Source organism: Condylostylus longicornis, unplaced genomic scaffold, assembly GCF_029603195.1.
Source record: "Condylostylus longicornis isolate FDR11 unplaced genomic scaffold, ASM2960319v2 ptg000139l, whole genome shotgun sequence".
NCBI classification, from domain to species: Eukaryota; Metazoa; Arthropoda; class Insecta; order Diptera; family Dolichopodidae; genus Condylostylus; species Condylostylus longicornis.
Window position 1 is genome coordinate 87,716 of NW_026578107.1, and position 144,179 is coordinate 231,894.

The 144,179-nt window shown below is 28.8% G+C and overlaps 1 protein-coding gene across 3 annotated transcripts; it reads right to left on the reverse strand.

Moving 5' to 3' along the window:
- Window positions 1-25,221: 25,221 nt before the first annotated feature.
- LOC129615634 (GATA zinc finger domain-containing protein 14-like) lies at window positions 25,222-117,854 on the reverse strand. Of its 3 annotated transcripts, XM_055530946.1 has the most exons (6): window positions 114,757-117,854; window positions 102,056-102,634; window positions 93,354-93,900; window positions 92,570-92,929; window positions 92,241-92,422; window positions 25,222-25,563 (listed from the first exon to the last, which is right to left on the reverse strand). In XM_055530946.1, exons 1-6 carry the CDS (start codon window positions 117,281-117,283, stop codon window positions 25,370-25,372), a joined length of 4,389 nt encoding a protein of 1,462 aa, XP_055386921.1. In that variant the 5' UTR covers window positions 117,284-117,854; the 3' UTR covers window positions 25,222-25,369. The 3 variants fall into 3 exon arrangements, with proteins under 3 accessions (XP_055386921.1, XP_055386922.1, XP_055386923.1); XM_055530947.1 differs by lacking the exon at window positions 102,056-102,634; XM_055530948.1 differs by lacking the exons at window positions 25,222-25,563; window positions 92,241-92,422 and having other exon boundaries at window positions 92,732-92,910.
- Between the last annotated feature and the right edge of the window lie 26,325 nt (window positions 117,855-144,179).

Genomic DNA, 144,179 nt, shown 5'->3' on the forward strand with positions numbered 1-144,179 from the left:
TTTTTTCAAAATTTTTTTGGAAAAGTGCTAAAAAATAGTATAACAAAACTGAAATAGCTACAATCGTTCTATTATCTACAGGACAAATGACGAACGTTTAACAAATTATTATGTAATAATATTTTTAACAAAATATTATTTAATTATTTATAATTTTAAATTCATAAAGAAAAATCGAAATATTGTGGGGAAAACAAAGTTGTTAATAAGAAAACTTTAAGCTACTTTAAATGCATTGAAAAGAAGAAAACAAATGTCCAAAATAGATCAGAAGTGAGATACGTACACAGCAAATTGGTACAATTCATTATCATTTAGGTGGCAATCTTTAGCATATCTTCAGTTTGAGTAAGATCTAGATTTTACAACCAGTCCCTAACCTTTTTAACAAAAAGCGATAACGACTGAATAATTCTTATATGTTCATATAATTATTATATATTAAAAACTCTTCGCGCAACTATATTACAAAATGTGAAAAAATGACGTTTATTATAGCTTGGAACAACAACCTGCAACCTAAGGTTAATTCTTATATTATATATATCAGAACGCCTAACACTAACTTTTTCAGATCTAATTAAAAAGAGCCTGAGTGTTTTAAAAAAGTAAAGATTAAGTAATGGAAATTTTTTTTGTTTTGAATAGGCAAAAACCCAAAATTCGGGTCCTCTTCTTGCAAATTACTCTAACAGCATGCTTTTAACTAACTAGTAACCACTGAATGTTAAAGTATGCCCCACCCCAAAATATTTTACCATACTGAAGCATAGAATGAAAAAGTGCATAGTACACCATTGATGTAATATCGCTTGAGCTATGTTAACTAAACTGATAAAAATGCCATAAAACTGCTTGAAGGTAGTGCTTGAGGTAAAGGATATGAGCTGACCAATTAAATTTGGAATCTAACAGCAGACATCTTGAAGAAAGGTTCAAGCATTTAGAAGAATGACAAAAAAAAATTTATAATTAATGGTACGAGGAAAATAAATACTACAATTCATATATTTTGTTTTTTCGCTAATAATCAGCTTATGTCCAGCAAACTAAACTCTAATAATGTCCGAATCATAGTTAATTCTTTCAATAATTATATTACAACTCTTCCCACTATAGATAAAAGCAGCACCATCTGCAAATGCCAGCTCTGAACAACCTTTCTAATAAAATATTATGATTAGCAAAATCAAACGCTTTCGTCACATCAATGAATAGAGCAGAACAAAATAAACTATTTAACGAACCGTAGATTTCCGAACAAAGTTTATGTAAAGCATCTTCAGTTGACTTACCTTTCAGGAATCTGAATTAACAAACATTAAAAAAATTATTTCCATTCAAAAATGACCAACTGGATTTCATAAGTTTTTCAAATATTTTAGAAAAGCACGATAGAATAGTGGTTGGTCTATGAATAATTACAGACAATCAGTTGCATCACCTTCTTTGAATAACGGAATTATCACAGTCTCTTTTAAACAATTTGGAAACCATTAAATGACCTACAGTTAAAATTTTTCAAGGACCTTATTTGATAACAAAACTTCAGATGATCAAATAGGCAAAAAAAAAAGAAACTTCCACACTGAAATGGATCCTCCAAAATCTCTAACCCATTAACGGGTATTAATGCCGTCACATCAAGACAATCATAATATTTGCTAAATATATTAGAACAAAAATCGTTAAGAAAATCGGCGTTAATAGTAGGGTCAGATTCTAAAGAGTTATTCGTTATACCCGTACGAACGTGTGTTCGAAGGACATACTAAATTTGCCTTACCGTTTGTAATGTTAAGAAATAATGGTCTGAGATATAGACCCAAGTGTATGTTTTTGAACAGCGTCGATTTAGCTTTGTCTGTCCGTCCGTCCATTCGTCCCAACGATAACTCGAAAACGAATTTATCGAAGTTTACCAAATTTCCACAAATGATTTATTATAGTAATAGTCAAAATCCTGTTTAAATTGGATATGATCGGGGTATCGGTTCGGGTAGCTGCCGTACAACTCCAAAATTTATTTGTCTCTAACTTGAAACCATAAAAGTTTTAGTGTTAAAATTTCGCACAAATAAATATATTAGTAGGGCCAATGTGTTTGATAAAAGTTGTTGAAATTGTTTCGCTCCTTCTGGTAACTGACATACAACTTCAAAAGTTATTGGGTTACAACTTCAAAAGTTACATACAGCTTCGATAGTAGTTCGGCCATATCTTATTAAATATAGAAAATATTGAAAACATCGTACTGAAATTTTTCATAAATTAATATGGTAATATTATGGTACTTAAAGTCATAGTCTGTCCCTTAGTCAGCTATGACATATTTATTCGCACATAGGGTAACAAATTCGTATGAGTATCGCAGAGTTGGCACGGTCCGCCCCATTTTTTTCTCGGTTTTAATCTGATTCCATTATGGGCATTTTCATAGACACAGTATATGGCGATATATAGCGAGAACTGCGCTGTATTTGTGTTCGTAAACAAATGTTGCTAATCAAGTTTGTTAATCTGTCACAAAAATATTTAAATTATCATGGGGTTAATTATCGCAGTTAAATCAGCTGTACTTTTTTTTTATTAGTTTTGGTATTTTTTTTTACATTTTTAATTGTTAATTGTTGTACTTAAATATAACAAAATTTCTTTTTGTTTCAGTTTTTTTGTTTTGTTTTTCTTAATTTTTACTTTTCCTGAAAAAGAATTTTTCACTATTTGGCCCAAAATAAATGATTGTTTTTTTTAGCGACATTTTTTGTTGATGAACACAATACTGTAAATTCGGAATAAAAATCAGCTTTGATAAAGTGGGTATGTAGCAGACGAAATATATTAGCAAAAATTAAAAAGTATTTTATTAAGAATAAAAGGAAGTTTTCTTTTCATACCAACAAAAAAAAAAGATATTTTGCAATTGTACGACAAAAATCTAACTTTTTTACACAAACCTTTATATCTCCTCAACAAATGCAAGTTACTTGGGTGTTTCATCACTGATTTTTTAACTCATCTCATTATTTAATTAGCTCAAGAAAATTGTTAGAGATCCAGTTTATTAGACATCTTTGCATTTAATGAAGAGGAATTATTTATATGTCTCTGTAAAATATTAACAAAATAGGAAAAAAAAAGAATCATCACAGATAAACATCGAGCTAAAATTCATAATTTGAAGTTGTAGTTACTTTTTCAAAATCAATATATCGAAACGGTAGCTCAATATTAAAATCAACTCTATTGATATCAACATTTTGAAAAATTATTCCTACTATCATGCAATGATCTGTAATACCGATATCCTCCAAACCAATACATTTAAATACAATAAGTATTTATTGTGCTTATGCAGAAATCTGGATGATATCAAAAACATCAGTCGAAACAAATTCAACAGAGGAAAATGTGTAGGTAATATTATTCTTAGTAAAGCACGCAACACCACCAGAAGCATAATCATTATGGCATTATTTTCCTTATTATAATTAGGAAAATGCTCAAAAACATAATATCAGGATACTTCGGTAAAGTAAGCCAATATGCTAGAAAGAAAATAAAATTGTTTCTCATACTTCTCATATTTTGTTTTTGATGAGCTACAAAAGAAGAATTACAATTTAAATTAAAGCTATTTTGATCCATATAACAAAATAAACTCTAATTTTATTTGTTGAAAAATATTAAAAAAAAAAAATTTAGAAATTAAAAGTAAAAGTATAAAGAATTTAATCAATTATTATTAAAAAAATTTATTCTATTTAAATGATCAAGACAATTAATTTTAATAGGTTATCTTTATCTTTTTACCATCGTTAATCTTTATGTGATTAATTGAATTCTTCACCCAGATAAACTTACATTTTCCATTCTTCTTTAATTGAAAAGCTTTCTCTAACACCTTGCGATTATTGTATGCGAACGAACTGTTATAACTTTTATTCTGCAAACCACTTCTCGTCAAGACCATTTGTGTTCAAATTAAATATTCTGTTTTTCATTTTAATCATTATTTTTTGCTTTGTAAGCAAAGAATCAAATTTTACAATTGTAATATTAAGCGGAAAGCCACTTTTCTTTTTTATTTTTCTCAAGAGCTTTTTTATGTTCATGTATCAACGCAGGACAATAATTTGATCTAATTTATTAAATTTTACTTCTAACTTGTTAACTATGAAAATAGGTTTGGCATTATTCTCTTCTAAAAATTGAATTTTTTATGGGAACATCCAGATTTACTTGTTTAAATTTTAGAATTGCTTCGTGTAATATTTCATTTGCAATAGTAGTCTGCATAGAATTAGCTGGTAAGGTTTATGATGCTGTTTTTCACAGTGAACGTGATGAAGATGATGTTGATGCTGATTTCATTGGTGTGAGTGGTGTTGAAGAAGTAGTAGAAATAAATTTCTCATGCTGAGTACTACACTGAGCGAAAAAATGCATTTTAGAATTAATTACGAACGTATTTGAAATAAAAATGTTGCATTATAAAACATTTTTTAAAACTTTTCACGAAACATTTTTAAATCAAAAATGAACATTTTTATAATAAAGTTGAAATATTTTAATTTCTTGATAGCATTTTCAATTCAAAAATGAAAACTTTGATATAAAAATGTCATTTTTGATTTTAGATTGCTGCAATTTTAAATTAAAAATGAACCTATTTGAGTCTAAATTTATTATGTTTGGTATACATCCAAAAATTGTCAAAATAAAAAACATTTCGTTCATTTTCAATATAAAGTCGAACGTTTTTGATATTAAATTGAACGTTTTTGAAATTAAGTTAAACGTTTTTAGATTAAAATTGAAACATTTTGACATTACATTGTTTTGAAATGTACTGTTATTTTTTCATTTCTAATTGAGACTTTGTAAAGAGTTGAGGTGTTTACTTATTAGTGTATATAAAATTATAAAATTAATTACAAATTGAAAAATTAACTATTTAAAAAAAATAAAGTGTGGCAAAAGTTATTTATATTAAAATAAAGTTATTTATATTAATTATATTAAAAGTGCAAAAACTATATTTTGACTACTTTATTGAATGCAGTTATCTTACCCACAGCAAGATTTAAGGACAAAACTGGAAAGAATAAGAAAAAAGTGACGCTCAAGAGAGTTTCGTCCTTCGTTTAACGTCAATCAATGATTACGAAAGGAAAATCAGCGAGCTGATAAATAAATATTATTCAATTGGACAACGATTTATCATCGTTGAAGGGATATCCGATGAAGAAGTAAAAAGTTTTTATATTTTTTTTGATAAAACCTTATATAAGTTTGAGTCATTTCTAGAAGCTTTAAATGTATGTTTCAAAATTTTTCAAGTGCTATCTTTAGAATATCCTCAAGCATGTAAATTACCGTGGCTATTTATACAAAAGTTTTTTTTGATATTTCTACTATTTTTGATTTTAAATCACCAAGTATCACTTCTCTTTTAAATTATATGAACTGTTAAATCAAAAATGTATTTATGTTTTAAATGTTTAATAATAATGGAAAAACTTACATTAGAAATAAAAGCATATAATGTAAATAATAAGTAAATATATGTAATTGGAAGTTATATTATAAGAAATCTAATTAAGTATGTAACATTTTATAAAAAAATACAAGCTTTAAGATAAAAAAATTGTTTTGTATTTTATTATTTCCATATGCAAAAACTTTTAAAAAAGTAGGACCCTTTTTACATAATTGAATTTGTTTTACAGCATTATTACAAATTTAATTTCGAAAAGTAAGTATACCTATTTTCAAATGAATATTAAGCATTTTTAAATCAAATACAAACATTCTTAAATCAAATACAAACGTTTTTAAATCAAATGCGAACATATTTAAATGGGATAAGAACATCTTTAAATCGAATACGAAGCTTTTAAAATCAAATACCAGCATTTTTAAATCAAATACGAAATATTTTCAATTAAATACGAACATTTTTAAATCAAATACGAACATTTTTAAAACTATATCGGTTAATTTTTGAATTAAAATCCAACATTTTAGAAACAATGTTAAATCGTTTTCAAAATATTAATGTACCATCTTTAAATCTATATGAAACTACTTTAATTCAAAGTTGTTTTTCAATGCAAATTTAGCATTTTAGAATCAAAGTTGTTCGTTTTTGAATTAAAAAAAAACGCGTTTACTCGGAAATCATATTGATTTCACTTTGATTCAAAGTTGTTTTTTTTGAATTTAGGTTGTTTTTTTGCTCAGTGTAATAACTGGACTTATCATGCTGTATTTATGGCAAGAAGACCATTTTATGTTTTTATTTAAACACTACACACTTTAATTTATTTATATTCTTTGTATTTCTTATTATTATTTAAATTATTATTTTATATAATTACATTATTACTTAATATATAATTATTATATTTTCTTTATTTATTTTACATACTTAGTTTCAACACTTATAATTATTTTTATTTTTAAGGACATATGTATGCTTTTTGAACATCAAATTAGCTGCAACTACTTTCATAATAGAAAAATATGTATGGAATTTCAAATCATTTGTACATACATTACAATGAGAGAAAAATGAATTTTACAGTTAATTCATTTTTCGAAATTAAAGTAAATTATTATGGTGTAATTGAATCATTATGTACGTAATTTAAATATATATAATTAAGCTCAGTTTGAGAGCGTATGTTAATATTTAAAAAATCTGATGTGGTCAGAACATAACCGACCGCAATGTGTATTGTCTAGTTAAGTGAAAGTGTTACAGAATATTATAAAAATGTCTGTTAAATACTTCTTTCCAATTTTTAGGACATAAGTAAGCTTATAGTTAACATACCTAGAAAAATGTAAATTTGGCTCTTAGTAGAGTTTCGCTTTGTGCTACCCGAATTTCCTGAAATGCTCGCCAGTTCGTTTCGGTAACAACCAGAACTCAAATATCAAATTTCAAGAAATTCCATCAATTCGTTCCGTAGATATGGTGAAAAATGTTAAATCGGCCCGCAGATCAGTTTTCGAGCCCTGATCTTTCCAAAAAATTTTAATGTTCATTGTTTTAATACGAAGAATTTAAATATTAAATTTCAATGAAATCGATCAATTATTTCTGTTTATATATACAAAAATGTATATTTGGCCCGTAGTAAACGTCTAGTTGCCGATGCCTGATTTCTTCCAAAACATAGGAATTTTCGCGGACGGTGGAGCTGAGCTTATATATAAAATTTCAAGTACATCAGTTGAATATTTTCTTCAAAATGTTCAAAGATGTAAAACAGGCCCGCTAAAAAGTGCAGTTCCCTAGGCCTGATATATACCAAAAGTTGCTCAATCCGTGCCATGATGAACATAAACCTATATATAAAATTTCATTAAAATCGGTTCAGCAGAACTTGAGATACACGCGTGCACACACAGACCGACAGACTGACAGACCAACGGACCGACAGGTTGCTAAGAATAGTTTACTTACACTTTTCTACTATGGAGAAGTGCATCCCCACCGAAAACTCGATATGCAAAACTTGTTGCCATCACTCTTCCCTGAGATTTAACATGCTTAAAATAAAATAAAAAAATTTAATATGATTCGAAATAAAAAATTTAGTATGGAGTATATTTCAAGTAAAAAATGAAAAAGGTAAGAAAAATTTATCTACCCTTAAGAATTATTTAAATTTAATGTGACGTGAGCTTTTGTGACAATTTAATTCCGACGCCAAAATGCAATATTTAAGCAAACAATTGAAAAAGAAGAATTCCGCCCGTTAATATCTATTACAAAATGTGTTCTTAATCTTCTAATGACATTGAATCGTTAAATCCGCAAATAACTTTTTTATTTTTTAATTATTACAAAAATTTTTATTTTTTTTTTTTTTAAAATTACATCATTCTTAAAATACGAAAAGTATCGCTTCAACGCAAAAAGCCTTATAGAAGCTGTACAGAGTGTTGGTTTATGTACCTATTAACAATTATCTAAGAAAAAAATTTTTATTATCAAGAAAATATGTATTCAAAATCCATCTACACAAAAACAAAATTAAAATCAAAAAGATTATAATTACTTATAATAAGTTTACTATTCTACCTGTGAAAGTATAATTATAAATCCATAAATTTCCAATATGCAATTTACAGTCTGATAAATAATTCATGTCTACAGTCTGATAATTAATTCATGTTTACATTTGAATATTAATTCAGGTTTTGACTGCCGATTATGTTAATTAATATTTTCAATTGTTAGATATGTTGACATCCGCTATCCATTCTAATACTTTGGATTTAAAAAGCCACAAAGTGTCATACTCCTTGACAGAATTCGGTAAAGAATTAAAAAGTTAAAAGCCTGAATATGACACACATTGTTTCATTATTTCGAGCCTACACGGAGTAACAAGCTGTAAACAAATATATGCACCTAACAGGCAAAGTTGGCCTGGCGACAACTGCAAAAAATCCATTTGTGGGATTACACCTATCTAAACGATAAACTTGTTTTAAAGCTCTATTTTGAATCCTTTGCAAACCTGATACTGCACTCAGTCAAACCCCCCCCCCCCCCTCCCATATGAATGCAAGTTAAGCAAGATGTGAATGTAATAAACTGTAATATAACTTAAGCTTAAATAATGATAATATAACTTAAGTTTAAAGTTATTCGCAAAATAACACGTCATCAAAAACAAATTTTATCGTACACTGTCAGAACCACCGTAAGAGACGAATTGATACCTGTCAGATAAATAACTAAATAGAAGTCTCAAAAAAACACCACGTATACCAGAAACATGAAGTTTTTTAAGTAAAATTTCGTAGTCAACAGTGTTAAAAGCTTTTTTCGGGTCGAGAAATATACTATCAACTATTTTTCTATCATTAAAATGCTTACAAATGTAATCAACTAAATGAAATATCGCCGTATGAGTACCAGAACCGGGTCTAGAACCAAATTGAAATCTATAAAAAAAATTGTTATTTGTTAAAAAATTCTAAATTCATTTTGATAAGAGTTTCTCTATTATTTTATCAATTATTGGTATAATAACGGAATGGGTCTGTAGTTTTTAGGCAGACTTTTATTACCAGATTTAAATAATGGAATAGTATTCTGAATTTTTAGTTTATATCGATATATACCGGAACTTATCATAAGGTTAAATAGAACTCTGATTAATCTGGAAAAGGAATTAATCGATTTCTTTAAAAGAACAGTCAAAAACTTCGTTTATATTATTTTCAGAAATATTAAATTGATTGTTTAATTGAGTACCTATATTAGAAAAATGATCATTAAGAATATTCACAATCTGGTCACTCCGAGTGTAAACCTGTCCAAAATTATCACGAATCTCAACAATACCATTATCTCTATCTTTACCTAAAATATTATTTAAAAATTTCCAAGTCTTCCGTATATCACCACAACAATTGTCTAAACTGCGAGAGAAGTAATTATTTCCAGCGTTAGATTATAGTTATCAAATAAATTAAAATAAGAGTGCCCAAACGCCATAGAATTTTTAATTTCTTGCAAGCCTAATTTTTTTAATTTTATTAGTTCGGCAAGATCGTTGTCAATCCAAGGTGTCATTAAATGTTTCGTTCAACTCAGTTTTAGATAAAAAGGTATGTGTAGATAAAAAATGACGAATCTTTTCAAATGCAAAATCGTATAATTCATTAGGGTTATTAAACACTGACCAATAAAATTCCAAAAATTCACGATCAATGCAATTAGCAACAGAATCGCAGTTAATATTTTCCTTTGAAATCAATTTAAAGCGACTCATAGGCAACCTCAAAAACAATCTGCAAAATGCCATATTATGGTCACTCAAATTATTCACCACAGAGTCAGAAATTATATGAGAAGCATATTAATGATCAATTAAATTATTGTAGTTTTTTTTTTTTTTTTGTTTCCTTGTTATTCCCCTTGGGAACATAGGGCTTCAACATAGCCTCTCCAACTTTCTCGGTTTTGTGCCAGTCTTTTTATTTCGGCCCATGTTTTGCCTGATTGTTCTAGCTCCTTATTTACACTTCTTCTCCAGGTCTCCTTTGGCCTCCCCACATTTCTTTTTCCTTGGGGACTCCACTCAAGAGCCTGACGCGCAACCGATGTTGTTGGGCGCCTTAGAATGTGGCCAATCCACTTCCATTTTCTTCTTCTTATTTGTATATTTATTGGATCTTGTTTCGTCATCAGCCACAGCTCTTGGTTCATAATTCTTCTTGGCCAGAATATTTTACATATAATTTTGAGGCATTTATTTACAAAGACCTGGATCTTCTGTACATTAGCTTTGGACACCAACCATGTCTCACTTCCGTAAAGCAGCACCGATTTAACACACGCGTTGAATATTCTTATCTTGGTTCCGCGTGCTATGTGGGTTGACTTCCAGGTTGCCCACAACCTGCCGAATGCACATCTTGCCTTAGTGATTCTGTGCTCTATGTCCTTATTAGTTCCCCCATCCGTTGTTATTGTGCTGCCCAGGTATTCAAACTCGGATACTTCTTCAATGGGGCTACCCTGTATGCAGATGGGGGCTCGACTCGTGCCATTAATTCTCATGAGCTTTGTTTTTGTTGTGTTTATTTTGAGACCGATTTTTTCTGCTTTTTCAGCCAACTTATTTATGACCATCTGCATGTCTTCGGCTGAGTGAGCCAGTAGCACGACGTCATCGGCGTATTCTAAGCTTTGTAGCTTATGTGTAAGCTGCCAGTTGATTCCCTTACGTAGTGATGCTGTCTCCCTCATACATTGGTCTAGCACTGTGATGAACAACAACGGAGACAGCGGGCATCCTTGTCTGACTCCTACCGTTGTCTTGATGGGGGAACTAAACTTGCCATTGTGTAACACCACTGATTCGGCGTCATCGTAAAGCGCCTTAATGACTTGTATTAGTTTCGCAGGGATTCTGTTTCTCTTGAGTGCAGCCCAGATAGCATTACGCCTGATTGTGTCGAAGGCACGCTCGAAGTCGACGAAGGCAGCATACAGGGGGCTATTCCATTCTACTGACTGCTCGACTATCAATCTTACTGTGTTTGTATGTTCCGTGCAGCTCCTATTCTGTCGAAAGCCCGCCTGTTCTTCTCTTATATTCTTGTTTAGCTTCTCTACAATTCTATCATGAATTATTAGGGCTACTATTTTTGTAGTAATTCACAGAAATTAAGAGACGAGATGGTATTCACCAAAATATCAATGTAAGAGTCACCCAACATGATACTGGGTAATCCAGCATTATCTCTAAGAAAATCCTCTAAGAAAATATTATAAGTAAATAGTGAAATTGGTTTAGCCTTGTTAATTAGATCAGGGAAACTCAAATGGAAAAAATTATTATTACATAAAAGTTTGAAATTTGAATTATCATTAAGGTAAACTGAAAGATCTTATAAGCATCAGGCCGGCATGAATGTACTGACGAGTGGCCAGGAATATTATAAATGTTTACTATTTCTTCTTCTAACCAAGTTTCCTGAATAACTAAAACATGAATTGTGAATTGAACCTGAGAAATTAATTCTATAACTTAAAAAACTTAAAAATTGAAGAAATAATTCTTATATTGAATGCATGAACGTTTAATGTAGGACAAAATTATTAGGAATACCTGTATTATAATTATCCAACGATGTATAATAATTATCAGTGTCATACATTGAACGAAAAACGATATCCACAAATAAATTTGATGCCAAGCAAACAAATAATTTCCAACAGATATAAATTTATATTGCATAAAAATGAAAAACTTTTCGGTTCTTGGTTTATCCACGACAGCACCAATGAAACTATCAATAATAAATGATAAATGCATATTAAAATTTTATAATAAACAAAAAATACAAATTTAGATATGCAAATCAGATTGGAATTAAGTATATGCTATACGAGTATAATAACAAAAATCTATTAATTTTAATATTAGAAAAATTGTGTTTTATATAATTAAAAAGTTTTAAGAAAAATAAGTATATGGAATAAAATTTTATAAAGAACAAAAATTTGATTATGAAAATGTATTAAATGTATAATATTTGAGAAATTTGAAACTGTTACTTTGCATTTGCAGTCTTCGAAGCCATTCGCGGTCTTAGAAACGATGTTTTTGAGTTTTTTGACCGATCACCTTTGGACGAAGTAGTAGACTCAGAAGGAAATGTTGATTTTATAAGATCATCAACATCCTTTTTACTCTTAATTAAAGTTGATGTTCAACCATAAGTTGTCTTCGCAAAGATATTATTACCACGATGAAAAACGAATTTGTAGTTAAATTGATGAAGTAATTTTGCAAGTTGAAATAATTCCTTCGAAGGTAATGATAAAACATCAGATATTTTTATAATATTATATTCAGGAATATCTTTTAGGTGTTTATTTGCCGATATAAGCTGTGATTTTACTAAATAGTTTTGAAAAAGAACAAACGTACCTGCCTTTTTTTGAGGTTTAGGTTTCAGCACTCTTATATATGAGATGCCCGAATAAACTATATGAATGTTAAGCTTAGCACAAATGGCTTTTATTTCATTAGATGCCACAATTATATTCTGGCAAAGATAAATTTAATACTACTTCCAATTTTAAGAATTCATTCATTAGGCCAGCTACTTTTAATTTTGTACTTTTAATTTCACAACGAAATGGATCAATTTCCTTTTTTTGCAGTGGCAATTTCGGTTGAATTTTTACCTAACTCCTTCAGCGTCGTATCATAACTTTTCGATATAAATCCACAGAAGACTTTAACTCCGATATCTCTTTGAGAATAATTTCAAATTTGTCATCTATTGAAAAATTAGATGTCATCTATTGAAGAATTAGAAGAATTAGATGACAGGTTTAGAACACTTTCTGCAATTCCAGATAGATTCTTTGCTATTTATGGAATTGAATGTTATATTTATTTTATGAAATTAAATGTTATTAAGTCCAGCACAAAGGCTATCGACAGAAATTTTGCATGTAGAGCATTTAATAATATCTGCATTACAAACAAGTGTGTCATAAACTCCACAATTCATTATTTATATAAAATGTACTTCAATTATGATAATAGTTAAAATCAATGAATAATTTATTGTGTTCCTTTTTAATTATTATGTGTTATTATAGTTAACAAAACTTCTGAAGAATGATTATAATCTGTGTCATAAGAAAACTATGAATTAGGTCAATTGTGTCTTCTTATAAATCAATATGCTATAATACAACAATGCAATTTATACACATAGATTGTAAAAGCATATGTTGACAAATCAGGTAGTCGATTATAAACCGGTTCTTAGTTACGTAGAACAGTATATTAAAAACTATGCTACGTTTATTAATATTAAAATTTTATATTTTAAGAATAATATAATAAATAAGAACAGAATTGTTCTAAATGTGAAAGCAAATTAAATTAATAAATATTTATATCGAAAGAACAAAATTTCTTTGAATTATGTTTTTCATGTAAATTTAATTTGTACACGTCTAATCATGACCTATATCACCAACAATTCAAATTTTGAACAAGTCCGTGGTTATTCTAGATGGAGTTCCAAATCGCGGAATGTAATTCTCTGCGAAAGCGCACGCGATTGCCGACGCGGTCACGTTCCTAATAGCGGAAGCCACAGGCAATCGCGAAAAATAATCGGCAATTGTTAAAATGTACCAGCAGAAATTGGTAAAGGGCCTACCAGATTCATATGGATAGCTAGAATCGGCCGGAAGGTATGTCAAATTTCCCGAATTGTGATTTCGTATAATGTTATTTCATTTTGCGAAGTCGACATTCATCCTCGGCCAAAAATACTTATCCATTGTAAGATTACGCGAAGCGCGAATTCCCTGATGAGAAAAACTATGTAAGTGCAAATAAGGAAACGAAATTTTTGAAATCTGAAACTTGATGACGAGTCAGAAAGTAGGACTTTCAACTCATCACATTCATGGGTGCGCCAAAAGAGTGATCTTGACAAGAGCATCCTTAACCGCCGTAAACGCGTCATTGCGACTTACAGACCAACTGAAGTTTTTGGCAGTTTTTGATTTTTTAAGTAATTCAGAGAGATGAGGGTAAATAGGAGAAAGAAATTTAGCAAGATCGGGTACAAACCGATGGTAATATCTAACCATACCTATAAAGCGTTGAATTTGGTGGACTGCATTAGGTATCGGGCAGTTATCGCGTCTACGCGATCCTGCGAACGAAATATATCTGCACTAGAAATCTTAGGACTCAAGAAATTCAATTCAGAAACACCGAAAACGCACTAAGAACTGTTAATCTTAATATCATATTCGGACAGACGTTTGAAAAGGATTTGCAGGTGATGTTTATTCTAGGACGGAGTAGAACTGACGACCAAAATGTCGTCGATATATACAAATAGGAAATCGAGACCATAAATGACCTTGTCAATAAACCGTTGGAAGGTTTCTGCGGCATTTCGAAATCCGAAAGGCATACGACTATATTCGAACATGCCGAAAGGAGTAGTTATTACTGTCTTATGCATCTCATCTTGGGAAACAGGGATCAAGTGATGTGCCCTGACAAGATCCATTTTTTAAAAGATTTCAAATAGATTCATAGAAAAGTTTTGAATTAGAGGGATAGGATAACGACCTGGCACCGCGACTGCGTTCAGACGCCGGTAATCATCACACCATATGGAGTGGCGACGAAACGGATGATGAAAAAGATCTACATATCCCGATGTTGACCATATATTCGAATTCCGTTATAGGCGTTTTATGACGCACTGAATCAAGTCTACATGGAGAGGAAAAAGAAGTTGTCTTTTAGTCACAATTTGATGCACGACCGAATGTTTGACAAGGGTGGAATAATCTGAATCCTGAATAAGGGTTCGATAAAGTTTAAGAATTTCTCCGTATTCATTTTCTACGACGTAATGCAAAGCGATCTTAGCGTCAATCCGAGCTTGCGAAACTCTAACCCACATATTTGTGCTTGGATCTACCAATCTCCTGTTCCTAAGAATACCTAATAGCCCGTTCCAAAAAATCAGTCCCTATTACAAGTCTACCTACTGACGCGATGATAAAAGCGTGTGAAAATTGTCTGCGTACCGTAAATTTGTATAAGAGTGCCATTTGCAGCAGAAAGCTAGAAGTTCGAAGGTCAATTTTTGCATCCAACGCTTTAGTGTAACAGAGACGTCAGTGCCCGTGTCGACAAGAAATAAAATTTCGTTTTTAACGTCTCTTGCGAATAAGCGGCGTGAAGAGTTATTCGTACTATGAGCTGCGCCATAACGGGTTTTATAGTTTGGAGAATTCGTATTTGTACTGGCGGAAGCAGTGTTCACCCTATGAAAGCAGGCGGAGAACATAAACCGTCATACACATTTCTCTGCGTCATACCTAAATTTTTGGTGGTATTAAAAAATGGGTTTTCTAGACGCAAAACTACCACGACTGGAATTGCGACTTCTGGAACGACTTCGAAAAGTTGATCCCGTATTTAATTTCGTTAACATTTCTTCACTTTTCGACAAACGATTTTCAAAATTATATAAAGTATCGGCGGTCGACCCGAAATTGAAGAGCTAGCGCATATATTTCCGTTATTCGTTTTCGAAACTGTATTTACAGACGCGGATTGAGAAGCCTCGTAAATTTTATCTGCCAGAGGAGTGAATTCATCCATAGGTTTATCACACGGCTAGTAAGGTGATTTATATGTTGCGCGGTAAACGACAAAGACACAAATTTCGGCAAACGAACGCGCGTCTCTAAAGTCTACTTCGTGTTTTACGTCGCTCGCAGGGACGAAAGGTTTTGGGTCGCCATTTGTTTCTTCCTCCAAAGCACTAGGAATCGCCCGGAAAAGGTCGAAGGCATCAAAGGATTTGTAGAATGGGTTGGTTTGATGGGCATTTTCTCCTCGTTCGACATCTGAAAATATATTGTATGACGCAGAAGATTTAAAACAAAGGTAAACTTGTATCAAATGTCTAAATGAAAATAAAATTTCGGATCTTAATTAGAAAAATGTTGAAAAAAAAAAAATTGAAAAACTTTCAATTGAACCCCGGGATTGAATAAGTAAATGAAATAATTCCCAAATAATGGTGGTATATTGTATAAGGCTCAGTATACGTATGAATAGGTTGATATAACGTATTATATGGTAAAATTAATTAAATTTGAAATCAAAAAATTTGATAGTATAAATGCAAATATAGCTACAGCGAATTCAAGAATTTCCTCAATTTATAAAAATTTTATATAAATACATATATGAATTCTCGAAAAATTTTAAAATTAAAAGAAAAACTTTGTTTAATTTAATATTATTTTAATTTAAAATTTATTAATTAAATTAACGTTCGATAAAAAATGGTTCTATTGTTTTCACCAAAAAAATGTGAAGTGATTACATTAAATAATCACTTCAAAAATTTATAAAAACTTAATTATATCAATACTTATATGGGATTACGTAACAAACATGTAAAAATGTAATTTGTATTTAATAGTGTTTTTTATTTTCAATATTTAAAAAAAATTGAATATTAAAAAAGTTTAAATTTTCAATAATTCAAATTATGATGTATATATTATTTTAAAATTTAGTTAAATAAAACTTTATTTGTATCACTAATTAAAAAAATTTAATTAACACACCGAAAGTTATTAATTGCAAAATTGTGTTTGTACGTCTTTATTATGATGCTAGGTCGTCTTTTTTGACCTAGGTGTATTTTTGAGACAAAAATATGTTTACTTCTTAAACATACATACATACAAAAGATATAAATATATTTTTAATTTATTTTAAATATTATAAAAATTTAAAAGAAATGTTTAATATAAATAATTCGAAATTATAATTTAATATATTATTGCATTCATACATACGATATATTTTGTGTTATGTATTTATGTATGCGTATGCAGCACTAATATTAAATTTTTTTTAATTACTTATATTGTTTGAAAATTCTGCTGTGTGTATGTATGTTTTGATAAAAAAATTTTAGTTTAAAATCTAATGTATTTGATAGTAAAACAAGTAAAAACGTATCAGTCGAATAAACCGATTGAATTATACCCTGCACCTTTCGTTATTGTGTAGCAATTACCTGTGAAATCATTCTATAGAAACTTCACGGACATGTCTGACCTATAATTGGATATAATCGGACACACAACTGCGAAGTTTCATGAATTTGACTTGATTATTTTTTCAAATATTAAGAATAAGCTTTTAGACTTGTATGGGATCTACTCGAACCTGTTAAGCAATTCCACCAAAACTTCAGAAATATTTGTGACCTATAACTCGGCATACAACTGTCAAGTTTCATGATTCAGACTTTATTATTTTTCCAAATATGTAAAATAAGCTTCTGGAGTTGTATGGCAGGTACCCGAACCTGTCAAGCAATTCCTCTAAAACTTCAGAAATATGTCTGATATATAATATAATTAGATATAATCGGACACATAACTGCCAAGTTTCATGAATCTGACTTTATTATTTTGCCGAATATAAAAAATTTGCTGTTGGAGTTGTATGGCAGCCATCCGAACCGGTACAGCTACCCCATTATAAATTTTAGAGCACGTGTAGAATATAATTAGACACATGTATACAAAATTTTATATTTATAGCTTTATTAGTTTTTGAAATATTTAAAATAAACTCTTTGAGTTGTATGGCAGCTACCCGAACCCGTTGTCCGAATTAGTCCAATAACAATAGGGCTCGTCCTTGGCACAAAAGAAAAAACTTGTGAAAGTTTGGTTTCGATTGCATTATTCCTTTTTGAGTTATCGTGCGATCGGAAGGATGGACGGACGGACGGACATGTCTAAATCAACGCAGAATTTTACGCTGAGCCAGAATATATATATATGTCCATACCGCAGATGACTCCTTTAAGTAGTTACAAACTCCATACCAAAGTTAATATACCCTTCACGAAGTGCAGGGTATATTAATGTGTATTGTCTAGTTAAATGAAAGTATTCCAGAAGATTATGAAAACGCGTTTTAAATAGTTCTTTACAATTTTTAGAACATTAGTAAGTTTGTAGTTAACATACCTAGAAAAATGTAAATTTGGCTCTTTGTAGAATTTCACTTTGTGCTACCATAATTCCCTGAAATGCTCGCCAGTTAGTTTCGGTAACAACCAGAACTCAAATATCAAATTTCAAGCAATTCCATCAATTCGTTCCGTAAATATGGTGAAAAATGTAAAATCGGCCCACAAATCAGTTTTCGAATCCTGATCTTTCCAAAAAAGTTATATGTTCATTGTTTCAATACGAAGATATTAGAACAATTTGAACGACGAAGTATATTTGGCCCGTAGTAAACGTCAAGTTGCTGACGCCTGATTTCTTCCAAAAGTTAGGAATTTTTGTGGACGGTCGAGAAAAGCTTATATATGAAATTTCAGGTAAATCGGTTGAATATGTTCTTCAAAATGCTCAAAAATGTAAAACAGGCCCGCTAAAAAGTGCAATTCCCGAGGGCTTATATATCCCAAAAGTTGATCAATCCATGCCATGGTGGAAATAAACTTACATATAAAATTTCATCAAAATCGTTTCAACAGAACTTGAGATACACGCGTGCACACACAGACCGACAGACCGACAGGTTGCTAAAAATAGTTTATTTACACTTCCCTTTTATGGAGAAGTGCATTCCCACCGAAAACTCGGTATGCAAAATTTGTTGCCATCACATAACCTACCTATTGTATACACAATACGGTCGGTAAAAATGAAAGAAATAAAGAAAGTAATAGAACTTATCTTAATATTGATGATGCTTTTCGGTTGATGAAGCGATTGATGTGCATTGATGAAATTGATTCTGCTTAAAAAATTTTGGTGACTGATTGGTTGAACACAAGTGAATAGTTGAATGGTTGAATGTTTAATTTGTTTGAATGAAATCGGAAGTGTACTCGAATAATATGATGCAAGTGTCCAAGTGAAAATTGTTGTATTGTATTATTGTATGATTATGATATATAATAGTTTATTGTATGATATGGTTTATGATGATGTTGAAATTGATAACGTGAGTATTAACTGCATGTTGGAAAAGAGTGTATGTATGAGTGATACAATAAAAATTTTGGTGCTAAGTTGTTTATAACTGTCTTTTATAATCATAAAAAAATCCAATTTTTGAAAAGAAAAAACGCAAATAGATATGTTGGTATATGTCAAAATATATATACCCTATGTTAATGCATAATTATTTATTTTCAAATAATTAATAATTTTTTACTTATTTTTTCAAAATATAGTAGTTTAAAATTTTATTATATTATTTTATGTGTTTAAATTTACGCTATATTGTACTTAGATTTTTTAACAATTATATTTTATCATGATTAAATTTATTACTATTTATGTATGTGTAGTTACAAATTTTATATTAGAGCTTTATTTAGTTATTAGCATGTTGTATTAATTTTATAATATGAACTTTTTACATTATGTAATAAACTTTGTAATTTATTTAAAATGTGGGTTATGTAATGATTCAAAATGTAATTTTATTTTATTGAAAATGCTGTTAAATGTTGTGTTATATTAAAAAAAATGTTTCATTTATATACATATATGTATTTACACTAATCTTTTTATACCCTGCACTTCCTGAAGGATATATTAACTTTGGTATAGAGTTTGTAACTACTTGAAGGAGTCATCTGCGGAATGGACATACATATATATATATTCTTGCTCAGCGTTGTCTGTCCGTCCGTCCGTCCTATTGCACGATAACTCAAAAACGAATAATGCAATCGACACCAAACTTTCACAAGCTTTTACTTTTGTGCCAAGGACGAACCCTATTGTTATTGGACTAATTCGGACAACGCGTTCGGGTAGCTGCCATACAACTCCAACAGCAAATTTTTTATATTCGGCAAAATAATAAAGTCAGATTGATGAAACTTAGCAGTCAAGTGTCCAATTATAGGTCAAATATATTTCTGAAGTTTTAAAGGAATGGCTTGGCAGGTTCGGGTACTTGCCATACAAGTCTAAAAGCTTATTTCAAATATTTGGAAAAATAATAAAGTCAGATTCATGAGACTTGGCAGTCGCGTGTCCAATTATAGGTCAGACATATTTCTATAGTTTTGGTGAGATTATTTGACAGGTTCTAGTAGCTTCCATACAAGTCTAAAAGCTAATTCTTAATATTTGGAAAAATAATAAAATCAGATTCATGAAGCTTGGCAGTTGTGTGTCCGATTATAGTTCAGATAATTTATGAAGTTTCGATGGAATTTCTTGACAGGTTCAGGTATTTGCCATACAACTCCAAAAGCTTATTTTAAATATTTGGAAAAATAATAAAGTCAGATTCATGAAACTTGGCAGTTGTATGTCGAGTTATAGGTTAGATATATTTCTAAAGTTTTGGTGGAATTGCTTGACAGGTTCGAGTAGATCTTATACAAGTCTAAAATCTTATTCTTAATATTTGGAAAAATAATAAAGTCAGATTCATGAAACTTGGCAGTTGTGTGTCCGATTATAGATCAGATATATTTGTGAAATTTTGATGGAATTTCTTGACAGGTTCATGTACTTGCCATACAACTCCAAAAGCTAATTTTAAATATTTGGAAAAATTATAAAGTCAGATTCATGAAACTTGGCAGTCGGATGTCCAATTATAGGTCAGACATTTCCGTGAAGTTTCTATAAAATAATTTCACAGGTTCGAGTAATTGCTACACAATAACGAAAGGTGTAGGGTATAATTCAATCGGTTGTTTAGTAGGGGTCACCAATATGGCTTCATGCTGCATTTATGGCAAGAAGACCATTTTATGTTTTTATTTAAAAACTAAACACATTAAATATGTTCTTTATATTTCTTATTATTATTTAAATTATTATTTTATATAATTATATTATTACTTAATGCATAATTATTATATTTCCTTAATTTATTTTACATACATATTAAATTTCAACACTTATAATTATTTTAATTTTTATGAACACTTGTTTTTAAAACATCAATTTAGCTGTACTATGACTACTTTTATAATAGAAAAATCTGATGTGGTAAGCACAAAACCAAACGCAATGTTAAGTGAAAGTGTTACAGAATATTATAAAAATGTCTGTTAAATACTTCTTTCCAATTTTTAGGACATAAGTAAGCTTTTAGATAACATACGTGGAAAAATGTAAATTTGGATCTTAGTACAATTTCGCTTTGTGCTACCCGAATTCCCTTTTGTAACATTCTGTAACATTTTCACTTAACTAGACAATACACATTGCAGTCGGTTATGTGCTGACCACATCAGATTTTTTTTTTACTAAATCATTTTTTAGCTTCTGAATGAATTACAGTATTCATAAGCCAGACTATAAATGATTCAGATAAACTTATTCGTCAACCCAGAGTTTGTTTAAGTATAATAATTTAGAAAAAAACGTATGCAGCGCTGTAATTGTATCTATGTTATATAATGGTAATCAATAATAATATATAATATATAATATATAATATGCATTATATCCACCTGTACATCGCTACATGGACATGTTTATTTTAAAAAAGTTAAAAAAATTTGATTTCAAGCGTTTTGAGTTTTTCACATAACACAGCGACTGGCGAAACGATGTTTTGTGTATATTAAAAATTAAAAGAGAAGTTGCTTATAGGTTACAGTTACATGCGAGAATGGTAGCAAAAACTGCAGAGTAGCAAATTAGCAGCGGAATGGAAGATATGAAAATTATTATTTCTTTATCTAATGAATTTAAGCTTCTAAAGTACCTAAAGTATCTTAATTTGATTATAATTTGTAATAACAATAATAATTGTTATAATATAACATTCATTTACTTTTGTTTTTTTCTTTTGCTTTTATTTTGTTATTTTTTTTGATAAAATTTATCATAATGAACTGCGATCAAAATTTTTTTTTGCAATTCGTATTTCAAATTTAAATTGAAAGATGTATTTCAATATGCAAATTTTTAAAAGCAATTTAATGTCATTTTTAGCACTTTTCTCAAAAAATTTAACAAAAAAAAGTGCTTATCAGTTTCCCTTTGGCCATCCGTCCATGAACATGTTTACAGAAGTTCTATAACCTAGAAGATAGAATCTTTCTAGTAAAAATCTATGTACATACGGAATTTCATATGTATATAGATCTATACTAGGAATTTTTTTCCGTACAAGAAAATATTTACCTATGTCGTCCCCTCTCTAAAAAGTTATTCCTCCTTAAAACACTAAAAATGGCATTTTTTAAGTAATTATTGTAGCAAAACCAGAAATATACTTTCTAAATTCTGCAAATATAGAAAATTAGTAGCTTCTTCTACCCTGGTATACCATATTTAAACTTAGAAAAACAAAATGGCTGTTAAAATCACCGTTATCTAAAATCCATTTCTTACAAATTTTTGATATCGTTTTTCTTCTAGTCTCAAATTTTAGCAACTTTTAGATATTTTTTTACCTCACCAATTTTTGGCAACTAATATTTCCGAAATCGATAGCTTTTCCCAAATTTCTATAAATGCAGAAAGCTAACGGTAAATGCCATGTCTATAAAAAGTATGATTACTTTTCTTAACTCGTTCAATTAACCCTTCAATTCGAACATTATGTTAACGCCTCAATAATATTTTTACCGACCGTATTGTGTAAACAATAGGTAGGTTATGTGATGGCAACAAATTTTGCATATCGAGTTTTCAGTGGGAACGTACTTCTCCATAGTAGGGAAGTGTAAATAAACTATTTTTAGCAACCTGTCGGTCTGTCGGTTTGTCTGTCTGTCGGTCTGTCCGTCTGTCGGTCTGTGTGTGCACGCGTGTATCTCAAGTTCGGCTGAACCGATTTTGATGAAATTTTATATGTAAGTTTGTTTCCACCATGGCACGGATCGATCAACTTTTGGTATATATCAGGCCTCGGGAACTGCATTTTTTAGCGGGCCTGTTTTACATTTTTGAACATTTTGAAGAAAATATTCAACGGATTTACTTGAAATTTTATATATAAGCTCAGCTCGACCGTTCACAAAAATTCGTATGTTTTGCAAAAAATCAGGCATCGGCAACTAGACGTTTACTACGGGCCAAATATACATTTTTGTGTATATAAAGAGAAATAATCAACCGATTTCATTGAAATTTAATATATGAATTCCCCGTATTAAAACAATGAACATATAAATTTTTTGGAAAGATCAGGCATCGGCAACTAGACGTTTACTACGGGCCAAACATACACTTTTGTGTATATAAAGAGAAATAATCAACCGATTTCATTGAAATTTAATGTATGAATTCCTCATATTAAAGCAATGAACATATAACTTTTTTGGAAGGATCAGGGCTCGAGAACTGATTTGCGGGCCGATTTTACATTTTTCACCATATCCGCAGAACAAATTGATGGAATTTCTTGAAATTTGATATTTGAGTTCTGGTTGTTACCGAAACTTACTGGCGAGCATTTCAGGGAATTCGGGTAGCACAAAGCGAAACTCTACTAAGAGCCAAATTTACATTTTTCTAAGTATGTTAACTATAAGCTTACTAATGTCCTAAAAATTGGAAAGAAGTTTTTAACAGACATTTTTATAATATTCTGTAACACTTTCATTTAACTAGACAATACACAATGCGGTCGGTTATGTGCTGACCACATCAGATTTTTTTGTTTTGTTTCAAAGAATGCATGCATTGCTTATCCTAATGCATGAAATATTTGAAATATATTTGTATATGAAAGAAACTAATTTAAGTAATGTAGCACACAGATTGTTTTTAAAAGCAAGATTGTATTATATAATATACAAAGCAATATTGCTATAGCATTACAAACCATTGATTTTGCAATGAAGTGATCGGCTTATCTTTCAATATGATAAAATTTTTATCATATTTATCAATAAATAAATAAAGGGAAAAAAATAAACGGAAACAATAAGAGTTAAAGGATAGAGCAAGAAAACATTTTTTACTTCAAAATTTAATAAGTTTCATTGGAAATGTAATTAATAAAATTTATGTCCTATAACGAAGTACATTCCGTTTAAGTATTTGGCTTATATTTAGAAAGCTTTCAGTGTAAGGCCCGCTGTTTCTGAATTTGCCGCACAAGTACTGGATCTTATCGCTTGCATTTTCTGAATAAATTATTTACTTACGAATACATATACTTACGAATTATCCGGAATATAATTTGTGGCAGTTAAGAAATTTCAGGAAAAATGAGTACCAAAATAAATACCAACCACATAAAACAAAGGTACCTTAAAATGACTTTATAGAAGCAATATGATATAATGCTTTTTGTTTCAAATTCTTAGTACTTCTAAAACGGCTAGAATTTCCATAGCCAGTGTGTAAAAGATTGATATACTTACTTAAGACTCTGGCGAATTTAATTAAGAAATATATACATAGATTTAATCGATAACTTCAGCTAGCACTCAAAAGTTTTCATCAAAAATTCAATTCAACAGTTTGAGCAGAACCAAGAAATGCAAATGTTGAGTGGTTTAAATTAAAACTTTTTTTTATTTTTATTTTAAATACACATTTTTAAATACTTTCATACATAGCTCAAGAACATAAAAAATGACGACATTATATTAAATTATTTCAAACTAATTAATTAAAAGAAATATCTTAAATGTTATTCGATTAAAGAGCCAAAAAAACTACAAAGATATGCAGTTGAATGTGTGATTGTTGCGGTATTAGGCATATTTTGTTATTCATGTAGACAAATATTAAAAATTTCATTTGAATTTAACAACAATATACCATGTTTTTATATAATTATTAAATATGTTTTGAATTAAATTAATTTTTAATTTGTGAATTTTTTTATAAAATACCAATTTTGCTGTAATCATTTTAAGTATGGGTATTGAATTAAATATATTAATAATTTTTCTAGTCAAATACATATGTCTTCCAAATTATTTTGGTGTTTCTTTGAAAGTTAGTTATGGGTTTTTTCATATGATTATGTACAAAATTATAGTGAATAATTTAAACACAAATTATGAGTAAATTCTATTTAAGGCAAAATATTTACAAAGAGAAAAACATATCATAATGTTTATTTGTATATTAATTGCAATAAAAAATCATTTTAGATGTTAATTTTTGAATATTGATTTGTTTTTATAATTTTATAATTGCAGATAAAAATCTTTCAAAACATATAAATTCTAAATGTTGAATTTTAAGCAAGTTTTATAATTAAATACAACGTATTAATATTTACAATAAATACATTATTTAGTAGAAAAATTTTAAAAAATTTCAATTAATCAAAGGTCGTAAATCCGTATGTTGAGTTTCTTTGTGCCTTCTAAGATCAACTTTACGTTGAAACGACTTATGACATAATTCGCATGCAAATGGTTTGTAACCAGTATGTTTTCGGGAGTGTGTAATTAAGTTTGAACTTTGACTGAATGCTTTCCCACACACTTGACATTTATGTGGTTTTTCACCTGAAAAAAAATAACAAATTTAATATAATAACTTCAAAATTTTTTTTAAGAATTGAAAAAAATTATTAATGGAAATATTAATTTGATTAATCAAAACAATCAAATAAAAACTAATCAAGGTGAAAGTAAAAAGTAAGTTATTCGGATTGTATTTCAAGTGAAGCTAAAAACTGTTTAAATTTTATAGCAAATTTTTTCGATAATTCTGCCCAGTTTATAAAATACACATCTGATGTGTTCAGTACATAACCAACCGCAATGTATATTGGCTGGATTAGTAAAATTATTCCATTAGATTATGAAAATGCGTTTTAAACACTTCTTTACAATTTTAAGTACACTAATAAGCTTTTAGTTAACATACCGAAAAATGTGAATATGGCTCTTAGTAGAGTTTTATTTTATGCCGTCCGAAAAGATCGTTAGTTACTTCTAGTAACAACCAGAGCTCAAATATTAAATTTCAAGAAATTCCATCAATTCGTTCCGTAGATTCGGCAAAAAAATGTAAAATCGGCCTAGAGATCAGTTTCCGCGCTCTGATCTTTCCAAAAAGTTTATAGATTCTTTGTTTTAATACCTCAAATTTAAATATTAAATTTCAATGAAATCGGTTGATTATTTTTCGTTATATACACAAAAATGTATATTTGGCTCGTAGTAAGCGTCCAGTTGCTGACACCTGATTTCTTCCAAAAGTTAGAAGGAATAAAGGTTATATATGAAATTTCAAGAATATTTTCTACAAAATGATCAAAAACGTAAAACAGGCCCACTAAAAAGTCCAGTTCCCGAGGTCTGATATACCCCAAAAATTAATCAATCCGTGCCATAGTCGAAATAAACTTACATATAAAATTTCATCAAAATCGGATCAGCCTAACTTGAGACACACGCGTGCATACACAAAATTTCAAGGAAATTGATTGATTGTTTCTCTTTTATGGGCAAAAATCTAAAATTGGCTCGCAAAAAAGTCCAGTTCCCAACGCCTGATATATCCCAAAAGTTGATCAATCCGTGACATAGCCAAAGCAAACTTATATATAAAATTTCATGAAAATCGGTTCAGCTGCACTTGAGATACACGCGTGCACACATAGACAAACAGACAAACCGATACCTTTTTAAAAATGGTTTATTTACATTTCCCTACTATGGAGAAGTGCGTTCCCAACGAAAACTCGATGTGCAAAATTTGTTGCCATCATATAACCTCTCCTTTTGTATGCAATGTGGCTGGTAAAAATCTGGGATGAGCAGCACATAACAAACCGAATACAGTTAAGGTGCTGTATAAGATTATGAAAATAGTCTATAAACACTTATTTCTTTTTGGTTAATGAGTCTAAAAACTTGTAAATTTGATTCTTGTAAATTGAGATTGTTTTTCTGTGATCCGATTTCTTCACAGTTTAAAAGTTCATTTTGTCAGCAACCTAATTTTTAATTGCCAGAATTGGAATAGAAAATATCATGAAAATTAGACGATTATTTCTTTGTATATGAGCGAAAATGCAAACTTTGCTGTCTGTCTATTCTTGAAATAAAAAGGGAAAAGTGCATTAAAGCGAAAATAACTTTATGGAAATATATTGTGCCGGCAAAGTGTACTTTTTATAGCAAAATAAGGAAATTTTAGCATCTTAAATTCTAAAAATTTGAAGCTCTACAAAACAAGTTTACAAATTAAAGTTAAGTTACCAAGTTAACAACATAAATAAAGTTAAAAACCTTGATACAATTTTACCAAAACAAGAGGGTAGAATAATAGTTTAATTAAATGGTTTTATTACATATTTATTTGTTTTCACTTCAAAGTAACTTATTAGAATATTTCATGTATTTATCGTTTTTTCCTCGTTTTTTGTTCTTTATTTTTTCTTTTGTTACAAAAAGTTAATTTGAAAAATCACGTTTATATTTTCAAAACCCTGTCATTAATTGTTTTCTTGGATGCGTTTTGGTATGAAAAAAATATGTATTATTTTTTATTCAAGCCTCCACGAACTTTTCATGAAAATTGTGAATTAAATTTAAATTCGAAGTTTATATTATTGTGAGCTTTGAACAATCTGTCAATTAAAACGAAGAAAAAACTGAAGTAAGTGAAGAATTATTTATTTGACACTTTTCTTTTCGATTTCTTTTAAAAAAATTGAATAGTGCAAAGGCCTGCAACACAAAAGTTTATAATCAAAAATGTAATAACTATCTATCGCCAAAATTTTGAAGTTCTTTTTGCGACACAATAAACTTTGATGTATAATATTTAAAGTAAGATATTTTTCCAGTAACATTTTATTAATAAAAAAATTTTCACATATTTTTCAGGTTAGCAGAGTCAAAACATACGCATGTGCTGTTGTAACATTGGCCCTTATTATGAAAAAAATATCGTACGGTACACGATATTTCTGATAGTATTGCTGATAGTATCGTAGTATTGCTATCAGAAAAATCGCGTATCGTACGATATAACTACATATTTTTTTCATTGTAAGGGCCACTATACTTTTATTTTCATATATACGTATGTACATATTGTAAAAATATGTAGGTACGATTCTATTGTGAAAAAGTCTAAAAAAGCAAATTTGAATATTTACTGGGCATCATCCTTTTGGAATGTCTAATATCCTGGTTGAGAATAACGAGAATGGGGAGCAGGTTAGTTGAAAATCTGAGTAAAATAACTAGCCAAAATCTCAACTAAGAAAATGTATTTTCTCTATGCGTATTGAATACCTACATACATAAATATAAATACATAATGGTTTTTGATTTGTGTTTCTGTGTATTTATGTATATGAGTGCGCACATGCGTTTATATTGTTTTAATAATGTTATTTAATGTTTGCATATTTATTTATATTTTTTATATTTTTCATAGTCATATACAGTTTATCTAGTTCATTTTCCCAATTATGCGCAACCAATTGTTCTTTGCCTGCTTTTAATTTGTTGTTAATTATCCCATGAGCCTGAAGAAAATTTTGGAGGATTTACTGAAAATTATGAGATAATTCATTTAATATGACGATTTCTTAAAAGAAATTTTAAAATTTCTTATATTTTTTTGAGTATCTCTTTAACTCATTTATGCTTAAGTGGAACATTATTGCTAGCCTAATACTAAGGCGTATAATATTTTGTAACTGGCCTAATACCAAGCCGTATATTTGCTTACGTCTTATAGAAAATGAATTAATATATACCAACAAGCAAGTCTTTCTTTTTAAGAAGTGAACTTGTTCATTAATAGGCCTCTACCGGTTAAGGAGATCGGGGCTCTAAGCAAATATTTTTTTGGCTGACTTTTTTGAAAAAACACTATAACTTTGGCTGTGTTAGGTACGACGGTACTTTCTGATATGCCCTTAAGTAGGTAGTGCAATGACTATTCAATAAGTATACAAACTCAGTAGCAGTTTTAGTTCAAACACAACGATCGTTTAAAGAATGAGTTTTTAAAAATTTTTTCGTGTTTTTTTTAAACGATATTTTTCTTGAAATAAAGCAAAAACAAATTTAAAGAAGGGTTAACATGATGCTCGATTTTAAGATTTAATTGCGTGAGTTAAGAAAAATAATTATGTTTTTTAATGAAATAAAGGACGCTAAATATTCAAATTTTACAAATTTCGAGAGCCGATAACTTGCGAGGGGATGCAGATGGGAAAAAACTTTCTTCTAACGAAATAAACTATTTATGAATATCTAAGACCTAAAATTTCAGACTCTTGTAACGTATGGTGTAGATGAAAAACTGTATCAAAAATTTGGTTGCAACGGGTTTTAGAACATGGTAAATTTTAACGGCCATTTTGTTTTTTTAAAGTTCAGAAATGGTATGCCGCAATAGAAGAAGCCTGCCACTATTTTTATGTGTTAAGAAAATTTGAAAAATGCTTATGGTTTCACTGCAATAAGTGGTTAAAATATACCATTTTTAAGTTTTTAGAGATAGGTGAAAATTTTCTTCTACAGAAATAACTTTCTAGTAAAGGTATATGCACATATACAATTTTAGCTTTCTATCTTCAAGGATGTAGAAGTTTTTTAAACAGACACACGGAAAGATGGACGGACGGACGGGCGGATGGTCATACAGAGTGAAACTAATAAGCACTTTTTTTCAAAATTTTTTTGGAAAGTGCTAAAAAGCGGTAACAAAGCATTTTGGGAGAGAGTGAAGGGGGAGGGTGAGTGGAATTAGTGCTTTCTCCGGGACCTTAGAGATAAAACCTTATCTAATACCTTTTGTCCCATGTCTCTAGCTCTTCTAGAAGTACTCGTATTTTTTGACACCTGAGAAGTAGCTATATATACATATATAATGTAAATAGGATGGTTTTTGAAGAGTTATACGAAATCTGAATAAAATGTAGAATTATAAAGGGAAATTCAAGGTACTGCGTAGCCTGGTGGGTAGCGTGGTAGTCTCATAACCAGAAGGTTATTGGATCGATGCTTGCCTTAATGTTGTCGAATTTTTTTTTTTTGGATTATTGAAAAAAAATATTTTTTTTTAATTTGTTTAAATTTTTTGTTTTATTTTTTTTAATATCTAACAGAAAAATATTATTATAAAAGTTTAAAGAAAATTTCGAAAAAAATATTGTTATAATATTCAATAATATTCTTTTGGAAATTTTTTTGAATTCGCAAAAGTTTTAAGTACATAAGCATGTATGTATATTTTTTTTAAGGCTTCGTAACTAATTTTTTTTAAGCTTTCTATATGACTTGAATAATATTCAAAACTGTGGTTTGGTATTTAAAAATAAATTTTAAACACGTATTTATTAAGTCATAAGGATTAACATACAGAAATAAATTTTTCAAATAAAGAAAAGGTTTAGGCATAAAAAAAATAATGTTTTTATTCAAATATACGGTATGTACATATGAATGTATAAGAATTGAACATTTTAAAATTTTTCGTTCAAACATATGAACGTATGTACATATGAATGTATTAGAATTGAACATTTTGAAATTTTTTGTTGGAACAATTAGAAATTAAATTTTAAGTACAAACATAAATAATTATGAATGTATACCTATTTTTTTAAAACTGTGGGTGAACATATAGAATTAAATTTTTCAAATAAAGAAAAGGTTTAGGCAAAAACAAAATAAAAAATTTTATTCAAATATAGGTATGTATGTATGTATGTACATATGAATGTATTAGAATTTAGCATTTTACAGTTTTTCGCTTAAGCAATAAAAATATAAAAAGTTCATACGTACATAAATTCTGTATGTATACTTTTTTAAAGTTTGCTGACAAAATATAATATTCAAAACAATAAGAAATGAAGCATTAATATTCAGATGCCACAAAACATTTGATGTCTTTGATAAAAGCTGACATTTATTTGCGTTAAACTTATTTCGATTTTTCGAACCAAAAATATGTGAGATCATTATATTTGCAAATACTGTTTATTTCTCAGTTTGTGTTTCTAATAATAACGTAAAACGTATTATTTATTTCTTAGTTTGTGTTTGTAATTATGTAGAGTATAAAAGAAAAACGTGCTTTTGTTCTACAAACATTTTTTTTGGAAATCTTAAAATAGAGCTATTTCGGGGCTAAAAAGTTTCAATGTCAGATTTTTGTGGAACCCTAGAGGCAAAACCCTATCTAATGCCTTTTGTGAAAACCCTATCTAATGGGTATTGTAGTTCTAGGCACGTATGAAATCAACAAAAAGAGTTAAATAAACTCCACATTGAATCATTTATTGAATCATTTATTATTTTTTATTTATATTAATGTAGTAATGTCACAAAATTATAACTATGTTGTAGTTTATTTCTAGAGTTTTCTATCAAAACATGGTGTCTACATTTTAGACAAAAAAAGTTATGAATACAGTTTTACTTAAAACTTTAAACACTTTCTAATGCAAGGAAAAAAATAATTCTTTTAATTAGTTATAAACATTATAACTAACCAATTGTTTCAAAAACCCCCTACTCATATATTTACTTGTCGGAAATTTCAATACTTTTCATAGCATTTATAATACCGAAATATAGCCAAATAACTTTTGAAGTTGTATGGCAGCTACCAGAAGAAGCCAAGAAATTTCAACGAGCTTTATCAAACACATCGACCCTATACTGCATAGCTAATGAAACTTGTAGTTGCTTAATTAATAAGTTTATGCCTATTACGCAAATAATATTAACTTAATGGTAATTTCTTCATACAAAGCCAAAGTCAGCGGCCCTACTTATATATTTCCTTGTGCGAAATTTCATTATCACAGCTTTTACAGTTTCTGAGATATAGACAAATTATTTTTTGAAGTTGTATGGAAGCTACCAGGACGAGCCAAGCAATTTCAACGACTTTTGTCCAACACATTGACCCTACTTCTACTTATATATTTACTTGTGCGAAATTTCAATATCACAGCTTTTACAGTTTCTGCGATGTAGCCAAATAAATTTTGAAGTTGTATCGCAGCTACCCGAACCTGTACCCCAATCATATCCAATTTAAATAGAGTTCTCGCATTTACTATAATAAATCATTTGTGAAAATTTGGTGGCCGACGGATAGAGAAAGCTTAATCGAATCAGAACAAAACCATATATTTGAGTCTATGTCTCAACCTATTATTTCTTAGCGTTACAAACGGTAAGGCAAATTTAGTATAATATTCGTACATACGTTTTTACGGGTATAACAATTATTCACTTCTCGAGATCATAAAATTTTCTAAGAAGACATTGAAAAATGGATATGTCTTGTTCTATATTTTTGAAATGAAAATGTATTCTAATTTTTATACCGTTTCATTTTAAGTCTGCATATATTCATTTCTACGATTCATATCTAAATGTTCATGTTGGTTATTTTTATATAAGTAACACGCAAGTTTGAAAACATTTAAAACTTTTTCTTTAGTAGCTCTACAGCCCGATGTGATCCCTAACTTGTTTCACTATCCGCCTCCATTCTGCTCGGTCCATTACTGCGGTATTTAGATTGGTAACCTGTAGTTTATTTAAGTCGTTTAAGACACCGTATTTCCATCTTAAACTTGGTCTGCCCCTAAATCTGTTGAGTAGGTGTCTCGCGTCATAAATTCTTTTTGGAGCTCTATCAGAGTTCATTCTGAATATGTGTCCTGGCCAGCGTTGTCTTTGGGCTTTTGTATACCCAACAATGTCTTCATTGCCAATCAACTGCATCAGTTCCTGGTTCGTTCTAATTTCGTACTCGTCATTTTCGTTTCTTTTCGGCCCAAATTTTTTTCGTAATATTTTTCGTTCGAAAATTTTTAGACTATTCATATCACTTTGCGATAATGTCCAAGTTTCGGAACTATAGCTCAGAATTGGCTTAACAATTGTTTTATATATTTGTAATTTACATTGTCGTGATAGTAATCTTGATCTTAATAGATGAGACATTGTATAATATGCTCTATTGGGCGTCAATATTTTATGTCTTTGTGAATATCATTATTTGACTTTATTTGTGCACCCAGATGTATAAAATTATTCACACCTTCGAAATTGTATTCATTAATATTAATATTTCGCACCATTCTTTCTGTATTTGTTCTTGATACTATCATGTACTTTGTTTTATTTTCATTTATTTTCAATCCAATTCTATGAGTCTGATGATCTAGTCTTTTAAATATTTCAATTAGATCACGTTTACTTCTTGACATCAAGGCAATATCATCAGCGTAAGCACAAAACTGGTAAGACTTCGCAAAAACATTTCCCTCGATATGTAGGTTTTTGAGCGTATAGTGTAAGGTTAAATATGATGGTTGATAATTCTTCTCCTTGTTTAACTTCAGATGTTATGTAAAATATATTTGTATAAGATTTTTATACCAAAACTTTTGCTTTTTTGCTATGCAGTTCATCATTCTTAAATTCGTCAGTTTTTTTTGGTATTCTTAATTCGTCAAAAATATTTTCTATTATACTTTGTTTTACCGGCCAAAAGCTTGCTTAAAATCTATAAATAGCATGTGCAAGTCCATATCGAATTCGGCGCAATTTTCCATTGTTTGTCTTGTACTGAATATTTGGTTAATGGTTGATTTGTTTGGCCGGAACCCGCTTTGATAGGCAGGGATTATTTGCTCTGCGAAGTTTGTTAATTTTTCTGCAATTACCTTTGCTAGTACCTTGTAAGTAGTATTCAATAGCGTTATTATACTAATATTTCTATCACTGGGCATCTGTTCATCATTCCATATTTTAATGATAGTTTTATATATTCATCTATATAGTGTGTCATCGGCTGCTTTAATCATCTCTGCAGAGATACTATCTTGTCCGGATGATTTATTATTTTTAAGTTTTTGTATTGCGTTAATAATATTTTCATGAGATGGATCCTCGATTTCATTTAGAGCTTGCACTTCAAGTGAGTTATTTGTGTGTTCTATGTTTATTTCTTTATTATCATTTGGGTTTAGCATGTTATTAAAATATTCTTCCCATCTGTTTAATATTTTCATTTCTTCAGGCAAGATTATTCCATTTTTATTTTTTATATTCGTCAATTAAGGCATTTAAAACTAGATAAGCGAACTTATTCAGTTCTGGTTGATACTAAAATTGATTCTGATTGGAAAAAGTGGATATTTTATTTGATATAGAAAAATATGATAAAATGTTAATACTATGTAGTATTTAGTAGCGTTTTTTAAAATGCTAACTTTTTAAACCATCTTTACCAAATTTTGACTAAATAATGTTTTAGCACGTCTTGTTTTTTTTGGAAATTAATTATCAATTGGAATTTATCACAATTATGTATTATTATAAAAAATTTACATATTTACTTTTAGCTTCACAATTTTTTTTTAAATATTATTTTCCTACTAGTTTTGACATTTCCGTAATCATAAGAGAGACTAGAGTACTAGACCGTAAATGTCGGAACTAGTAAGAAAATAGTAAATTTTGTAAAGAAAAAAAATGTGCAACTAAGAGTAAACAAATTTTAGAAATATTATAAAAAAATTTTGTAATAATAAATATAACTGTTTCCCAATAAAGTTATGAGGACTTCTATAAACAATAATCACAATTACATTTTGATTAATTGTGGTTCACATACTCATGAAGGTACCGTATAATTATTTTATAATATGTATGTGTGTACATGCTTAAATAATATTCTTGTGAATATTAATATTCAATTATTTGATGAATAAAAAATATTTATAAACTATGTAATATTAAACATATTTAATACTATAATTACTAAGTATTTTACTTAAGTATTCAAATATGTAGTACAATACTAGCAACTATGATATTAAAATTATTTTTTTTTTTACAAATAATACAACATCAAACACGATAAGATAGTTACGATATATCACAAATAATTTTCATAGTACAATATACATATCAGCGAATCGGAAAAAGGTAAATGTTTTATTTAAAAAGAGGCATTAGTGCAGTTCCCGGCTATTAAGATTTTATGAAAACTCCGTGATACTTGATCACATTATTTGTTATAGCTTCCATTTCAAGAAACATATTATCTTCAAATAAAATTCTTTAAAAACTAATAAAACTCAATATGACTTACACACTGTCGTATTGACCAATGCCACAATTTTGAAAAATTTTATTTTTCTTAACTTTTCGGTTTTTTAACTTTTGTTCTAATTATCTAATCTTTGATTTTTCGTAAAAACTTTAAATTTCAGCCTTAACATTTATTTTTTAGCAAAATGTTTAAAAATATTTTCTACTCAGTGTCGAAAAATGCCAAAAAGTTTTATTTTTTTTTTTTTATTGGTATAAAAAGAAAACTTCCTTTTATTCGGAATAAAATACTTTTTTTTTATTTTTTGCTAATATATTTCGTGCGCTATATACGCACTTTATCAAAGATGATTTTCTTCTCAATCAGCAAGAATGTGATCAAGTATCACGGAGTTTTCATAAAATCTTAATAGCGGGGAACTGCACTAATGCCTCTTTTTAAATAAAACATTTACCTTTTTCCGATTCGCTGATATGTATATTGTACTATGAAAATTATTTGTGATATATCATAACTATCTTATCGTGTTTGATGTTGTATTATTTGTAAAAAAAAAAATAATTTTAATATCATAGTTGCTAGTATTGTACTACATATTTGAATACTTAAGTAAAATACTTAGTAATTATAGTATTAAATACTCGTATGTTTAATATTACATAGTTTATAAATATTTTTTATTCATCAAATAATTGAATATTAATATTCAGTTGAAGCCGGCTTCAATCAAGCCGTTTCCTTGACTTGAAATCTTAATAATGATTTAAAATTCAATGGCTAAACTAATGTCTTTATATCTAACAAGTCCCAATACCCAATTTTTTTTACGAAATATTACGAATTTTTGGCTTCGTTGCTGGTTTTTTCTTTAAATGCCACTGATCGTGTCATATTTTTTATTATTTTTTTCTTTTTTTTTAAGTAAAAAAGAGTTTAATATTTTAAAAAATCTCAGGATATTATACACATTTTTTAAAAAGCTTCCCATTAAAATTCTGTTGCACGAAAAAGAAAGAAAGGTAGGAGGGAAGATAAAATGAAAAAAATTTCAAATTCATATTTCAGTATGGTTTCAAATGTTAATGAGGAAGGATGTATGTTTTTTCATGCACATTTTGTATTTCCCAATAAGGTAAGTTGAGTAGTGTCGGCTAACAAAAATGTTATTAAAAGTAATATAGGTTGACACATTTCAACAATTTGAATTATCTCATTTCGGTTATTTATACGTTACTTATAAAATTGTTTCAAATAATTTCAGTTAGTTTTTAAGTTATTAAAAATAAATATGTATGTATCTACTTTCAATAAATTTTTTTTTAAATAATTATTTTAAAACTATTTCAAACATGTTATATTGAGTGCTTCAAAAATTTTGTTGTGCTCTTCTTTCATATTTTATTAACAGGTAAACAAGAGCAATCTATTTATAAAATGTCCCTGCATGTGTATGTATGACCTATCTTAATTCTAAACTGAAAGAATTTTAAAATACCTGAACAAAAATTTTAAAATACCTGTTATTTTTTTTACAGTCGGAATTTTTGAGTCATTTGGTAAAATACCATTTATTTCAAAAATAAAAAAATATTCAAATCCGGTCATAAAAATATATGATTGTTTTTTCCAAACATTTTAAATATTTTTTTTTCTTAGGTAATTGATATAAATGATAGTAAGTTTTTAATATTTTTTCAAATAAAAATAGAGGTAAAATTTTGAAGTTTATATAAAATTTGTATTTAACAAATAATATTTGATTGTATTTTAGATATTATTTTCTAATTCCCTCTTCAAATTTTTTCTTTACCATGTATTTATATCAATATTTAAGAATTATCTTTCATTAATTATATTTTCAACTTGACACCACAGTTACTCCCCATATCTTGAGTTAACTTACCCTATGAGAAAAAAAAGCTGTTCACTTAAAAATAATGAAATGCTTTCAGTAACATATAAAACGTTGAAGGCGAAGGATGTGCTTGTTGTTTTTGTGCTTTTTTTTTACATTTTAAAATAATTATCAATGAAAATATTAATATATTTTTTTGATTTTTCAAATATATTTTCTAAATTTTACCTGCTTTATAATAAGTGTGAATTTATTTTAATATTTCTTCTCAAAAAATAGCCACTTCGATTTAAAAAAACCCATATCAAATAAGGTCGTGCTTTCAAGTTTCTCTCTGAGCATTCGGACTTGTTAGATATAAAGACATTAGCTAAACGTCGTTTTTGGACTTTTAAGCTAACATAGTAAAAACGCAGCTTGATTTTCAAGCTGATTTCATGTCAAGTACTCTTTCACGATGTATAGAAATTTTTACAATGCAGGCGAGGTATAGAAATTAAGCAATTTATAAAAAAATGCGTATTACCGTTCCATATACGTGTACATAGATGTGTATTCATAAGAAACAGTTGTTTTAAATTTTTAAAGACAAAATTGAAATAAAAATAAAAAATTCATAGTTTATATATATTACAATAATTAATGTAATGACAATTACTATTTACAAATTTTAAATTTTTTTTTTAGTATTATTTGTCTTTTTTCATATTATGTACATATAAATTATATTTTCTTTTTATTTTAATAGTCAAATTTTGTTTTTAAATCGCTCGCTTTTATAATATGGATACACATGTTTGCCACCTTGTAGTGAAATAAATTACAGAAATGAATTTATTCCATATTTTATATGCGAAAAATTAAATAACTTCCGCTTTTAAAAATACATTATAAAAAACAGGTAGACATCTGTTGCGTACTCTTTCCCTCTCTAATTTTTTGTATACAAATATTAGTGAGTGATTGCATTAGTGTGATTTAAACGGAGAGTCAAACTACTTCTTGGTGGATATACTTTGATAAAAACTAACAATCAAGAAAATTTATTTTTCTTACATAATTAAATCGTTTTCAATATTTTATAACAGAATTTTCGTAAAGTAAAAGTTTAAAAAATTTTTCCATTTCCTGATTTCCTCTACGACTTTGAGTTTCCAAGGTAACGTTGGTTTACTCACTTTATGAAGCATTAAGAATTAATGTTTCGCAAACAAATTATCATTTTCACATTCATACATGCTAAGTATATATGTATGGATATATACACATGGAATATAAACGGAATGTCTTCAGCACGAAAAAGGATAAATAACCAATGTTTCCTTGCCCTCGTTTCTTAGAAAAAAAAAAAATTTAGAAAGCAATATGAAAAAAATTGGCAAATTGTGAGTAAAGATTTTTCAGAGATTTTTTATTTACGGTATTCTTTTATTGTGTTTATGTATTTGTATAGCACGTATTATATGTAGGTATGTTTATTTTCATCCATTCTCCTTTCCAGATTTATTGCTACTACGCTTTTTTTTATTTTACTGCTTTTAGCCCCGTCTACATTCGTTAATATTAAGTTTTTTCAAGTGATTGAAAGAACTTAGAGAAATAATATTCTTTTTGATAAAACTTTTATGCTTCTACGTATGTATGCATATCCGTATGGATGTATTTACAAATTACAAATCCATACGTATACATACATCTTAAACTGTGTATACATATGTGCGTACAAACTTATATAATACATATATGTAATACATTATATATATATATATATATATATATATATATATATATTTACCTCAAAATACATATAAGCATATGTTTGTTTTAAAGCAAATTAATTTTTGTGCTTAGCACATTATATTTAGTTAATGTAAATGTGAGTAAATATATTAACTTATAGTAAGTAATTTTTTGACAGATTAGTTTTAAATATGTATACATATGGATGTGAAGAATCCAAAACAACTTACAAATTTACCTGTCCATACATGCATATATACATACAAACAGATATAAGTATGTATATGTATGAAGATTCATAGCGCGTATAAAAATGTATATTGCATAATTTTCAACTGAATACTATCTAAATTTGTCGTTATTATTAACGTCAAAAACTGACGTTAATGCATACCAGGTTTGAAAACAAAGCTTATCTTAATGTATGTAAACAAAAGCTTACCTCAAAAAAAAGTCTTGAAAGGTCAAATTGAAGTTGACTTCATTGATCTTGTCCTCTGTTTAACAAGCTTAGAATATGAAATTAAATGCTTACTGAATGTTTAAAAATTTTTGCTAAAAATAGTTGAGTGAAGTAGAGACGTTTTTCGGACGTTAGTCACGTCATATAACGATAAGTTCTATGTAATCACGCAAGTGATAAGTTTTAATTTTAACAGGGAATACGAAAAACCTGGTTTTAGTGTAAGGAAAAAATTACTTTAATTATTTGAATTTTAGTATGTGAAAGTATATTTTATAAAAAGTCTATACACATACATATTACACGTACATATATCAATAATGTTTCAATATATTTATTTAAGTTAAGCGAACGTTTGAAAATTGCTTATTAAAAATCGAATGACTGATGTTAAAATACACGTTAATCACCCTCGTTCTGTAGCGATACATATCATTTCACGTAAACTTTACTTTTCTGTAAGATACGTAATAACAATATTTTACCATGTTGACAGCATTTACTTTAGTCCATGGAAATTTGCTGTTTGTATACTAAAAGTATGCAAAATTAGTATACAAATTATGAAATTTAGCTATGATGTGTATTGGCATTATACGAGTAAGTCGCTTGTAAAACTGTAATAATATAAAATAGTTACTGTGTCGCAAGAAGAGCCTTATAGAATACCTAAGTGTTACTAAATAAAAGGACCCGTCTTACAAAATCAGGGTGATTATTTCTTCATCAAACTGATCGTATTGCAAAATCTTTTTGGTGTGAAATTTGAGACCTGTATAGTACTGAAAATTATCGAGATTTGTGTAAACAATTTTTGAAATATGCCTTAATTTTTCAAAGTTTATTTTTTTTAAAAATTCGAAATGTTTAAAAGATAAAAACTTTTAATTATCAAATTCTGTTTGCTGAATTATTCGAATACATAGTCTCTCTACTTTGATAGAATACAAATAAAATGTATAGATTGAATATAACTTAATACATGCGCTAAATTTTTGATTTTTACAAACAACAAACACATAACACATGCTGATAGATAACATACTAATTTTTATATTTTTTCCCTGATATATTTATATATTTTTCCCTTAAATTTAAAAAAGCAATAACCATGTATGTGTGCATGCAAATATATTTATTAATGTATGTATGCATATGCTTTATCAAAAATAATATAATTTGATTTCACTATTTAGCACAGACAAAACTTCAACTACAAAAATTCATAAAATGAATAAAATGGGTAGAAACAGAAACTAGAAAATCAAAACTCCCCCACTAAATTTTTCATTGGTTAGTCGTGATTTTTTTTCTTTAGTTTCTTTTTCTTCTGTTTGTGTTATGTTTTTCTTATTACTCAGTTAAATTGTTAAATACCTACAAACATATAAAAACTTCGACTATATTGTATCCTGCTGCTGCTTTGATTCACATTTAAAATAACATGGCGTAAATAAATAAATGGATAAAGTTTTATATAAAACCTTTTTTTATTTATTTTTAAAAAGACTTTAAAATGAAACTAATAGAATGTATTATACTAAATAAATGACAGAATGAAACTGGAAAAAGGAATACGTACTATAAAATACTAAGAAACATCGTTTGTTCACGCAGTTTTGTCCTTTTCTGTTTTTGATCTTTTATGCTTGAAAATAATAAGTATATATGTACATATGTACTTATGTATGTACATAAGTATGCAGATATTTCGTTGCTATGGTGACTTTCTACGGTACAAGCTTTTCTTGAAGTGTATTTTACGTGATGAATATACATACATTAGTTTCGTAGGTATATTTGTCCCAATGTTTAATTTATAAGATGCCTGTGTGTGTAAAAGTAGGACGATATCGAGAGATAAATAGAACACTAGAAAATTTAGTCACGCTTTGATAATAAACTTCAGTTATTTTTATCTAAATTACAGACATACAAATTGACTGACATAATTTTGCAAAGATTTTTAACTTAAAAAGTATATATGTACGTCATGTGTATAGCAGTTATACTTACAGTTTTATAAGTATATAAGAAATAGAAATTATAAATTGTTACAAACATACATATAGTCGTATATTTAGTAGGAATTCCATTTTAGTACGATAGTGAAAAAATATAGGAATATGCAACTGAATTGGGTGTGTATAATAATTAATAAATTAAATTTGATTAAAATCAATTAAAAAGTTATTATATTGCGTTACATACCTATTACGTAGTAGATAGAGAAAAATTGAAAAAAAAAAAATATATATGGTAAAAATAATATTGTAATATAAATATTATATTACAATATTAATATAATTATTACATATGGATATATTACTTATAATATAATGTTATGTAATAATTATATTATATTTATATTATATTTTATTATGTTATGTAATAATTTTATACATAATATAATATTATTTATTTCTTGTTATTTTTAATTTATATATTTGTATATAGTAATTAATTTACACGTTATTAATTAATTTTTAATATTTGTCTCGAAAAGATCGCACTTACCGAATGATTTATACTTCGCGACGCAATATTTATAATGGAAGGAACGCGGCTGTAACGATAAGCACTCTAGAAGGACTATAAGCACTATTTAAGACAGGCATGTCAAATTCATTTATCATCACGGTCCATTTTAGGGTTTCCGCACTTTGCTTCGAGTCGCACAATAAAAGACTTAAACTACTAAGCTATAATCAAGTTTTGATTTTTATTATCAACATAAAAGGTAATATAAAACATACAAATAATACATTCATACAAAAAAATATAAAATCATTTTTGTGAAGAAATTTAGCAACGTGTTTCTGTTACCAAATCTTCGAAATTTGGTTGAATTTAATTAGTAGTTGTAATTTTTGATATTGATTGAACATGATGATCTGTTAATCTTATGATCTTTTAGTCTTTTTATTATTTATTAATATCGAAAACAAATGCTAACACAAATATGTATTTCCGAGCATGGCTTAAATACGCTTAGCAAATAGTAATTGATTATATCCAATAGTAATTGAAATATTGGAAAATTGATTTATAGGTAAATAACTATAAAATTTAATAATTCCCACCTCTCTACAATTTTGTTTTAATACAGAATCGCACAGTATTTCGATTTCAATGGTAAATATGCATTAAGTCTTTCAAAATCAACAGAAAATGGAAAAATATTTAGTTAAACTTTTTTTGACATCATTCTATTGAAATCTAAAAATTTTTTTTCAAATTCATTTATTATTATTTAATTTTAACTAATTAACTTTAATTAATTCAAATTAATATTTAATTCTGATTAGAATATTCGGAAAATTTCGAATTTACTTAACTGGTCTTCTGTTTACAAATATAAGAAAATTAAAATGATACAAATATATAAGTATTTGATTTATAGAATAGTCGCTGGCTACATTTTACATAAAGTTACATATTTTTCGCACATGTATAAGTTTGGTTTTTGGATGTGCGACAAACCCTTAATCTGGTTTTAACATTTTTTTACTGAACTAAATCAATATTTGTAAGAAAATTATAAGATTTAAATTTCACAATTTTCAAAAATCGTAATGGGCCACAGGATCAAGAGCAACGTGTTTGACATGCCTGATTCAAGATGGAGACCTGTGTATTTTAAAGCCTTTGAAACTTCCAAAGCCAACATAAAATTAAAAAACAATACTGCAGGTTTGTCGTTCGTATGAGTTGTATTTTACATTTTACAATTCTTAAAAAAAATTAAACTCTTTATGAAAATATTAGAAAATTTTGGTTTAAGAAATAACGGAGTTTCCCGAAAAGCAATTCTTTCAATTTATCGTTTTCATGTGCCCGAATGATCATATTTTTAAATGTAACGAAATTCATTTAAAACAAAAAATCACTTATAGTTTTGAAAATTTGTTCATTTTATATACATCCGTATGAATGTATATACATATATAACTTTTCCATCGCTCTGAAAGCAGATTACAATTTACTATAAATAAAGTTGAGTCAAACCAATGGTTTGTATTGTACCACTTTTCCCTTCAACAAGTGAAAATACTACTTTTAAATACAGTCTATGTATACCTACCTACTACTAAAATTATTTTCATTATGATACGAAACTATTTGTAGAATTGCATATATTTAGGATGAACGACTTATGCAGTCTTTGAAATAAGACAAAAATAAATTTAAAGAGGGGTTAACATAATGTCCGATTTTAAGAGTTAATTTTGTGAATTAAGAAAAATAATTATGTTTTTTAAAGGCATAGCATCTACCGTTAGCTTTCAGCGTTTATACAAATTTGAAAAAGCTTGTGATTTTGGAAATTAAGAATGCCAAATATTCAAATTTTACAAATTTCGAGAGCTGATAACTTGCGAGGCGATGGAGATGGGAAAAAATTTTTTTCTAACGAAATAAACTATTTATGAATATCTAAGAGTTGCTAAAATTTCAGATTCCTGTAACGTACGGTGTAGATAAAAAACTGTATCAAAAATTTGGTTAAAACGGGTTTTAAATAACGGTAAATTTTAACGGCCATTTTGTTTTTTTAAAGTTGCCGTAATAGAAGAAGCCTGCGTATGCCGTAATAGAAGAAGCCTGCGTATGCCGCAATAGAAGAAGCCTGCCACTATTTTGCTCTTTTTACAAAATTTGAAAAATGTTTATGGGCTTAGGGGGGTATAACTTTTAGAGGGGGAGAAAATTTTGTTCTAGGGAAATAAGGTTTTAGTAAAGATGTATGCACACATAAAATTTTAGATTTCTATCTTCAAGGACGTAGAAGTTTTTTAAACAGACACGCGGACAGATGGACGGACGGACAGCCGGATGGTCGGACAGAGTGAAAGTAATAAGCACTTTTTTTCAAATTTTTTTTTGGAAAAGTGCTAAAAAGGAGCGTCATAATTAATTTTTTTTTTCTTTTTTTTCTACTAGGTGAAAAAATCTCGAAAGACGAAGAAGAACGGCTATATCTGCCTTTTTCCTCCGACAGTGGGGGAGCGTGACTCCTACCCTAAAAAATCACCTAAACTCTAAACGGATAAAACTGGTCCCACAGACCAACTATTACTTCCGCGCTAACTTGGTTTTTCCGTACAGGAATTAAATACCTTCCATATCAAAATTAGTATCTCGTGTTAAAACGAATGGTCTTGTTCGTTTAAGTCTTTCTGTCATAACGCCAGTGTCTAGCAGCCGAGCTACTCTCATATTTACATGCTGTTCTAGACGAGCCCTATGCTTTGTAGCACAATTCCTAATTTCATTCACAACTAAAGTAATTCCTAAGTCCCTGTGGATATCACTGTTACGTATGTGCCATGGCGCATTTACCATGCTTCGTAAAACTTTATTCTGGAAGGTTTGAATTTTGTTAATGTGAGCCTTCTTGGCACAACCCCACAGCTGAATGCCATATAGCCATATTGGTTTAATGATTTTGCTATAAATTAATATCTTATTATCAATTACCAATTTATTTTTATTTTATATATTTAATTTCGAATTCTATGTGTTTCTTTTTTTTATGTTCTTTCCACCTTAGCTTGACATCTAAAGTCATTCCTAGGTATTTTACTGAGTTATGGATCGCTGCGTACGTTTCATTTAATTTAATTTGTGGTGGATTCACTATTTTCCGATTGGTGAAGTTTATGTGAACCGATTTTGCTTAACTTAACTTCATTTTCCAATCCCGAGTCCACTGGCTTATTTTGTTACTTGCCTCCTGTAATTTTGTGGTCGAATCGTCAATGTTCGCTCCTACTGCCAATATTGCATTATCGTCAGCAAAAGTGGCTATCGTAGCATTTTCTATTTGTAGCAAATCACTCGTGTAAAGCAGGTACAACATTGAGCCCAATATACTGCCCTGAGGCACACCTGACTTTATTTCTCTTAGTGTGGAGTATTCAGCGGCTTGTTTAAGCTATTATCTAAGTATGATTTCAAAATTTCTACAAGTGGCGATGGTAACATTTGCCTTAAGTATAAGGCCTTTGTGCCATACCTTGTCGAATGCCGTTGCTACGTCTAGAAATATAGAAAAGCAGATTTCCTTATTTTCCAAGCTTTTTTCTATAATATTCGTTATTCTATCGACCTGGTCTATTGTAAAATGGTTTCTTCTAAAACCAAAGTGATGGTTCGGTATTAGGCGCCTATTTTCTATTATTGACTTTAATCTCCTTAATAGCAGCTTTTCAAAAAGCTTGGATATCATTGGTAATAGTGAAATTGGTCTGTAAGACTTTATTTCCCTCAAGAATTTCCTGGGTTTGGAATTACCTCCACGACTTTCCAAGCATAAGGAACATACCCAAAATCCATTTATGATTTTCGTCAGATGTTCGATTGCCACGTCTGGTAGCTCTTTCAGTACTTCCGCAGTAATAAGATCAAAACCTGGCGATTTTTTCAACTACACGGATCTTATCTCTTCCGCAATTTCTAATCGAGTTAGTGGAGCTATGCTGCCTGCTTCATTTGCGATAGATTCTACCAAACTTACATCTGAATTTATTTCGTTTGGCGTGAATATGCTTTCCAAGTGATCAGCAAACAATTCGACCTTCTCTATATTGCTGCTCGCCCAACTGCCATTAGCGTTCATCAGTGACGGAGCGTGCTTAATCGGTCTCTTTTTGCTATTTGCTTTTCATTTCCTTCGTAGCTGACAAGTTCTTTACATATCTTATTTTCGTATGTTGCCGATTTAAATTCTTGGATTTTTCTTTTAAGAACCTGGAAAAGTCGGTTTAAAACGGTTTTATCATCAGGGTGACGCGAACATTGCCATCTACGTCCGGCCCTTCTCTTTTCAACTACAAAATCAGTTATTTTTTCAGTATAGCTATTTTCTGTCGGTTTGTACTTTGACATTTTGGTATTGTTCCATGCAGCTTTTTGTATGATTTTAATTAATCCTTCTAATTCCAGATCTAATGGTTCTCTTGATTGTATATTAATATTTACGTCGATATTGTTTATTATTTCGTTTTAAAGCTCGCCCAATCTGTAGTGCTATTGGTCAAACTGGGCCTAAATAATGTTTTACTTATTTTCTCACTTAGTTTTAATATGACAGCAGAGTGATCCGAATTAAAATCATAATTATCTTCAAGGCTTAGAAAGTTTTCTGATATTTTTTTGGTTATAAAAAAATCAATAACATCAGGAATCTTGTAAGTGTCAGTAGGCCTATAAGTAGGAGTGCCAGTTAAGTGATAGTAACAAGTTAGTTCTTGAATAGGATTTCTTAGCTCTCTTCCTCTAGTTGAGGTGATTCTAGAACCCCAACCTGTATGTTTGGCGTTATAGTCACCTCCTATTAGATATCTGTGTCCATGCTTGTACAGGAGATCTTTAAAAGTATTTTTCTTAATGGTGCAATTTGGTGGACAGTATACAGCACCAACACTAAAGCCTTGTTTAGTCGATTTAATTTTTATCGAAATAAGCTGAATTTCAGCCGTTTCTATCTTGAATTCTTCATTATGTTCTATACTTTTTTTACAAGTATTGCATTACCTCCTCTTGGCTGATTGCTGGGATGTACCGCTTTATAGCAATCATAGCCTTTTATTTTAAGGCCCGTATAATATGTCAAATGAGCCTCAGACAGTTACTTATTGGCATCATTTCCATTATGTTTGCGTTAGTTCTTTTTATTTGTGGGGTTTTGTTTTCAGGTTTATTATTTTTCTTATATTCTGTTTTGCTTTGAAGCGCTTGGGAATACGATACTCCCTTTAACACCTTGCTAGGTGCCGTTATTCTGGCTACTTTTGGAGCTCTTTGCTCATTAAATTTAACTTGATTTTGTTTGGTTTTATTCTTTTTTAATCTTCTTTTTGGCAACCAAACAACCTCGATAGCTAGCAGGCTGTGCCTCAGTGCAGTTCGCACTTTTGGGCTGAAAGTTATCCTTCCTGTTGCACTCTGCTGTCATATGGTTACCAGCACATTTTACACATCTAGCCTATCTTTGCCAAATCTTTTGTATGTGTCCAAATCTCTGGCATCTCTCGCATTGCGAAATGGTTTTGCTGCCTCTAAGAGCTTCAATTTTTACTCTCATGTGCTGTAAGCATTCTACTTTATAGATTTTGATTATCTCATTCGAATGGTCAAAAGATAACATAAAGAGCGGAAGTTTTACTGACATATATTTTCCATTTTCTTTTTTTCTTTTGATTTTATTTACATTAAAAGCCTTTTCTAATGAGCTCTTTTTTATATTCTCTGGCTCACACGATGGATGGAGATTTCTAGCCATAACTTTAATTGGCCTCATCAGTTTATTCTCATACGTGTGCCACTCCAGTCTAGCCTTATTTATAGCTTTTGTTAGTAATCTGTATACATTTTCATTTTCCACATTTATTTTTAATTGGTCATTATTCATCATATTGACCCTAACGTTTATTCTTTCTTCTTTTAATATCTTAACTACGTGGGAGTAGTTCTTAATGTTGCTCAATATAACCGGAGGAGGCTTGTGCTTCTTTAGATTTTCAGGCTTCATTTTAGGGCTGGTTTCATTATTTTTTTTAACTGTCCCCTCTGAATTTATTTCAGGGGACTTTTCTATTTTTCGCTTCTTTGCATTATTCTGTTTTAGGATCCAGTTAGTTTCTCTAGCCAATTCTTCCTCGTCGGTTTCGTATACAATAACTTCCGCATCTTTGTTTTTCTTTTCTGTTGATGCAGATTTTATTTGATTTTTTAAATCTACATTAATGCGTCATAATTAAAGCTTTATCGTAAATTACATAATTTCATTTATTATATATATTTCTCAATAAAGAAAGCCTACTTACATCTTCATGCAGAATTCCGTCGAATATTAATTTTACTCAGAATCAAGGAAAAATGTTTACTATAGCTATCTATAAACTCTTACATATTTCAGCTCACCCAACCTACCGTCAGGGCAAATTGGGCAACTAAATCATGTAACTAAAAAAAATATATCCCTGCCATGCAGAGAGTTCCCCAATTTTCAATTTGTGTCTTTATATAGCACCGTATCTATATAAGGTATTATAATAACTCAGTGGAAGGAAATCAGGGTTCTTGAATATGTTCAGAGAAAAAAAAGGCTTAATATTTACATTTTTTCCCATAACTCAAGAAACATCACTGATCAAATTTGGAAAAAAAATGGCAAAAAATAAAATTCAATCTGAATTTTTGTTAATCTTAACTGTGTTACTCTGCCATTCTGTTACTCAGTTTAAAAACCTTCACCAAGTATTCATCACGGTGTATGTTTCGCTATCATATTCCATTTATCCTCATTCACTAACATTATTTCAACAATCTTCTCTCTTGTTGTGGTTCCTATTACGGCTTCCGAATGTTTTCGTTTTTGTGTATTTCCGCGTATATTTTTAGCGCAGGAATTTTTTAACCTCAAAATCAATATTATATGCATTTAAGTACATGCCGGCGAATGTAGGTAACAACTAGGTCTATAAATAATTTGTAAACAAATGCAAATGTAACAAATAATACGCTTACATTGGGGGCAGTGGAAGTGTATTTACTTTTAATGTATGCGGAGGATGACTCACATACAGAATTGTATATCGATTATTTTTGTAGTAAGTCCCAGTTTTATTATTGTATTATAAATACAATTAAAAAATTCTGAAAAACGGTTTTATATTCAAACACACTTTCATCTGTAAGAGTCCCAGAAATTTTTATTGGAATGCATATTATTCACTATAATAGTTTTAAAAGATGATGGAAAACTATATTTGTAACTATGCAAATGTATCATACGTTATAAAAAATATTTCACTACGTTATACAAATTTATACTTAATATAATAGGTTTAAATATTTGTCTTGCGTGTGCTGAATTTATAACATTATTTCCTACTTGTATAATTCCATTTAAAATGTACAATTTGTATAATATATATATGTACATACCCAATATAATATATTGAGTGTAGAATATATCTTTAGGAGAATTAAGAAAAAAATCTGGAAATAAGTATTTAAATCTCGTGAAGGTAAGAAAATCTCAACCAAAAAATTTTTATAGCATTTTGGGTATAACAATCCCAAACTAAGTTATATTTATGTAGACACATATACACAATTTATATGCTTATGTAACACATAAAAATAAAAATTAAGATATATGTGTATGTTCGTATATTCGCATATCTACATACAATGATATGAATATCAAGTAACCTAAATACATAAAAATAAATACAAAAAAAAATAAATGACAGAAAGAAATCTTTCACGAAAATATTATTGTTCCCGATTTTCCTCAACAATATTTTTATGCCTTTTGGGGTAACAATTTAATTTAGGTAAAGGACATAAAATTTAATATAAAGATTCAAGGCATTATAATGTAGATAATATATCCTCTTTACGAAAAGATTTATACTAAATACATATATTCACGTATACATTTAGTTAGGAAACATGCATTAGTGTTTTCGTAAGGCTTAGAAAGATTCCATTGTTTTCTTTTGGGGGATATATAATTTTTTTTACCTTAAAGAATTTAAATTTCAAAGAAAAATGTATGTATGTAAAATACCTGTAACTATTTAAAAAAATTGTATTTGCAAATAAAAGTGAATCCGAGATTGCTTTATTGATTTTTCTGAAGTAGCTTTTTCCAATCCGCAAATTGTTTATTTTTGATTAGTAATGTATGTGTGGATATGTAATGTACCTATAGATTTATTTAATATACATAAGTAGCCAATGAAATGAATACAGGAACTTACGTAATGTTTATTAAGTACATGTGTATGTATAATATATGTATGTATGTATATTAAATAAGTAATATAATAAAAAGTTGCATATATAATTTATATATACATGTATACATACATGTGTTTATTCTTATAAATACAAGTTTTTATGCGTATCCCATATTGGAATGAAGTAATAGATAGTTATTCCACTAAATAAAATTCATATGCGGTTAAAATTCATATGTACATGCATGTGCGAGGTATTTGAACTTATACGTATGCAAAAAAACTCTATTTCTATACGTACATAATGTAATTAATGTACATGTGTATGTAAATAATATGTTGAATTTTTTTATTCAGATAAAAAACGTGTGTGGATCAGTGTTTTTATTTTTACCACAATTGTACTTTTTTACTATTGTAAAACCGTTTTTACTACTTTTTTGTCTTAATACTAGAAAATATCATTATTCATATTTGTTTACAAAAGTGCCATTTGTATTGTTACGACAATGTAATTAGCATTGTTACTACAAAAAACTTGTGCAACAAAATTATTATATTTAAGGCCAGTTATTAAAACATTACCGTGAAAGAAGCGTCTAGCGTTGAAATTTTATATTACTGATGAAAACTTGCTCTACTCTGCACGTTCGTGAAGGGTATATTCACTTTGGTATGGAGTTTGTAACCACTTAAAGGAGCCGTCTCCGGTATGGACATATACAGCTATGGTCAAAATAATAGAAACACCTAATATTTTTGTTCATAACAATCCCAAATCATTATGTTGCCGCCACCATGTTTTAAGGTTTTGAGCGCGAACCTGGGGTTTAATTCAGTATTTGGTGGACGTCTAACGAATGTAGGAACATCTGGCCCAAATAAATTAAATTTTGTTTCGTCCGAACAGAGGATATTGCGCTACTTCTTTACACCCTCTGGCCCACTGCACTCCGAATGAGTTTTAGCAAAAGTTTTTCTATGTGTAATATTGTTTTTACTGACATAGGGAACTTTTCGAGCTTCGCGACCAAATAAATTATTTTTGTTCAATATTTTGCGTATGGTTCTACCACACACATTAGCCTGACATTCTTTTAAAATTGCTTTTGAAGATTTGAATGGGTCTTTTTTACATATCATTACAATTTTTCTGTTCAGTTTTTCACTTGTTTATTGCTTTCTTCCTCGTGTTTCAGGACTTTTATTACTTTTTAAAGCGTTAAAAACTAAATATACTTAACATTCAATAATTGTGGCAATTTCTTTTACACTTTTTTCTTGGTTTCTTAAGTTTTTAATTATTTATTTTTCGTTAACACTAGAATGATTCGATCGACCCATAATTCTGCAATATTTTTCCAATTTTTTAAAAAATTAAATTATTTGATTATTAAAATTTAAATATTGTTCAATATTTGCTTAAATAATTTAAAAAAAATTAGTTTTATTCATTAATAAAGCTACCTTCGCCGGGTGTTTCTATTATTTTGACCAGATGAAATACGGTATTTTTACTTTCAAATGCTGAATTCCCGCAGATTACAGTTTTTTAGTGACAATAAATATATTCACAATAGAACATAATATAGCAAAATAATTTTGCAAAAGATGGCATTTAATTCGAATATAATTTAAAAAAGATATAAAAGAAATTAAAAACGTATATTAAGTGTTTCTATTATTTTGACCATAGCTGTATATATATATTCTCGCTCAGCATAAAGTTCTGCGTTGATTTAGCCATGTCCGTCCGTCCGGTCGCACGAAACGGGTTCGGGTAGCTGCCACATAACTCAAAGTGTTTTTTAAAATAAAGTTAACAAAGTGTTTTAATTTGGGAAAATAATAAAGTTAGATTCTTGAAACTTGGCAGTTGTGTGTCCAATTATAGATCAGACATAGTTGTGCAATTTATATAGGGTTGTTTGATAGGTTCGAGTACTTGGTATACAACAATTAAAGCTAGGTATTTCAAAAACAAATTTTAAACTCAGATTGCCAAGGTGCATGGTATACTTCGGTCGGTTTATACCGACTGAAATGTTTATATTTGTTTTTTATTTTATTGAAAACTCATGGTTGCAATTTTCGATATGATGTATAAGCGCGAAATTTTGAAAGCGGGTACATTAAAAATTTAAGTTTAGTGAAATTTGTTTTGAATATGGTTTCGTTGAATGACAAAAAATTCAAAATTTTTCTTGAAAGATGTTTATGCTCATGTGAATTCACAATAAGCAGATCAATTTGACTTTACCATTGTCAAAATCGAAAATATCAATAAGTTGCGTTGGCATGTAGCTCATTTAGGTCACTTAAGTCAAAAAGTAATACGAAGTAATACGGAAAATTTTGAAACAATCACTACGCGCTTCTCGCCCATTTATGTAGATGTCTTACTTTTTATTTGCTCTTATTGATAAGCCCAAAGTTCCCCGTACTTTAGTTTTTGAGACAAAATGCTACTGAAAAACGAGTTAAAAAAACGACACTGGTGTGTATATGATTTTACATCATATAAATTATATCAAGTGTAATGCATTGTTTGTTTTATACATGCATATGTATGTATGTATGTGTGCATATGTATAAATATATTTAAATATTATTTGCATAATGTAATATATAAATATACATATACGATATATTTCAATTATGTAACAACCAAATATGTACGTAAAAGGTTATATTGTATGTAAAAGGTATGTATTCCTAACATAAGAATATCCTTCAAATAAGAGTAAACAAACCGTTAAGATTAAAAAAGGATTTTACATGTTTTGTTGATAGTCTCTTTTTTATTTAAATTTAAAAAATTTGTCTTTCTCTTGCTTTCCTGAATAGAAAATTCAAAAATTTAAAAATATTTTAAAATTGTTCGAAAATTTCTTAGGCGTGTTTCAAATGTCGTGAACCACTATTTGCATATAATGTATACATATTTTTTGTTTTAAGTTATGTAATATTAAACATGAGTAATGTATAGTTATATAATGAACGTATGTACATGTATGTGTGTCTACGCATATGTACATATTATGTGCATATCTGAAAAACTTTAAACAATATGTACATATTGTAAACGAATTGCATATATTCAAAATTATATATTTTTTTAAAATTTACTTATAAATATAAAATATTAACATTTATATGTAAATGTACATTACCTACATGCAAATATGTTACATTTATAAATAGAAACAGATGTCAAGATTAGAACCAAAATCTCAAATTTTAAACATTGGTTTATATACATTTTTCAATTTGTACACAATCTGAGATTTTTCGGGAGGGAAATTTTTTCTGCTTAACATTAAATCAAGATATATAAATACATAAATATTATACGAAGTATCAAAGCCTAAAATCTGGTATTCCCGAAGATATAATGCATCCGGACGAACAAAAGCACTTAGCGACACTTGGTTTTTTGCGTCCTCTTTCAAGTGTTACTACAAGGCCAAGGCCAGACAAAGCCTGCTTTGCATACTCATTTTGAATCTCAAGAAATTCCGCTTCTAGCAGTGTTGTGTCTGTATCAGTGATGTGTTTTTTTACTTTTAGAGATAAATAAGCGACATTTGTACCAAATTGATATCAGTATACCAAATATATCAAAAATTTCGACAATATCGTGTCTACGAGGAAAATTTAAAATCAAATTAAAAAAAGAAAGAAAAGCAAATTAAATATGATCGAAGTCATGTTGACTTTTTCGCGCATTTTATTAATTTATCAAAAATGTCAGTAAAAAAATAATGACTTGTATGCGTGCTTTATCTGTTATACCAGTTTTATTGTTTTTATATTAGATTACATCAAAAATTAAAACAAATAAATTCGGGTTAAACCAATGGTTTTTAATTTTGCACTTTTCCCTTCAACAAGTGAAAATAGTTTTTAAGAACAATCTTTTTTTGGAACCAAATATTTTGGAAAAAACGCACTTTAGATAACGGGAAATTTTAACATCCATTTTATTTTTTTAAAGTTCAAGTATGTTTTTTAAAGTTTTCAAGTTTGCGTTTGCAAAATTTGAAAAATACTTATGTTTTTGCTGTAATAAATAGTTAAAAACTTTCTTCTAGTAATGATCTATGTAAATACAAATTTACCTTCAATAGTGTATAAGTTTTGAAAACATGCCCACAGATGGATGGACGGACAGAGTGAAACTAATTAGCATTTTTTTTTTAATTTTTTTTGGAAAAGCGCCAAAAAGTAGAAAGAATAATGAATTGAACCTACTCATTTTTTATACCGTGCACTTCATGAAGGTATATTAACTTTGGTATGGAGTTTGTAACTACTTGAAGGAGTCATCTGCGGTATGGACATATATATATATATTCTTGCTCAGCGTAAAATTCTGCGTCGATTTAGACATGTCCGTCTGTCCGTCCGTCCGTCCGTCCATCCTTCCGATCGCACGATAACTCAAAAACGAATAATGCAATCGATACAAAACTTTCACAAGCTTTTTCTTTTGTGCCAAGGACGGTTCGTCCTTATTGTTATTGGACTAATTCGGACAACGGGTTCGGGTAGCTGCCATACAACTCAAAGAGTTTATTTTAAATATTTCAAAAACTAATAAAGCTATAAATATAAAATTTTGTATACATATGTCCAATTATATTCTACACATGCTCTAAAAATTATAATGGGATAGCTGCACCGGTTCAGATGGCTGCCATACAACTCCAACAGCAAATTTTTCATATTCGGAAAAATAATAAAGTCTGATTCATGAAACTTAGCAGTCATGTGTCCAATTACAAGTCAAATATATTTCTGAAGTTTTAGAGGAATTGCTTGACAGGTTCGGGTACCTGCCATACAACTTCAGAAGCTAATTTCAAATATTGGTAAAATAATATAGTCAGATACATGAAACTTGGCAGTTGTGTGTCGAGTTATAGGCCAGATGTATTCCTGAAGTTTTGGTGGAATTGCTTGACAGGTTCGAGTAGCTCCCATACAAGTCTAAAAGCTTATTTTAAATATTTGGCAAAATAATAAAGTCAGATTCATGAGCTTTGGCAGTCGTGTGTCCAATTATAGGTCAGACATATTTCTGAAGTTTTGATGGAATTGCTTGACAGGTTCGGGTACTTGCCATACAACTCCAAAAGCCTATTTTAAATATTTGGAAAAATAATAAAGTCAGATTCATGAAACTTGGCAGTTGTGTGTCGAGTTATAGGTCAGATATATTTCTGAAGTTTTGGTGCAATTGCTTGGCAGGTTCGAGTAGCTCCCATACAAGTCTAAAAGCTTATTCTTAATATTTGGAAAAATAATAAAATCAGATTCATGAAGCTTGGCAGTTGTGTGTGCGATTATAGTTCATATAATTTATGAAGTTTCGATGGAATTTCTTGACAGGTTCGGGTACTTGCCATACAACTCCAAAAGCTTATTTTAAATATTTGGAAAAATAATAAAGTCAGATTCATGAAACTTGGCAGTTGTGTGTCGAGTTATAGGTCAGATATATTTCTGAAGTTTTGGTGCAATTGCTTGGCAGGTTCGAGTAGCTCCCATACAAGTCTAAAAGCTTATTCTTAATATTTGGAAAAATAATAAAATCAGATTCATGAAGCTTGGCAGTTGTGTGTGCGATTATAGTTCATATAATTTATGAAGTTTCGATGGAATTTCTTGACAGGTTCGGGTACTTGCCATACAACTCCAAAAGCCTATTTTAAATATTTGGAAAAATAATAAAGTCAGATTCATGAAACTTGGCAGTTGTGTGTCGAGTTATAGGTCAGATATATTTCTGAAGTTTTGGTGCAATTGCTTGGCAGGTTCGAGTAGCTCCCATACAAGTCTAAAAGCTTATTCTTAATATTTGGGAAAATAATAAAAGCAGATTCATGAAGCTTGGCAGTTGTGTGTGCGATTATAGTTCATATAATTTATGAAGTTTCGATGGAATTTCTTGACAGGTTCGGGTACTTGCCATACAACTCCAAAAGCTTATTTTAAATATTTGGAAAAATAATAAAGTCAGATTCATGAAACTTGGCAGTTGTGTGTCGAGTTATAGGTCAGATATATTTCTGAAGTTTTGGTGCAATTGCTTGGCAGGTTCGAGTAGCTCCCATACAAGTCTAAAAGCTTATTCTTAATATTTGGAAAAATAATAAAAGCAGATTCATGAAGCTTGGCAGTTGTGTGTGCGATTATAGTTCATATAATTTATGAAGTTTCGATGGAATTTCTTGACAGGTTCGGGTACTTGCCATACAACTCCAAAAGCTTATTTTAAATATTTGGAAAAATTATAAAGTCAGATTCATGAAACTTGGTAGTCGGATGTCCAATTATAGGTCAGACATATCCGTGAAGTTTCTATAGACTGATTTCACAGGTTCGAGTAATTGCTATACAATAACGAAAGGTAGAGGGTATAATTCAATCGGTTTATACCGAGTGAAACGTTTTTATTTGTTGATGTATTAAACACGTAATTTTTTTTTTAATTTGTAATTTTAAAAGCAATTACAACACAAAAATATGAAAATAATATTTTATATAAAATATAAAATTAATATAAATCCACTGGTAAACTATAATTATCTCAATCTTTATTCTTTATTAAGCAGGTATATACATATATAAATACATAAATGTATTCGAAAGTTAAGTAGAAAGAAGATGAAAAAAAGATGATTTTTTCATATATACACTGTCGCGATGTATTTTAGTGAAAATTGCGCTATAGTTGTGTTCACAAACAAATTTGCAAATCAAGTATGTTCATAAATACTGCTAAAATATCAGCAATATAGTGAAATTCTTATAAGTAGCACAGTTAAATAATTGACTTTACAGAATTATCAAAAATATATCGCATATCCACCGCGCTTTCTTGCTGTTTATAATTTATGTTGTTTGTCAGTGTGGATAACTACACCAGTTGAGCAGAAAAAAAAAAAATTCATTCCTTATTTTAGTTCAAAATTTTTGAAGTCTAAAATATTTATATAAAATTAATCGACAAGTTTTAATTACTTATAGTAATTCAGATATTAGATTTTTAGTAAATAAAGTAATATTTTTTTTCCTTACTCCTCCTCACATGTAACAATTCTTATCTCATAAGTCTCTTATAGAGCTATATTTAAAACTCTTAAAGAATATTATTCTTATAATTTCAGACTTGTAGAGCACTAAAAGACCCTAGTGAGATCTTTATAAAAACAAAAGAGCGAAATTACTACAGTTATTAATTCTTGTATTGAGAGACATATAACTCTCATACCAAAACTAGTATGAGAGTAACGAAAACTTTCACCAGCCATTTATAATGGTGTTACTAGAAAGATAAAGCATTACATTGTTGAGTAAATATATCGGTCTTACTTCGAACTTTATGAAAAATATATCTATTTCACTTTTAATAATTATTTTTTTACCAAAAATGAAACAAAATATACATACATATGTCTAAGTATATGATATGTAATCAATAAATATTTGTATTCAAAGATTTAATATTGTAAAATTATAAATATGAGAAACTAAAATATTTTTTTTATCATGATTATAAATCAAAGAGTTGCTGGCATTAAAATTTTATTAATAAAATTGATATTGTACTTCGAAAAAAAGCAACGCCAACTAAAAAATATTAAAATTTAAAAAATTTTTATGCATATTTTTTAACCCTATAATATTTTATTTATTTTTTTTTTTGTACATAAATTTTAAAATTTAGGAATTGTTAAGCAAAAAATAAATATACTAATGTGCATAAATTCCAACTAAAGCTTTATTATATTCAAATAAAACTATAATTTTGCATTTCATTAATTTTAATTCAATAATTTCCGTGTTATATTTTTCGGACTTCTTTCCAAAAAAAGAATTCTCAGTCTCATTAGGGTTAAAATTTAGATAAGGAAAAATGACAATACTAAAATGGTCGTGCATAACAAGGAATTCCTTTAAGAACAAAATTCTATAAGAGTTGAGATCTTATAAAAAATACTTTATGAGAATAAAAATTTTTTATGGCTTGCTGAAAGTGAAAGAAACCTTACGAGAATTGCATAAGAACAAAAAAAAAAAAAAATTATGAGAATATTCATTTGTGGTATAAGAGTTTTATGTGATTTTTGGTCAAATTTTTAGGGTATTACTCTTGGAAATTGTTACTTGGGCGGGGAGCATAGGCCTTCCACTTGACATCTCCATCTCGTTAGATTTTTTGCTGTTTGCTTGATTTTTCCTCATGTCAGATCTGATTTGTCTAGTTCGAACTTTACAGATCCGGTCTTTACAGATTACAGATCCGGTCTTTACTTTCCACTCTAAGCTTATTCTAGCGATGTTATTAGCAGGTTTTCTTAGAGTGTGTCCAATCCATTTACACTTTCTTCTTATTTGCCTACCGATGGGCTCTTTACCTGTTATTTTCTGAGGCATCTGTTGATGAGTAACATTAGGAGCAATTTTAGACAGGTTCGGAATATTCTGAATTTAGTAGTTCTGGATATCTGGCTACTGCTTCATATCGGTTGTAGTCTGCCTAACGCCGCTCTTGCTTCCTTCAGTCTGTTGTCTATATCTTCTTGACCCCCTCAGGGTCTATGATGCTGCTTAAGTAGCAGAAGCTGCTGACGAACTCTATTTGTTGGTTATTAAGTTCCAGGCTGACCGTACTAGTGGTATTTATTTTCTTCCCCTTATTTTTGTCGATTTTTATTTTTAGACAGACATGTCTGGCAAGACATACATGTCGATTCACGGTGTTTCAATTTGATCTGCATGTGACTGATCTTACCTATGTTATTATTATTATTATTTGCTGTTGTACTGTATTATTTTGTTTGTTGCTGCTGTACATATTGGATATTAAATTAAAGTAAATATTTTATTAATTAGGTAAATATTTTATATAATTTTATACTGATATAAAATTATATTTCATATAATTACAGCTCTCTCGGTTGATTACATATCTACAATTGAGTGCTTCACCAATCGGCTACCGGGGCCACCAACATTTTTTTGGCCAAATTATTAATGGAGTTGTATAGCAGTTGACCTGATCATTGGTGCAGTGGTTGTGGCCCGGTCCTTTAACCGAAGGGTCTCGGGTTCAAACCCTGGTCAGGTCACTATAAAAACTACATTCAATATTTATAACTTAATATACAATACTTATAAATATTATACAAATAATTTTCACATATCCATAATAATCGAAGTTATCACCGTCTTTAGTTACATATTCAAGTGGTATCAAATTACATCTTCAGTACGATACTAATTTCTGTTCACATGAAAATTGCTGACACAGCGTCTGCAATCGAACATGTTTAAACATGAAGAAATTACGAAATTATCGTTCCCATCAAAAATGCTGACGAAACGTCTATAATTTTGCACGAGGCCGGAAATGAACTTAATTTTAATTACTATAAATACTGTTAGATTTTAAGATATGATTTAGTCTAAAATTGGTGTTAATAAGAATAGAATATTATAATTAAACTATCAATTCGAATTTAAGTAATTGTAAAATTTAATTTTTAAGTAATAGTCGTGACATTGTGTGAAATAAAATTATTTTTTTATAATCGAATCAAGATAGTTTAATAACTGGCGCCCAACGTGACTTGAATCGTGAAATCGCAAAACTCTTCGTTAAATTTTAAAAGAAAAGAAGAAAAATAAGCATATCGCGATAAAAGTGTACCCAACTATAGTGCGCGTATTGTGGAAATCCGAAGTGAAATAAAAAGAAAAAGGAACTGAAGCAAACCGTACTTACAAAAAAGTGTTGAAGATTGTGCCGCAGTAGGACGTTTACGAGAATAAAAGTTCACGTCTAAAAAGGACAAACACAACTCAACCGCTATTCGCATTACTCACCAAGACTCAAACAGATGAATTACGTTTTTTTCCTGTAAGTAGTTTTTCATTACACTTAATCTTAAAAACTTAACTGAGGGAAACTAACTGCATCTCACTGAATAAGCTTTAAAAATATAGAAGCTTCGTTAATTTTAAAAAAATTAAGATTTAAAAAAATTGAAGTGATAAATGAAAATTAAATTGAAAATTTGAAAAATTAATCAATTAACCGATAATAAATTGAAAAATTAAAATTTAACCAATAAATATTTAATACAAAAAATAAAACAAAAGTAATTAAAAATCTAAATGAAACCAGTAAAAAATTAATAAGATTAACCAATTAAATTTTATATTACCAAGAAATATTTAATTAAAAAATAAAACAAAAGTAATCAGAAATTTAAATAAAACCAGTGAAAAATTAATAAGATTAACCAACTAAAAACTTAAATTTAACAAAAAATTTGAAATTAATCGACAAAATTTGAAAGAAAAATATAATTTAAAAGTTTAAAACCGCGTAATAGAATAATTTAATTAGTGAAATTACCTTAATAAAAAGTTAAAAATGGAACAAATAATGGAAGAGCTCAAAAAATTAAATGGAGCCATCAATGCTCAAATTGAACAAAGCAAACGGTTTGAAATTCGCCTAGCAAAACTAGAGGCTCAGTTCAATACACCACAACCGCAGGTAACAAATTTGGCAGCACCGAAAAGTGAAGACGACCTGAAACAAATATCGAGACTTCCGGACTGTGTCAAAGATTTACAAACCTTTGATGGCGATGCAGTGCAGTATGTATCATGGGTGCACAGCGTAGAATCAATTCTACGAGATTACGAAGTTGTCAGAAACAAACCCATATACAGAGCAATATTACAAGCTATTAGAGGAAAAATTAGAGGTAGAGCAGATGCAGCTCTAATATCGTACAACCTGTTCGACGAAGAATGGGCCGCAATCAAGCAGTGTTTGTCCCTGCATTATGCCGACAAACGGGACATACGCACATTGGAGCACCAAATGAGCACACTGATACAGGGAAGATCAACCATAGATGAATTCTACGCCAGAGTCAACCATCAATTCTCCCTCATAATCAATAAGATCAAGACCGAGAATTATACAAAAGAAACTATAGACGTACTGATAGAATCACAAAGAAACAGAGCACTGGACGTATTTATCCGAGGGCTCAATGGGGAATTGTCCAGGTACTTGATGCTTCAGAAACCGTCAACTCTGCCAGAAGCATATTCAACGTGTCTAGAGCTCCAGAACTATAGTTGCCGAAACTTCGCTATACACAACAGGAATGATAACAACAGAATCACTGTACCATTCAACAAAATGTCCATGAAACGACAACAACCAAGTGCTGGGAACCCAAGGTCGTATCAACCAGAACAGCCATTAACAGTGGAACAACGGAACTTGGCTTACAACATTCAACATCAGAGAGAATCGCAACCTCCACCTAGACCGCCAAAACCGTTAGAGAAGATGGACGTTGACCGATCCATACAAACACGTCAGGTTAATTATATGAACCGGCCAGACAACTACAGGGGAATATACAAGAGGCCACCATCAGTAGGCAACATGCCTAGCAATAAGCACCAAAGGCTATTCAATATGGAAACACTTGAAGACGACGTAGATGACCACCCAGAAGAATGCAGCGAATATGACGAAGAACCAGCATATGCAGATGATGAGGTTCAAGAAGTAAATTTTATGACGGACGCCTTTCAAGCGTTCCTTACTTAGAATTCAAGACAAAAAACAACCAGCTCCTAAAATTTCTAGTCGACACAGGAGCTAATAAAAATTTTGTAAGAGAAGAGATCGCGACAAATGCCAAACCAACAACAAAACCATTCAAGATACGTTCAGCTGGAGGAGATATAACAATCACCAAGAAGATCGGAGGAAGATTTTTTCAGAGTCTGGGAAACAACACCTTCATTGAATTTTTTGTTTTGCCAGGATTGAAGACCTTTGATGGTATAATTGGAGACGACACGCTTAAGAAGCTCGAAGCCATTATAGACAGAAAGAACAACACCTTAAGGATCAAGCCAGATATAAAAATTCCGTTAAAGGCAAAGGCATCAGCTCAAGTCAACACCATCGAAATCGGGGCAGACCATTTACCGAAGGCAATCCAAGAAAAAATTATGGGAATAATAAGGAAATACGAGAAAATATTTGGCCCAATAAACGACAGGGAAATAATAGACACACAAGTGAAAGCAGAAATTAAAACTACTACTGATGATCCCATATACACCAAGTCATATCCATACCCAGCCAATATGAGGAAGGAAGTAGAGGAACAAATCAAAAAGCTGCTAGAGGATGGAATTATCCGCCCTTCGAAAAGCCCTTACAACTCACCGATCTGGGTAGTAGCCAAGAAACCCGACTCATCAGGTGTGAAGAAGTATAGAATGGTTATCGACTTTAAACGACTTAACGCAGTAACGGTACCAGACACATATCCTATACCGGATATTACAAGCACACTAGCAAGCCTAGGCCAGGCCAAATTCTTTACAACATTAGATCTGACATCCGGATTCCACCAAATCATGATGCACAAAAAGGACATTCCCAAGACGGCTTTTTCAACAATGAATGGAAAGTACGAATTCCTAAGACTACCATTCGGGCTGAGGAATGCGCCTTCAATATTCCAACGCATGATAGATGATGTTCTAAAGGATCAGATAGGCAAAAGCTGCTACGTATACATCGACGACGTTATCATATATGGAAAAACGGAGGAGGAACATTTAAGGAACATTGAAACGATTTTTAGCATATTGGAAAAAGCTAACCTGAAGGTCAACCTGGAAAAAACAAAATTCTTCAACACCGAGACAGAATTTCTTGGATATATAGTCACAAGCGAAGGAATCAAACCCGATCCCAGAAAAGTGGCGGCCATTCAGAACATCATGCCACCGACAAATTTGAAGGACCTAAAATCATTCTTGGGACTCACATCATATTATCGCAGATTTATTCAAGATTTTGCAAAAGTGGCGAAACCACTAACGAGCTTAACAAGAGGCGAAAACGAACAAATAATATTTAACAAACTTGGAATCATAAAAGAAGCCTTGGGAGAAATCGTGTTAGCGACAGAATTAGCAAAAAATGGAATTGTCAACACAAATCTTCTTAGCAGGATTGAAATCCAAAAAATACTGAAGGAGATCGATACACTACCCTACGTCAACGAAATTGAGGCAATAGAATACGCAAAACCACAGGTAGTAACCAATGGACGAGAAATTCTCTACATATTATCAATACCGAAGACAGGCAACCAGTACTATGACCACATTATAGCGAGATCAACAATCCGAAACTCCCAACAAGTCTACCTCGAATATCAGGAACTTCTCGTGAAAGATGACGTATATGGCATATCGACAAAATGCGAGAATTTAAGAAACATCACCATATGCGAAAGAAGTAAAATTCGAAAACTGGACGAAGGACACTGTATGTATCAACTGCTAAAGGGAATAAACGCCAGTTGCAGCCTTCAATACAATAAGGAAGAAATCATAGAAACCATAAGTGAAAATATCATCTTTCTCAATAATTTCAATGGGGAGCTAACAAGTGGCAACACGAGCAAACACTTAACTGGAAGCTTTATGATACAGCATACCAACGAAACCGTTCACATAAAAGGTCAGAAATTTACAAGCGAATCTGCCACCACGTCGCAAGTTTTACCACCTGTTCTTCAAGAAAATTTAAAAGAAGGAGATATCAAGCTAAGCCTCGACTACATTCACGATCTTCATATCAGCAACACAAAACAACTTCAGAAGCTAATACCAAGGAGCCAACTCTCTATAGCATCCGATATTACTATAGGACTCGTCATCATTGCAGTCATCATCATTTGGGTCATCAAGAAAAACATCAGCAAGGTTGTGAGAAAACGCACTCCAACAGTGGTTCCTACTATAGAGATTCCGCAAATTTCAGTCATAGAAGCACCAAAATTCCAGCTTGATCTACGGGACGCAGATCTTTGAAGGGGGAGGAGTTATCACCGTCTTTAGTTACATATTCAAGTGGTATCAAATTACATCTTCAGTACGATACTAATTTCTGTTCACATGAAAATTGCTGACACAGCGTCTGCAATCGAACATGTTTAAACATGAAGAAATTACGAAATTATCGTTCCCATCAAAAATGCTGACGAAACGTCTATAATTTTGCACGAGGCCGGAAATGAACTTAATTTTAATTACTATAAATACTGTTAGATTTTAAGATATGATTTAGTCTAAAATTGGTGTTAATAAGAATAGAATATTATAATTAAACTATCAATTCGAATTTAAGTAATTGTAAAATTTAATTTTTAAGTAATAGTCGTGACATTGTGTGAAATAAAATTATTTTTTTATAATCGAATCAAGATAGTTTAATAACTTCGATATTAAAAAACTAAGAAAAAAATAAACAGAAAATATAAATAAAATTAAATACTTAATATAAAGAAAAAACTACGGCTGGCTAGTCACCTACCTTGTTAAAACTCTATGACGCTATGAAACTAGTACATGATGTCACGCACTAGACCTATGCTCCTCCACGAGTGAACAAAGAAAAAAATAACATCTATTGCAACGACAAACATGAAAACCACCAAATTTTACTGGAATATGTGGGCCTGTTATTCCATTTATTTATGCAATCACTTACCAATATTTGTATAGAAAAAATTCCCTTAGTTAAGAATTAAGTAGTATACTTTCTTCTACCTGTTATTTTATAATGTATTTTTTAAAGCGGATAAAAGCATTATTTCCCTATAAAAAGCGTAGGGAAAAGTATTAAGCATTTTAAAGGCGCACAGAATTATTTATGTTATTTATTCCAATACGAGGTGGCCGGAGTGGTATGTCCACATTATAAAGCGATTTAAGAAATAATCTTGAAACTTAAACTGCGTTTTTTCTATGTCAGTTGGTAAGTTCGAAAATAACGTTTAACTATTACATTTTAGATCATATTAACATTTCAAGTCAAGTAAGCAAAATTTTCACAATATTTTGTTTCTTTCTTGCATGCGCAACTCTTATCACCATCCATTTCTTAACAAAAATGGAATATTTTGAGAATAGATAAAATGGCAAGCAAACGAAAACTAACGGCTTGGAACGAGTCGAATTACTTATAAAATAGATATCCTTTGATAGTGTTTTATAGCAAGATTCTATTGCTTGTTTCTGTTTCTCAATTTTCCGTTTAAACAGAAAAGTATTATTTATAAGACGCTGGAAATATCATTTGAATGGGGCTAAATCTACAGTTTAAGTTTCAACTTGATATATACTGAATATACATGCATACATATATTTATTTACAAAAGTGTATGTATTTCTTTGCGTATGCACATAAGCTTCTATAATATAATATAAAGATGCCTGTGGTATATTATATAAGTATATATGTGCAATATACTTTTTTCCCAAACTTTTGGCAATCTTCACGTACTGATTTTAACTGCATATTATATACAAGCCGTATTATTTGAACGTAATATATGTTATGTACATAATGTGAAAGTAAATAAAATTCTATAAAAACTTAATACTTTTATACCATAATGTGATAAGTAAATAAAGTACTAAAAATAATATACATATACATGTTTCTCTATCCAAACATATGTAACATTGTGGTGTTTGGTATTAGACATACCATGCATTTACATGTATAACTAGATATTCTTACTAAAAGAAACTGGAAGCATACATAAATTATTCCGTAAAGTGAATGTACAAAAAAATGTGTGTACATAATATTTGCATGTACGAGTATATGTGTATGGCATTTGTATAAATATTAGATAAAATTTTCGCTAAGATTTACAAAGATATAACTTTAAACGAAAATCATAACAAATTTTTAAAAATGAAAAAGAAATCTCTGAAAATCAACACCTCCCAAAGGTCTAGTGTTTTATAATCTCAATCAGATTTTGTTATACACATACAAAATATAAATCTTTCTTTGGATGTGCTTTGCTTCTAAAAAAATTATATAAGATTATAAAACTTATTCGATGTCTAAATTTATTATATCTACGTATGTAAATGTGTGTATATAATACATATGTATATTCAAAAATGTTATACTAAGTAAAATATAATATTTTTATAAGGTACACAAAATTTCTTAACGAGTTTCATCTTATAACGTATTGTAAAATTTATAACTCTAAAGTAAACTGATAAAAAATTATATTTTATTCTCAATTAATAATGTAATTGTGAATTACATACGAGTACATACATGCATTTAAATACTTATTTAGCTGTATAGGCACGTGCACATCTTCGCAGTAGTTGCAAAGGATCATTCCCAGAAATACCCGTCAACGAGTGCAGATATAGTCGTTTTTAAGCTACAGCTTGTTGAAAGAAAAAGTACCAGATCTTTGGCACATAGAGCAACAATCTGAATCTTGTGTTACAGGCGATTGATTGCTCTTTACTTCTGATCTTACAATCAATTTTATCTGAAACATAGTTTTCGAAATAAAGCTCGTCAAAGTCAGAACTTTTTTTTTTGAACATTTTAACATTTTCCTTTATCTCTCATAGTTTTGTCAGAGATTGATTTAGAACAATCAATCAATATTATTTTGGAATTTCTGATAGCTACAGCAACAACTACTAACAAATTTTTTATTGGAATTGCGCCTATTTGGTGACTAAGATAAAGGGTAACCAGAGCTAAAGTGAATAAAAAATTCAAAGATAAAGTGTCACCTGTTCGCGCCTGTTATAAGAGTAATAATGATAATATCCAAGTTTCGAAAGGAATTAAAATAACCTGAATTAGAACAACATTTATTTTTCTCTTTATAACAAAATAAATATCTAAATTAAAAAATTTAAATTTTAATAATATTAAAAAAATTAAAAAAAAAAAATATATGATAAAAGTTACAAATATATACGAGTATTATGAATCGTAAGAAGTTTTCAAAATGATCTCCATTATGCAAAATACATTGATGTATGTATTCTTCGTATATGCAATACCATACGACAAGTCTTTGTCGTATGGTATTGCATATGTTGAATCTTAATCAAACAGAGACGTAGATTTAACTCATTCTTACGTTTCATTTTTGAGTTAAATTTTTAAAATAATCAAACAAAAAAAGAAAATTTATTTTATACAGCACGGAATGAATACACCAGATTAATTTTGCCATCCATTTTCTTGGTGTTTCCCTTGAATAACATATACCCTTCAAAAATATCAAGGCTTGAACCGTTTTTCTTTCTTGGATATACGCGATAATGCATTTTTGGCGATTTGACATTGCTGAATCATAATATACATTTTTACACCCTGTACTTCTATAAGGGTATATTAACTTTGGTATAGAGTTTTTAATTACTTGAAGGAGTCATCTGCGGCATAATTTTGATTTAGACATGTACTTCCGCACGTTTGCACGGATAACTCAAAAACGAATAATGCAATCAACACCAAACTTTCACAAGTGTTTTCTTTTGTGCCAGCGACGGCTGCTATTAAATTGGATCAATTCAGGCAACGGGTTCGGGTAGCTGCCATACAACTCAAAGAGTTTATTTTAAATATTTCAAAAAGCAATAGAGATATAAATATCAAATTTGGCAAAGATGTGTTCAATTTCACTTCACATGTTAAAATTTTGATGGAATGGTTGCACTGCTTCGGGTAGTTGCTATAGAACTCCGAAAGGTAATTTTAAATTTTTGAAAAAATAATAAAGCTTACAACTCCAAATGCTAATTTTAAATATTTGAAAAATAATAAAGTCAGATTCATGAAACTTGGCAATTATGTGTCCAATTATAGGTCAGAAATATTTCTGAAGTGTTGATGAAATTTCTTAACAGGTTCGCATAGCTGCCAAAGTCCAAAAGCTAATTTTAAATTTTTGAAAAAAATAATAAAGTTAAATTCGTGAAAGTTGACATTCATATGTCCAGTTGGATGTCAGACATATTCGTGAAGTTTCTGTAGAATGGTTTAACAGGTTCGAGTAATTGCTATACAACAATAAAAAGTGCTGAGGTATAATTCAATCGGTTTATACAGACTGAAACGTTTTTATTTTAAATTATGATTTTTGACTATTTTCATTTAGTTTTCTATTGGCTAAAACTTAAAAAATTTTATATTGGAGTTTTCTGAGCAATATATCGAAAATTTAAATTTCAATCCGAAACTATAATTTTGATTAAATATGTTTTCGAGTTATGAATTTTATTAATACAACATCATAGTTGCGAAATTAATAAGAATGTGCTTATTACACTAATAATTTAACTTAATGGAAATTTCTTCATGCAACTGCATTAACTCGTTCCTTTGATTACGTCATCCATCTGTTCTGCAATTGGAAGCACAAAAAAATCTGATATCATCAGCACATAACCGACCGCAATGTGTATTATCTAGTTAAGTGAAAGTGTTACAGAATATTATGAAAATGTCTGCTAAATACTTCTTTCTAATTTTTAGGACATTAGCACAAGCTTTTAGTTAACATACGTAGAAAAATGTAAACTTATCTCTTAGTAGAGTTTCGCTTGGTGTCTGAATTCTCTGAAATGCTCGTTAGTTAGTTTAGGTAGCAACCAGAACTCAAATATGAAATTTCAAGAAATTCCATCTATTAGTTCCATAGATATGATAAAATTTGTAAATTCGGCCCCTAGTTCGGTTTCCGAACCCTGATCATTCTAAAAGATTTTATATGTTCATTGCTTTGACACCCCATATTTAAATATTAAATTTTAAGAAAATTGGTCCAGCGCAAAAATGGTCCAGTTCCCAAAGCCTGATATATCCCAAATGTTGATCAACCCGTGACATGGCCAAAACAACCTCACATAAAAAATTTCATGAAAATCGGTTCAGCCGAACATGAGATACACGCGTACGCACGCAAAGAGAGAGACTGACAAGTTACTAAAAATAGTTTATTTACAATTTTTTTACGAAAAATCGATATGCAAAATTTCTTGCCAACACATAATGTACTTTATTGTATACACAATGTGGTCGGTAATAATAAATCACTATATAAAAAAATGGTGCAATACTTATAATTATGTAGCACACACGAAATAAAAGAGATTTAATAAAAATTTTGTTAGAATTTAAATAAGACTTTAAGCTGGAAATTATATTAGATTTTAAATTTTATAATAATTATAAAATTATAAAAGAATTATAATTATTATAGTGCTTTTAATAATTTATATGTACATAATGTGTAGTTGTGGTTCGAAATTGCGCCGTTCTTAGGTGTCTCCTGTTATAAAACCCAAGATAATAAAAATATTATTTATTGGTTTTTGAAATAATCAAAATATTCTCTTTGAGTTGAATGGCAACTACCCGAATCGCTTGTCCGAACTGCTCCAATTGCAATAGAGTTCGTCTTTGAGAGAAAGAAAATTCTGAAAGTTGGGTAATATTACCTTTATTAGATTTTGAGTTATCACGCGGACCGACGAACGTATATATGCCTAAATCAACGCAGAATTTTATGCTGAGCAAATATATATTTACATGTCCATATCGGAGACGACTCCTTTAATTTTTTACAAATTCCGTATCAAAGTTAATATACCCTTCACGAAGATATACTCTACATTATAATATTAACTTATTGATTAAAAAAAATGATAAAAAAAAATTATCATGTGGGCAATGTATGATGTTTAAAAGAATCCTCTATAGCTTTAATAAGAAAATGTACGTGTAAATTCGTCAGCTGTGAACTTAGGGTTGAGGCTTGTGTTTCTGCCAGATGTGGTGCTTATCATCACTATTCTTCTTTGTTTTTCTCTGTCTATTTTTTTACTTGGAAAAATTCAAGGTAACTTCTTTGGAGTGAATAATGCTTAATTTTAACTCATTACTCAGTTCATATAAAAAAATGTAACGGCCAGTCCAAATTTACAATCTCACATAAAAAGAAATAAGTCGTGAAAGCATTTCCTTGCTTCATATAAAAATGAATTAATGTCGTGAGAATTTTTTTTCTAGTGTTTTAAATTGTGATAGCAATAGGAGCTTATTGTGATGTTTTGCGAACATCATAATATATAATATTAATTTTTAAGAGATTAAGGTGAAATTGTACCTATTATATATGTATTATATACTATTTTGCTTTTTGATGCAATGATTGTTTATCTTAAAGCAGAAAAAAAAAGGTTTAAAGTGCATGACATTAATTGTGATGTAAGTAAAATAGTACATATTTAATGTTGGAAAATTTGATACATATATTGATTTGATTAATTTTTCATTAGATTTTTAACCAAATTCCAAGGAAAGCATTCATTCCGTTAAACTGCGGAATAAATCCATTAGCCTGCGTCTCTGTGTCCATATACATATATATCTCATATGCGCATGTACAGTACCTATTTGCTCGTGTAACAATGAAACAAAATATGAAACATTAGTTTTACATTTAAATTTACTGAAAACGCAGGAACACGAAAGTTAATTTTTTAAGGAAATTCGATACTCCTGGAAATCAAATAATCCTTACTATTCCATATAAAAATTATTATGTCCATAGTAATAAGACTACTCAACTTAAATACATATACGAAATTTTCAGCTGGTGTAAAGTGGATAAATTATCCCATAACAGTCCATCGCTTCAAACAAACGTCATTATTTCTGTTTTTTTATTTTCCAGATTTGACAGATTTTACATCAAAGCAATAAGAAAAAATCTTGTACAAAAAGAATCTTATAATTTTACGACTCCCAAAGGATTCCAATAATTTTACTCAGTTTAAACAATGATATTAGGAATAAACTACATCAGTTGAATATTCTACCCTCTTTAACTAGCCTTGCAATTTTTGACATCTTTCATCGAGGTTTATGTACGTATACATACATGAACTCTAATATTTTTTTATTGCATTTAAATAAAAAAAAAGAACTCATCAAATAATTGGATTTGCAGGTTGCAATTATTATTATGGTTAGGTTTATAGTTAGGGTGAAATAAAATGTTTTTGATATTATAAGTAGGTAATTTTTTATTATGATTAATAATAATAATAAGTGAACAAACTAAAATTGAAAAAATTGTAATTATAATATTATATTTTTCGATTAAAAAAAATAGTATATGATTCTTGGTACACTGAGAAAAATTTTATCTAAGTTAGATATTTTTTTTAAACAGAACACTAACAAACAATATCCGAAGTCACGACAACCACACCCTATAGCTCATTTTCCCACAAATGTATTTCCTACCTCTTTATTTTTATTTTGAATATAATTTAAAACACTTTTAGAAAATACTGATGTCAAATTAGTTAAATTGACAATAGCCGTTTTGTAAATATCAATAGTTTTGAGCCATTTATGAAAATAAATTATCTAGTTAGATTAAAAAATATTTCTAGATGGGCTACAATGATTTTGTATATATTTTTATATCAAATTTAAAATATTTTCCGAGGAATTCAAAAATAATCGTAGTGCATTTACAAATAAATTCTTTCTCAATTGGTAATGTTTTCATGTGAAGAGCTATTGCCAAAAAAGATATTTATATACCTTTATTACAACATTCATATACCTTTAGTTTTATTTTGTCCATATAATTGAAATAATTTTAGCTGGTTTGACTAAAAGAAGCATTGAAATGTGTTTATGTTATAAAAAGGTGTTACTAAATCTATTACTTCATAGTGTGATATTATTTAAATTGGAGAAATTTGCGTTCCCCTTAAGTCTGCTAACAAAGGGGTTACATCACATTTACTAGATCGCAGTTACTATGTTTCTTTTAGACCTGGCATTTCAATTTCGTTTATTGCCAATTCTGGTGTTTCGCAAGATAGTCATCTTGGTCCTTTGTTCATTATTATAGCAATTAATGATGTTATTTTTCTCAACAGGCATAGTGAATTCATGATTTATGCTGATGACATGAAAATGTTAAAGGTCATTTGTTACCGGGAAGATGCCATTAGACTGCAAGAGGATCTGCTTTCCTTTTCGACCTAGTGTAATCACAAAAATTTACTTCTTTTTTTATCGTACTTCGCTCCTAGGAGGAGCATAGGGTTGGTGCATGATTATTGCAAATAACATTTGCTGACGTCATTGAGTTTACTAAGTATGTGACGAACCTACCGTAGTTTTTTCTTTATATTTGAAATTTAAGGCTATTCAATTTATTGTGTTATTTTGCTGGTATTTTTTTTAATATTAGATATTATTGGAATATGGTAATTAGTTATTATTAATTTTTTTTACCGACCGTATTGTGTAAACAATAGGTAGGTTATGTGATGGCAACAAATTTTGCATATCGAATTTTCGGTGGGAATGCACTTCTCCATAGTAGGGAAGTGTAAATAAACTATTTTTAGCAACCTGTCGGTCTGTCGGTCTGTCGGTCTGTCCGTCTGTCGGTCTGTCGGTCTGTCGGTCTGTCGGTCTGTGTGTGCACGCGTGTATCTCAAGTTCGGCTGAACCGATTTTGATGAAATTTTATATGTAAGTTTGTTTCCACCATGGCACGGATCGATCACCTTTTGGTATATATCAGGCCTCGGGAACTGCACTTTTTAGCGGGCCTGTTTTACATTTTTTAACATTTTGAAGAAAATATTCAACCGATTTACTTGAAATTTTATATATGAACTCCTCGTATTAAAACAATGAACATATAAATTTTTTGGAAAGATCAGGGCTCGAAAACGGATTTGCGGGCCGATTTTACATTTTTCACCATTTTGAAGAAAGTATTCAACCGATTTACTTGAAATTTCATATATAAGCTTTGCTCGATCATACGCAAAAATTCCTAACTTTTGGAAGAAATCAGGCGTCAGCAACTGGGCGTTTACTACGGGCCAAATATACATTTTTGTGTATATAAAGAGAAATAATCAACCGATTTCATTGAAATTTAATATATGAATTCCCCGTATTAAAACAATGAACATGTAAATTTTTTGGAAAGATCAGGGCTCGAGAACTGTTTTGCGGGCCGATTTTACATTTTTCACCATATCCACAGAACAAATTGATGGAATTTCTTGAAATTTGATATTTGAGTTCTGGTTGTTACCGAAACTAACTGGCGAGCATTTCAGGGAATTCGGGTAGCACATTTGATATTTGAGTTCTGGTTGTTACCGAAACTAACCGGCGAGCATTTCAGGGAATTCGGGTAGCACATTTGATATTTGAGTTCTGGTTGTTACCGAAACTAACCGGCGAGCATTTCAGGGAACTCGGGTAGCACAAAGCGAATCTCTACTGAGAGCCAAATTTACATTTTTCTAAGTATGTTAACTATAAGCTTAAAGAAGTATTTAACAGACATTTTTATAATATTCTGTAACACTTTCATTTAACTAGACAATACACAATGCGGTCGGTTATGTGCTGACCACATCAGATTTTTTTATTTCATAAACGCAACACCGCAAAAAAATAATGTGATACATACGCAATATATTTTGACAGTTGTATAAAAACTTTTGCTATTTTGAATTTGCAATATTGTGTTCATGAACAAAAATTGTCGTTAACAAAAAAAAATTTATTTATTTTGGGTCAAATAGTGAAAAATTAACAAGTAAAAACGTTTCAGTCGGTATAAACCGATTGAATTATACCCTGCACCTTTTGTTATTGTGTAGCAATTACTCGAACCTGTGAGATCATTATATAGAAACTTCACGGACATGTCTGACCTATCATTGGACATCCGACTGCCAAGTTTCATCAATCTGACCTTATAATTTTTCAAAATATTTAAAATTAGCTTTTGGAGTTGTATGGTAAGTACCTAAACCTGTCAAGCAATTTCATCAAAACTTCACAAATATATCTGATCTATAATCGGACACACAACTGCCAAGTTTCATGAATCTGACTTTATTATTTTTCCAAATATTAAGAATAAGCTTTTAGACTTGTATGGGATCTACTCGAACCTGTTAAGCAATTCCACCACAACTTCAGAAATATGTCTGACCCATAATTGGACACATGACTGCCAAGTTTCATGAATCTGACTTTATTATTTTTCCAAATATTAAGAATAAGCTTTTAGACTTGTATGGGAGCTACTCGAACCTGTCAAGCAATCGCATCAAAACTTAAGAAATATGTCTGAGCCATAATTGGACACATGACTGCCAAGTCTCATGAATTTGACTTTATTATTTTTCCAAATATTTAAAATAAGTTTTTGGGGTTGTATGGCAAGTACCCGAACCTGTCAAGCACTTCCACTAAAACTTCACAAATATATCTGATCTATAATCGGACACACAACTGCCAAGTTTCATGAATCTAACTTTATTATTTTTCCAAATATTTAAAATTAGCTTATGGAGTTGTATGGCAGGTACCCGAACCCGTTGTCCGACTTAGTCCAATAACAATAGGGTTCGTCCTTGGCACAAAAGAAAAAACTTGTGAAAGTTTGGTGTCGATTGCATTATTCGTTTTTGAGTTATCGTGCGATCGGACGGACGGACGGACGGACGGACGGACGGACGGACGGACATGTCTAAATCGACTCAGAATTTTACGCTGAGCAAGAATATATATATATATCCATACCGCAGATGACTCCTTCAAGTAGTTACAAACTCCATACCAAAGTTAATATACCCTTCACGAAGTGCAGGGTATAAAAATAGGAAAAACAAAAATTAAGAAAAACAAAAAAAGAAAACTGAAACAAAAAGAAATTTTGTTCTTTTTAAGTACAATAATTAACATTTAACAAGTAAAAACGTTTCAGTCGGTATAAACCGATTGAATTATACCCTGCACCTTTCGTTATTGTGTAGCAATTACTCGAACCTGTGAGATCATTCTATAGAAACTTCACAGACATGTTTGACCTATGATTGGACATCCGACTGCCAAGTTTCATCAATCTGACCTTATAATTTTTCAAAATATTTAAAATTAGCTTTTGGAGTTGTATGGTAAGTACCTAAACCTGTCAAGCAATTCCATCAAAACTTCACAAATATATCTGATCTATAATCGGACAAACAACTGCCAAGTTTCATGAATCTGACTTTATTATTTTTCCAAATATTAAGAATAAGCTTTTAGACTTGTATGGGATCTACTCGAACCTGTTAAGCAATTCAACCACAACTTCAGAAATATGTCTGACCCATAATTGGACACATGACTGCCAAGTTTCATGAATCTGACTTTATTATTTTTCCAAATATTAAGAATAAGCTTTTAGACTTGTATGGGAGCTACTCGAACCTGTCAAGCAATCGCACCAAAACTTTAGAAATATGTCTGACCCATAATTGGACACACGACTGCCAAGTCTCATGAATTTGACTTTATTATTTTTCCAAATATTTAAAATAAGCTTTTGGGGTTGTATGACAAGTACCCGAACCTGTCAAGCAATTCCACTAAAACTTCACAAATATATCTGATCTATAATCGTACACACAACTGCCAAGTTTCATGAATCTGACTTTATTACTTTTCCAAATATTTAAAATTAGCTTATGGAGTTGTATGGCAGGTACCCGAACCTGTCAAGCAATTCCTCCAAAACTTCGGAAATATATTTGACCTATAATTGGACACATGACTGCCAAGTTTCATGAATCTGACTTTATTATTTTGGCGAATATAAAAAATTTGCTGTTGGAGTTGTATGGCAGCCACCCGAACCGGTGCAGCTATCCCATTATAATTTTTAGAGCATGTGTAGAATATAATTGGACACATGTATACAAAATTTTATATTTATACCTTTATTAGTTTTTGAAATATTTAAAATAAACTCTTGGAGTTGTATGGCAGCTACTCGAACCCGTTGTCCGACTTAATCCAATAACAATAGGGTTCGTCCTTGGAACAAAAGAAAAAACTTGTGAAAGTTTGGTGTCGATTGCATTATTCGTTTTTGAGTTATCGTGCGATCGGACGGACGGACGGACGGACGGACGGACGGACGGACATGTCTAAATCGACTCAGAATTTTACGCTGAGCAAGAATATATATATATGTCCATACCGCAGATGACTCCTTCAAGTAGTTACAAACTCCATACCAAAGTTAATATACCCTTCACGAAGTGCAGGGTATAAAAATGTAAAACCAAACTGCAAAAACTAGTAAAAAAAGTGCAGCTGATTGTTAAATCTGCTAAGCCAATTTAAATATTTTTGTGATAGATTAGCAATGTTTTATGAACAAACTTGATTAGCAACATTTATTTATGAACACAAATATAGCGCAGTTCTCGCTATATACTGTGTTTTTGAATAGGTCTTATATAATATTGAATATAATTTTTATAATGACCTGACTGGGCTTTGAGCCCGAGACCCTTCAGTTGAAGAGCCCGTGCAATAACTACTGCACCATTGGTCAGGTTTACTTCTTAAGGTTGATAAATGTGCGGTTGTTAGTTTTACTCGTAGATCAATTGCTTTTAATGTGAATTACTTTATTAATGATGGACTTATACGGAAAGTTGACTCTTCATTTCTAAAGAAGCTCATTTAAATTCAATATTCAATAAGGCCAAAAATAAGGGAATAGGTTCAGGTTTGGGCAGTCTATTATTTTTATTTTGTATTCATAAAGAGAGTTAAGGCGGTTCAGAAAATCATTATTAGATTTACACTATAGTCTAGAAGACTTGGCTCAGATATTTTGCTCATTATTCAACTAAAAAATGGGCAAGTTGATGCTGCAAGAATTAAAACGAGTGTGGATTCTAGCTTAAATACAGAAATATATTTAACACAGCCTTTCATCAAATGAATTATGGGATATACGAACCAATAAATAGAATGTTTATTAATGTTAATAAATATAAAAATATTATTGATTTGTCGCAAAGTAGAGTTGAACTAAAAAAGCTTTATTTTCTATCTTACCATAAATTTGTCTTACCTTTTTGTACAAATATGGTATACAGATATCTACACAGATATCTAATAAGAGGTGACTATAATGCCAACCATATAGATTACGTTTCTAGAATCACCTCAACTAAAGGAAAAGAGCTAAGAATTCTAGATCTCTTGAATAGAAAAAGATTTTCTAAGAGTAGGAAAAGCTATTCAAAAACTAGGTTGTTGCTATCACTCCGCTAGCACAATAAGTAAATTGGCCTACTGAGACTAACAAGATTCCTGATTTTATTGATTTTTTTATATCTAAATATATATTCGAAGACTTTTTAAGCCTTGAAGATAGTTATGATATTAATTCAGATCACTCTGCTGTCATATTAAAACTAAGTGAAAAAATTACTAGAATATTCTTTTTTTTTATTAGTATGAAAAGAAAACTTCCTTTTATTCGAAATAAAATACTTTTTTTATTTTTTTTTGCTAATATATTTCGTGCGCTGATTTTCTTCTAGAAGCACGAAATATATTAGCGAAAAAATAAAAAAAAGTATTTTATTTCGAATAAAAGGAAGTTTTCTTTTCATACCAATAAAAAAAAAAAGAATTATATTTCGGAAAAATTATCAACCATTGAAAAAAAAAAAAGAAAAAAGAAAAGAGAAAAAAAAAATTTTTTTTGAATACTAGAATATTATTTAAACCCACACTGACAAATAGCACTACAGATTAGGCGAGCTTTAAATACGAAATAATAAACAATATTAATGTAAATATTAATATACAATCAAGAGAACAATTAGATCTTGAGCTAGAAGGATTTATTAAAATCATACAAAAAGCTGCATGGAACAATACAAAAATGTCAAAGTACAACCGACAGCAAATAGCTATTCTAAAGAAATAACTGATTTAATAGGTCAGACGTAGATTGCAAAGTTCGCGTTACCCTGATGATAAGATTATTTTAAACAAACTTTCCCAGGTGCATAAAAGAAAAATCCAAGAATTTAAATCGGCAACATACATATGAAAATTATACAAAGAGCTTGTTAGCTACGAGGAAAACAAATTATTCCTTATGAAAAGCGGGAAACAGCAAAAAGAAACCGATTAAGCACCGATTTGCTCATCACATAGAGATCATATTCACGCCAAACGGAATAACATCAGATGTGAGTTTAGTAGAATCTATCGCAAATGAAGCAAGCAGCATAGCTCTACTTACTCAAGTAGAACTTGCGGAAGAGATAAGATCCCTGAAGTTGAAATTGCCAGGTTTTGATCTCATTACTGCGGAAGTAGTGAGAGAGCTACCAGGCGAGGTATTGGAACGTTTGCTATAGATTTTGGGTATGTTCCTTGTGCTTGGAAAGTCGCAGAAGTAATTATGGTGTCCAAACTCGGGAAATCCTTGAAGAAAGCAAAGTCTTACATGCTCATTTTACTGTTACCAATAATGTCTAAGCTTTTTGAAAGACTTTTATTAAGGAGATTGAAGTCAATAATAGAAAATAGGGGCCTCGTACCAAACCATTAGTTTGGATTTAGAAGAAACCATCCTGCAATAAACCAGGTCCATAGAATAACGAATTTTTATAGAAAAAAGCTTAGAAAATAAGGAAGTCTGTTCCTCTATATTTCTAGGTTTAGCAAAGGCATTCGACAAGGTATGGCACAATATACTTTTTTTTCATTTTCATTCACATAGGAATTTCGGGAGAGGGAAAGATTACGCGATAGATGTTACCTGCTTTTTTCCAATGTATTTTTAAAGGCGCACAAGGGAATTTTTTTTATATATAAAGAATAGAGAAAAATACTAAGCATTTTAAAGACGCTTTTAAATAAATTAATTAAATTTAATTAATTCTAATTTAATAAATTTAAATATTTTACCAAAATTTATAATTTTATAATTCATAAAATAAATTTATTAAAAAAAAGAAAAAAATAATGAGTTTTGTTTAAATTTGATTTTTTTTACAGATATTTAAAATGAAAAAATATTTTGAAATATTTTTTAGTTTGAAATGAAGATGCCATTAGACTGCAAGAGGATCTGCTTTCCTTTTCGACCTAGTGTAATCACAAAAATTTACTTCTTTTTTTATCGTACTTCGCTCCTAGGAGGAGCATAGGGTTGGTGCATGATTATTGCAAATAACATTTGCTGACGTCATTGAGTTTACTAAGTATGTGACGAACCTACCGTAGTTTTTTCTTTATATTTGAAATTTAAGGCTATTCAATTTATTGTGTTATTTTGCTGGTATTTTTTTTAATATTAGATATTATTGGAATATGGTAATTAGTTATTATTAATTTTTTTTACCGACCGTATTGTGTAAACAATAGGTAGGTTATGTGATGGCAACAAATTTTGCATATCGAATTTTCGGTGGGAATGCACTTCTCCATAGTAGGGAAGTGTAAATAAACTATTTTTAGCAACCTGTCGGTCTGTCGGTCTGTCGGTCTGTCCGTCTGTCGGTCTGTCGGTCTGTCGGTCTGTCGGTCTGTGTGTGCACGCGTGTATCTCAAGTTCGGCTGAACCGATTTTGATGAAATTTTATATGTAAGTTTGTTTCCACCATGGCACGGATCGATCACCTTTTGGTATATATCAGGCCTCGGGAACTGCACTTTTTAGCGGGCCTGTTTTACATTTTTTAACATTTTGAAGAAAATATTCAACCGATTTACTTGAAATTTTATATATGAACTCCTCGTATTAAAACAATGAACATATAAATTTTTTGGAAAGATCAGGGCTCGAAAACGGATTTGCGGGCCGATTTTACATTTTTCACCATTTTGAAGAAAGTATTCAACCGATTTACTTGAAATTTCATATATAAGCTTTGCTCGATCATACGCAAAAATTCCTAACTTTTGGAAGAAATCAGGCGTCAGCAACTGGGCGTTTACTACGGGCCAAATATACATTTTTGTGTATATAAAGAGAAATAATCAACCGATTTCATTGAAATTTAATATATGAATTCCCCGTATTAAAACAATGAACATGTAAATTTTTTGGAAAGATCAGGGCTCGAGAACTGTTTTGCGGGCCGATTTTACATTTTTCACCATATCCACAGAACAAATTGATGGAATTTCTTGAAATTTGATATTTGAGTTCTGGTTGTTACCGAAACTAACTGGCGAGCATTTCAGGGAATTCGGGTAGCACATTTGATATTTGAGTTCTGGTTGTTACCGAAACTAACCGGCGAGCATTTCAGGGAATTCGGGTAGCACATTTGATATTTGAGTTCTGGTTGTTACCGAAACTAACCGGCGAGCATTTCAGGGAACTCGGGTAGCACAAAGCGAATCTCTACTGAGAGCCAAATTTACATTTTTCTAAGTATGTTAACTATAAGCTTAAAGAAGTATTTAACAGACATTTTTATAATATTCTGTAACACTTTCATTTAACTAGACAATACACAATGCGGTCGGTTATGTGCTGACCACATCAGATTTTTTTATTTCATAAACGCAACACCGCAAAAAAATAATGTGATACATACGCAATATATTTTGACAGTTGTATAAAAACTTTTGCTATTTTGAATTTGCAATATTGTGTTCATGAACAAAAATTGTCGTTAACAAAAAAAAATTTATTTATTTTGGGTCAAATAGTGAAAAATTAACAAGTAAAAACGTTTCAGTCGGTATAAACCGATTGAATTATACCCTGCACCTTTTGTTATTGTGTAGCAATTACTCGAACCTGTGAGATCATTATATAGAAACTTCACGGACATGTCTGACCTATCATTGGACATCCGACTGCCAAGTTTCATCAATCTGACCTTATAATTTTTCAAAATATTTAAAATTAGCTTTTGGAGTTGTATGGTAAGTACCTAAACCTGTCAAGCAATTTCATCAAAACTTCACAAATATATCTGATCTATAATCGGACACACAACTGCCAAGTTTCATGAATCTGACTTTATTATTTTTCCAAATATTAAGAATAAGCTTTTAGACTTGTATGGGATCTACTCGAACCTGTTAAGCAATTCCACCACAACTTCAGAAATATGTCTGACCCATAATTGGACACATGACTGCCAAGTTTCATGAATCTGACTTTATTATTTTTCCAAATATTAAGAATAAGCTTTTAGACTTGTATGGGAGCTACTCGAACCTGTCAAGCAATCGCATCAAAACTTAAGAAATATGTCTGAGCCATAATTGGACACATGACTGCCAAGTCTCATGAATTTGACTTTATTATTTTTCCAAATATTTAAAATAAGTTTTTGGGGTTGTATGGCAAGTACCCGAACCTGTCAAGCACTTCCACTAAAACTTCACAAATATATCTGATCTATAATCGGACACACAACTGCCAAGTTTCATGAATCTAACTTTATTATTTTTCCAAATATTTAAAATTAGCTTATGGAGTTGTATGGCAGGTACCCGAACCCGTTGTCCGACTTAGTCCAATAACAATAGGGTTCGTCCTTGGCACAAAAGAAAAAACTTGTGAAAGTTTGGTGTCGATTGCATTATTCGTTTTTGAGTTATCGTGCGATCGGACGGACGGACGGACGGACGGACGGACGGACGGACGGACATGTCTAAATCGACTCAGAATTTTACGCTGAGCAAGAATATATATATATATCCATACCGCAGATGACTCCTTCAAGTAGTTACAAACTCCATACCAAAGTTAATATACCCTTCACGAAGTGCAGGGTATAAAAATAGGAAAAACAAAAATTAAGAAAAACAAAAAAAGAAAACTGAAACAAAAAGAAATTTTGTTCTTTTTAAGTACAATAATTAACATTTAACAAGTAAAAACGTTTCAGTCGGTATAAACCGATTGAATTATACCCTGCACCTTTCGTTATTGTGTAGCAATTACTCGAACCTGTGAGATCATTCTATAGAAACTTCACAGACATGTTTGACCTATGATTGGACATCCGACTGCCAAGTTTCATCAATCTGACCTTATAATTTTTCAAAATATTTAAAATTAGCTTTTGGAGTTGTATGGTAAGTACCTAAACCTGTCAAGCAATTCCATCAAAACTTCACAAATATATCTGATCTATAATCGGACAAACAACTGCCAAGTTTCATGAATCTGACTTTATTATTTTTCCAAATATTAAGAATAAGCTTTTAGACTTGTATGGGATCTACTCGAACCTGTTAAGCAATTCAACCACAACTTCAGAAATATGTCTGACCCATAATTGGACACATGACTGCCAAGTTTCATGAATCTGACTTTATTATTTTTCCAAATATTAAGAATAAGCTTTTAGACTTGTATGGGAGCTACTCGAACCTGTCAAGCAATCGCACCAAAACTTTAGAAATATGTCTGACCCATAATTGGACACACGACTGCCAAGTCTCATGAATTTGACTTTATTATTTTTCCAAATATTTAAAATAAGCTTTTGGGGTTGTATGACAAGTACCCGAACCTGTCAAGCAATTCCACTAAAACTTCACAAATATATCTGATCTATAATCGTACACACAACTGCCAAGTTTCATGAATCTGACTTTATTACTTTTCCAAATATTTAAAATTAGCTTATGGAGTTGTATGGCAGGTACCCGAACCTGTCAAGCAATTCCTCCAAAACTTCGGAAATATATTTGACCTATAATTGGACACATGACTGCCAAGTTTCATGAATCTGACTTTATTATTTTGGCGAATATAAAAAATTTGCTGTTGGAGTTGTATGGCAGCCACCCGAACCGGTGCAGCTATCCCATTATAATTTTTAGAGCATGTGTAGAATATAATTGGACACATGTATACAAAATTTTATATTTATACCTTTATTAGTTTTTGAAATATTTAAAATAAACTCTTGGAGTTGTATGGCAGCTACTCGAACCCGTTGTCCGACTTAATCCAATAACAATAGGGTTCGTCCTTGGAACAAAAGAAAAAACTTGTGAAAGTTTGGTGTCGATTGCATTATTCGTTTTTGAGTTATCGTGCGATCGGACGGACGGACGGACGGACGGACGGACGGACGGACATGTCTAAATCGACTCAGAATTTTACGCTGAGCAAGAATATATATATATGTCCATACCGCAGATGACTCCTTCAAGTAGTTACAAACTCCATACCAAAGTTAATATACCCTTCACGAAGTGCAGGGTATAAAAATGTAAAACCAAACTGCAAAAACTAGTAAAAAAAGTGCAGCTGATTGTTAAATCTGCTAAGCCAATTTAAATATTTTTGTGATAGATTAGCAATGTTTTATGAACAAACTTGATTAGCAACATTTATTTATGAACACAAATATAGCGCAGTTCTCGCTATATACTGTGTTTTTGAATAGGTCTTATATAATATTGAATATAATTTTTATAATGACCTGACTGGGCTTTGAGCCCGAGACCCTTCAGTTGAAGAGCCCGTGCAATAACTACTGCACCATTGGTCAGGTTTACTTCTTAAGGTTGATAAATGTGCGGTTGTTAGTTTTACTCGTAGATCAATTGCTTTTAATGTGAATTACTTTATTAATGATGGACTTATACGGAAAGTTGACTCTTCATTTCTAAAGAAGCTCATTTAAATTCAATATTCAATAAGGCCAAAAATAAGGGAATAGGTTCAGGTTTGGGCAGTCTATTATTTTTATTTTGTATTCATAAAGAGAGTTAAGGCGGTTCAGAAAATCATTATTAGATTTACACTATAGTCTAGAAGACTTGGCTCAGATATTTTGCTCATTATTCAACTAAAAAATGGGCAAGTTGATGCTGCAAGAATTAAAACGAGTGTGGATTCTAGCTTAAATACAGAAATATATTTAACACAGCCTTTCATCAAATGAATTATGGGATATACGAACCAATAAATAGAATGTTTATTAATGTTAATAAATATAAAAATATTATTGATTTGTCGCAAAGTAGAGTTGAACTAAAAAAGCTTTATTTTCTATCTTACCATAAATTTGTCTTACCTTTTTGTACAAATATGGTATACAGATATCTACACAGATATCTAATAAGAGGTGACTATAATGCCAACCATATAGATTACGTTTCTAGAATCACCTCAACTAAAGGAAAAGAGCTAAGAATTCTAGATCTCTTGAATAGAAAAAGATTTTCTAAGAGTAGGAAAAGCTATTCAAAAACTAGGTTGTTGCTATCACTCCGCTAGCACAATAAGTAAATTGGCCTACTGAGACTAACAAGATTCCTGATTTTATTGATTTTTTTATATCTAAATATATATTCGAAGACTTTTTAAGCCTTGAAGATAGTTATGATATTAATTCAGATCACTCTGCTGTCATATTAAAACTAAGTGAAAAAATTACTAGAATATTCTTTTTTTTTATTAGTATGAAAAGAAAACTTCCTTTTATTCGAAATAAAATACTTTTTTTATTTTTTTTTGCTAATATATTTCGTGCGCTGATTTTCTTCTAGAAGCACGAAATATATTAGCGAAAAAATAAAAAAAAGTATTTTATTTCGAATAAAAGGAAGTTTTCTTTTCATACCAATAAAAAAAAAAAGAATTATATTTCGGAAAAATTATCAACCATTGAAAAAAAAAAAAGAAAAAAGAAAAGAGAAAAAAAAAATTTTTTTTGAATACTAGAATATTATTTAAACCCACACTGACAAATAGCACTACAGATTAGGCGAGCTTTAAATACGAAATAATAAACAATATTAATGTAAATATTAATATACAATCAAGAGAACAATTAGATCTTGAGCTAGAAGGATTTATTAAAATCATACAAAAAGCTGCATGGAACAATACAAAAATGTCAAAGTACAACCGACAGCAAATAGCTATTCTAAAGAAATAACTGATTTAATAGGTCAGACGTAGATTGCAAAGTTCGCGTTACCCTGATGATAAGATTATTTTAAACAAACTTTCCCAGGTGCATAAAAGAAAAATCCAAGAATTTAAATCGGCAACATACATATGAAAATTATACAAAGAGCTTGTTAGCTACGAGGAAAACAAATTATTCCTTATGAAAAGCGGGAAACAGCAAAAAGAAACCGATTAAGCACCGATTTGCTCATCACATAGAGATCATATTCACGCCAAACGGAATAACATCAGATGTGAGTTTAGTAGAATCTATCGCAAATGAAGCAAGCAGCATAGCTCTACTTACTCAAGTAGAACTTGCGGAAGAGATAAGATCCCTGAAGTTGAAATTGCCAGGTTTTGATCTCATTACTGCGGAAGTAGTGAGAGAGCTACCAGGCGAGGTATTGGAACGTTTGCTATAGATTTTGGGTATGTTCCTTGTGCTTGGAAAGTCGCAGAAGTAATTATGGTGTCCAAACTCGGGAAATCCTTGAAGAAAGCAAAGTCTTACATGCTCATTTTACTGTTACCAATAATGTCTAAGCTTTTTGAAAGACTTTTATTAAGGAGATTGAAGTCAATAATAGAAAATAGGGGCCTCGTACCAAACCATTAGTTTGGATTTAGAAGAAACCATCCTGCAATAAACCAGGTCCATAGAATAACGAATTTTTATAGAAAAAAGCTTAGAAAATAAGGAAGTCTGTTCCTCTATATTTCTAGGTTTAGCACAGGCATTCGACAAGGTATGGCACAATATACTTTTTTTTCATTTTCATTCACATAGGAATTTCGGGAGAGGGAAAGATTACGCGATAGATGTTACCTGCTTTTTTCCAATGTATTTTTAAAGGCGCACAAGGGAATTTTTTTTATATATAAAGAATAGAGAAAAATACTAAGCATTTTAAAGACGCTTTTAAATAAATTAATTAAATTTAATTAATTCTAATTTAATAAATTTAAATATTTTACCAAAATTTATAATTTTATAATTCATAAAATAAATTTATTAAAAAAAAGAAAAAAATAATGAGTTTTGTTTAAATTTGATTTTTTTTACAGATATTTAAAATGAAAAAATATTTTGAAATATTTTTTAGTTTGAAAAATTTTAACTTATCCTTTTTGCTAACTACACATATTTAATACGAGTACGAGTAGTAGAGGTCAGATAAGAAAATAAAATAAATAAAATAAATACGCTCCTGTTACGACTTTGACAATGCTCGAAGCAAAGAAAGAGACAGCTTGAAAGAATTTGGCTTAATTGTTTTTTCAAGATGCTCCTTCCTTTAGTATTTCTAATACCTTGGGTAGTACTAATGTCTTTATATCTAACAAGTCCCAATACCCAATTTTTTTACGAAATATTACGAATTTTTGGCTTCGTTGCTGGTTTTTTCTTTAAATGCCACTGATCGTGTCATATTTATACCCGTACGAACGTATGTTCGAAGGGCTAATGTGTCTCATAAAAGTCGTTGAAATTACTTGGCTCCTTCTGGTACCTGCCATACAACTTCAAAAGTTATTTGGCTATATCTCAGAAACTATAAAAGCTGTGATATTGAGATTTCACACAAGTAAATATATTAGTAGGGCCGATATGCTTGATAAAATTCGCTAAAATTTCTTGGCTCTTTCTGGTAGCTGCCATACAACTTCAAAATTTATTTAGCTATAGCTCAGAAACTGTAAAAGTTGTGGTATTGAAATTTCACACAAACGAATATATTAGTAGGGCCAATGTGTCACATAAAAGTCGTTGAAATTACTTGGCTCCTTCTGGTACCTGCCACACAACTTCAAAAGTTATTTGACTATATATTTCAGAAACTATTAAAGCTATGGTATTGAAATTTCACACAAACGAATATATTAGTAGGGCCAATGTGTCACATAAAAGTCTTTCAAATTACTTGGCTCCTTCTGGTACCTGCCACACAACTTCAAAAGTTATTTGACTATATTTCAGAAACTATTAAAGCTATGGTATTGAAATTTCACACAAACGAATATGTTAGTAGGGCCAATGTGTCTCATAAAAGTCGTTGAAATTACTTGGCTCCTTCTGGTACCTGCCATACAACTTCAAAAGTTATTTGGCTATATCTCAGAAACTATAAAAGCTGTGATATTGAGATTTCACACAAGTGAATATATTAGTAGGGCCGATGTGCTTGATAAAATTCGCTAAAATTTCTTGGCTCTTTCTGGTAGCTGCCATACAACTTCAATAGTAGTTTGGCACACCAGTATTTTGAAAAACACATAGTACAGAAATTTTGCATAAATTAATATAGTAATATGGCAACTTAAAGTCACAGTCTGCCCCATAGTTAGTTATGGCACATTAGTTATTCGCACATAGGATAACGCATTCGTACGGGTATCACAGAGTTGACAAGGTCAACTCTATTTTTTTTTTCATTTTTATTATTTTTTTCTTTTTTTTACGTAAAAAAGAGTAATGTCTTTATATCTAACAAGTCCCAATACTCAATTTTTTTTTACGAAATATTACGAATCTTTGGCTTCGTTCCTGTTTTTTTCTTTAAATGCTACTGATCGTGTCATATTTCTTATTATTTTTTTCTTTTTTTTACGTAAAAAAGAGTTTAATATTTTAAAAAATCTCAGGATATTATACACATTTTTTAAAAAGCTTCCCATTTAAATTCTGTTGCACGAAAAAGAAAGAAAGGTAGGAGGGAAGATAAAATGAAAAAAATTTCAAATTCATATTTCATTATGGTTTCAAATGTTAATGAGGAAGGATGTATGTTTTTTCATGCACATTTTGTATTTCCCAATAAGGTAAGTTGAGTAGTGTCGGCTAACAAAAATGTTATTAAAAGTAATATAGGTTGACACATTTCAATAATTTTAATTATTTCATTTCGGTTATTTATACGTTACTTATAAAATTGTTTCAAATAATTTCAGTTAGTTTTTAAGTTATTAAAAATAAATATGTACCTGCTTCCAATAAATTTTTTTTAAATAATTATTTTAAAACTATTTCAAACATGTTATATTGAGTGCTGCAAACATTTTGCTGTGCTCTTTTTTCATATTTTATTAGCAGGTAAACAAGAGCATTCTATTTATAAAATGTCCCTGCATGTGTATGTATGACCTATCTTAATTCTAAGCGGAAAGAATATTACATAAAGAACAAACATTTTAAAATACCTGTTATTTTACAGTCGGAATTTTTGAGTCATTTGGTAAAATAGCATTTATTTCAAAAATATAAAATTTGTATTTAACAAATAGTATTTGATTGTATTTTATATATTGTTTTCTAATTCCCTCTTCCAACTTTTTCTTTACTATGTATTTATATCAATATTCAATAATTATCTTTCATTAATTATATTTTCAACTTGACACCAAAGTTACTCCCCGTATCTTGAGTTAACTTACCCTATGAGAAAAAAAAGCTGTTCACTTAAAAATAATGAAATGCTTTCAGTAACATATAAAACGTTGAAGGCGAAGGATGTGCTTGTTGTTTTTCCGCTTTTTTTATAATTTTAAAATAATTATGAATGAAAATATTAATATATTTTTTGATTTTTCAAATATATTTTCTAAATTTTACCTGCTTTATAATAAGTGTGAATTTATTTTAATATTTCTTCTCAAAAAATAGCCACTTTGATTTAAAAAAACCCATATAAAATAAGGTCGTGCTTTCAAGTTTCTCTCTGAGCATTGGGACTTGTTAGATATAAAGACATTAATTATATACATTTTTTAAAAAGCTTCGCATTTAAATTCTATATTTCTATTGCACAAAAAAGAAAGAAAGATAGGAGGAAGAAAAAATGATAAAAAATTTGAAATTCATATTTCAGTATATTTTCAAATGTTAATGAGGAAGGATGTATGATTTTTCACGCACATTTTGTATTTCCCAATAAGGTAAGTTGAGTAGTGTCGGCTAACAAAAATGTTAATAAAAGTAATATAGGTTGACACATTTCAACAATTTGAATTATCTCATTTCGATTATTTATACGTTACTTATAAAATTGTTTCAAATAATTTCAGTTAGTTTTTAAGTTATTAAAAATAAATATGTATGTACCTACTTCCAATCAATTTTTTTTTTAAATAATTATTTTAAAACTATTTCAAACATGTTATATGGAGTGCTTCAAAAATTTTGTTGTGCACTTCTTTCATATTTTATTTGCTGCTAAACAAGAGCAATCTATTTATAAATTGGCCCTGCCTGTGTATGAGGCTTTATAGTAAACACAAACGGACAAAAATTTACATCAGTACCTACTACCTGTCGTTTTACAATCGGAGTTTTTGAGTCATTTGCTAAGACAATATTTATTTCAAAAATAAAAAAGATATTCGAATCCGGTCATAAAAATATATTATTGTCTTTTCCAAAACCTTTCAAATATTTTTTTACTTGTAGGTAATATATTAAGTTTTAAAAAATTTTCTCAGAAATAGAGATAAAATTTAGAAGTGTATACAAAATTTGTATTTAAAAAATAATATTTGATTGTATTTTAAATATTATTTTCTAATTCCCTCTTAAAATTTTTTCTTTACTACTATTGTATTTATATCAATATTAAATAATTATCTTTCATTAATTATATTTTCAACTTGACACCACAGTTACTTCCCATATCTTGAGTTAATTTACCCTATGAGAAAAAAAAAGCTGTTCACTTAAAAATAATGAAATGCTTTCAGTAACATATAAAACGTTGACGGCGAAGGTTGTGCTTGTTGTTTTTCCGCTGTTTCAAGAATTTTAAAATTTCTGAATGAAAATATTAATATATTTTCTTGATTTTTCAAATATATTTTTAGAATTTTACCTGCTTTATAATAAGTGTAAATTTATTTTAATATTTCTAAACCCATATAAAATAAGGTTGTGGTTTCAAGTTTCTCTCTGAGCATTGGGATTTGTTAGATATAAAGACATTAGTAGTACCATTACACTTTGTTTGCCTCGTCTTGGCAATGTACAGTAATGATGCAAATACAGACTAATACCTGCCTCCTTGTAGAAAATTTTTTGAAGAGGTTTTTGTAAAATGTCTTGTCCGGCATTTCCAAAACCAGATTTCAATAAAGAAGTGAGAAAAAAGTTGTAGCATTTAATTGAATTGAACAATGCTGTTACAAGATTTTTAAAGATTCTTCTAAATATTCAAAACATTTAATCCGATATTATAATTAATATAATACTGCATGTCCGTCTTTACTATTTCTATTTGTTTACTTATTGTTTCCATGTATTTAAAATAAAATATTTCAAATTAAAATATGAATTTGGACAATTTTAATGCTTTTTTTACATTATATGTACATAAATTACTTAACTATTTTGAACATTTGATATTAATAAAAGCAGCGAATATAACATTAACCCAAGTATGAACAATGCATATACATATACATGTATGCATGGATATATCTAGGGTTTTCTGTCTGAACATGATATTTACATTTTGACAAAAAAAGTTATGAATTAAGCGGTATAACTTAAAATTATAAGAGTTTTCTATGGCAAAAAGAAATGTAATTTTTCCAGTAATTCTAAAAAAAACTTTGAAGAGCATTATAGCTAACCAATTGTTAAAAAAATGTTTTCTGACAAAATTAGATATTAACAGTTATTCACTTTTCGAGATCATAAAATTTTCTAAGAAGGCATTGAAATATAGATACATATGTCATGATTCATATAAGTAGCACACACGTGTACAAACATTTAAAACTAGTTAAGTGAACTTATTCAATTCTGATTAATACTAAAATTTATTGTGCTTGGAAAAAGTTTATATCCATACATATCTTATTTGATATAAAAAAATATGTTAAAATTTTTATTCTATGCAATATTTAGTAGCAACATTTTAAAATACCAACTTTTAAAACCATATTGACTAAGTTTTCACTAGATAATGTTTTAGTAAAACAAAAATAACGCAAAAAAAATTTAAGAATGCTTTACGCGAAATGGCAAAAATGTACATGTCATGTATGTAGATATCATGTTCTGATAGAAAACCCTATATAGGATATATATTTATGGATATATGTGTATATAAATATGTATATTTACAAATATGAATATCTATACGTGTGTGAGTATAAATATAAGAAGTTTACATATTATTTTTACTATACTATCGCCATTAACTATATAAGTAAGTTTCATTACGTATTTCGTGTGCACGAGTATATGTACATATGTATGTATATATTCGCTTGTTCAACAAGGAAAGAATTATACACTCTGTCGGTAATTAAAACAGATTCACTTGATTTATTATAATTAATTGGTTGCAATTATTTTTCAGTTTTAAAATTAAATATCTTAACTCACATAAATTTTTAAATAATCATTTTATTAAAGGATACAAATCGTCTTTAAGTAAAATACACTCATATGTATATGTACTCGTATCTATATATACATATGTATATATGTATATATATATATACATTTCCTTTAAGACTTTGAAATTCCTTTACAACAGTTGAAAACTGTAAATATTATATTTATCTATAAAATTAAAATTGTATGATGAAATTCAGTTTTCCTTATTGTAATTTTAGTTATAGCAGATAAGCTCAAAATATTGAAAAGTCTATATATTAGACTTAGTTTTAGTTAGATAAAGGGAGATCATTTATTATTTAGTCAGCGAAAGTTAGAATATATAGGCTTCCTACAAGAACGTCGGGAATGAACAAATCGTTCTATGAAGCATTCGCTATTTGTGTATGAAAATGTACAAACATTTTTTTTAGATTTTCATGTTCTTATAATTTGGTTATAATTTGTATAATTAATTGCTTTATGTGCTAAATTGTATTTGTAAAATCTTACTTATTACAAAAATAATATATGTATGTATATAAATATGTACTTTTATATAATATTTTTTTGGCGTTTTTAATTGCTATGAATAAAACGACATCCTTTTAATTAATGATTTAAGTTTTCTTATGTGTAAGTACCTATAATTCTTCAAGTTCATTTAATTTTTGGAAAATATTTCATCCTTTCACCGGTTACGTAAAATGCTTTTCATTTAAAAGCTTACTTTTAATATCAAGGAATTTCAATACAAAATGAGTAAAATGGGTTCATATTTGTATACATATATGCATGGACATATTTGGAAAGTTGATTTGGGAAACCTTATATACGTACACATACATACAAATGGTTTAACAAATATTTAAAAAAAATATAATATGTTTTTCGAACAAATAAAAAAATAAAATCATTTTTTGGTTTTGTTAAATATTTTTTAATGTATATAATTAATATTTTGTTGTATTAAGCAAATTTTTGTTTGATAATTAATAAAAATGTTCAGCCTCAACAGATTTTTTTTAAAGCAGGATGTTCTTTAAAAAAAATGGTTTTTCAAACATCTTAGAAATTTTTTTGTCTACATCTATTATTTTTTTTTTGCTTTTTTATTTCTAAAATGACTCAAAACACTTTTTGTATGCAAATACGTACGTAATATACTAATTAAATACTCACCCGTATGAATATATGTGTGTTTCTTCATATCACTTTTCTGATGAAATCGTTTTCCACAATAATTGCAAGGGTACGGCCTTGTGTCACTGTGTATTAATAAATGTGTTGACAGCGTACTTGACCGTTTGAATTGCTTGCCACATTGTTTGCATTCAAAAACTTTTTCTACGTTATGAACAGCTCTTTTATGTTATTGATTATAATGTAATAAAAAATTCATAAAAAAACAAAGAGAAAACAAAAGTAAAATTTTGATATTTGCTTTTTTATATACAATTCACGTGTGTTGAAAAACTATTCGTTAAAAGATGAGATTTAATGGAACTTACCGATGCTGACTTAAGCTTACTTCATGACCAAATGTTTTATTGCATAATTCACAGGCATACGGTTTTTTACCGTGGTGAGTTCTTCTTGCATGCACCTCGAGACCATGAGCAGTACTAAACATTTTTTCGCATTTCATACACGAGTATAAATCACTAAATTGTGGTAATCCAGGCCATTTTGGTAAATGATGGAAATGCACATGAGGACCATGTGAAAATCCTAGTTGTACGTTTGGTGCATGAACAGTCCTGCCGTTAGTTCCCGTATTTTCGTTTATACCCGGATTATTGCCAGATATATGTCCAGTAGCCATTAGCGCGCGTAATCGCATGAAATCTTCCTGTGATGTTGGATGATAACTTTAAATGAAATAATAGAAAACTGGTAGGGTTAAAATATACATGCTATATGAAATAAATATTTGAAAATATTATATAGCATGTATATATTATATACATGCTATATAATACTTTCAAATATGAAATTGTTAACAAAATGAAGCTATACAATTAAGTACAGTTTGAAAATTAATTTAATGAACTATTTTTGCCCTTTATTTTGGAAATTTACAAATTATCTTCTTAATTTATTATAAACCTTATGTATTTGATATTTTGTAAAGAACAAGTGATACTTAATTTAATATTTTATAAAAATTTTGTAATATTTTGGACGTTTAAACTGAGCAAAAGATTACTGCAGGCATGTTTATGCAAAAATATAGTTTTAAAAAATATAATACTCTTTTACAAAATTATTTTCTTTGTTTCTTAAAAAACTTACCTTGAAGTTCCATGTTGTTGACCTTGATGAAATGCAAAAGCAAATGCAGCCAAAGGAAATGGCGTAATAAATGGTCGATGCAACATTCCCGTTTGTTCATAACCATGTGCATAATTATTTCTAAATATTTCAAATGAACTAACAGGTACTGGCGATTTTGGAATATTGGAAGCAGCTGGTTGATCTTGTTTTAAAAGTGCAGATACTGAGAAACCCACCGACTTTTTCGAGGCAGTCGAATGCAAACCGACACTATCACCCGATAAATCATGCATAATTTTGTTAGATGATTGCAACACAGGATATAAAGGAGGTGGCGGCGAGTCGACTTCCAGCTCTGAAGAACTAGTTGAGCTAGATCGTGTTATCATTTCAGGAGTTCTTGAAGAACTTCGAGATGGTGATTTGGATTCATGTTTGAAACGTTTTATATGCGCATTGTCGCTTTTTGGTGATTTATCATAAGAATATTTTACACTATCATTGTCTTCATCTTCAGATAGATCAGAAGATCTTACTAGACGGCTAATTCCAAATGCTAATTCATCTAAATGAAAACAAAATAAAATTTTATATACACAAAAACTATATATTTATATAGAGAAATATTAGTACATCTACGAACATAATATAATAACATAAAATTAATCCCTTATCACATTCTAACACACAATTAAAATGAATTTTCCGTATTTTGTTGATTTAAATTGCTAAATTTACTTTAAACATCTGTTCAGTGATACACTAAATTAAATGGAGCATAACAACCATATTATTAAATTTTCATCTCAGTTATTGAAATATGTATATACAGTAAAAACAATTTGACAAAATCACACACGATTCGTAACGGATATAAATAAATATTCTTATACGAGTATATGTATTTAACATGTATGAATCGTTGCAATTGGAATTAATTGTTGAAGTTGCATCAATCTAACTTCTTAAGTTCTATTTTGTTTTTACCTAACCTTATTTCACCCCCTTTTAAATTTCTATATAAATCCTCCCTATTGTATTATTTTAATATAATTCTCATCTAATTCTTCTAAAGATCTATTTATTTTATATACAAGGTGTTTCGCATAAGGTAACCAATAATTTGAGGGATGATTTTTTGACCAATTTGCAGCGAAAAAATTGTTGTGTTGACGAAGGTGCGGGGGCGGTTGGCTAAAGCCTGTTGGGTCAAAAAATAAAGTTGGATCAAACCAATGGTTTGTATTGTAGCACTTTTCCCTTCAAAAATTGAAAATACTGCTTTTAAATACAGTGTACGTATATCTACGACACTATTAAAATTATTTTCATTCATAAAGGAAACTAGGATTGCATGTAGTATTTAGGATGAATGATTTATGCAGTCTTTGAAATAAAGCAATATATAATTTAAAAGCCCTTTTTAACCTCATAATCCTCAATTTTAAGGGTTAATTGCGTGAGTTAAGAAAAATATTTATATTTTTTAATGTCATGGAATTTACCGCTAGCTTTTTGCGTATATAGAAATTTGAAAAAGTTTCTGGTTTCGGTAATATAAGGCGTCAAAAGTTCAAATATTACAAATTTCAAGAGGCGATAAATTGAGAGAGGGTGGAGATGGAAAAAAATTTTCTTGTAACGAAATAAACTTTTTGTTAGTGTCTAAAAGCTGCTAAAATTTCAGGCTCCCAAAATCTGGGGTCTAGAACAAAAACGACATCAAAAATTTGTAAAAAACGGATTTTAGGTAACGGTAAATTTTAACAGCCATTTTTTTTGTTTAAAGTTTAGCTATAGTATGCCACGATAGGAGAAGCAAGCCGCTGCCTTTTTGCGTTTGCAGAATTTGAAAAATGCTTATGGTTTCACTGCAATAAATAGTTAAAAAATGGAATTTTTATGGTGGGTAAATATTTTCTTCTACAGAAATAAGTTTCTAGTAAAGATCTATGTACATATTAAATTTCAGTTTTGTATCTTCAAGAGTGTAGAAGTTTTGTAAACATGTGAAACTACAAGCACTCTTTTCAAAAATTTTTTGGAAAAGTGCTAAAGAGATGGGGGAAAATGCCATTCATGCTTGATTGCTTGAAATTGGTCAAAAAATCATCCCAGAAATTTTGCATTCAAGTGAAACACCCTGCATACACCGTAGACATAATATACAAATGCAATAAGAAAAAACACCCCTTCGAAAGAAAATCAAAGGCAATTTCAATGCGAAGGCTTTTAAATAACAATTTTAATATAAAAAACGATAATTGTAAGAAGAGATTGATAAATTATTAACGACGAGAGCACATCGCAACTGAATTTTACTCTATAATTTTATGGGCGTTTTGTATTGTATTTTCTACGAATTTTTTGTTATACGGGTGTATGATTTCAAATGCAATAATTAATAGTTAAAAAATATTATGTAAAGGTTTAAAAAATAAATGTTCTTTCTTAAAAAATTAAGGTTTCAAAAAAATTTTCTAATTTCCTTCGGTCGACAAAAATGAAAAACGTTATTTTAAATTTATTTTATTATTTTATCATAATATAGGATGCAAACACATGCCCAAGCAAATATATTAAAATGTCTACCTTTGACTTTTGAACGTATGTACATTAATATTTTCACAAAAGTGTTTGTTTGAGCGTTAACCGCAAGTGCCTCTTTTGCTTTATATTTCACAAAACTCGGTTCTTATTATTGAATAATACGTTTGACTAGAACTTAAATTCTTGTTTCGGATCGAAATCATAAAATTTGACGCCTTTAAATTATTTTCTTTAGGGGTACATCCGTCCTTTATTGTAGCCATGTTAAGCAATTTTGGATTTGTAATTGATTGTATTCGAGCCGAAATCTGACAAAAATTTGAATTTTTTTAATGAACCAATTTGAAAGTAGTAGAAATCATTTAAATGAAATTTTCTTTAAAAAGTATTTGACGCATAAAATAAATTTCCTTATTCATTTTATTTTAAACTTTTTTTAAATATTTTCTGACACGTTTCGAATTTTCTATGGCCCGCGTGGTATTGAACTTTTTCATATTTTTGTTCTATTTATGCAAAAGTTTTTAGGGAAAAAAATTTAAAAATTTTTTTATGTGTAAATTTTTAGAAAGAATTATTTGCATTGTTTTCCAAATGAAATTATAGCGGATTTGAATCATTTTCCCAATATTTCTCTTTTAAACTCTTTGAGTTCTACTTCTAGAAGAGAAAGCTTAGTTTTTAATGAAATTTCTGCTCCTGAAGTACTTAAAATAAAAGTACTTAAAATGGTTTGAAAAATTCAAACTCTAAATCCGATTTTTCTCAGGTTTTATCGAATAATATTCTGAAGCAAATAGCGGTGTATATTGTTGATATTTTAAGTTGTTTGTTTAATTTTAGTGGTTTTCATGGTACATTTCCCGATGAGCTGAAAACAGCAGTGGTTCTATCACTTTTTAAAAAGTGAAATGCTTTAACAATTATAGGCCTATTCCATTCTTGCCTGTTTTCTCTAAAATTTTTGAAAGGGTCGTTTTGTTAATTATTTAGAGAAATATAGTTGCTTCAGCAGTGTTCAATTTGGTTTTAGGAGTAGCATGTCAAATGAGTCGGCATTATTGAAATTCTGCGGTGCGTTTTATAATGGTCTCAACAATTCTGTCTGTTCCGCTTTATTTGTAGATATCACGAAAGCGTTTGATACTGTTCGACATGATATTTTTTTGGATAACTTACATGGGTTTGGTTACGTCATTTTATTTTCAAGTGGCTTGCCTTTTTTGTTTGTAATAGAAAACAATTGATGAATTTAAATTGTTGCTCTAGCTCTCTTATGTATTCAAAAGTTGGTATGCCGCAAGGATCAGTTCTTGGACCAATTGTATTTTAATTTTTATTGACTAAATTCTAAACCTTCCTTTTAAGGGTAAAGTTACTGCATTTGTCGATGACGTTGCGTTTGTTGTTGATATGAACCATGATCCGGATCTTGTAAAGAAGTGGTTTTTTGACAATAAGCTACTTGTAAGTAATAAAACAAAAGTAATTCATTTTGGTTTTAGTGGCTATTTGCCCTCGGAATGTCCTGTCAAGTATCACTCTTTAATTTGTGATAAATTTCCACTTTTTAATAATTTTAAAGTTTATTCCTATGATGAGTCCAGATCTTGTAGTGATGGTTGTTTCATAATTGAATGGGTTAGTGAATTAAAATATCTGGGTGTGTTGTTGGACAAAAGGCTTAACTGGGCAAATCATTGTAATTATTTAAAGAAATATTTTATGAATGATTTAAGAAACCTATACAATTTGAGTTTTAATTGTTCTACCAAGGTGTTAAGGATGTTTTACTATGCGTTATTTGATTTAAAGTTGCAATACGCTATTGTTTGTTGGAGTGGATCGTATTTCAATAAGATTTACTCTTTATTGGTCTAACAGAAGCATGCTGTGAGGCTGATTCTGAGGAAAAATAGACGTGAGCATACTTTTCCATTTGTTTTAACTTTAAATTTATTGTCACTTCATTATTTATATTTATATAAGTGTCTGAAAATTTTCTTGTTTAGATGTGGGTACTCAAGTAGGCGTTTAATTTTCGTTTATAATTTGAATGCAGTTGTTGAACAAAGGTCATGCACATCTTATTACCGACCGTATTGTGTATACAATAGGTAGGTAATTAATTAATTTTATTTTTTGAATATTAAATATATCAATCAAAACTCGTTAAATAATTGGAGCTTATTTAAAACTTATTTTACTTTTTCTATTTATATATTATTGTTATATATTTTTACTTTTCTGAAATGCTATAGTTGTGATATGAAAATGTAAAATAAATAAAATAAAAAAAAAATTTGGTAATAATAAAAGCTTCTATATTTTACAATAATGCAATTGTGGGTGTAGTAATACAGTTTATTTCAAGTTTCGTACAAAATTCAAATAGGTTTCCCTTTATTTTCTTTTAATACCCTGCATCTTCGTGAATATACCCTTTATGAAGGAAAGAAACGTCAAACGTTGAATTTTCATATTACTGAAAATTCGTGTTGAAATTATTATACCCTGCACCTTCGTGAAGAGCATACTCACTTTGGTATGGAGTTTGTAACCGCTTGAAGAAATGGTCTCCAGTAGGGATATGTATATATATTTTTGGTCAGCGTACAATTTTGCGTTGATTTAAAAATGTCCGCCCGTCCGATCACACCACAACTCAAACACGAATAAAGCAAGCAATTGTATGCATTTGGATACATTTTTGCTTTAAATTTATTGTGGATACAAAGATACTCAAATCTGCTAAAATGCCGAAATTGGCTACATTTTAAAATTTTTCCGAAATATGAATACTTTTCTTTCTCAACTCTAAATAAATATTTCAAAACTATCAAAGTGATTAAATCGCGAAAGTACTATATTTTCAAAAAATGTTATTTGTGCCTTTACTAAACAGATTTCCAAATTTTTTAGAAGAAAGTAAGAAAGATGGTTATTAAATTGGTGCCACCCCCTTTGTGTTCAAATCTAAAACTTTTACACAAGAAACATATTGGCGTACATTGGTGTAAGCTACGTGTAGTAGAAAATGCATTGGTTGCACATATTAAAATTTTTATGGTAAATCGTCTTTGCCGCAACTACAGAACGTATATTTGCGACCTTAACTTTTACAACTAAAATGCACTAGAAGTTGTATGTGATTTCTTAAAGAATTTACTATAAATAATAAAACTCGCAGTGCAGAATAAAGCAAATTAATATTAATTATGAGTTCATTTATACAAAATAACACGACTTAATATAATAATTCTACCTTACGAGGCTACATACATTTTGGATACGTTTTTTTTCGAAATCGGATACATTTTCCTTTTACCGAGTGTTCCCACTGCAATCGACCAATCCGGGTTCGGATAGCTGCCATACAATTCAAATGGCCGGAGAGCTCGAGGTATTTAACAGGTTCGAGCAATTGCCGTTTAACAATAAAAGCTGTTTCTAGATATTTCAAAAACAAATTTTTAAACTCAGATTGTGAGAGTGCAGGGTATTCTTCTTTCAGTTTATACCGACTGAAACGTTTTTACTTGTTTATTACTTACGTTTTGTAAAATTGAACTGATATCATTTTTTTTGTTGAAATAAAAATTATTTTGAAATTGTTATACAAAATTTCTTTTCAGTTCAATTTCCTTATAAAAACGTCTCGGCACGTTCGTATAACAAAATATGTAATTTTTAAAAAGTTGGCACGCAGGTCTCACAAGTCTTGCCACCCAGATCTAGAGTGATATAAGTGCCTATTGCACCAAATTAGTAAATTTTGTTGCGACAATATTTTAAATTTTTCCATTTTCGAATAAACTTTTGTAATGAAGATATGAAAAGTAATGAACATATTAGTATTGGTGTAAGAAAAAATTCAATATCCAACTCTAATAAACATTATTATTCACTTTGAGTGGAAAATAATGTTTAATGATTAATGATTGAGACTACTCTCATAATTTAGTTGATAATTTCAATAAACTTAGTAAAATTGTAAACATATACTCGTAGCCATTTTAAAATCTTTAAATTGGTTTCTTTAACCAACAGCAGTTTCATTTGAAAGCGAGTCGGGATTTTTTTTTATTGCAATAAAATTTTTATATAACGTTATGCTTTTTCGATAATTTAAAAAACTTTGATGTTTATATGACAAACAACATAAACTTTGAAGCGAAAGTAAAATTATGTAAAGATAAAAAAAAAAATTCACATTATTGTTACTTGTCCAAAAAAATTCTATTTACGTTGAAATAAATAAAGTTATTTTTTGAAAGGTGGTTCACAATTATATAAGTATATTATGTTTAAATTATTGTTCTGATTTACGAAAGCGATGAAAATTATTTATCAAAATAAATCGGAGAATCGAAACAACAATATTTACCTACGTTATCATACAATAAATTTTTTTTTATATCTATGGCTTTAAAAGACTATAATAAATCAATCAAAATATTAACGTTTGAAAATTGGGCTGATTCTATAATAATAAAATGGTATACCTTTCAACGAACTATATAACAATGTTAGTTCGATAAGATTTTAGTCAGCAGCGTCATCATAAAATAGGGCAATCAAATCTAAATGAAAAGTATTGGAAAGATTAGTTTTTTTTTTTCAAAAATTATTAAAAAACTTGAATATGTTACTTATTATTGCTTTGTATGTTTAAGTGTAGGTAAACATTTGTTGTCAATATATGCCAATGTAAATTTACAAAAAGTATATCTTATATATTTTTACGGTTTATAGACCGCTTTTCATTACTCTAACCCTTTCATTCCTGAATTATAATTTTAAAAATACCTGAGAAAGATGCTAAATTTTGAACAAATAAGCTAATGTTTTCAAGTTTATCACGTTTCATATTAGTTTTTTTTTTAATTTACAGGTATTTTATATCTTTGCAAATAATAAATATGAAAATAATTTTGTCCACTTTGATATATCTATGTATATAAAACAATTTCTCTAGTATGTATTTAGGGTAAGACGGCTAGAACAAAATATTTTTAACGCTTTAAAGAAAAAAAATTTGGTACAAATCTAAATTAGGACCAACAAATTTTGTTGGCTATAAATGTACTATTTATATACGTTGTATTAAATTTAATTAAGCCATATGAGAAGAAAGGGTTAAAACTATATAGCGATGTAGAAAGAGAAGAGAAATTAATAAATTAAATAAAATAAATATTTAGAATAAGAATTTGAGATATTTTTTTTTATGTTTTGTTTGAAATAGCTTCAAATAACGTAAGTGGAGAAAATTTTTACCTTGCTATATTATATGATGCTGCTATTTTATCTGTTTTAAATTCTTAGAACTGAAATTTTGCTTAGAGTTGAAATTTATGCACACTGAGATTTATAGAATTGAAAACACGCATTTCGTGTTACTACTATATAATTGTATTATGATATTTTATTCTATAGATGTGATATTTAATTTTAAATATGAAACATTGCTTTCTAGTTTTTAAGTAAAAAGATTTATTTCAACATTTCATACTTACATTATACTAAATATAAGTATAATACATAAGTAGAGTTAAACAAAAATGTTACAGTAGGCAAATTTTTAATACATCATGTGGTTTTGCAGGACCGTGAGTCGTTTCTAATTACAAATTAAGCAGAAATTGAATCTGGCATGTAATTATATACGATTTCACTACATTCAAACCAATTTGGAAAAGCGCTAATATCAAAAACATCGTAATTCAATATTATTATTTACTTTATATTTAAATTTACTTTATATTTATGTTTAAATGTTTTTATAAATTTTAATTACATATTATACATTGTCGACGATGATTAGTTGAATCGGACGAAACCCAATAAGATCATAATCTTTTCTTCTGAATGGACACATGAGTATATAATTTGTGCGATTGCACACAAAATGTTACTACATTTTATGTAGCAAAGGGTAAAATATACGAGTATGTATTGTTATATTGATATGAAATGCCAATTAGAATTAGTAAAATTATTCCTAGATTTATATTACATTTGCCAATTATAAAATAAAATTATGAAATCAGTGCTATGTATAACAATTTCATAAAATATTTGTGAGCTATAGTTGAGAATATATATTCAATATTCTATTAATATATGAATATATATTTATGGTGTATGTTATTCTTAAAAGTACATACCTTTTGCTGTCTTTTGGTTATATTTTGTACTATCTAGTGGTGAGGATGATACAGTTAGCACAGAACAAGTTGATCCATCGTTAGATCCAACGGAATTAAAAAGAAATGCCCTATTGTTTAGAGAATCTGATTCAACTTTATTTAAAGACGTGAATAAGTTTGCATTTGTTGTCGTTCCTATTGTATTTGATGACGATATCCTTGATTCTATTAAATTATGGTTAATATTACCAACAACATTTATTGTGTTGTTTGTTGGATTTCCAATATTATTACTTTTGCTTTTATTATCATTAGTGTTGTTATTATGGTAATTAGTTGTTTCCTGACAATTTTTGTTATTACAACTACTATCACTATTATCAATATCATTCACTTTACTATTATTGTTGATGATGTTGTTGTAAAAAAGTTGGTTTCGACTTTTATTTATATTTTCTTCTAAAAGAAATGCTGGGGATACAGAATTTTGCAAAGTAACCGACTGTGTTAAAATTGTTGATGATCTCAGTGGTAATAGTTGTCTATAATGATTAATTAAATCGAACGAACCTGGTGATAAAGCGCTGCTATTTCCCGCTAAAAAATTTCAATTAGATAAAATGTCAAAGCAGTATTTGGAATTAGATAAAATATCAGTAAGAGAAAATTTGAATTAAATAAAATATCAAAGCAGAGAAAAAGGTAAAACTAAAATGTTATTATTAATTAATTCTGTATACTTTAGTAAATCTTAAATTTCATAATATTTAAATTAAATTTCAATATGCTATAGTTCTTGTAGGGAGTATTTTTGTATTTAAAACAAACAATATAACGTTAGCAGAAGACATACAAAAAAAAACAGTCAGAAGAATCAATCGACCTCATAAATTAAATCCTAGGTAAGTTTACTAAGCGGATTTAATTATTTAATATTTTTACTCGATTTTGACTGTGCACGTGGGTACTAGTGTATGTTGTCGATATTCGAAAACGACAACGATAAAAGACAAAATTTAATTCAAATTTTAATAATACGATTTTATTTCACGATGGAATAAAAAATCATTAAGAACACTATTTCACTAGTGAAATCATTAAGAATCATTAAGAACACTATTTCACTCACATTTTAAAATTCTTTTCCCTGCAATTTATTGATGATCATTTAAAATGTAGGAATGACTGCAAACTCAATGCGTTCAAAATCAAATGGCAAAAATAATAAATAATTTTACAATGCTCATTTGAAGCATGACATACGAGTATTCCGCAACATGCTGTTGTTTCTTTATCCCGTAGATGTTGTGCATACACTAAAAAAGTAACTTTTTAAAATAATATAATAGAAAATTACTTTAATGTATTGAAGACCCAAATTCAAAATAAAATAATTAGTTCCTCTAATAATTTTTTTTACATTCTTAAAGAAAATTTTTTTTTTCTTGTACATTCTTTATAAAATTTGACACTTTTTACATGTGTATTTAGAGTTTATATAAAAAGAAAATTCTTAATATGAAAATATTTGAAATTCAATACAAGTCAAATTCAAAATACATTCCGAGACATGAAGGAAAAAAAGTTTCGATACAGGCAGTATTAATTGCAGTATTAATACCGTAGTAAAACTTTAAAAACAGCTGTATTACAAAAAATTCAAAGTATTTTAGATATTTTGGATCACAATCTTGACAGTTGAAATGCGTTTACATACATGACCCGTACACACATGAAATACATCATGAAGTGATGTATATATACATGAAAATGAATCCATCCACTTCTTTAACTTCTTACTGCATTGTATAAATTTTTTATTCTACAATATAGATCACACAAACAATATAGTACTACATCAATACTGCATTTTGAATATTAGGTATTATTAAATTAATGGAATTAGACTATTAGCGATTCGATATTAGAGGGTATAACTCTATGTTAATATTATAAATTTTTTATCAAATTTTATTCTTTTCGTAATATAATAAATTTGTTTTTTTTTTTACTTGTTGAATTAACTTCATGTGACTTCTGTTTTAGGTGGTTAAAATCTTCTCAATTTTATTTCCATTTAATAAACGGATTTAGTTATCCGTTATAGTTTTGATTTACACTTGTATTAAGGCAATTTTCAAGAGGAAAGTATAAAAAATGAGTTTACCTTATCAAATTAAGTTTATTTCTCTTACTTTATTCTTCACTATATTGCTACTAAGTTTTTTTTATATTGTATGTTAAATTATTTTAAAGAGGGATTATTAGACAAACTTCTTCAACAAAAATTTAATTATATTCAAAATATGTAGTTTTAATTATGTAATCAAAGTAGCTTTTTATTTATCAAAATAAACAAAATGTTAATTAAAAAATGAATCATTTCAAAATGCTAATCTGCTAACCTGCTGATTTTGCTAACCTTGAACAAATTTGTTGGTAACAAAAAATTTCGAAAAGCCAAACCTACGAAAAATTTCTCTTAAATTTATTATACTTCAATAAAAATTTTAAGAAGAATTGAGAATTGTTGCACTTGAAGTTCAAAAATCAAAATTTAACAGGCAATGAAAATACTGACAATCATTTGAGTTTACTTAATCTTGTAATAATACTTTTCAAATCTTAATATGTAAATGTTTTTTGCTCTATTTTTTGACTTTATAAAACGTATTTCAAGTATTAGTTGAATTAAAACTTAAATAACGTTAAAAAAATATGTAACAAAATTTTTGGAAGTTTAAAAAAAAGCTAAAAAAAATCTGATGTGATCAGCACATAATCGACCGCAATGTGTATTGCCTATTTAAGTGAAAGTGTTACAGAATATTACAAAAATGTCTGTATATACTTCTTTCCAATTTTTAGGACATTAGTAAGCTTATAGTTAACATATCTAGAAAAATGTAAAGGCTTATAGTAGAGTTTCGCTTTGTGCTACCGAATCGCTTTGTGCACAACCAGAACTCAAATATCAAATTTCTATAAAATCCATCAATTCGTTAAGTAGATATGGGGAAAAATGTAAAATCGACACCATTTTTCAAAATGGTCAAAAATGTAAAACAGGCCCGCTAAAAACTGCAGTTCCCGAGGCATATCCCAATATAGATCAATCCGCGCCATGGTCAAAATAAACTTACATATGTATAAAATTTCATCAAAATCGTTTTAGCCGAACTTGAGATACACTCATGCACACACAGACCGACAGACCGACAAGTTGCTAAAACTGTTTTATTTACACTTCCCTACCATGGAGAAGTGCATTCCCACCGAAAACTCGGTATGCAAAATTTGTTGCCATCACATAATCTACCTATTGTATATAGGTATACAATAGGTCGCTGAAAAACAAGACAGGAACAAATTTGAAATGTTAAAAATAGAGTGATACATAAAATACAAGATAGAGAAATATGGTGGTTTCAAGTCCTTTATCATCCCTTTCAAAACTTATAAACAAAAACCATATTCCCAAAACTCCTGCATCTGGAAAACAGAGAATTAAGGAAGGAAATCATATTCTTCCTAAATCAAAGTTGTTTCATACAAAAGAAAATTATACTTTTTTAATATTCATATCTTAAAAATAGTTTTTTAATTTCTTAGTACACTTATGATACTATAATGTCCCCTATAATTTTAAATTAATACCAATACCAATATCTTATATTTCCTCTCTTTTTTAATAAAAAAATCATACATACAATATACATACATAATTTATTTAACACAAGTAATTTTATTGATATGAGCTCAATTTTGTCATCGCACCCATAAAATTATTTAGTGGCAAAAGATCATTTAATTTACAGAAAATTGTAGCAAAAAGGCCATATTTTTTTAGAGAGTTTTTTCTATTTAGTTACAGCATGTTAATATATTATTTGTATGTACTTTTTTTAACAAGTATGTACTTATTAAAACATATGCAAATAATAAACTAAATATACATAAGTCTACACTAATATACATAAGCATGTACTTCTTGTATGAATCAAAGGCATTAACTCTTTCGCCTCTTTGACATATCAACATTCTATACAACATAAACCAATACAATTATTATAACGTGCACATTGTGTGAATGGTACAACACTGCTTTTAAACTTTAATTAACGACATAAATTTGAAATTAATATTAGAGATATTTTCAGTTTTCATTGATTTTTTTCCGGAATAGTTAAATTTGTTTTAATAATTTTTTTCTGTGCTATTATAAATCGATGTTGTCTGGCATTTATTATGTTTATGTCAAAATATATTTTAGTCTCTATGTTTTTTTTTCACAATTTATGGTAATACGGTCGGATCGTTTCCATTCTCAAACTTACAGAGCACAGATTCGGCTAAGAAATTGGAAAAATTAATACAATCTAGTGTATATGTACATAGCACATGTGTATACTCATACATGTATGTACATATGTTATAAGTATATATGCACATGAATTTTATAAAAATTTTTGTTGCGTAATATTTTGAAATGATTATCAGTATCTAGCACAAAATATCATTTAATTTTTAGTACGCGAAATAGTTTGTGAACATTGACTTCCACCGGATGGCCTAAAATTTTAGCTAAACAGTCATTAATAAAAAACATTACAATTTTGAATTATGACAACATTTTCAATTTACTGGTATATTTTTTTGTGTCTCTTCATTCATTTGATGACATATGTACATATGTTCAAATAAAATATTTTTCATAGTTTTGGAATACTATCGGAAATGTTAAAGAAAAAATTTTTAAGTGTTTCGAGAAAAGTGCATGTATAATTATATAAGCGAAAAACAAAAAGCGCACATTAGGAAAGAGATTTATAAACGCCATGACTATGCAAAGTTAGAATCCCGTTGTTTATTTTTTTTTTGAAAAAACTATTAGATTGAATAGCATATATACAATCTACAAATTTTGGTAATTCAATACTTACGGAAAGCTCTAACACAAAAAATGGCAAGCTGAATCTTCTTAGTTTTCAAGTTTCATGACGTTATGTCCTGTTTTAAGAAAATATTTTAAAACGTATTGAACTTTCAAAATTGGAATTTGGTAACATTTTCATATATTGGTACATTTTCATATGGCATAATATAAAAGGCATAAAATTTTATATTATGCCATATGATACTATAAAATTTTTTGATAAATCATTTATTAAGATTAGACGTAAGGTAATATCATAATAAAAAAAGAACAAAAAATATGCTATAGAATCTACAGTTGTCAGGTCACCAAATAATTACCCCTTTTAGGTGAAGGTCAAAGTAGAGTTCCGACAAGGCCGCTGACGTACTAACAATGAACGTGTGATTGTCTAAATGTGGATTGTCTATGGCTGTCATTAAGATCAGAAAAGGAGCCTTGCTAGCGTTGGAATTCAACAAACACCACCCAGACGCACCAGAGTTGCTAAAAGTCTCAAGTATGTACTATTGTTATATCTGTCTATCTAACCATTCGTTTAAGAACCTGCACAGAGTTTTGGCTACAATTTCAATCAAGTGACACTTTACAGACATGTGCAATAAAAAGTAATAGAATTTTTAGTTATACTTTTTACTTGATCAGAAGTGATCAACCCCGAAATTTTCGTTTTTGAGATTTTTAGCTCATTTTTCTATATTCTATGCTGGAAAAAATTCTCAACGCTGTAAATAGTTTCAATTCAACACAATTAAGTTGTATCCAATATGCCTAAGTTCATCATTAAATACATCAATATATTGTCAACACATTTCAATTTCAACGAAAAGTGACCAAATATTTTTGTTGAAGTTTAGTCACTTTTGCCTGTTTCATTACTCATTCTCTACACATTTACAAGCTTAAGAAACTATAGCAAATGAGACAAACAAACCGAAACATGCGTAAAATTGTAACGGGACTGCTTATTGAATTTTTACGAATATGAGAATTATTTTGCTTTTTAGTTGTGGCGTTTTTATTTGTGATTTTTAAAATTTTTGTTTTGTGCAAGAGATCTTTAATGTTACGGTTTGGTAAAATGAGTACTAGAACTAGAGGAAAGATTATGGTCGAAATGTGTCAAAAACAACTAAAAAAAAATAAATAAAAAAAACTGCTGAAAAGAAGGTATACACTGGTAAGTTTTAAAATTTTTTAAAAATATCATTATTGTGACTTAAAAAAGATATACAAAATCTTAATTTCATTCAATTATAGAATTCAACACTTCAAAAAGTGACGCTGATTTTTCTGTTAGTGGGGATGAAGAATATATTCCGCTGGAGAACAGAGATGTTTTAAGCGCAGATACTAGTACAGAGAAAGAATAAATATCCAATAACAAAATTAACCGCAAGGGTAGGGTCGCCAATCCTCAAAATTGGAGAATAAATCTTAACAAAAACAAAAAATTACTGGATTGCCGTATGTTTCTAAAAAGGGCCTTCAGAGACCTGCAAAAATTCCAAATGGCATTGACTGCAGTAAATGTATTTATCATTGCACAGATAATTTTAGTGAAGAGAAACGAAATGAAATTTGTCGCGAATATTGGAATTTAGATTTCTGTAGGCAAAAAGATTTTATTTTGCGAAATGTTCACGCAAAAAAATGTAAAAATAGCAAAAGTAAACAACAAGCCAGAAAATATTTTCTGAAAGAATCAAGGGTTTGCAAAATATTTTTTTTAAAAATACTTTTAATTAGTTATGGACCAGTTGAAAATGCTTTAATAAATGGTACGTATCGAAGCCGTGATAAAAAAGATAAGCATTCACCTAAAAATAAAACACCAGCTGTAGTATTACAAGCAATGAAAAATCACATTGGAAGTTTTCCAGCTATGCAGTCACACTACTGCCGTAATACTACGTAAAGGCAATACCTGGATTCACAATTATCTATTCGTAAAATGTACGACTTATTTAAAAAATCACTAATAAATCCACCACCATTTCAAATTCCAACGGAAATTACTTATTGACGATTCTTTTCTAACAATTCTAATTTATCTTTTTTTCGACCGAAAAAAGATAATTGTCTTACATGTGAAAGATTTTTAAAATCCAAGGCAATTGATGAAGATGAATACTTGGCCCACATAAAAAGAAAAAAGAAGCATTCGCCGCCAAAGATACGGATAAGAAGAAAATTTCCGAGAGTTTTGTCTCTGCAACTTTTGATCTTCAAAGCGTTCTTCAGATACCAAGTTCAGATGTAGCACAAATGTACTACAGTAGAAAACTTTGTGTTTATAACCTCACTATTTATGAAGCTGCTATACCAAATAAGGCTTATTGTTTCGTTTGGGCAGAATTAAATGGACAAAGGGGAAACTGAGAAATTGGAACAGGTTTGCTGGGTAAATACTTTGCCATCACATGTAAAACAAATTTCTTTATTTTCTGACACTTGTGGTGGCCAAAATAGAAATCAATTCATAGCATCATAATTTTTTAGAATCTGGACACTCAAACATGGAGGTAGATTCAATGCACAGTGCGATAGAATTAGCAAAAAAAAATTGTGGCCGTGTATACTATGAATGACTGGATTAATATTTTCAAAGTGGCTCGATATACTAGAGGACGAAAAAAAATTGGTTTGCTTTATAAGGTTCAAGAACTTAGATATTATGATATTGTTGATTTGAAATCTATATCTAAATAAATTATGGCAAATAAATCTTTTAATGAAAAAAGTGGAAAGGTAAACTGGTTGAAAATAAAAAGTGTGCGCTATGAAAAGGAAAATCCAAATATTATATTATATAGATACAACTATTCTGATGAATTTGATAAGATTGATGTTACTGGTCTTAAAACTAGATGAAAAAAATAAAAAATCTTGTATGCTGCAAATATTTAATGCGTTGTATAATTCAGAAATATGTTATCTATAAGCTGTTCCAAAAAAAGGACTTAGAAACACTATGCGAGAAAGGTGCGATTCAGCCTGAGTATCATGCATGGTATCGAAGTTTACCGACAAGTAATTGAAAGAATGACACAGCACCTGAGCCTGGTTATGAATCTGATTCAAAATAATGATTCTGAGCAAATTTAGATTTAAAAAAAATTCAGCAATTTAATAAATTTTGAAACTACCTGATAAAATTTTATTTTTTTGTTAATTAGTGTTATTTTATTTTTAATGAAATGAAAAAAATTTTCGAAGAAAATTAAAGTAGAAAACTTTTAATTTATTTATTATTTATGTACATACATATATTGTTTAGTTATGTAAAATTTGTTAATTTATGTTTGGATTTGTTATTTTTTCTTAAATTTTCATAAAATAAATGAAGAAAAGAATACTTGATTTAATACGTAACATAATTTTTCTTAAATAAAGTTTCATAATTCAAAATAAATATAAAGTAAACATAAACTTACATACTTTATTATTATTTTTATTTTTAATTGGCTCTAGCCCTTTCAAATCTTTTCTTCATAAGAAATTTACCATGGTATAGAGCTTTATAATGCATCGAATGTTGACGAATATTTCTAGGCAAAAAAAACTATCCCCCAAAAAACCCTCTTTTTTTAAAGGAAACTAAACCTACAAATTTTTTTTTCCAAAGTACTTTCTCTGAAGGATTAAAATCAATAAACACCATTCTAGTACCTTGTTATTTTCCAAATTTTTTTCAGCTTTGCTAATTACTCAAAAGTAACTTTTTTCACTTGGTTACTTCTGCCCGGATACCGACGATATATTATATGTCCTATTAATCTTTTTATAGAAAAAAGTTATGGAAAAACTCTTAAGCTTTTAAGAATATTTAAGAATTTAAGTATTATTTTAAATTAGTTTTTTTTTTAAATAATATTTTTTTAAATAATACTTTATATACGCTAATGTAGTTAGGAGTTGTACATTCCCTTACATGGAATACAGAAATTTTCTTATGATAATTTCATACATATTGTATATAATTTTTTTTTTAAATACGTATTTAACAAAGAAACAGTACCCTTTTTACCGAACGTATTGTGTAAACAATAGGTAGGTTATGTGATGGCAACAAATTTTGCATATCGAGTTTTCGGTGGGAACGTACTTCTCCATAGTAGGGAAGTGTAAATAAACTATTTTTAGCAACCTGTCGGTCTGTCGGTCTGTCGGTCTGTGTGTGCACTTGTGTATCTCAAGTTCGGCTGAACCGATTTTGATGAAATTTTATATGTAAGTTTATTTCCACCATGGCACGGATCGATCAACTTTTGGTAAATATCAGGCCTCGGGAACTGCACTTTTTAGCGGGCCTGTTTTACATTTTTGAGCATTTTGAAGAACATATTCAACCGATTTACCTGAAATTTCATATATAAGTTTTGTTCTACCGGCGATGAAACCTCCTAACTTTTGGAAGAAATCAGGCGTCAGCAACTGGACGTTTACTACGGGCCAAATATACATTTTTGTGTATATAAAGAGAAATAATCAACCGATTTCATTGAAATTTAATATATGAATTCCTCGTATGAAAACTATGAACATATAAATTTTTTTGGAAAGATCAGGGCTCGAAAACTGATTTGCGGGCCGATTTTACATTTTTCACCATTCTGCAGAAAATATTCAACCGATTTACTTGAAATTGCATATTTGAGCTTTCCTCGACCGTCCACGAAAATCCCTAACTTTTGGAACAAATCAGGCATCAGCAACTGGACGTTTACTACGGGCCAAATATACATTTTTGTGTATATAAAGAGAAATAATCAACCGATTTCATTGAAATTTAATATTTGAATTCCTCGTATTAAAACAATGAACATGGAAAGTTTTTGGAAAGATCAGGGCTCGAAAACTGATCTACGCGCTGATTTTACATTTTTCGCCATATCTACGGAACGAATTGATGGAATTTCTTGAAATTTGATATTTGAGTTCTGGTTGTTACCGAAACTAACTGGTGAGCATTTCAGGGAATTCGGGTAGCACAAAGCGAAACTCTACTAAGAGCCGAATTTACATTTTTCTAGGTATGTTAACTATAAGCTTACTAATGTCCTAAAAATTGGAAAGAAGTATTTAGCAGACATTTTCATAATATTCTGTAACACTTTCACTTAACTAGATAATACACATTGCGTTCGGTTATGTGCTGACCACATCAGATTTTTCATCAAATAATACAACCCTAAACTATAACCCGCTTAATGTTTCAGTAAAGATCCGAAAAAGAACCTTAGATCATGTAACCAATTATAAAATTACATATTTTGTATTTATATAGAAATGTGTGCACCAGTAAGTAATTCATTTTCCGATATTTGCCTTTTAATGAGATTAAAACAGCAAAATATCGGAAACATATAATCTTATGTTTATTTCAATTAGAAATAAAAAAGTTGTTAGATCGATTATTAAAAATTTAAAGAAGTAAAATTTTATAAAAGAAAAAATGAATTCGCATGAAACCAGTGATTTGATACATTTCATACAGGTGTTGAGTTTATGTGGTTTTTGTTTCATATTTCTTATCGCAGCTAAAAATAAAAACTATAGTTAAAAAAACTAATATTTCTAGGACTTTCTGGCGGTCTTTACTTTTACATTGGATATAAATAAAAACTTTAGAGAAACCAGTTTCAACTTTGTTCCTTGAAAATAAGTAGTGAGATTTTTATAAACATACAAATGGAATTGATCAAACTGAACTGGCAGAATGAAAGCAATAAGATTGTTTTTGCAATTTATTGTAAATACAAGAAAAATAAATTTAGCATTTTAATTTGTATATTTAGACATAAAATTAAGTTCTTTATACTTTAAAAAGCTAAAAATTAATTGATTTCAAGTAGTTTTATAATTATGCTTTTCTTCTTTAATTAGTCTGTTTCTTTAAGTTTTTTATAAAGTAAATAAATTTAAAACAGAAACTACTTGGGAGTTCCTTTTTATTATTTTCCAATTAAATCAGAAAGGATATGTATATATATATACATGTATGTAACATATATGTATATTATATCTATATATAATTGTGTATGCGATATTAAAGACATAAAATGAAGTGTACAAATTTATGAGATGAGTATTGAAGATAAATTTATAATGTAAAATTATAAATGTACTTATGCATTTTTAAAAATCTAATTTTTACTTGGAATTTCATTTGCAATTTGATAGAAAAGTAATTACTTCTCTGCCAAAAATGTTTGTTTCAAAAATAAATAGTATTCGGCCAACATGTTAGTTAGAACTTATTGGCATCACTGCATATCAGTAAACCAAATAAAATTACTAATATTTTCTTTAATGCCGCGGTATTTCGCAGACAAAAATGTTCTGTCTGTTTTGACATTTTTCTGATTGCTGTTGTCTTAAATTTCTTATTTTGAGTTAAATTAATTCAATTCAAATTTTTTGCGGAAGTTTTTCGAGCATTTACATGCATTAGAATCAGTTCAGTACAAAAAGGTTCGATTTAAATACTTAGCTTTGTTGGAATTTTTAATACGTGCATATTATATCATGTACATATATTTTATTTAACATCAATTTTGTATCGCGATATATAGCGTAAACCGCGCTATATTTATGTTCATAAATAAATTTTGCACTTTCAGTGTGATCATAAACAATTTTAAACTTAACAAAAAATAATCAGCTGAAAAAATAAACAGCTTTTTGTTTTGTTTTACATCTTTAAAATGTCTGAACCAATTGATGTATTAATAGCAAGAAAATATAATTTTCATCCTGCATTTTTAGAAATTTATTAAAATTTACTTCTTAATATTTACGGAATTACTAGGATACAAAAGTTTTTAAATGCGGAAAAGCAGAAGTGTATAAACCATTTTTTATAAACACAATGCTGTGATTTCAAAATAACCGAAGATTTTGAACAATTTCCAAAAATATACATATCACATTATTGTTTCGCAGTATTGCGTTTATGAAAATGTATTCCAACTTTTTATAAGTAAGTAGTATGTATTTTAATGTTTCAAATTTTTAAATGTAAAATGTTTCATTAAAATAATTTAAAAAAAATCTATCCTGCATTTTTTTATCTTGAAATAAACCAATAACGCAGTGATTTAATTATGTATATAATTCATCCAATTCTATTTTTCTAGTTCTTTTTTTTCATAATTTTACATAATATTTATATACTCGTATTTACAAAAAAATATTAAAAAAAACTTAATTTTTACCATTTCTTGCTGTCCTAGTCTAGGATTCTGTAAGTTATTATTTTACTGCAGTTTTTTTATTATTTTAATCAATATTAATTTATTATTCTCTTTTATTCATAATTTTTTATAAATTTGTATCATTTATTGAAAGGATTTAAAAAAATTCAATACATCATTATTCTTTAATAAAACTTAAATTATATCTTATTCTAACCTAACCCACTTAACCTATATTACTATCCTACTTACACTTCTGACCACCACCACAGAATTTCATTTAGACTTACCTTTATTAGTAATATAACTGCCGTATCGACGATTGGTATTTTCTCATTATTTTTTATGTATTTATTTTTTTCTAAACAGATCTATTGAATAGAACCTATTAGCCTACCTATTAAAACTAAAATGCTATTTCAGAATTTACAAGCTGGTGGGATGGAAATAACCACATTTCCTATTATTATTATTATTATTATTATTATTATTATTATTATTATTATTATTATTATTATTAAAACCTATTAAAACTATACTAGTTTAAATTCGTTAAAGATTTTGAATATAATTTTTGAACTTACCGACGGACTTTATTTTTGGTGTCACTACTTTAAAGGCGCTAGATATTTGATAGCTGTTACTAAGTGCATTAGAATTAAGTTCATTTATAATGCAATTACTAGCTTTGTTTACGCTGTTATCGTTTAAACCTCCGTTGATGTTTTTCCTTTTGTTGTTATTGTCTTTATTATTGTATAAGTTAAAATGGATACTATTGCAATTATTTTCTTTCACACTAACACTACTTTCGTTATTCACAGTTTTATTACTTTCATTAACAACTTTAATATTGCAATTATAGGTCAACTTATTATTACTGTAATGCGTATTGCAATCACAACAATTATGATTGGCATCATTACGATCACTGTCAGTTTTATTATCATAGTCATTTTTATTGATGTTATCATTTTTAATATTGCTAGTGCTGATAATAAATTTCTGGTTATTCTTATTACCAGAATATTTATTAACAAAGTAGTTATGGTTATTACAATTATTGTTACTAACATTCCTTAAGTCGTTTCCAAATTTGCTACTTATTTTTTGTCTATCAGTATAACTACAATTATTTTTGTGTTCATTACGACTACTAATATTATCATTTTTATTGTCAATATTAACATTATTATTAATATTATTGTTATTTTTGTTATTATTATTGTTATTATTATTATTATTATTATTAATATTATTATTACTATTATTATTATTGTTATTATTATTATTTTCATTATCGTTGTTACTATTATTATTTTGAATATTATTGTTATTACTGTTATTATCATTATTATTATTATCATCAGTATTATTATTATGATTTTTGCTATTATGATTACTATTATTATTGTTATTATTATTATTTTTATTATTAATATTATTATGATTATTATTATTATTATTATTATTCTTATTATTATTATTACAAAGATTATTATTGCTAATATTATTATAATTTTTATTGTTATTATTACGGTTACTATTGTTATTGTTTTCATCATTAGTTTTATTATTATTGATACTCTTATAATTATCCTTGTTGTTATTATTGCTATCATTACTATGATTATTGTGGTCATTTGGATTATTGTTACTATTGTCAAAATTATGAATATAATTGTTATAATTATCAATCATATTATTATTATAATCATCATCATTCTCAATTTCACTATTACTGTTTTTATAATAGCTACTATCATTGTTATAATTACTATTATTGATATTAATATTATTATTATTATTATTATTGTTATTATTATTATTATTATTATTATTATTATTATTATTATTATTATTATTGTTATTATTATTATTATTATTATTATTATTATTATCGTTGTTACTATTATTATTTTGATTATTATTGTTATTATTATTATTATTATTATTATTATTATTATTATCGTTGTTACTATTATTATTTTGATTATTATTGTTATTATTGTTATTATCATTATCGTTGTTACTATTATTATTTTGATTATTATTGTTATTATTATTATTATCATTATCGTTGTTACTATTATTATTTTGATTATTGTTATTATTATTATTATCATTATTATTATTATTATAATTATTATTATTATTGGTATTCTTATTATTGGTGTTGGCATTATTATCATTACTATTATTACTGTTGTCATTATTAATATTATAATTAATATCAATTTCATGGACTATTTTTTCAGTACCATTGCAACGATTAGCATTACAGTCATTGGTACGGGTGAAGTTAATTATTTTATTTTGCATTAATATACTAGTTTGATTCCTATTAAAATTAGCGTACTTAATATCATTACTATTTTTCGTTTTGGAAATTTCTTCGTGTTCACTATTTTTACCATAACCTTGATTATTACTGTTATTATAACTAAAGTAATTATTTTTTATTTCGTTATTATTATCATTATTATTAATGTTGTCAGCACTATTATTATAATAACTGTTACCACTGTTATCTTTTATATTATGCAGATTATCAACATTCGATGTACTACTATTGTTAGGAATATTGTTATTATTATCGCTATTATTAGTATCATAAGTACAATTACTGTATTTTCCATTGCAAATGTTGACATTATTGGAAGAATAATCGCAAAGGCCATTAAAGTTTAATGGATGATCTTCAGCTCTTGCATTGAAATTTTTATTGTAATTTATATTACTGGTTCTTTCTGATTGATAAGGTGAATCAACAGTTGGGTATGTTAACTGTTGAGAAGTTATAGCTGATATATCTAATAACCCTAAATGAATATTTATAGAGTCTTTAGTTATTTCCATTGGTGCTGATGTTGTCGATGAAATAGTAACAGTTTTAAGATTACTATTATCCAAAGCAGTTATTGGTAACGGTGAGGCACTTTTTCGAGTATCATGCTGTTTTTGTAGACTGTTATAGATATGATTATTGGACGTTGCAGAATGTAAGTGATTTGGATATTGAATGTTATGATGATTAAGGTGATGCAAACTAGATTTTATGTTTATACTATAATCCAATGGAAGATGTTTTGCTTCAGTAACCATTTCCATTTTTAGCTTTAACTTATTCTAGAAATGTTTGTTTTTAGTATTTAAGGTAGTTATAATTGCCTCAACAAATTACACGTTTAACTGTGTACACGCTTACGAAAAATAAAATTATTTTGAATATTTTAAAACATTTTTTAAAATGAAATAATTTTCGAAAAATTCATTTTAAAATATCCAACAGAATAAAGCACATATGTACATATCTAAATATCTTTTACCACATTTCTTAGATTTAATTTAATAAGTAGTTTGATATTTTTTTTCACATTGAGTACATTGCTTACATGCACTAAGTTTACATAATTTATAATTGATATACGTTATATTATATTAAAAATTAACAACGCCGATCAAGTCAAGAAACAAAAAATCCGTCGGATAAACGATAATTTTTACTCGCTAAGTCTAAATCGCAAAATATTTTTATACAACTAAATTTATTTTTTTTTTCCGCAGTATTATGGCAGGAATCAGATTCATAACACGTTTAAACTGAATATAAATTTCGTGAAGCAAAAAAAATTATTTTTTATTAAATTTTTTTTTTTAACTTTACTTTTTCTTCGGACTAATCAATGTATAAAACAAAATCAAAACAACGTTGTGACACTATACGTTTCGGTTATAATCTAAAAACTATTTTGATTTTTTATACTTTTGAAGAATATACTCAAATCTTTCGTTAAACATTTGGTAAGTAAATAAATTCGTGTTTGTGTGAACCTATGAGCATTTCTATTACATTCACAATGTTTATTTACACTAACGACATCACGCAAAGCTTTTGAGAGTCAATCCGATTTGTTTTTCCATTGAATATTAAGGAATATAACGAATAAAGACCCCTGCATTTTTGATTTTCAGTTGAACATAAGTGCTTTGGAAGTACAAATATTTGTATTTTGGAAATATCTTCCAGTATTTTGGATTTGTATTTGTGAAAAAGTTTTTCAAGTGTGTGCTACAATATTTTTATTCCAATAATCCAATATCCAATCCCATTAAAGTAAGGTTGTGTGTTTATATTTACACATTATGTAACAATATGTTGTTTTAACTGAAATTTTTTTTTCAGTTTAACAATTTTTTATGTATTTCCTAGAAAAAATGGTAAACAGATTTTAGTTGGCTGAAATCGTAACATTATGTGGAATTTTACCATTAATTTTGTTGAAACTATTTAACTACACAACGGTTTTGGCAATTCGCTAAAATATGAGATTAAGAAATTTTAATTAGGTACTTGTGTAAAGAAATGTACCTTATACATATACTTATACATATACGCATATGTACACATTTTTTTTGTAGTTTTGTTAAAATTATACACTATTGTACAAATTATTTATACTTTTCCAGTTAATTTGCTTTATATTTAGTGTAATTCCAAAAAATAAAAAAATACTTTGGGAGCAAACGGCGTGATACAAAAAAATAGTATAGGTAAGTGATTTTTAACATTTATGTAAAATATTTAATAAAATTTAATTTATTTAAACATCAGGTTATTTTATCTAACAAGATAAAATAAACCATATTAAAACCCATGATAAAATAAATCATATGCATATTCACACAAATACATGCGTACATATGTTCATAACATGAAATAATACTAAATATTCTGCCAAAAACCATTTCTTCACAATGTTTTAGTTTGCAGAAACCATGTTTTAATTAAACTAAGTATATCGCTATCATCTTGAATAGATTATAGATATACTTTGGTTTTAATATTTTAACTTCTGAGAGAGAAAAATATTCTCCGTAACGCCATGTTTCTGCAAAAATCATTTTCTCTTTTTTGGGTATTTTATTTTAGTTGAACAAACTTGAAAAGGCGGAGCTATATATCTAAGTGTGCATATTATGACAAATTTATGTTTACATGTTTGTACATATGAATTTGAGTTCGGAAATGTAAACAAAAGAAATTTCAAATTTTTTAACGTTTTTCAAATACAAATTTTTTTGTATCACATAATTGAAAATTATACTGATTTTCAAAAATATAGCAATAATACAACATATGTATATAACACAATAACATATTTAAGGAAATACAAAATTTTATTTTCCTCCTTATTACCAGTAAAACATATGCATTTAGGTCGTCATACAACTACACACCTACATGTTATTATACATACTTAATACGTACATATGTATATGATAACTATGAGCATCATGCAACAGATTTCTTTGTACATATTGCAGAAAGTTATGAAGTAATGATATAATTATACCTCCATTTTTTGCATAAAAAGGAAAATCGAAGAAATAATTTTATAAATATGAATATCAAACCCAACAGAACTGGATAAAATCGAATTTCATAAATGGATAAATCGAAATACATAGTATGTAAATGGATATAATGACATGTTCCGACTAAGTAACTGATGTTTTAAAAAGTATGTGTACTTCTAGAAGGACTATATAGAATATAGATATAAGACATAACGCATCCAAAAGAGCTCGCTTAAGATAACACTGGAAAGTTTAACATTAGCATTTTTTTGGGCTCCAAAAAACTTTTCCAGAACTTTTTCTGCCATAATTAAGTATCGTTAAATAAAATTTCCGTAAAAAATCTGTCCTGTTAAAATTTGATTCCGAAATTAATCCAGAAAAATAATGCAAAAATTCTTGAAAAGCCTTACAGATTTTCTTTTTTGTTTTAACAACATAAATTTTGTTGTAAAAACTTAGGTAAATACCTTCAATTTTAATAATTTTAAAATTGTTAAAAATATAGTAAGCAAGTCAAAAGTTCAAAATTCTATACATTTAGAGTTGGCTTTGGATTAAAATTATTTTCTTTAATTACATATTAGCAAATTCACTGGCTAGGCTGACACGCAACAAATACTGATTTGTAAATAAAACAAAACATTTTTTTTGACTCTCATGTTGACATTATTAAATATTGCACATTCTGCAGTGGCAATTTGAAGTAAGACTAAAAATTTAAGAAAGACTAAATTTTAAAATTCACTTGAATTTCACTACTATTATTTAAAATTTAACTTTGATTAAATAATATACTTACATAATTAATTTTAATTTTTTGTCTTTTTATTTTCATTTATATTTAAATCTAGTTACAAGTAGAGTCAAACTTATCTCTATCTCGAATTGTGTAAAAGGTGAACTTTCCAATAACTCTGACTTTTTTTGCTTACTTAGTATTTCGACATATTAGAAAAACGTACAGTTGGTACAGTTGTCTCTCTAACTAGAACTTTTTCTATCTCGAAAATTTTTCCGAAATTTAAGGAGAGCTCTAATAAATTTGTAATAACTAATATTTATATAAAATTTGTAAAATTTTATATTTCCAAATATGATTACAATTCCAATATTTGAAATTGGTTTTATTTATTTTGCCCTATTAAGTTTAAAGATGCAATGTTACATAAATTCATACACGTTTTATTTTTATGCTACGCACCAAGCTGAAAATGAAAATTTTATAAACTCTACGTAAATATGTATGTAAATATTGTCAAAAATAGTTTGAGTATTTCTAAAATAAAGTTTTCATTAGACCTATGATTATTTTGTTTACTCCATTTTTCTTTTTTTTGACTTAAAATTGGTCCAGTATACCTTAGTCACACTAGCATGATAGTTAATGCTATCACGCACTTACTAAAAAATTGAAAATATAGTTTGAAATTGTATTGAAAATATTACGAGTAATTGTTAAAAAAGGTTAAGAACCACCGGCATAGATCAAAATTTTGACATAAAATATTTCACCCTTTCCACTAACCAAGGCTGTGATTTTTAGCTCCTAGAAAATGATGTAGTAAATCTAGGTTCTTAAAACACTTAAAAAAATGACTTTATTTTATTATTAAAAAAAAAAATACATAAACAGAACAGAAATAAATAAAATAAAACAAAAATCAAAATATTCTAGGAACAGGAATAAAAAACTTACTCAGACTTATCCGACTAGATGTGTCACATAAAGTGGCAACTTATACAAAAAGTTTGTAGCTTCAGAAAAGTAAATTTTGAAATTTAAAATTCTAGAATTGGCTAGTGGTTTCGTAATTTATTTTTTGATGAGATTGTATGTTGATAATTAAAAAATGTTGCCAACATTACTAACTTTTATTTAAAAATTTTAGCATTAGGAAATGTGTTCTATAGTTTGTTTTTATTGCAGAGTTGAAAAATTATAAAAAACTATGAATATAAATGAAAAAAAACGGAAAAATTTCGAAAAAGGCTAAAAAGGTTAAAAAAGACCAAAATATGCTAAAAAGGTAAAATGAAATCGATGCCAAATAACCAGAAACTTAATGAAACAAATTTGTATTATTATGCCAAGACCTAAATGAAAGACAACAAACAGTAGCTATTGATTTGAATATTTCAGTCTTATTAATATCTTTTATAGTTGCCTATAAATAAAAGAATTTTTTCAATGTTTTTGTTCGATCATTTTCTATTTCTTGACTTTTTGTGTATTTTCCACAGGTGAAAAATGGCTCTATTCCATGGCAGATCAGTCCTTTCTTAATTTTCGCTGCTGCCTCAAAAAATTTCAAAATTTTTTTACATTATCTGTGGTTCCTAAAGTTTATTAGCTTGTACAAAATGCGTACAAACAAACCAAATTATACCAACACGTTATTTAAAAGTACTACGTTATTAACTAAGCTCTGCTCTATTCAAAATTGCAAAAAAAATAAAGTTGGGTCAAACCAATGGTTTGTATTGTAGCACTTTTCCCTTCAACAAGTGAAAAATCTGCTTTTAAATAACGTCTTTGTATACCTATCAAACTATTAAAATTATTTTCATTCATATTCAAAACTATTTCTAGAATTGCATATATTTAGGATGACGCATATATGCAGTGTTTGAAATAAAGCAAAAATTAATATAAAAAGGGGTTAACATAATGCTCGATTTTAAGGGTTAATTGTGTGAGTTAAGAAAAATAATTATATTTTTTAATTTCTTGGAATTCACCGTTAGCTTTTTGCGTTTATAAAAATTTGGAAAAGCTTGCGGTTTCGGAAATATAAGGTGTCAAAAATTCAAATTTTACGAATTTCAAGAGGTGATAACTTGAGAGGGGGTGGAGAGGGAAAAAAATTTTCTTCTAACGAAATGAACTATTTGTTAATGTCTAAAATCTCCTAAAATTTCAAGCTTCTACAGGCTGGGGTCTAGAAGAAAAATGACATCACAAATTTGGAAAAAAAGGACTTTAGATAACGGTAAATTTTAACGGCCATTTTGTTTTTCTAAAGTTTAACTATAGTATATCGCGCCTGGGGGAGCAAGCCTTTCTGCGTTTGCAAAATTTCAAAAATGCTTATGGTTTCATTGCAACAAATATTTAAAAAAGGCCATTTTTAGGGTTTTGGGGGGGTATAACTTCTAGAGGGGGGAGATAGGTAAAAATTTTGTTCTACGGAAATACGTTTCTAGTGAAGATCTATGTACGTATGAAATTTCAGCTTTCTATCTTAAAGGGTGTAGAAGTTTTGTAAACAAAAAAAGTGTCCACGGACGGACGGACGGACGGACGGACGGACTGACGGACGGACGGACGGACGGACACAGTGAAACTAATAAGCACTTTTTTCAAAAATTTTTTTGCATCATTTTATATCAACTGCAAATTTAGTCCTCTAAAGTGTTCTATATTAGTCCTCTAAAGTTAGTTTATTTAGTTAGCTGGCATCAGAATGACAATTTTATCCACTGTAACTTGCAATCTTTCTACTCATGTTCGCTGTCAAGTTATACCTTTTAGATAGTGTCGCAGGAAGGGTAACTAAAACATTTTACAAATTTTTTAAGGAGTAATAGTCGGAAAAATAGAAAAATTTTTCCGAATTGCTTCAATCGAGTCAGCTTCGATATAATTCGTATGTTTTTGTTCAATTTATTTTTAGTTTGAAAAAAAACTATTGAAGAAGTATAGGTCCTTTCCGTTTGCTGAATATTTTTTTATTTTTATTTCGTATATTATAAGACAAATGACCAATTAAAGGCATTTAATTGCTTCTTTTTAGGTTCTTCTAACTAAAATCTTAAAAATACGTTTTGCATAATTATAGCTTAAAGTTTTAATTTGCACATTTATTGGTTAAATTATAATAATTAAATGTATTATATATTATAATTATAATCGATAATAATAAACTATTATTTCTATTCTAAGATTTTTTCTAACTTGAAATATTTTTGTTGCGCATATAAACTAAGTTTTTAACAATGTTCTAGAAATTTAGAGATGCTATTTTCGAACGTACTTTTTTTTATCAAACATCGTATTTTTGCAGATTTAAAGTTTAAATTTGTCGGACATATTTTGTAAATATGTCCGACAAATATTATATTTTTTTCAATATAAAGATTTTTAAGTAAAATTTTCTTGTGAATGGAAAATATGCTCAGAATTTGGTTAATTTACCCTACGAAAATTTTTCAATTTAAAATTTGAAAAATTTAAAATTTTTATTTTGATTTTTTTAATTAGAAAGGTCTTTATCGCTTTACTTTCTATAAATATTAGGAAACATATTTTTTAATAAAAAAATTTATTTCGAAACGCAAACTTCCATCTTTTGGCAATTTTTTTTGAAAACATCAAAATAAAACTCCAAAATTTATTTATATAAAAAATTTTTTAGTTATTTTTAACATAAAAGGACGGTTTTTTTTAATAAATAATTACTTGTACATTTATAATTTTCCTGTTTAGTTCTTCTAAATTTAGTTCTATGCTTATTATTATGGTACCCACATTATAATAAAAAAAAGAGAGGAATTTGACTTTTGTTTCCCACATAAAACTTTAAAAGCGAAATAAATGAGGGGCTACTATTCATTTACATACTGATGGTTTAATTGTTATTGTTAAATATCTGGAATGCCATATACATAAGTACGTTTATGAGTGATAATGGGATGCAGAAATTACACTTATAATATTTGTTTACCTTTTGTTTAAATACATAATGTATATTAGAGCATTGTTACAAAATAACTGGATAATATGTAGGTTTATTTCTACAAGTGACAAGTCCTTATAGTGAAAATTTTATCGTTTCCAGTAAATTAATTATGCTTCTTTTAAATTTCGTGAACTTATAAATACATACATATATAGTTATTCTATAAAAGATTTTAATTTACAAATGCAAGCATACAAATATACCTGAATTTGTTTAAAATTCAACGTTTAAAAATTTTAAATCTCGCGTAAGTGACTTTTACAAAATAAACAAACCTTAAAGAAGGTGTACTGAAAGAGGACCACTTTATGTATTTTATGTTTGCAGGGAATGTACATAAACGATTTATAAATATTAATTGAATTTCGAGCCAGTTATATTGCGAAAGAATTCATCGAAAAACAAGCAAATCTCTAATACATATATAAGGACATACATACATATGTACTCTAAAAATCTTTAAGAGCTATTAAAAACAATACAAAATGTATTTTATATACTACAAACCTTCATATATGTAAGTTGTTATTTACCTTTTTAGTTATGTATGATAATGAATTTTTAAAGGCGGTCTCGAATATGCTTCTGTTTATCTGAACCCAAATCATAACTTAATATTTATCTTTCCAAAAAAAACAAAAAATTAATAGAAAACCTCCTAAAAATAACTGTTTCTTCAAATTGACTTTAAAATATAATGACCCATATAATAAAGAAGCCATACAGATGTACCTTTGCACAACAGACTTTTCTCCTCCATAGTATAAACACCACCAACTACTCATGAATGCTAATGCACATCTGCATATACCTTTCTTTGTATATTTCGTTTAATTATATGTACATATATTTATAAATTTTTATATATGTATACATATAATATGCAAACATTTAAGTACACAAGCAGAAATTTTTATTACAATGTAAAAGAATTAAATCAACCAATGAAAAATTTGTTATAATGATTAAAACAGTTTTTTTTGGATGTTTTGCTTAAAGATTATATTCTTTATATACATACATACATACATAAATACATAAATTATTTTTAAGCAGTTATAATACATATTTAAATTATAAAATATATAATTTGGGAATTTGTTATATAAATTTATGTTTGTGTATAAATTTCAAACTTATATCATGCTCATTTAATTGTTCTTAATTTGTACATAACATGATAAAAAAAATGTACATGTTAAAAAAAATCCTACAACTTTACTTTTTTCCAAGCAAATTCACATGTTACTGATTGATTTGTTAATTTCGAAAAAAAATTAACTATAGAATGCACTTTATGTTTGATTGTTCATTTAAAGTTGTGTTTTGCTCGAACATTACTTGCGCATTGGTTATAACAAACACAGATTGGTTGAATGATAGAGTTGCCTCTTTGGAAACATATGGGCGGGGTCTATATAATACAATTTCACTATTTTATTTCGATCTAATTATTTTATAAAATACATATAAGAAAAATATCCTATATTCTCCTGGAATAATAAGCAATAGAACTCGAAAAATTTTTAATTGAACTCTTTACTACACTTCTATTATTTTGACTATTTGATATAATAATACACAGAGTGTTTCGCATAAGGTGGCAAATAATTGCAGGGATAATCGTTTGATCAATTTCCTGCAAAAAATTGTATGCTTTTTTAGCACACGCATGCTTTTTTAGCACATTTAACATGTTTTATTGGCAAATCTATGAGAAAGGAAAATGTTATGTGGGTTAACTTTCAGATCTCATGTTGCGCATCGAAAAAAAACAAGAAAAAAAATAACAAAAATTTTCGAGAAATTACGAGTTTTGTAAAAAAATTTAAGAAAACAAAAATTCTGACTTTGGCGAGCTGTGTATCGAAAACTATGGCTTAAATCAAATTAATTGTAAAACCAAAAATAAAGAACAATCAATCGCCTGTTAAACAAGCTTTTAATGATAACTGTTTGTTGTATGATTTCGAAATTATAGGCATTTATTAATATGCAGGAAAAGTTCGGTATTTTTTTTTAACAGGCTGTAGCTCGAAAACGAGTCGAAATCATCGCTGAAATTATTTGCCATGTTATGTGAAACACCCTGTATAATATGTACATATATAGTTTTAAACTAGACATAAATTAGAAATAATTTGCTTAAATATATAATGTACATTTAATATTTTAACTGAAAAATTGAAAGTTTTTATATAATGTCTGAATCTTCCCAGAAATATGCAGCTGACCTTATTTTAATTTCATGTTTTTATAGACATGCTAGTGAATATACAGCAGTTTGATTATTTTTGAAACCAAGAACAATTATGAAAATTTGAATAAATTTTTTTTTAAATTTTCAAAATGCGCTATAATTGATAACCCTAATTTTAATCATTATTAGGTACTTCAAATTAAATACAAAATCTATTTCAAATGAGTTTCCTTGTATAACACCAGCTAGGTTTTGATTTCCCTATTTTAATTGATTAATTTCTTGACAATTTTATATTAGAGAGTACTGTTCAATTATTTATTTATTTGGAAATGAGCTTAATTAAAACAGTAATAATCAGTAATATAGTAAATATGATTAGGTACATGTATTTTACCAGATGTTATTTTTATTTTGATACAGCTATAATTCAAGATATACACAATTCATTCAAGCATTTTAACATTATATAGCATTTTCCTTTAATTTAATAACAGAATTTTCACTATTCATCAGAAAATTTCATTTCAACCCTTTTAATTTCAATCTTTAGTTAATTAATTATATATAATAACTTAAAATGCTCTGTATATCATAGGCTTTATAAATAATAGTATAAGTCTTGCTTGAAACAAATGTTTTAAAATGTGGAGAGATTATATAAAACAACAAAAGAGGGATTGTTTTTTTAGCATTACCTATTTTTAAAAATTTAGTAGGTATTGATTCCCTGGAAGAAAAATTTTTTTTTTTTTTTCGAAATTGACCCGCATATTATAAGATGACAAGCGCTTTTTCTTAAGCGTGTATATTTTTATTATATTGCCTTTAATGAAAGCAAAATATTTAATTTAAAATTTTTTTTATGTATTACAAAGACTTAATTTGAAACGCCACCATAAAATACTCAAAAACGTATTTATATATGAAATGTGTCTACTTTTGTGGTATAGGCTAATAGTTAAAATTAATCGTATATTACAATATGATATATCTTACGAGTAATATTTTTTAACTTATGAGTTTTACTTATATGAGTATATTATTTCTGGTTTCACTATTGTATCAAAAACCGTATAGCCTTAAGGATGATGTGGTTTTCGATTGTTTATTTATTTAAAAATTTTAAAGGTTTTTGTAATAAATATTTAAAAATAAAATTTTTTTACTTAAATCCCAAATGATTTCTTTGGTATGAAATATCAAATACACGCATACATTTATATACGTATCAATTGTTGTTTTAGTGCTAATACAAGGATGATTTGAAACAATGAAATTGTTCTCGAATAAATCACGGCTTCGTCTTATATTGTGCATGCAAATAAATTATCGTTTAGTATTAATAACCTAATTGAATTACAATAAAGAGCTGCAAATTGCAATTTATGCATGTCCTATATTTGAGTGATTTAACAATTAAATGATTATAATTTGCAACTAGTGTTGTAAATTATAATCATTTATTGTTAATTGGCGATAAAAAAATATAAAAAAACCAAAATAAAATCTCATTGCGTACATTTATGAATATTATTTGCTTATTAAGATATTGTGAAATATCTTAACTTAATTTTGAGGTGAAAATTTTAGAAATACATACGTGTCAAAAATTTGAAAGAATTTTTAATGCAGACCATTAATCTTTTTAACTAATAGGTCTTTAACTAAATCATACCCCTAGATTTCACTCTGAGTCATTATTATTTACTTAACTATTAATTCAATTATTTAAAGGATCTCATTGCGCAGTTACGCCATAAATAAATGAATTTTTAAACTGTCTTTAAAAAATTATATTTAACAGTAAATGTAGTTATATATTTACATTTTCCATATATACTCGTAGTGCCCAAAAGTATTAAAATTAAGATTTTCTTAAGTTAAATAATATTTGTATGATGTATAAAACAAGTTTTAAACTAACAAGAAAATTAATAAAAATCTTTCAATAAAATTATTGCGTATTGATTGCGTAATTTGAAATTGAAATTGTTGCGTAATTTTAGGTATTTGGATTATTTTATATTTTATATTTATTTTATATTAAAACGACAAAATTTATACTAGAGGTTTGCGCTACATTTTTAACATTTCTTTATTGCAGATTAAATTTCTGAAAGCACTTTATTGCAGCCAGTAATTTCCGAACGATCTATATTTTTATCGACCGTATTGTGTATACAATAGGTAGGTTATGTGATGGCAACAAATTTTGCATATCGAGTTTTCGGTGGGAATGCACTTCTCCATAGTAGGGAAGTGTAAATAAACTATTTTTAGCAACCTGTCGGTCTGTCGGTCTGTCCGTCTGTCGGTCTGTCGGTCTGTCGGTCTGTCGGTCTGTGAGTGCACGCGTGTATCTCAAGTTCTACTGAACCGATTTTTATGAAATTTTATATGTAAGTTTATTTCCACCATGGCACGGATCGATCAACTTTTGGGATATATCAGGCCTCGGGAACTGCACTTTTTAGCGGGCCTGTTTTACATTTTTGATCATTTTAAAGAAACTATTCAACCGGTTTGCTTGAAATTTCATATATAAGCTTCGCTCGACCGGCCGCAAAACCTCCTAACTTTTTTAAGAAATCAGGTGTCAGCAACTGGACGTTTACTACGGGCCAAATATACATTTTTGCGTATATAAAGAGAAATAATCGACCGATTTCATTGAAATTTAATATTTAGGTTCTTCGTATTAAAACAATGAACATATAAATTTTTTGGAAAGATCAGGGCTCGAAAACGGATCTGCGGGCCGATTTTACATTTTAAACTATATCTACGGAACTAATTTATAAAATATCTTGAAATTTGATATTTGAGTTCTGGTTGTTACCGAAACTAACTGACGAGCATTTCAGGAAATTCGGGTGGCACACAGCGAAACTCTACTAAGAGCCAAATTTACATTTTTCTAGGTATGTTAACTATAAGCTTATTAATGTCCTAAAAATTGGAAAGAGGTAATTAACAGGCATTTTTATAATATTTTGTAACATTTTCACTTAACTAGACAATGCACAATGCGGTCGGTTATGTGCTGACCACATCAGATTTTTAGTGTGTGTAGCGTGAGTTTTCTAACGTACTACAAGTTAGAACTATTCTAGAACTGAATAAACGAACACCCTCTAAGTTTTCTTTAAATCTTCAAATCTTGTTCAAATTTGCTTATTTTGCAGTGAATTGGAACGCGAAAAGTATTGTGATACAATTTCATAAACAATGTCATTTCTGTTATTTTCGAACGACTACTTATTTAGAAGTTTCAGAATTTGTAGACTGCGTAAACAAAAAAAATTTAGCTTAAGTTTCTGCATACTGTTTAATGCTGCGACTTAGAAATTTTAGTTCTAATGTAGAAATTTCAGCGCAGTGTGATTGAACGAAAACCCCCTTGTTATAATAACTTGATTTAAAAATTATTTGCTTACTTCATTCAAAATGTTACTACTTACTTATTCAAAATAAATAAATATAAACTTGTATTAGTGCATTATACAAACTGTAAAATAAAACCAGTGGGTATGAAAAGCCAATTTACCTTATGCAGTGCGCTGATACTTTTGAAACCTCCCAGACTCAATGCAGATTTTGCAAAATGCAAAATTAATAAAGTTGGGTCAAACCAATGGTTTGTATTGTAGCACTTTTCCCTTCAACAAGTGAAAATTCTGCTTTTAAATACAGTCTACGAGTATGTATACCTATCACACTATTAAAATTATTTTCATTCATATACAAAACTATTTCTAGGATTGCATATGTTTAGGATGAACGATTTATGCAGTCTTTGAAATAAAGCAAAAATTAATATAAGCAGGGGTTAACGTAATGCTCGATTTTAAGGTTTAATTGTATGAGTTAAGAAAAATAATTATATTTTTTAATATCATGGAATTTACCGTTAACTTTTTGCGTTTATAGAAATTTGAAAAAGCTTGCGGTTTCAGAAATATAAGGCGGCGAAAATGCAAATTTTACAAATTTCAAGAGGCCATAACTTGAGAGGGGGTGGAGATGGAAAAAAATTTTCTTCTAACGAAATGAATTATTTATTAATGTCTAAAAGCTGCTAAAATTTCAAAGTTCTACATTATGGGGTTTAGAAGAAAAACGAGATCAAAAATTTGGAAAAAAAGGACTTTAGATAACGGTAAATTTGAACGGCCATTTTGTTTTTCTAAAGTTTAGCTATAGTATACTGCGCTAGGGGAAGGAAGCTACTGCCTTTCTGCGTTTGCAAAATTTCAAAAATGCTTATGGTTTCATTGCAACAAATAGTTAAAATAGGCTATTTTTAGTGCTTTGGGGTGGTATAACTTCTAGAGGGGGGGAGATAGGTAAAAATTTTGTTCTACGAAAATAAGTTTCTAGTAAAGATCTATGTACGTATTAAATTTCAGCTTTCTATCTTTAAGAATGTAGAAGTTTTGTAAACAGACACACGGACGGACGGACGGACGGACGGTCGGACGGACGGACGGACGGACGGACGGACGGACGGACGGACGGACAGAGTGAAACTAATAAGCACTTTTTTCAAAAAATTTTTGGAAAAGTGCTAAAAAACTAATATTAAAACGAGAAAAGGAAAAAAATGTCCTCATCCAAATGATTTGAAATGATAAAAACCAGTTCTTTTAATTTATTTAGGTAAAACATTAATTTTTAACTCCAAGAAAGTTCTTAAAACTAAGAAAAATATTGAAAATACTAAACCCAAACTAGTTTCCGATAAACAGCATTATCTTTTATATTTGCCCATGTGAATTTTTAAAGAACTATTTTTGAAAGTTCTTTTTTAATTAATAATCTTGCTTTTTCCAGAAATGTTCATTTTATCCGTATAGAATTCCGTCAATTTCTTTCAGCACCTACCCATCTGGCGTATGCCATGGCCATAACTTAATAAGTTTTAAGGGCAAATTTTTGAAGAAGTCAGCCTTTACTTCTCTCAGAAGTGCTTTTTGTGTAGGCAATTATATACAGCATGTTCAAAAGCAATAGATTTCCAATTTTTAAAAGTTCATGTAAAAGAAACAGGGAAAAACCTACCATGAAAGAATTTCAACATATAAAAGTTGTTTAAAAAGAAATTTTTTCGTTACTAATGTGATATGGATGGTAATAAATAAATTAGCTGTTAATATCCCTGAAGTACTATAAATAAAGTAATTCTTAAATTAAATTTTACACCATTTTCCGGATAACTATGTCACCGAAAATGTTAAATATCTCGAGTAGTTAAGTGGGTAATGAATATTTGCTAACCGGAATAATACATCCACAAGGGTATTTACAAGAAAATACCTGAGTTTCCTAAAGAAGGATATAAACCGGAGAATAATAATATAATCATGTATTATGTGGTTATGTTGTATATACACATGTTTGTTTTTAATAAAAAAAGGAAATAAAAGTAATTCGCAAAATGAATACAAAAACAATCAAAATTTTTATAAATTAACAATAAAACATAAATAATTTATATGTACATTACAAATAAAAATTTTGAATTATATTGTTTTAAGAACTTGTGTTAAGAACTTACATTTCTGACATTATTAAAGTTAAACTTAAAATAATTTTTCATAAAATATTCAATTAACACTTGTTTGTAAATTACCGTAACAGTTTTAATTAAATGTATTCATTTACAATTAGAGCTATAATTTTGAATTTAATTTCATAAGCTGATTAAATTAACTTAAATAGCAGCAATTCTTTAACCCTCTTTTTAAAGTTTTTTCTATTAGGAATATTTTTTATGTTCGCAGGTAGCGGATTATATAATCTTGGCCTTTTAAGAAATTCTCTGCGAGATAATGAAGTACAACTCCTCCCAATATGTACATTATTTCTAAATCGAGTTTTAAACTCATGATTGAATCTTGTAATAGAAGTAATATTTATATTATTTCTATTACAAGATTCTATTACAAGATTCTATCTATTATTTCTATTAAAGATTTCTATTACAAGATATAAGAAGTAATATTTATAGAAATTGGTGTATCCCATTTACAGGTAAAACGCGATTCAAAGAATACAAGCTATAGGTATTATATAACAAAGGTAAGTTAAGATAATTCTTTAAAATTTTATTCTGTAATACCTATAACCTTCTGGTAACACATACAGGTATTTTATTCTTGTACTTGTACATAATTACATTAAAAGCACTTAATTTACTATTAATTGTTTCTATGTGCTAAAACCAATTTAAATGTTTAATATCCACAATCCACAAATTTAACATTATCTACTTCCTGTAATATGTTATTTTGAAAATTGACGCACATATTATCTAAATTTCTTTGACGAGTCCTAGAATTAATGATTTTGGTTTTTGAAGCTTTCTTTTCTATCTTATTTATTCTAAAATATTCTGACAAAATAAATAAATCGTGTTGAATTTGAGCTTCAATTTGCGTTAAATCATTACCAGGAAAAAATTAACTACAGTCGTCAGCGAACAGAAAAAATGTACCCATTAATGGTAATCTATGAATGTCTTTAATACATATTGAAAATAAAAGGGGTCCTAATATTAATCCCTGCGGTATATATCAATATCAACATTTTTAATAGAACTTTTTACTCCCCTAAAAATTACAAATTGTTTCCAATTTTCCAAGTAGCTATTCATTAATGTAATCGATCTAGCAGAGCAACCAAAATATCTTAATATAGTGATAAGATAGAATCGAACGCCTTTCTTAAATCAATAAATACACCTGCAACCATATTAAAATAAGATAATTTATCACATAAAAAATCAACAACACTCACTAAAGCATTTTGGGTACCAATTCCTTTCCTAAATCCATATTGATAAAAGTACAAAAAATTATTGCTAAATGGGTCTCTAGATTTTTATACACAATCTTTTCAATAATCTTGACAAACACTGATGGTACTGATATCGGTCGATAGTTTGCACTATCAAATTTATTACCATCCTTAAATATAGTTTTAACCTTCTGAATTTTAAATGCTTCAGGATAGACGCCAGAAATTACAATTATGTTATACAGAGTTGACAAAATAGATGCGAAAGTAGCAAGTGAATTTTTTATTACTTAAATAGGAATTTTACACCAACCAACTGAATTTTTATTATTAAGATGCTTTAAAATATCAAGTACCTCAGAAATGTTGCTCTCAAGGAAATCAAAGTTTGAATATTCATGATTGAGAGTCCCAAAAAAGTTTACATTATTATATATTTCTACCTTTACTAACAAAATAGTCGTTAAATTTATTTGCAATGTCAATAGGCTCATTTAAAACAATTGCACCATCACCATCTTCATCAAATGAGGAAACAGTCTCACTATTAACTCTTCCCGTAAAATCAGAAAAGCCCGCCAAAGTTTTTAAATCTCCTTATATCAAAGGAGATCTTTCTGAAATATCTCCTTCCACAATTTCTTATAGAATGATTTACAACCTTTTTGTTCTTAAGTAGTCATTAAACAAATCAACATTATTTGGGTTTTTTTTGTTTCTTTTCTCAATTTGTCTCTTTCACTAATGAACTTTTTAAGTTTATTATTTAACCACGGAGCAATTTGATCCCTTTTTTTATAAGTAACAACACTAGTAATTGTGTTAGTGCTGATCTACTTCTAATATAAGTAATCAAGTGATCACACATATCATTGACATTTAGATCATAGTAATTACTTAATGTTGAATTATTTATACCTGCAATTTTATACATTGATGCCTATTAGAAATGTTAACATTCTTATTCAAATTTACCATGACGATATTATGATCACATATTGTCAATTGCACACACATTAATTTTTAAAGGTTAGGTTGTGTTAGTGCTAACAATTAAAAGAAGAGAGAAATGATAAATAGTTGGTCTTTAGCGAATAATTATTATAAAAATCCAATTCATATATAATATGAAACTATGCACAAGCTTTTATTTTTATACGAAATATCTAGTAATTTTAACGAAATGGCATTGCAATAATTACGGTTAATAACATCAATTACCTCATAATTTAAAGAGTCGTGTATATAAATACTCACACCCCGTAAAAATCGTTGCGACAAGAATGTACTGCGATATAGTTCGGTATATTATATAATTGAATCAACTTATCATCAAACCAAGTCTCTTGAATCATCAATATTTTGGGTAATTTTACAAAAGTGTGTAATATTTCTTTCAATTTATTAAACTTATTAATTGATGCGAGACTTCTTGCATTAAAAGACAAAATATTAAAATTATAATTTAAATTATTGGCAAATCTATTATAATTTTTTATGTTTTTGAAATTCATACTTTAAATTTTAAAGAACAGAAAAAAGAGAGAAATTGTATTTACATAACAAAAAGCTAAAAGAAAAGTTATGTTTACCATATTTAAGTGCTTTTATATTCGTCTTCTTAACTATCACTTGGATTGTTGTGCTCATTACTTGCATTGTTTGTTGATTTTTTTTTTTGTATGATGAACCTGGTGCACATGTAGATTTTAATAAAATTGAATCAACAAATTCCTTATTTTTTATATTTATAGGTGTCGAATTATCGTTTATCTTCTCAAAAACTTTGTCGCGAGTGATACTTTGCGTTAATAAAACTAACAGAATCTTTCGATTCGTGAAACTTATCCGTCAGCTTATCCAGTTTGGAAATAATATCATATCATATTGAGCATTAAAATTGCTTCCTGTGACTTTTAAGTTAGCTCCGGTATTTAAGTTTTTATGGAAAATGGGCACATAATATATGACAATAAAATGGAGCAGATTCATTTTCATTTAAAGTTTAATATATTTGTTTTGCTAATTTTTGAACATTTTAAATGAATCCACTTGTTGCACGTGTCACAGTATAAACTTAAATCCTCTTCATCACTCGATACAATATCATGTGTACATATTGTGAATATCTTTTATTTTTCTGCATTACAACGATATATTTTTTGCAAAAAAATTAATATACGAGTATATCTGCAATACTGTACTAAAACTTTATTTTAAAACGATTTGGATGTCACATATGTCAGATATGTATTAATTAAATCTGGCTTCAAATTTCACATTCTTCATCTTTTTGTCAATATTTAAGTTGTGATTTTTAATTTTCTGCTGAAATTACATTTTTTAATTTTTTTGTATTCATCTTAAAAATCGTAACGTTGTACTTTTTTGTCAATATTTATGCATACGTATGTGTTCATAGTTTACAAATCAGCCGGAAAATTATCTTCGAAAATGGGAAAGTTCAGTATTGTTGTGATACAATTTTGTGTTTTGGTGTGGGCTTCTTGCCTAAAAAAAACAAAATTTCAACAACAAAATAGTAGAGTTAAACAGAAAGAACCATTTTGTTCAAACCTCAGGAAAATAGCTTTTAATTGTGTCTCTCGTTATAAGCCATCATGCCTGTTCTTCAATTTTTTCCAAATTGAAAATTCGATTCGTAAAATTCTATTCAAGGTATATATATATAGATTTTTTATCTTGTTAAAGATTTCGGTATATTAGCAATTTACGAATTTATATTGACAATTCAATTTATATTATAATTGAGAGTAATTTAAATATGCTTGAATTAATTAATTAATTGTGAATTACTTAAAATATGTAAACATAAAACAATACGTGAATATGTACTTTCTGTAATTTATTTATTGAGAATAATTTCTTATTGTTCTTTTTATTCACTCTCTTATCAACAATCGAAGGTAGCAGTTATATTATTGATAAAATCTATATTTTATTATATGTTTTCCGAACATTTGCAAAAATTTATAACTTCATGGTGTAAATTGGCTGATTATTTCCCTTTATATGCGCAAACTTGTTCCGGTTTTTTTCTTTTATTTACTTGATATTTACACTATGTCAGATGTCTCGATTACCTTGGCTGTAAGCGAATTGAACCTTAATTATTATATGCATTTAAATTAATTTTGATCGGGTAAATTTTGCCAGAGAGAACAAAATTATTTTAAATGTGCAGGCAGGCACTTAACCGTAGATTGTAGTAAGCCAAGAAGTACTGCAACAAAGTGCTCCATTGTTTGGAGGCCCACCCAGAAAACTGCAGGGGATGACTTGTAGCTAAGGAACTGCAAAAACGTGGGAATAACAACAACAACAACAGTAATTTGAAGAAGATTTCTGGCCGGCTACCGAGGCGATTGACTTCGAGAATAGCATCAAAAGATGTAACATACAAGGACGTTCCTCAAAGCAAGGGCTAATGACGTGAATATTTTGTATAAAATGAAAAATATGATGAAAAACATGCCAGATATGATGGACAAAATCTCCCAGAGGTAAACCATTTGAGAGAGCGAGGAAAAAAAAACGAATACCGAAAAACCTGGTAAATGATGGGCACGAGGTAATTTTGAAATAGCAACATGGAATTGCAATGGTATTGCAACAAGGACTTGCTTGAAGTTTTTCTACATGCACAGAATATAAACGTGTGCCTCGTAACTGAAACACATATGACATTACGAAGCAGGAAACTTCCAGGTTATAGACGAAAATATAGTAATAAAAGAAAATATAGTGCATTGTGATCTGCACCAGAGGCAAGCAAAACTTTAAAGTGGCTGCATTATATTGTCACGCTAGATTTAAAATGACGGCAGAAATGTTTCAAAACACTTCATTGAGATACAATGATAACTAACAATGATAACACTTCTGAAAACTTCGTTGAGGTACAATGATAACAATGATCTTGACTCCGAAAATTTGGTGGTTATTCTTTAACTTAAGAAAAATATTGCAATAAAGCGAGCGAAATCTGACAAATGGAACTGCAGATTGGTTAAGATTTCGTTTAGAGATTAAATGACAAATAGATCTAAGGAAAGGAATAAGAATGACCCAGCAGATAGATGAGGAGGCCGAAAATTTTACTAAAATTTTTTAAAATGCGGCTTGGAGTAGTTCAAAAATTTAATACTAGAAGGGATGGCATTAACTATCCTCCACATGTACTAGCAAAAGTAAGAAAAAGCAGGACGGCGAGAAAGAGGTGTCAGCAAACGCGTGATTCTACTGATAAACCTAGGTATAATCGTGAATCGCAGCAACCAAGACGCTGCATTAGAAAATGCAAGGAGGATTCGGTTGCCAATTATGTTCAAAATTTGACGGCGTGTGGGAAAATTAATTCCTCACTGTGGAGGGCAACAAAGAAAATGAAGCACCCTACCAAACATCTCGCTCCTATTGAAAACAAATATGGAACATAGGCAAAAACTGACAAAGATAAGGCAAATGCGTTTGCGGATGACTTGTCCGATGTATTCTGTCCGCATTACAGTCAGGGTGTGCGTGAAAATGGAATTTGCTTTTGCTAAAGATAGCGTGACTATTCCAATTGTCAAGGAAAGAGATGTCATAGAGAAAATCCTATAGACATGATGACTTCTAATAGACCAATCTCATTCTTGCCAATGATTTCGAAACTGCTAAAGAAACTTTTATTGAGAAGGCTTCAGCCAATAATTGAAAGTAAAAATTATCAACTTGGTTTTCGCCGGAACCACTCAACCATAGACCAGATTCATGAAATAACTGACCTAATTAAAAATTAAGTAATAAAAAACTACCAAGGCAGTATGTTAACCTACTCGAATCTTACCTGACTAATAGGGTATTTCGAGGGGAATATAAAACTTAACGAGATGAAATCAGTACACGTGAATTTCACTAATAGGAAAATCGACAATTCATTTTCGGTTCGTTTATTATTTACAAGTATTTGGGAATGACATTGGATGCAAAGCTCAGATGGAAGGAGCACATAAAGAAAAAGCGATCTCAACTCGAAGAGGAATACAGAAAGTTTAAATGGCTTTTGAGAAGGCGTTCTTCGTTGTCAGGCTGCGCTACGCAGACTCATATTCAATCTATTCAAAGATTTCAAAATAAGGTTTTACGGGACATTGTAAACGCCCCTTGGTATATCCGCAATGTCGATATATACGTGGATCTCACGATCCTAAGTGTCTAAGACGAACTTAAAAAGCAAGCAGCCGTAGTAAACGTCCAGTTGCCGATGCCTGATTTGTTCCAAAAGTTGGGAATTTTCACGGACGGTCGAGCAAAGGTTATATATGAAATTTCAAGTAAATCGGTTGAATATTTTCTTCAAAATGTTCAAAAATGTAAGACAGGCCCGCTAAAAAGTGCAGTTCCCGAGGCCTGATATATACCAAAAGTTGATCAATCCGTGCCATGGTGGAAATAAACTTACATATAAAATTTCATCAAAATCGGTTCAGCTGAACTTGAGATACATGCATGCACACACAGACCGACAGACCGACAGGTTGCTAAAAATAGTTTATTTACACTTCCTTACTATGGAGAATTACGTTCCCACCGAAAACTCGATATGCAAAATTTGTTGCCATCACATAACCTACCTATTGTTTACACAATACTAAGGCTGAAAAAGGTGTTAAACTCCGAAAAAGGATAAAAAGGTTTCTACAAGGCGATGCCAAATAAAAGGAAATTTTATGAAACGCATTTGTATATTGGTAAATATGTCTTAATAAACACTAATAAAAATAGGTGAAGACATAAAAATCCGTTCCCTAATCATTATAACATAAAATAGATGCATGTAACGCAAAACTTTTTTGGCTACTTAAGTTTACGAGTAAAACCAAACATAAAAAAACTCTTTTCTGAGTATTACTTTTCTTCATATGCGTTTTTATGATTCATGACGAATTATATACATATCTTCGATGATCTTATTCATTTTGCCGAAAATGTACAAGAAAATAATAATATTAAAAATAAATCATACAAAAACGTATGTTATTGCATCTGCCCTGCGCTGCGTAGCAGGCTTATTAAACTTATGAGAAAATAAACATAACACGAAAAATAAAAAAGTTCTGCAACAAATCGGTATATAATTTATAATATGATATACATACCTAAAATGTTGGGAGAATTTTGAGTTATTTTTTTAGCACTTTTCCAAAAAGTTTTTGAAAAAAGGTGCATATTAGTTTCACTCTGTCCGTCCATCCGTCTGTCAGTGTGTCTGTTTACAAAATTTCTAAACCCTTGAAGATAGAAAGTTGAAATTTAAAAAGTACATAGATCTTTACTAGAAACTTACTTCCGTAGAACAAAACTTTATCTACATCCCCCTCTCTAAAAGTTATATCCCCCAAAACCCTAAAAATACAATTTTTCAGCTATTTATTGTAGTAGAACTATATGCATTTTTAAAATTTTGCAGAAAACTAGTGGGTTGCTTCTTCTATCGCAGCATACTATATTTGAGTTTTAAAAAACAAAATGGCCGTTAAAATTTACCATTATCTAAACTCCGTTTTTTCAAATTTTTTATGTAATTATTCTCATAAAACTCAGGTGGTAAAAGTCTGAAATTTTATTAGCTTTTAGACACTAATAAAGAGTTAATTTCTTTAGAAGAAAATTTTTTTCCACCTAAACCCCCTCTAAAGTTATCGCCTGCTGAAATTTGTAAAATATGAATATTTGACGCCTTATACTTTCGAAACCACATACTTTTCCAAATTTCTAGAAACGCAAAAAGCTAACGGCAAATTTCATAACATTAAAAAATATAATTATTTCTCTTAGCTCACGCAATTAACCCATAAAATCGAGCGTTATGTGTACGCCTCTTTAAATTAATTTTTGCTTTATTTCAAAAACTGCATAAATCATTCATCCTATATATATGCAATCCTAGAAATAGTTTCATATATGAATGAAAATAATTTTAATAGTGTAGTACGTACACATGGATTGTTTTTAAAAGCAGTATTTTCACCCGGTGAAGAGGAAAGTGCTACAATACAAACCTTTAGTTTGATTGCTTACAGTGCCGCTGAGAAACACTTTTATAAGAGTACTATAGTATACCTGGTGTTTCGCATACTACAATTTATAATTTCCAAAATGTTGATACGGCTTTAAAAATGATATATTCGCTATTAGTCAACCATAACAACTTTACCCTAACGTTTGATCTAGTTAAAAATCTGATGTGACCAGCACATAACCGACCACAATGTGTGTTGCCTAGTTTATTGAAAGTTTTGAAGAAGATTATGAAAATTACTTTTGAACATATTTTAATTTCAAAATCTTATCTATTAATTTCAAACTAACAATACTCTTCTATTAAAAATTAAAACATTTCTTACTTGGTTCGTAAATTACAAATACTGAAATCTATTGGTAATTAAATAACTGTAAATTAATGTACATAAGATTTCGAAATTTTTTAGTCTTATGTTTTGGTTTTTAGACTTTTTGGGGTAATTTTTAATCTACTAAGTTTGAAATTAAATTTTTAAAGTTTAAAATTAATAATGCAAACAGATTCTCAAAAAGATGTATAGAAACTACTGAAATTAATGAAAATTTTTGGTAGTATTAGTGTGTTATGTACTTAAATAGTAAAATTAATACTTGTTTTGACAAAAGAGGTAACAATTGAAATTGAAGACAGTGAATTATAATATAGATAATTGATCGTTAAAGAAAGCTAAAATTGAAAAAACATTTTGATATAAAAAGTTTTTTTCCTTTCTTTTTAATCGCATCCATATTTCAATTTCAATTGTATATTCCTATGGGATTTGTCATGTACGATTTCAGTTAAAATTAAGACATGTTTAGGTTATCATGTACGGAAATTTCAATCATAAATTAAAAGAAATTTCATTTGCAAAAAAAAACGAAAAAAAATAAAGAAAATTACAGTGATAATTTAACATTACAATAAAAATTTTAAATTACTTAAACCTTCTATAAAAATTTATTTTTTTCAAATAATAATGCTTCACGCAAATCCACAATCATTTGCTTCAAATTTATATTTACTTACATATTGTAAAAAAAATTTATTGTTGGTATATGAATAAGTATGTATGTATATGTAGGTATAAAACCTTTTTTTTATTTGCATGTTTTTACTCGTAAACCCATATACGCACATTATTCTTAACTCTGTTCTCTTTACAGAACATAATATTTATCTTTTGTATCCTTTAAATAATCTTTATCTTGTTTGAAATATCAGTATTTTATTATATAATCTTTAGTTTTACTTGAGGACTATTATTCTTAATCGCTTTTCCCTAAAATTTTTAAAACTCTTCGCATTTAAACTTTTTTACATTTTAATGTGATTCAAATGATTTTTCCCTTTTCATAGATTTAACGAAACGCATATTTTTTTGTAAAAAAACAATGCTGATATATGCATATATTCAAAGTTTAATTTCTGGGAGTTAATTTTACTCGAACATTATTTTTTTTTCAGAATATTTTAACTTTGTTTTCTTTTTATTTAATAAGAATAAACTTAAAAAAATTGTATACTTAACCTCAAATGTAGGTAGAGTTATTCAACCCACATGAAAACCATTACAATTCATTTTAATCTTTTTTTTTATTAAAACATTTTGTTATAGACCTAAATAAAAAATTATGTTGTTAAGAAAATTCAGATAGGTTTTGATTACGATGGGGAAAATAAGTCGGTATTTCAATATGGGCTATGACATTGAGAGTTAAAAGAGAAATTTAACAAAATTTCTGATAAGAATTACAAGAATTTTCGGAATAACGCAAATGTTGTTCTGGTTAATATGATGTGCTTGTTTATAAACGTTAAATATCACGAAAAACTAATTTTTATTAATGAAAAATTTAATGGCTTATAATGGTTTTACAAAATGACGATTTTTAAGCATAAAGCAACAGTTAATCTTCCGCTTTTATGTTCTAGCGGCAACCGATGATAAGCAATAAGTAGCAATGGAAAACGAGAAATGAATATTGACTGTCGTTCATCAATGTTTTTTCAAAAATGCTGCATATCTATATTACTATCATGGTTTGTACATAATATAATAGGCATAAACAAATTTTGGAAAACATGGCTCGTTCGTAATTAAAAAAACTCTGGTCAGCACATAACCGATCGCAATAGACTAGTAAAACTATTCCGCAAGATTACGAAAATGCGTTTTAAACACTTCTTTACAATTTTAACGAACCTAGAAAAATATGAATTTGGCTCTTGGTAGAGTTACATTTTGTGCCGTCCGAATTATACGAAAAGTTCGTTAGTAACTTCTGGTAACAACCAGAGGTCAAATATTAAATTTCAACAAATTCAATCATTTTGTACCTTAGATAAGGGAAAAAATGTAAAATCGACCCCCTGATCATTCAGGAGTCGGAGATCCCAAAAAATTTATTGATTCATTGATTTTACCCTTCGAATTTAAATAATAAATTTTAATGAAATCGGTTGATTATTTTTCGTTACATACATTTAAAATCAAAAAAGTTTATGTAGTTTAAAGTTTAAGAATTTATGTATTAGATTTATTTATAAAAAACAAATTGAAATTTGTAATATGACAATGCAGTGTCAATGCAATTTGATTTTTCTATGTTATAGACGTTCTTTAGATACATAATTATATAGATTAGTTTACTTCAAGTATCCACACAATATGGCTAAAGCAAAATTAATATTTTTGAAATTGGTTGGTAAATATCGCTGGGCGGTCGAGTAGAGTGACTAATTTGTAGTGGTAGATTTCTTTTTTATAACAAAATTTTGTTTTTTCTTTATTTCTCGCCAATATTTAAGGGTCACTCTTAATAATTCGCTTAAATAATTAAGAATATTCAGAAAGTGTGCGAATAAATAAAAGAGAAATATACGCAATCTTGTATGGAATCGAAAATTAGAAATATTAAAAGTTTGAGCAATACTGAACATAAAAGTATATTAAGTTAATAAATCGAAGAAAAATTTTTATTTTCGATATATTTTTAGTTTTAAAAATAATTCATTACGAAAATCAACTTTAATCAAAGTACTCCCATAATTAGTCAATTCCAGTCCATTGAACAAAGTCATATTGAAGTTATATGATACCTTTTATTGTCTTACTTTTTAAAACTTTTTATTTTCATTTACTTTATCGAATTTCACCGAAAAAGTTTGTTGGGGTTGGGTAAAGCTTTTCCACGAATCCGAAGAACACTTTTTAGCACTTTTCCAAAACATTTTTGACAGAGATTTCACTCTCTCCGTTCGTCTATCCGTCCGTTCGTCCGTGGACATGTTTATGAAACTTCTACACTCTTGAAGATAAAAAGCTGAAATTTAATACGCACATAGATCTTTACTAGAAACTTATTTACATAGAACAAAATTTTTACTTATCTCCCCCTTTAGAAGTTATACCACTCCAAAACCCTAAAAATGGCCATTTTCAACTATTTATTGCAGTGAAACCATAACCATTTTTGAAATTTTGCAAACGCAGAAAGGCAATGGATTGTTTCCCCTAGCGCGATATACTATTAAACTTAAAAAAAAACAAAATGGTCGTTCAAATTTCCCGTTATTTAAAATCCGTTTCTTCCAAATTTTTTATCTCGTTTTTCTTCTAGACCTCAGGTTGTCGGAGCCTGAAATTTTACCAGCTTTTAGAGATTAACAAATGATCCATTTCGTTAGAAGTAAATTTTTTTCCATCTCCACCCCCTCTCTAGTTTTCGCCTCTTGAATTTGTAAAATTTGAATTTTTGTCTCCTTATATTTTCGGAACCACAAGCTTTTCCAAATTTCTAGAAATGCAAAAAGCTAACGGTAAATTCCATA

Bases quoted from the DNA above. Each gene is read 5' to 3' on its own strand.
- LOC129615634 (XM_055530946.1), bottom strand. From the start codon at position 117,283: ATGGAAATGGTTACTGAAGCAAAACATCTTCCATTGGATTATAGTATA. The intron at 92,930-93,353 runs GTAAGTTTTTTA...TTTCATTTAAAG, and splicing joins CAACAACATGGAACTTCAAG to TTATCATCCAACATCACAGG. The intron at 25,564-92,240 runs GTGAGTATTTAA...ATTTTTTTTCAG, and splicing joins ACACACATATATTCATACGG to GTGAAAAACCACATAAATGT.